At 50.4% G+C, this 137,283-nt stretch overlaps 7 protein-coding genes and 1 non-coding gene across 20 annotated transcripts in view; 2 read left to right on the forward strand and 6 right to left on the reverse strand.

Annotated features, from left to right (window-relative positions):
* HSD3B7 (hydroxy-delta-5-steroid dehydrogenase, 3 beta- and steroid delta-isomerase 7) overlaps window positions 1–3,155 on the reverse strand; it is a 4,155-nt gene extending 1,000 nt beyond the window's left edge. Inside the window, exons 1-7 of one of the 4 annotated variants that reach the window (XM_027126359.1) lie at window positions 2,615–3,155; window positions 2,074–2,245; window positions 1,696–1,851; window positions 1,288–1,396; window positions 1,111–1,210; window positions 595–757; window positions 1–64 (exon numbers count right to left, since the gene is read on the reverse strand). The exon at window positions 1–64 is cut by the window's left edge and continues 1,000 nt beyond it. In XM_027126359.1, the coding sequence (XP_026982160.1) occupies window positions 1–64; window positions 595–757; window positions 1,111–1,210; window positions 1,288–1,396; window positions 1,696–1,851; window positions 2,074–2,245; window positions 2,615–2,728 (878 nt within the window). In that variant the 5' untranslated portion in view covers window positions 2,729–3,155. Of the gene's footprint in view, window positions 65–594; window positions 758–1,110; window positions 1,211–1,287; window positions 1,397–1,695; window positions 1,852–2,073; window positions 2,261–2,614 lie in introns of all 4 variants that reach the window. The other 3 variants (XM_027126358.1, XM_027126361.1, XM_027126360.1) reach the window with 3 other exon arrangements.
* A 102-nt stretch (window positions 3,156–3,257) lies between these two features.
* Window positions 3,258–25,404, reverse strand: SETD1A (SET domain containing 1A, histone lysine methyltransferase). The gene is given in 19 exon segments (XM_027126339.1): window positions 3,258–4,084; window positions 4,167–4,304; window positions 5,829–5,948; window positions 6,130–6,240; window positions 6,333–6,505; window positions 6,932–7,966; window positions 13,949–14,284; window positions 16,441–16,528; window positions 16,685–16,842; window positions 17,556–17,643; window positions 17,778–17,954; window positions 18,477–19,025; window positions 19,027–19,263; window positions 19,417–20,263; window positions 20,548–20,777; window positions 21,010–21,131; window positions 22,419–22,689; window positions 24,671–24,766; window positions 24,982–25,404. Coding segments are annotated over 19 exon segments (5,100 nt in total). The 5' UTR covers window positions 25,132–25,404; the 3' UTR covers window positions 3,258–3,910.
* Window positions 25,405–28,119: 2,715 nt separating this feature from the next.
* Window positions 28,120–33,299, reverse strand: ORAI3 (ORAI calcium release-activated calcium modulator 3). The gene is made up of 2 exons (XM_027126367.1): window positions 32,528–33,299; window positions 28,120–29,595 (listed from the first exon to the last, which is right to left on the reverse strand). The coding sequence occupies exons 1-2, from the start codon at window positions 32,786–32,788 to the stop codon at window positions 28,936–28,938; spliced, it is 921 nt and encodes a 306-aa protein (XP_026982168.1). The 5' UTR covers window positions 32,789–33,299; the 3' UTR covers window positions 28,120–28,935.
* Window positions 33,300–33,409: 110 nt separating this feature from the next.
* On the reverse strand, window positions 33,410–53,957 carry FBXL19 (F-box and leucine rich repeat protein 19). Of its 7 annotated transcripts, none has more exons than XM_027126346.1 (11): window positions 53,035–53,956; window positions 51,522–51,722; window positions 49,983–50,126; window positions 49,775–49,861; window positions 49,463–49,681; window positions 48,931–48,963; window positions 47,149–47,660; window positions 40,041–40,204; window positions 39,789–39,950; window positions 35,244–35,462; window positions 33,410–35,135 (listed from the first exon to the last, which is right to left on the reverse strand). In XM_027126346.1, exons 2-11 carry the CDS (start codon window positions 51,696–51,698, stop codon window positions 34,957–34,959), a joined length of 1,896 nt encoding a protein of 631 aa, XP_026982147.1. In that variant the 5' UTR covers window positions 51,699–51,722; window positions 53,035–53,956; the 3' UTR covers window positions 33,410–34,956. The 7 variants fall into 7 exon arrangements, with proteins under 7 accessions (XP_026982147.1, XP_026982146.1, XP_026982148.1 ...); XM_027126345.1 differs by having other exon boundaries at window positions 48,802–48,963; XM_027126347.1 differs by lacking the exon at window positions 51,522–51,722 and having other exon boundaries at window positions 48,802–48,963; window positions 53,035–53,957.
* Window positions 53,958–76,033: 22,076 nt separating this feature from the next.
* On the forward strand, window positions 76,034–79,156 carry LOC113630317 (cardiotrophin-2-like; the record flags this gene model as incomplete). The annotated part of the gene is made up of 2 exons (XM_027125516.1): window positions 76,034–76,183; window positions 78,698–79,156. Coding segments are annotated over 2 exons (609 nt in total), but the record flags the coding sequence as incomplete, so codon positions are not given.
* A 784-nt stretch (window positions 79,157–79,940) lies between these two features.
* On the reverse strand, window positions 79,941–84,341 carry LOC113630664 (cardiotrophin-1-like). Of its 2 annotated transcripts, XM_027126369.1 has the most exons (3): window positions 84,044–84,341; window positions 82,744–82,862; window positions 79,941–81,097 (listed from the first exon to the last, which is right to left on the reverse strand). In XM_027126369.1, the coding sequence occupies exons 1-3, from the start codon at window positions 84,066–84,068 to the stop codon at window positions 80,630–80,632; spliced, it is 612 nt and encodes a 203-aa protein (XP_026982170.1). In that variant the 5' UTR covers window positions 84,069–84,341; the 3' UTR covers window positions 79,941–80,629. The 2 variants fall into 2 exon arrangements, with proteins under 2 accessions (XP_026982170.1, XP_026982169.1); XM_027126368.1 differs by lacking the exon at window positions 84,044–84,341 and having other exon boundaries at window positions 82,744–84,010.
* A 2,621-nt stretch (window positions 84,342–86,962) lies between these two features.
* BCL7C (BAF chromatin remodeling complex subunit BCL7C) lies at window positions 86,963–121,618 on the forward strand. Of its 3 annotated transcripts, none has more exons than XM_027126370.1 (6): window positions 86,963–87,383; window positions 87,935–88,013; window positions 88,347–88,455; window positions 88,549–88,710; window positions 90,161–90,246; window positions 119,170–121,609. In XM_027126370.1, the coding sequence occupies exons 1-6, from the start codon at window positions 87,292–87,294 to the stop codon at window positions 119,368–119,370; spliced, it is 729 nt and encodes a 242-aa protein (XP_026982171.1). In that variant the 5' UTR covers window positions 86,963–87,291; the 3' UTR covers window positions 119,371–121,609. The 3 variants fall into 3 exon arrangements, with proteins under 3 accessions (XP_026982171.1, XP_026982173.1, XP_026982174.1); XM_027126372.1 differs by lacking the exon at window positions 119,170–121,609 and adding an exon at window positions 90,799–90,994; XM_027126373.1 differs by lacking the exon at window positions 87,935–88,013 and having other exon boundaries at window positions 87,086–87,383; window positions 119,170–121,618.
* On the reverse strand, window positions 104,183–104,255 carry TRNAK-UUU (transfer RNA lysine (anticodon UUU)). Its single transcript has one exon. It is a non-coding gene; the product is annotated as a tRNA-Lys (tRNA).
* Window positions 121,619–137,283: the final 15,665 nt, after the last annotated feature.

The raw sequence follows: 137,283 nt of genomic DNA on the forward strand, positions 1-137,283 counted from the left end.
CCCATGAGTGCAGCTCGGTGCTGGAGCTCCCGGGCCACCAGCACGTGCATCCAGGCCACGTTACCTGTGGGTAGCGGGGGAGAGGGGGTGCCGAGGAGAGAACCGGGGGCGGATATGTCCTTGAATGCCCTTGCAACCATGTAGATACTGCTCTATTCTGGGCCAGGGCATGGACAAGCCACCCCGTCCTTGGGCCCACGTAGATGCTGCCCACATAACTACGGCCCTGCTGAAGGCTGCTTCTTCCAGGCCCCTGTAGCAATTTACTCTCCCAGGCCAGCCTATATGGTTGCTACTCCTTCTTCTGTTAGTCCTGGGTAGATGCTCCCCCTCTCCTCTCCTGGGAAGATGCTGCTCACAAAACTGCAACCCCTTCCTCAGCCTATGACATGGTATCGATCTCAGCCTTCCCAACTGGCATGGACACTGTTTTGTCTGTGGCCCCTGCAGACGATGCCCACATATCATAGTCTGCTCTGGCCCATGTATAGACCATCCTTTTTTAGCCAGAGTATAGAACACCCCCTTGCCCCAGTACCATGTGGGTCCTGCCCTGTTTTTTTAGCCTCCCCCAACGCCTAGCCCGGGCCTCACCCACGTAGACCCGGCCATGCTCCACAGAGGCTGGAATGGCCCGGAAGAGCCGACCCCCCAGGCGCAGGCCCTGGCGGTAGAAGTCCCTCATGATCTGGTGGCCTTCGCCGTAGATACCGGTGGGACGCAGGGCACATGTCACGAGGGGCAACCCCCCGAGGACCTGGGGGCAAAAGGCAGGCACTGCTAAGACCTAGGACCCGGTGGTTTGCCCTCTGCCCTGATCTCCTCAAGCTGGAGATGGAAGGAATCCAGGGCAGGATGCAAAGGAGCCCACGGTAAGAAATGAACAAACAAAAAACCAGGGGCTGCCCTGGTGGTCCAGTGGTTAAGACTCTGCCCTTCCACCGCAGGGGGCTGGGGTTCGATTCCCTGGTGGGGGAACTAAGATCCCGCATGCCGTGCAGTGCGGCCAAAAGAGGAAAAAAAAAAGAGAAGCCCACAGGCCCTGGCTCTGCCTCTGCCTGGCAGCCCTTTCCGCCCCCGTCTCCTACATCTCATCTTCTCCAGTCTCACCTTCCTCCCATTGGCTTCCAGGACGAGCTGCTCAGCTAGGGCCTTGCTGCAAGGATAGGGATGTCTGTGTACTGCTTCGTATGGGGTATTCTCATTGCCCCTAGTCGGGGGAGAGGGAAGATTCTTAATGCTGAGGGGAGATGGGGCCCTTGAAGTATTGGGGGAAGCTCAGCTCACCTGTAAAAGGGCTGGCCTTTGATGTTGGGACCCACAACTTCCATGCTGCTTGTGTAGACCAGGAAGCGTGTTCCAGTCTGCACACACGCCTCAATCACGTTCCGCGTGCCTGGGGGAAGGCGGGAGTGTATCCAAGCTGAAGCTTCCTCCCCCTCTGCGTCTTTCCCCTCCCCATCCCAAAGCTGGATGAGGACACGTGCCTTCTTTCCCCAGGCCCAGGGAGAACCGCCGCAGGCCAGTGAGGGCCGGCCTGCCATGACAGGGGCAGAAGTGTCCACAGGACAGATTGTCACAGGAGAATCACAGAGGTCAAGGTCAAAGAGGGGGGGCAGGAAACAAGCAACCAAGATCAGGCCACGTGCCAGGGGGTATTGAGGACATTGTCAGAACAGGTAGGGAGCATCTCACCCTGCACGTTGACCTCATGGATGGTCTCAGGACTGGTTTTCCCAAACACGTCCACCAGCCCAGCTGTGTGGATGACCACGTGGGCTCCGGCCACAGCTGCTGCCACCTCGTGGGCCTGGGTCACGTCCCCCTGGATGGCAGTCACCTGCACGGGCCCTGAGAGTGGGTAGGGGCAGCCAGAGGCAATGTCAGAGCTGAGGCCGTCAGCCAGCTGCTGGGTTCGGCCCACACCCTTGGGCGCCACACTTTCCCAGTGTGACTCATTCATCCTATCCATTCACACTGGAGAACATAACAGGCATCATCTTTTCCACAAGGAAGGGCGTCCACACCCTCCCCCGCCCCCACCCCCACCCCCACCCCGTCCCCACCAGTCACCTGTCTTCAGCTCCTCCAGCCAGGGACCCAGGTGTAGGTCAAAGATGCGCAGCTCACGGAGCTGGGGTTCCTGCTGCAGCAGCATGCGGACCACATGTTCCCCCAAGAAGCCACAGCCACCTGTGACCAGGTACACCAGCTTCTGGGCTTGTGCAGAGTCTGCCATGCCTGGCTGGGGAAAGAGACACTGGCGCGCCTGGGTTGAGACACTGCCCCAGCACCAGCAGCCCCGTGACTCCTAGGAGGGGCCCCTGGCTGAGTGGCCTGGAGCAGTGACCCAGAGGCCAGAGCTGTTTCTGGAGGCTGTAGCTGTCAGTGCAGTGGCCAGGCTACCTGCCCTCTGACCCTGCCGGCTGCAGTTACTGAGATAAGGGGGAGGGCTTGGCCTGCAGGAAGGGGTCAGGGTTTGAGGTGGAGGGAGAGGTTCTGGGACAGAAAACGAAGGGTGGTTGGCAGGGAGCTGGGGAGGCAGAGTAGAGGAAGGCGAAGAGAGCTGGGATTGGGGGAAGGGACCCCGGGCCCTGGCATCACCACTGCCTACCTGCAGCCACAGTCCCAGGCCGCCCAAACCGGCCACCGGAGGCCGTCTTCTACAGGCTCCTGGGCCAGCGACACACCGTCCCCTTCCGCTTGCTCCTCCTCCCTCCCGGCCCATTCCAGCAACAGAGACCAGCCCAGCCTCCACCTCTCCACCCCCGACACTCTTGCCACAGGGCACCCTCTGGTGGCCGCTCCGGGCTGCACTGGCATCTGGTTCCAGCAAAACTTGGGCAAGAGGGGTGGGGGAGCCAGAGCCTGCCGGGTGGATGCCGAGTAGGGTTTTCAGCCACAGAATGGAGCAGGCAGGGTGACCTCACTCCCGGTGCATGATATCAGCCTTTCCCTCTTGCTGGATTTCCCAGGAGGCCAGAAGCCCAGCAGCAGCTGTGGTTCTGGGAAGGGAAGGGAGGCCTGACCTTGGCCCCACTCTGGCTGGCCTTGGCGGGGGATTTCTGGATGGCTCTTGCAGCCTGTCTGCTGGCCCAGAGTGATGGTGGCTGAGTCTGCAGGTCTGGGATCTTGCCCAAAAGCCCCTCTACCCACCCCAAACGTCAGGCCACCTATTTCCCTGTCTTCACCTGCCCCACCCTCTGTCCTCAACCCCCATCCCACCCTGCTGTTCCCCAAAGATACTGACAAAGCCCTTTTGTAACAATAAAGTTTAATCACAATTATAAAAATGTGGCGTTGGGTTCGCGCTATTAACATATGTACAGTCCAGCCCAACAGGAAGGGCCCGCCCCCCACCATCCGGGCCTGGCGAAGCCAGAGCTTCCAGACACCAGGGTGGGAGGGTGACCCACAGGGTCTGGCAGGAACAAAAGACGAGGCAGGGTTCCAGGCACAGAGTCCCCAGGACTGGGGGCGCAGGGCCCCCCTCCAGGGGGAGAACATGGCCACTGCCCCTAGAGACCCCTAAACTGGGGAGGGGTGCACGCAGGGCACAGAGGGGAAGTCCCCATTAACACAGAGCAAGGGGGCTATGCAGCCCCCCCAAGAACAGGATCTGTACAGGCCGGCACCCCAGGTTTCCACAGGAAACAGCTGCTGGCAGCTACAAAACATTTACAGCTTCTTCTCCGCAAAGAAAAAAAATCGGGGTGGGTGGGCAGGGGCAAGAAGGGAAGCGGAAGTTGCCTCAAGGGACTGAGGCTCCCTCGCTAGGCTCGGGGCCCCCCAACCCCACATCTGGAGATGGGGCATGTGGGCCCTGCTGAGCCCACTAAGGCTGGGTGGGCTGGGAGCTCAGGGCACCAAGGGGAATAAATAGGGGTGAGGGCACCAGTCCTGCCCCACCTCAGTTGAGGGAGCCGCGGCAGCTCTCGGTGCCACACAGACAAGGGATCTTGTTGTCCTCCAGCGGGAACTTGTAGTCATAGGTGATCTCCTCATCCACGCCGATGGGCTGCTTGGAGTAGATCACGATCTTCTTCTGGGACTCGATGGTGATCACCTTGGCATAGCAGTTGGGCTACAGGAAGAGGTCAGCGTGAGTCACGCCGCCCCCTCGGCCCCTGCCCCGTCCGCTCCCCCCAGTCCGGCCCCCTGCGCACCGTGCAGCAGTGGTTGATGAACCTCGCCAGGTTGCCACACTTGGTGGCGTCGATGATGGTGTCGTGGTCCACCCGGAACAGGTAGCTGCTGCCAATGCCCTCTTGCACGTAGCGCTTCTCCCGCATGTCGGCCACCATCTAATAGAGGACAGGGTGCGATGGTCACGGGGCTTCCCCTCAGCTTCCTGCCGGGCTAGGCCTGACCCCACCAGACCCTGTGATGGGGGGTCTGGACAGTCTCCCAGCTGCCACCCTGGGAGCCTCACTGGCCTGTCCTGGATCCACAGCTCTCCCTCTGGTACCTGCTACCCCAAGGTGCTGACTCCTGACTTTGCTTCCAGGACCCCCACCTCCCAATACCTTTGTCTGCCGTTATGACAAAGTCACCCACAGGACCCCAGGGAAGTCTGCACTGGCCATTGGGCAGGAGAAGCGGTCACTGTCTCCTCCTGGAGTGTCTGCCTGGCCCACGGGACAGCCCGTGGGGACTGGGTCGGTTCCTGAGATGACAGTGGCCGTTTCACGGACTGAATCCTACTCATCCCTTCTCCCAGGACCCTCTCTCCAAAACAGGCGCCCACGGCTGCTGCTGTCCACGCCAGGGCCCACATTCTTGGGTAGAGGGAGGACCTCGTTTCCCAGAAAACAGGACGATAAACCCTCTGCACACTCCTCTTGGGTGATCTCACTCTCTTCCAGGGCTTCAACTGCCAGCTAAGTGGCGGGAACTCCTCCCAAACTTCCATCTCCAGCCAAATCCACCTCAGTGGAACTGCTGGGCGACACCCGGTAGATGTCCCCCGGTCACTGCAACTTCACGTGTCCTGACAAGAGCTCATCTTGACCACACATCCGCTCCTCCTTGCTCCCTATCTCACTGGCAGCCCTACCTACTCCCAGCTGCTAAAGGCAGCACCGAGAAACCATCTCGCCTTGGCCCTCGCCCTCATTCCCCAGAACCAACTCGTTGCCTGGTCCTGCCAGCTACCTTGGACCCACTGCCTAGTCCAAGCCACCCCCGCCTTCGGCTGGGATCTCTGCAACAGCCCCACCCCGCCGTCTCAGCCTCCAGTTCTCTCTGCACGCTGCAGTCAGATGGAACTTACTAACTTCCAAAGTCCTCTCCTGCTTAACACTTCGCAGCAACTTTTCTCCTCTCACCATTGGTCCAAACTCATTAACGTGGCTCCCAAACTCTGCGGCATCCGGCCTCCACCGGCCCCCTCCAGCCTCACGTTGCTGCCACTGGCCCTAGTTTTTCCAAGTGGCCATACTGACCTCCTTGCCCTAAGACCATCCTGCATCCAGGCCTTTGCATGTGCCGTCCTACAGTGGAGAGCACCCTCCCCCTCACCCGGGCCTGGGAGTTGCTCAGCATCCTTCAGCCCCTGGTTTAAACATCACTGTGCTCCCACCTCCCCTGCCTCCCTGAACACCGCCTTTCGTATCAACCCAACACCATCCTTATGTTTCTTGCTGGATCATTTACATCTAGTTTACTAGTACCCATTACTAGTTGTTGAAGGAAGGAAGGGAAAAAAAGAAAAGCAGGTTTCACTGGCTAAGTCTCAGAGCCAGGAGGGACCCCGAGGGCCGGGTGGTTCTCATGTTGGCATCCCAGGCTGCCGTCAGGTCAGGCAGGGGCTGGGCGTGGGGCCTCACCTGGCGGATGTTCTGACCCACGTATTCGATGACCATCTCGTCAGCTGCGATGGGTTCCATGGCAAAGAGCCCCCACTCATGGATCCGGCTCCGGCCGAATCGGAGCTTCTTCTTCCGGAACTAGAGGGCGGAAGGCAGACTGTGCTGCTGGACGTCCCCCTCAACCTAGCTGCTGCTTGCCTCTCCTCAGACCTCCGGGGCAGGAGGGTGTTCTGGCCACTCGCCGCCGGCCCACCCCTAGGGGGCTCCACAACGCTGTCTTCCAGTGGCGCCCCTTCCCTCCTCAGTCCCCACTCCTCACCTTGAGCTGGTTTAACTTCAGCAGGTCACTGTCCATGATGGCAGAGGTGCCGATGGCGCTCAGGAGCCGCCGCTGCTCAGAACGGCGCTCCGAAAGCACACGGTTAGTCCCCTGTGAGGTGCAGGGCAGGGAGGAGGTAAGTGACAGGAGAACTAATGGGAAGAAGATGCCGCCAGTGGGCAGGTACCAGGGCAGAGCCTCACCTGAGTGTCCGCTCCTTCCAGTTGCCGGGCCGAGACGGGGCACACGTCCAGGTACCTGTCCTTCTCCTTCTTGCTGATGGGGTAGTAGCCCTCGCTGCGGGCCGAGCCTGTCTGGTGCTCGCGGGGCCCGTCCTGGGGCCGCCGCTTGCGTTTCGGAGTGCTCAGGTTGGTGAGTGCAGGGTGTTAAGGAAGAGAACGGGGTCCTCACCAGCCAGATCCCTGGGGCTCCGCTCCTCTCTCCCCCGCAGTCCCAGCCCAAGGAAAGGGCGACTGACCTTAGCTGGAGGTCCTGAGCATACTCAGTGTGAGGACAGAGAGATGGAGAGAAATAAGTCTTAGACCCCACCTTTCCTGCCACAAAATCTCTGGGAGGCAGAAAAGAGGCATGAAACAGAGAGCAATGGTGGCTTGGTAGCCAGGGGAGAAATAAATACCCAAGCTGAACATGGCAGAGAACTGGCCAGGGAAGGAGGCCAATGCAGACCCTAGGAACGATCTCAACAGGACAGTGCCCGGCTGAGCGACCGCAGGGAAGCCCTCCCGCCCCCCCGGGCCTGCCTCCCTGTCCTGAGAAGGCCAGCCTCCGGGGCTCAGGATATTGGTGTGATGGACCCAGTGGGTGTCGTTAAGCCAATCAGCCCCACTAGTCTGCTGCAGCAGCCGCTCGTATGTGAGCCGCAGGTAGCCCATGTCCTCCAAGTCCAGGCCCGAGTTCCAAATGTCATACAGGATGGTCATCTGCTCAAACTCGCTGCGGGGCTCGTAGGTGGGGGGGGGCGGGGGCGGGGGCGGCGGGGGCGGCCGCCGGCGCCGGGTGTGGGAGCGGAGGCTGCGCCGCCGGGTGGCCCCCTCGCCGTCGCTGCTGCTGCTGCTGCTGCTCTCTGATGACTCCGACTCCTCTTCCTCCTCCTCCTCCCCATCCTCTTGCTGCTGCTGCTGCTGCTTTGGCTCCTCTGCCTCAGCCACCACCACCTCAGGGGCCTCCAGGACCTCGTCTGCCGGGGAGCTGAAGAGGGCTGCAGGGGCAGGAACTGGCTCCAGGGGCCGAGGGGCCGGCGTGGAGGGTGGCGGCTTGACAGCCAGGGCGTAGTTGTGCTCCAGGAGGATGTGGCTGAGCAGGGGGCCCGGGCGGTCCACCTCGTCCAATGTCTCTGTGGCCTCTGAGTCGTCGCCAGTGGGCAGGGCGGGCAGCCCGCGTCGGGCTGGGGTCAGAGCCAGGTCGGCCAGCACGGCCAGGTCCACTTCTGTCCCTGGCTCAGCCTCCTCTTCCTCGGTGGAGCGGCATCGGCCTCCAGCCCGGCTCCGGCCTCCTCGGGACACCTCCTCGGGCCAGCTCTTGACCAGAGACGCGTGGTCCAGGGGCAGGTTGCGAATGGTCCGCTCCACGGCCCGGGGGACTTTGCGGGAGGCGGGGCCGGGAGACTTGACCTGCGGTGCGGCAGCGGGAGGAGGCTCTGGGGCCGGCACCTCCTCCACCGCAGAGAAGGAGACGGTTTTCCGGCGTTTCTTAGGTGGGGGCAGGAGGGGGATGGGAGAGGAGGGGCGCTCGTCGGGGCGGGGGGCAGGGGCCGGGGGTCCAGCCGGTGGCTCTGGGGTTGGCTGGGGCACACTGGGGGGCGGTTCCTCCGTGAAACCTGGGGAGGGAAGCACACGGGGAAAAGGAGAGGGTCAGCTTCTCGGCCGAACGTCATCACAGATTCGCTACCGGCAAGAACCTGGCCAGCCTCCCTGGGGAGTCCACACCCCAGCTGCCCTCACTCCTCAGCTCCCTACAGACACTCCTGCCCTCACAGAACTTCTAGTCCGATGGAGACAATCACATGAAACACATGTGCAGCCGATCTCTGAAGGGCAGGGGTAGGGGCTCAAAGGAAACACACGCTTGGACTCTAGTCTTTTTACCAAGCCTGGCGGTGACAGAACCACATCCAACAACTAGACACAGAGATCAGACAACCTTTTGTCAGCTGCATTTTATAACCAGGATGCAGTTGTCCAGATCTGAATTAAAGCATCCATTATTTTGACTACAAACAATATTCTTTGTTCAGTGAGGTGAAAAAGATACAACGTAAGAAACTGAATCTTTTCATTAAACTATTTTATAAAATTGCACTGTGGACCTGCCCAAGTGAGAAAGGGGTCAGGAAGTCTCCCCTCAAGAAGCTGAGGGTGGGACTTCCCTGGTGACGCAGTGGATAAGAATCCGCCTGCCAATGCAGGGGTCATGGGTTCAATCCCTGGTCCAGCAAGATCTCACATGCTGCGGAGCAACTAAGCCCGTGTGCCACAAAGACTGAGCCTGCACTCTAGAGCTCATGAGCCACAACTACTGAGCCTGCGAGCCACAACTACTGAGCCCGTGTGACGCAAGTAGTGAAGCCTGCGCACCTAGAGCCCGTGCTCTGCAATAAGAGAAGCCACCGCAATGAGAAGCCCTCGCACCACAACGAAGAGTAGCCTCTGCTCAGCGCAACTAGAGAAAGCCTGCGAGCAGCAACGAAGACCCAACACAGCCATAGATAAATAAATAAATAAAAAGAAGCTGAGGGTGAAGCTGAGGTCCCAAGGATGAGGAGCAGGCAGTGCTGTCTCTCCCCAGCCAACAGGGATGGGGAGCAAATCCTCCCTCTGTGGACACCCCCAGGCCTGCTGCTGAGTGCTGGGGTCTGAACATTGCTCAAGGCATGCATAGCCCTTTCCCCAGGGCCCAGCCCTGTCCTGCAGACCTGACCCATCCCCATGACCGGTCCACAGCCTTGCCCTCTCATCCTAGGTTTTAGCCAGTCAAGCAGGCATGGCCTTTCAGGCCCCCGGCCCTTTGCTCACATGGTTCCCTTTGTTCGGAATGCCTCTCTCCTTTCGCCCATCCAGAAAGTCCACACGCAGATTTTGGACCCAGCTCAATGACACCACCTTTGTAAAGCCTTCCCCAGTTTCCTCAGACATTGGTAACATCTTCCTCTCAGAACCAGAAGGCTGGTGGTTCTCAACTGCCATCTTCAAATTGGCTGCAGCAGATTAACAGCTAGAATTTTGTGCCAAGCACCAATCCCAGCCTTTCACACACAGTAGGTACTCACTTCATTCTCATACGATGCTATGAGGTAAGTACTATTATTAATGCCTTCTTACAGATACGGAAGTCAAGACAGAGAGAGGCTGATAACCTGCCCAAAGTCACCCAGCTAGCAAGTGACAGAACAAGACCTGCATCCCAGGGCAGCCTGGGTTGAGTTCGGGGTCTTACCCACTGCCCCTCGCTGCTTTGGACCTCCTAGCCTGGGACTCAGCGGCTACAGGTCTGGCCCTACCACCCACAGAGCTAAGGGCAGCCAGCACCAGGCCTGGCCTGAGTAGGCAGTGATCAACATGTGTCCACTGCCTCAACCGACACACCCTCAGCCTCCTGTCTCCCGAGGGTCTGGACACCCCTGGGCTCTCAGCCAGGAGAAACCCACGCTCTGAAGCTAGTGAGGTCCCAGGTGCTGGTCCCCGGTCCCCCAGGTCCTAGGAGTCCTCTCACATCCTCTCCTCTCCAGCGCTTTGGGGCGGACCTCTCCTCTGATCCATCCTCCCAACCTAGCGCACTGGGCCCTCTGGAAGCCTGGGCCTTGAGAACAAATTCCACCCGCCACCCCCGACTCAGCTTCTTCCCACAGACTTCCCTTTTGCTCCCCGTCCTGAAGGAAAGCTGGCAGGGCCTTTCATCATTTAGGGAGGCAACTTTCAGGTTACCTGCCCAGTCTACACAACTCCCAGAAGCCACTGTTTCTACGGCATGACCTACCCCACTCCCTCCCTGTGCCCCGGCCATCATTAACTGATGGCTAAATGACCCAAGCCAGCCCAACCAGAAACTTCCCTAAGGATAAGGTTCTAAGATAGAAGGGGGTGGGACTTCCTGGTGGTCCAGTGGGTAAGACTCCACACTCCCAATGCAGGGGGCCCGGGTTCGAACCCTGGTCGGGGAACTAGATCCCACACGCATGCTGCAACTAAGAGTCCACATGCTGCAACTAAGAAGCCCTCATGCCACAACTAAGACCTCATGCCACAAGTAAAAGATCCCACATGCTGCAGTGAAGATCCCAAGTGCCACAACTAAGACCCGGTGCAGCCAAAATAAATAAATAAATAGAAATAAATCTTAAAAAAAAAAAAGACAGGAGGGAGTCTGTCTGTGGGGGCAGATATCCTCTGATGGAATGGAGAAGGAAGACCATTTGCAGGAGAGAGGGATGAATCAGAGGGGAAGACAGAAGAGCAAGTCCTAAAGGTGTCCAGGCCCCTGTCCCTGGGATCTACCAGACAAGCCCTCTCCTAGGCTCCTGCCATTGGGCCACACAGGCCTCTAACCAGTTGTGTCCTTGGTAGCTCGGTTTTCCCTACCATTCTCTAAAAGCCAAGGGACTGGCCTTAATTTTCCTCTCCTCTCCCACCTCTGCCATCTACCTAAGGGACTCTGATAGCCCACCTGTTTGCCAGATTCTCACATTCACTCATCCTCAGCTACCCTCCACCAGTCACACACCCGACCTTGTCACCCCCTCCACGTTGGACGGTGACACTCTGACCACAGTTCCCCAGGTCCTTTCAGTTCACCCCACTGTACCTGTTCAATTTCCCATCCTCTATCGCCCCGCCCTCTAGCCCACCACCCTCCCCCTAAATTAACTTCATTCTGGGTCGTGCCCAGACCACAGCGGCCCTTGCTTCGTCCTCTCCTTCCAAGCTACTTTCTGCAGCCTTCCACCACTTCCACCCTGTAGACCCCTAACCCGGAATCCACCCAACCACCTGCCTTCTCTCCTCCTTCACCCCAACCCCCAGCCTCAGCAGGGCTTCTGAGTTGCTGGCGATCCTAGTCAGCTTTCATCCTCACTCCCTACCCTCCTCATACTCCAGGCTTCTACTCCACTCATGCCCCCTCATGCTCAGAAATGTCCTGCCTTCCTACTGAAGAGAGGAAAAGGAGGCCTTCGGCTGAAACCCCACAACTCCCTGCTTCCCCATTTACGGAGAGATCTGCATCTGACCTAGAGGGTCCATCCCCCCCAGGTGCGCTGCTCCAGCAAGGATTCCTCTCTCTCCTGACCCATCCACCAGCTCCCTCGTCCCTTCAGTGTATGAACACACTCCAGTCTCACGTACTTTGAAAAGGTAACCCTCCACCAACCCTGCATTTTCTTGCTGTCTCTCCAATTCCAGTTGGGTAACCTTGAACAACTCACTAAGCCTCAAATTCCTCATCTGTAAAATGGGAGTAGCAGAGATGTTGTGAGGAGTAAATGAGAAAGTGAAATTTGCAACTTTGCAACATGCTAGGGCTGGCACATGGGATCCCGCACATGGGATCTACTCAATTAACGTTAACTAATATCATTAAGTACCACCCCTCAACTGTCTTCTTTCGCAAGAGTAGCTTACCCTTCCAAAAGACTGGTTATCTATCACCTGCCCTCACTCCTTAACACCCCCTAACTTGAGCCATGCTACTGAAATTGATAAGGTCACCAGTGACCTCTTAACTGACAAATCCAACAGATGCTTTTCCTTTTGTGGCCTTCCAATACAGGCCACTCCCTCCTTTTGAAAACCCGAGCTCCCTGGTTTCCTTCCACCTCTCTGATCACTCCTTTCCAGCCTCCTCTGGCTCCACTCCGCCCCCCTATCTCTTGTAAGACAATTAAGGCTCTGGCCCCCTTCTCTCATTCCATACATCCTTCCAAGGTATACACAAGTGTACTCACACCCATACTTTCAAATACCTATCGCATTTCCAGCCTACTGTTTTCTAGAGCTTCAATCTTTTTTTTTTAACTTTTTATATTGGAATATAGTTGATTAACAGTGTTGTGGTAGTTTCAGGTGTAGAGCTTCAGATCTATTGATCCAACAGCCCACTGACTGTTTCTACTTGGAGGTCCCAGAGGGACACGAAACTCAACCCCAATTAAATGCATCAGCCTTCTTCCAAATTCTGGTTCTCGAAGTAGTTTAACCAAGTGGTTCTATGTCCTAAATTTCTCTGAAACCCTCATCCCCACTTCCACTCCCCGCACCTCACTGTAACCACCCTGGCTTTGGTTCAGGCCCTTCGCTTACCTGCATCCTTTCAAACCGTCTCATTAGCTGCCCCACCTCCCTCCTTACCTCTTCCACATCCCTCCCCCTCCTGTGAGAATGATCTTTCTGAAATGCAAATCTGATCACATCCCACTTTTTCTTCCTACCCTGAAAATGAAAGAGTACTGAGATTGCTGTCCCCTCTTCTGCCACCGATTGACTTCGAAGAGACTGAGAGGCGTCTTAGGATTAATCAGAACCTCGACTCCTTCTCTCATGGGTTCTGGGCCAGAAGAGAACGCCTCAGTGCTAGGAGGTCCTCCTGTGCTCACTGCCTATCTCAGACCATGGATTCTCAATAATGTTCGAGAGAGATCTCTGGAAGGCCACATGCATCTTTGAAGGATAACTTGAAAACTGAGTTAATTCCACCATAAGAGCAACCTACTCCAAGTTACCACCATTGCTTGCCTTACTTCCTGCAAGAGCCTCTTAATCTCCCTGCACAAACTCTGGCCCCTCTCCAAGTTTTCTCTGCACTGCATCTTTTCAAAACACAAATACAACCACGTCAGTCCTCTGATGGCATTCCACTGCCCTCAAGATAAAGCCCAAATTCCTAGTGTGGCCTGCTCATTTTGCATGATCCAGCCCTTGCTAATCTCTCCAGTTTAGGCCACCCCAGCTCCCCCTCACTCTCAGCTCTCCAGAAGATGAGCTTTCTTTTTTGTCTCCCAACATGCCACTTACTCTGCCTTGGGGCCTTTGCACATGCTAATCACACCCTCCCGCCTGCTTTGGCTTGATTTCAGCCCAATGGTGCTTCCGCGGAGAAGACTTCCTCACAGACATGCTCAGGTTCTCAGAGTACCCTGTACTTTTCTTTCATGGCTCTTACAGTTTGTAGTCACAGATTTTCTTTAGTAAAGATTAAACTGTCTCTCCCTATAGACCGTAAGCATCATGACAGTAAAAACAGTGCCTATTGTGCATGCCATCACATCCCTTGCACCCACTGTAAGGATTCAGTAAATAAGTATCTATTGCCTGAAGGAACAGTTCACTCAGCAAGATACATTATGCGTGTGATATAAAATAACAATTGAATGTACAAATCCACAAAGGAAAGCAAAGACAGAATTAAGTTCTGAGTTTATGTTAATAGTTATTATCTATCCAATTTGACCATTTAATCAGGTATATACTACACATTAAGGAAAAGGCTTAAGAAAAACTGGTAGGAGAAATTTACTAAGTTGGGAATTCTCTCTTTAACTTATTTGGGAAAAGATCATTCTGTTTTACTTTATCAGCCAAACACCCTGGTCTAACTCTGAAAACTGTTTATGGCAGTGCAGTCTGAGTGTGTTAGGACATAAATGTCTCCAAGGGAGGAGTGACAGGAGATAGTGACTTCCATCCAATTTTGTATGTTTTCCAACAAAGTCACACACTTGCATACAATTAATAAACGTCAACCACACTGTTCCCATGAAGACAGACACACACATACACAAAGACTACAACAACAGTTCCATACCACCTACCTGCAGGTCTTGCTGGAGACTTCTGTTCGGGGAGAGGTGTTACTGGGGAGTCTGCAACTCTTTCTGGCTCAGGCTCCTCCGCAGGTGCTGGCAGGGGCACGGGGACATCTCTGGGGGGTGATGATGCTGAGGGTATGACTGCTGGCTGCTCCTCTTCCTCTTCTTCTTCAGAGGAGGACTCAGATGATGAGGAGGACGATGAAGAAGAAGATGAAGATGAAGAAGATGAGGAGCTGGATGAGCTGCTGCTCTCAGAGTCCGATGTGCTATCATTCTCACCATCTGAGTCAGCATACAGAGAACATTTGGAGGACGAATCGCTTTCGTCGTCCTCGCCTGGAAATCCAGAAGGGGGAATCAGGCGAGGTGAGAAGACCCCTCACTTGGTCAAGCCGTGGGTTCATTCACTGACTCACTACTAGGGATGTGTTAGGCTCTGTGCTAGGTGCTGGGGATTCCTACTCTCAAGGAGTTGGAGAAGCACCCAATCTGTCCACAGTGTGATAAACTTCAGTATGAAGAGCTAGTGGAACAGGCAAAGGGAAGCCCTGGATTCTGCCTGGTTGATCAAGTCAGGGAAGGCATCCCTGTGAAGGAGATGCTGAAGTCAAGAAGGACAAGGAGTCCGCCCAGCAGACGCGGGGGCTGAGTGGGGATGTCAAAGGTAAGAGAAGATGGTGCCCTTGGAGACTGGCAAGCAGCCTGCCCTAACCACCAAAGCTTTTCCCAAAGTGGGTCTTATAGACACTGCCTGGACAACAGACTCTGAAAAAGGATTCCAGGGTAAAATAAGCTTAGAAAACGTTATATGGTCTATGCCTCTGGGAGTGGTAATACATTGGAAGGGCTCTAAGAAATTAAGAATTTCAGAGTCTTGGAGGAACATAATCGAATAGGGGTCTGGAGAATGGCAGGATGAAGCTGAACAGATAAACAGGAGCTAGATCACAAATGGCCTAAAGCATCAGGCTGAGAAGTCACCTGTGGAAGACACGGAGCCAGGAAGAGACTTAATGGGGGAGAGTAAAGGGTCAGGTGTGCATTTTAGGAAAGATTCCATCAGCAGGCTAGAAAATGGATTGAAATGAGAGGGATGGAAACAGAAATGGGGAAAACAGTCAAAACTGCTGCAGAGGCTTCCCAGGTGGTACAGTGGTTGAGAATCCGCCTGCCAATGCAGGGGGCACCGGTTCGAGCCCTGGTCCAGGAAGATCCCACATGCCATGGAGCAACTAAGCCCGTGCGCCACAACTACTAAGCCTGTGTTCTAGAGCCCACAAGCCACAACTACTGGAGCCCACGTGCCACAACTACTGGAGCCCACGTGCCACAACTACTGGAGCCCACGTGCCACAACTACTAAAGCCCGCACGCCTAGAGCCCATGCTCTGCAACAAGAGAAGCCACCACATGAGAAGCCCGCTCACCACAACCAGAGAAAGCCCGCGCGCAGCAAAAAAGACCCAACACAGACAAAAATAAATAAATTAATTAATTAAACAAACAAACAAAAAAAACTGCTGCAGACTCTGAGTGAGAAAGGCAAGAGAGCAGGAACAAGGGAGGTGACAAATTCAAGAAACACTGAAGCAGTAAAACGGACAGGAATTGGTGACCAAGTGGATGTGTAGGGTCTGCACCCCTCACTCTCAGCAGATGACCTCGCCCTCTGCTTTCCTGAGCAAGAGGCTCTCAGATCACCGTTCTCATAATTCTGGCCTCTGCTGAAATGGCACCTCTCGGAGGCATCCCTTCACCATCAGATGTAAAACAGTCCACCTTTCCCCTGTTCCCTGACCCTGTCACTCCCTACCGCGTTACGCTAGTTCATCTTCTTCAAGCAAGTATCTCTACTTGAGGTGCTACTATTTGTCCACTTGTATGTCAAGTCCCCGCCTCCCCCCCTTAACCAATCACAAGCTCCAATAAGGCAGGGACCACATGTGTCTTGGTCGTTGATATTTCCCTAAAACCTAGAACGGTGCCAGGCACACGGGAGGGGCTCGATATCTATTTCCGAGCAAAGGAATGAAAGAGAGACTGAACCATGTACTCAAGCCTCAATAAATCTGGAGGAACAGACAGGTGTTCAACTGAAGAACAGAGCTGTGTCTGGTGCCAGCAGCTGTAGCAAGGGGAAGAAGGAGGCACAGGTCGGTGGCCGGGCCTTAACGGAAGAGCAGTGCCCAAAGGGGGAAAGGCACAGTGGGGCAGCAGGAGAATGCAGCCCCCTTATCTTGAGAAAATAAATGGGCTGTACTGGGTTGTCTTCAGGGGACAGCATGTTTCAGAGGTAAGCAGGAGGGAGTGTTCTGGGTATTGTTTACAGTGGGCCAAAGGTTCCAAAGGATGGGGCTAAAAGGCAGTTGTTTTGGGGGAAGGCAAAGATGGCCAATCAATCCAGCAGGCAGGTTACATGGGCTCGGAAAGGGCTGGACAGGTGGCTGAGTCCCTCCTTCCCCAAAATTTGACTGTACTCTGTGCGTGCTTACCGTCTGATGCCTCTGTCTCCTTCTTTGCAGCATCCATGGCTTCTTCACGCTCTTCATCATCCTCATCTTCCTCCTCGTCCTCCTCATCCTTAAGGAAACGGACAAAGGGGAGTTAACAGAAGAAGGACAACTGGTCCTCCAGGAAGCACAGCTACCAGGGCTCCAGCCCAGAGAGAAGCTGGCTATGGCGGCAGGAACTCAGGACGTAGGCTCCTGGCAGGGACCGGGTGCCTCAGCTCCTCACCTTCTCTGAGGAGGACTCCTGGGATGCCTCCTCCCCCTCGCTGTCCAGAGCAAAGGACTTGCGGTGCTTGCCCTGGGTCTTGCTTCGCTCTTCATCTCGTTTTGGGGGCTTGGTCCCCGGACGTCCTGGCTCTCCAACCTCCTTCTCTCGCTCAGCGTCTAGGCCCAAATGAGTAGTGCAGTTTACCATCAGCAAGAGTTGCCCTATCCTGTGAAAGGAGCTCTGCACACACCATCACTGACCTTTCTCACAGTCCCACAACACAGACCTCATTTTACAGACAAGAAGTTGAAGCTCAGCAGAGAAACATAAAAACTGCACATTTTACTTCACACTTTATACAGTTTTAAACACATTGCACCCATTTTATCTTTCATCTTGTTCTGCGATGGGTGGAAGAGGGAGGTGATTTTGTTATGTCTGGTCCAAGAAAATAGTACTAAGGCCAACGGGTCTCCAGGGAAGCAGATCACACTCAATAAGAAAGTTTTCCGCCACAGAAGCTGTCAACCTATAGCTCAGACTTAGACAAACTGGTAGAAAGGGTGTAAGAGTGCTTAAGCATTAAATAGTAACCTTGGGTAGAAAACCTGTTTTAACCTCATGATTATTCCTCTCTTATGGGGAAAAAGTGAAACACAGAAAACTTACGTCAGCATACCAGAAATAAAAACCACAGCTAAAATCCAGGGATAACCCTACCTGAAGCTTCTCACATCTCAAAGAACTGCTTTACTCTAACCTGTTCCAAATCTTCACTTGGCTCCTTGCCCTCAAGACACCTTCACCCCTTCATCCCTGCCTCCTCCTTTCCCATCAGAATCGAAGCAGCCTTTTTCCTCCTTTCTGCTTCACCTGACCTCCCACTCACCATCTTCATCTTCCTCGGCTGGAGTAGAAGGCCGGGGCCTCTTTTCCTCACTGGCCTCTGAAATTTCCGAAGGCTCTTTTCGCTTTACCTGGGAGATGAAAAGAGATGGTGCCCTTTAAAACCCAAACACTCACGGTTCCCAAGCACCCTTACTCCAAGGAAAGGAAGCCCCCCTTAACCCCCTCTCCCCACGCAACTAGGCAAGATCACAATCCTGGGTACCTTGAAAGAAGGCAGCCGCAGGGCTCCTCGCAGTCCTGACCCAAAGGCGAAGGCTTCGATGCCGGTGGTACCCCCACTCTTGGCCCAGTCTACCAGGGACAGCAGGCCTGGCTCTTTGAGCTTTGTCTTCTCTTTATCCTCCTCCTTGGCTTGCTGTTTAGCTGCATTCTGGAATGGCTGCAGGCAGTAGGGGGACCAAGCTCCAGAACCCAGGCGCTCCCTCCTGCCTCAGAACTACTCCCAGGCCCCGGGAATACAGAAATGCATCTACTCACTTCTCCATCTGACACACATCTATGCCACACCTCCCTCGCACCAGCCCCTGTACAGGCATTTTCTCGAAAGTCCGCTCATTCAGTCCATCAATCTTATGAAGCTGCTACTATTATTCCCACGCTACAAATGGAGACCCTGCAGATTGATGCCCAGAGAGATTTAAGAGCTTCGTCCACCACAAGGAAGCAGTGGATCCAAGAGAAAGCTCTTCTGACTCTCAGACTCCTGCTTCTTCTACTGTTCTGTGTGCCCCCCAACTCCCCTGGGCCCAGCTGTGCATGCCACCGAGTGCCCACAGTCCCTCTCTCCACTTGCCCCAATCACCTCTCTTCCCTATTCTGAGCTGTGTAGCCTGAAGAAGCCGGAGGTCTATTCTCTCCAGTGGAGCCCCAGGTCTCCCCAGTCCCAGGCACTGGCCCTCACCTTGGCCTTCTCTTCCTTGCTCTCCCACCACTGGTCAAAGGCTCCAAAGGCCACATTCTCCACCATCTTGCGGTTGAGGTCTCGCTGCATGATGCTCTTCATCTCTTGGACTAGGGTGGCCAGCACACGGCCCACGGTGCCTGCCGATGGCAGGGCCTTGCCCTCTGCCAGCTCTGCGTCCTCCCTGGGAGGCAGCCGGGCCTCTTCTCCTGAGACTGAGGAGGAGGGCAGGGGCTCGGCTGCCATGGGCAAAGGCAGCTGGTAGGCCTCCCGGGAGTATGCCCCTCGGCCTTCTTGCCCTTGTGTGTACAGAGCATATGGTAGGCCATAGGCTGCCTCTTGTGGGGGCGGGAATGGGAGGAAGGCCTCCCCAAAAGCCCCACCAGGGGGACCAGCTGAGGCAGTGGTCAATCCTTTGCCCTGCCGCAGTTGGTGGAGCCGAGTTAACATCTGGGTCTGCATCTGGAAGGACATGGGCATCCCTCCCCACTGAGCCCCAAGTCGATCCATGAGCTCTAAGGAGTTCACAAAGTCATAGATGTGGGGGGGGTGGCGGAGGAGGTGGGGGGTACTCGGGGGGCGGTGGCCCATCAGGTCGGGGTGGGAGGAGATAGGCAGGCTGGTGGGGAGGGTAAGCAAGCGGAAGGGAAGCCATGTACGGAGGGGGAGGGGGAGGAGGAGGGGGAGGAGGGGGAGGTTGCTGGGGGGGTGTTGGGGCCGGAGGGGGTGAGCCGCCCCTGTCATCGTCGGAGATTTCCATGTCCTCTCCAGAAGAGCATGGAGAAGCCTGTAGGGGTGCAGAGGACGGTCACAGAAAGCTACTGCCTGTTCCTTGGGCTTTTCCTCAAATCTCTGTTCTCTTGCCTAGTTCCCTTCCTTCTCCCAACTCTGCCTCCTGGATCCCAGGGACTTCCCCTGGCTGACCCCAACCCAACCTCACCTGGTTCTGTCCGTTGGCTTTGGGTGACTCCCGGGTAGCTCCTGGTTCCCCACTCCCTGTAGGTGCCACATCCTCAAAATTTGCCGGGGCTGGAGGGGGCGTGCAGGGCCCGTGACCTGACCCAGAAGGAACCTCGCTCCCTGTGTCCCTAGCCCCAGGGCCCGTGGTGCTGTTCTCTTCCTCTTCCTCGGTGTCAGAAGCCAGGAAAGAAAACTTGGAACGCTGCTCCTTCAACAACATCTCAATGCGGGAATCCAGGCTGCTGTGCTGAGCGAAGGGCACACTCTCATTGGTGGTCTCTGGGGCCGGAGAGCCGGAACGGGCAGGTGAGGCTGGGCGGGGGGAGGTCCGAGCTTCTTCCCTCTCAGGGCTGGGCCCCCCACCACCCCCGCCTCCACCAGGTTCTGGAGGCTCTGGGGGTGGAGCTTCTGAGGCAGGGGGCCGGTAGTCCTGGTCAGCAGGCCGGTTGGGCTCAGGGGGCAAGTAGGAGGTGTAGGAAGGTGGGAAGCGCTCAGCTGTATTTTCAGCAAAAGGTGCCCCAGGGGGCTCCTCCCGAGTTGCCCGGCGGGGTGGGTAGGAAGCATGGCGTTGGTAGCGATTCCAGCTTTCATAATATGCTGGGTAGTTTGAGTCAGAACCACGAAAATGAGAGGATGAGGAAGAAGATGATGAAGAGGACGAGGCCAACGAGGAGGAAGAGGAGGAGGATGCGGCGGTGGCCGCAGTGGTGGCGGAGACGGCTGCAGAGGTGGTCGTGGGGGCTGAAGATGCAGAGAAATGGCGGCGGGAGAAGGAATCTTGGTAGCTGTTCTCTGACCGCCGGGGCTTGAAAGAGGCTGAAGTGGTGCTGGAGAAAGCGTGCAGAGGGGTTAGCTGGGTTCAGCTCCGCATGCCCCAACCCCGCTGCCCCGCTGTCAGTACCCAAAACCCCTCTACGCTGCCCCCAAAGGAAGATCTACACGCTACTAAGTTCCTAGCTAGAGAGTAAATTCCCTGAGGACAGGGATTTGTTGGCTGGATCCAGAGAAACTAAGACAAATTACTCCCAACCCCCTCTTAGAGACTCTAGGTTTCTTCTTCCCAGTGGCAGCTCCCAGAATCTGGGGGTCCCAGAGGGTGTTTCCGCTGTACCTGCTGGAGTAGGCAGAATCCTGAGAGTAGGGGGTGCTGCCCCGAGACGTGTAGGGGGTTCCTTGGGAGGACTGTGGGGTGAACTGGCCGAAGGAAGATGGGGTGTCTTGTCGGCTGCTGGAGAAGCTCGTGTCCTGGGAGCAGGGGGTGCCATTGCCAGGAGTGCCCACCACAGCAGTGCCTGCTGGGAAGGCAGCTGTGTCGGAGGAGGAGCGGCGGCGGGATTCAGTCTGGAGGGAGAGAGTGGAGCAGGGAGAAAGGAAAAGAGATCAAGCACCATTTGACCATATGCCCTTCACCAAACCAAGAACCCCAATTCCCTGCTTTTTGAAAAAAGCTAGGCCTCTTTTCCTTGGCTCTTCCTATACTTAACAGTGAAGTCCAGAACCTCCCAAAGGCTGCTTCTGGCATCTAAGCACCGGGCCCATGTGGCTAGGGCTAAAGCAACCACAAGCTTCTCACCGTCTCAGTGGCTGCACCAGAGCCTTGGAACTTCTCACTGAGGGCCTTGCCCCCAGTAGGCACCGTCTGAGGGGTGTAGGAGCCATTGACTATCAGTTCATAGTACTTCATTCGTTGTTGTCCTGGAGGGAGGAAAATGGGAACCAACAGAGTCAGATGGAGGAAACAACTCCTTTCTGATTTCACGTCCCCACACTTCTTTCTCGGGCCTCAAGCTTCCTAAGATTTCTTGGAGTCTTGGGTTTGGGGCTTTCAGTTCTTCTACCTCATCTCTACCTAATAACTACTACAGACAACGTATTGGGTGACATTTCACAGTTTACAAAAACACTTCTAACGTGCGTTACTATGTTGGATGATCACCAGGAGAGAGAAGCATCCGAACCCCTATTTTAATTTATAGGCTTAAAGAAAACTAACCTGCACAAAGTGGTAAAACTAGAATTCAAACCCAGTCGTCTGATGCTACATCCCACCATCCTCTTCATCTTATAAACTGAAGTTGCAAAATGGCAGCCTGAAGGCAGCCCACCGTTGTGTTTTATTTGCCCCACACAATCACTGAAACTATTGGCAAGGGCAAGGGAGGAATGCAACGTTTAAAACCCAGGAGATTTCACACAAGAACCTAGATTTTTGGCTTTAAGAAAAACTATCTATGTTAGTCCTCATTCCCACTTACAAACTGGCTAATGCCAACTAACAGCTGCCTCCTTCCGATGCCACTAGACGGTATGCCACAGTCCCCACCCCTCCCTACTGCTCCTTAGCACAGAAGCCAAGACTGCTTCACTCACCTATACAGGTCCCTAATTCTCAATCCAAAATTTCAATACCTCGTGTTTTTAGAATTTGGCGTCAAAACCTGGTATCAGGCTATTTACTATAGTTCTTATTCATCCTACCTAGTGTGACTCTTCATAAGTTTTCTTGTAAATACAGTCATACACTAGACTAAAGGGTGCTGCCCCAACCCTGCCAAAGACAATACACAAAAAACCGTATCTGGGGACTTCTTTGGTGGTCCAGTGGTTAAGACTCCACGCTCCCAGTGCAGGGGGCCCGGGTTCGATCCGTGGTCAGGGAACTAGATCCCGCATGCTGCAACTAAGAGCCCGCCATGCCGCAACTAAAGATCCCGCATGCTGCAAGGAAGATCCCACGTGCTGTAACTAAGACCCGGCAGCAGCCAAAATAAATAAGTAAATAAATGTTAAAAGAACAAAACAGAACAAAACCCGTATCTGTACCATAAACTCTCTGTAAAATTCTGATATCAGAAACACACCTGGCCCAAAGGTTTCAGATGAGAAATCATGAACCTGATCACCTGCCTGGCCCCAATAGGCATTTGCGTGTACCATCTCTGCCAGAGCCCAACTGTGGGCAGCAGGCGATGGAGAACTCACCTTTGATGTCGAGCTGGGCATGGATGATGTTGCCCATGACGGAGGTAAGGTGGAGGTTTTTGACTGTTTCCTTGGCTCCCCGAGTGCTGGTGAAGAGCACACGGGCTAGGCCCAGGTGCTTGCGAGTACGGGGGTGAAGAAGGATCTCTACCTCTTCCACCTCACCATACTTTCGGCACATGTCCTTCAGGAAGGTCTCCCGCACGTTGTCATTCAGTCTTGCAAAAGTCACTTCTTTCAGTGGGATCTGTCCGATGTAGAATTCATCCAGCTGTGGAAAGGACAGTAGTTACGTCCAGGGTCTCAATACTGACCACTGCTCCTTTGCCCTTTGGGAAATTTTAGCGAGATCCATGAGGCCAAGAGAGATAAAACTGGGAAACTACGAGGCAAGGGAATGCGGAAAGGGGTCCCAACAAGGGATACATCAGTCTTGACCCCTCTCTTCCCTGAATTCTTCTCACCACAGAATAATGACAAGAACCAGGAAAAGAAACGCACAAACTGAAAACTAAACCTCCATGGAAAGAACTAGTTATATGGAAATAATTCACCAGTTCAGCTCTTACTAAGTCATTACCAAGGACTGGTCACTAGGAATACAAAAATGTGAAAAAAAGAGATTCCTATTCAGAAGAGTAGACAAGACAGACACACACAATCGCAACATGACAAAACAAGTGTCAGCAAAGGTGGAGACAGGGTGTTTGGGAGCCCAGAGAAGGAAACCTTTGTTCAGATTGGAGGCAGGAAAGAATTCATAAAGATGGTGTCATTCAAACTGGGCTTTTCAGATAAACCAGAGTTCACCAAAATGACAGGACCTATAGGGCAGAAAACTATAAAATAACATGGCATTGCCTAGAAACTGCAAAGTGCGTGGCAGGACAGAACACAGGCATGCAGGAGATGAGGCTTGGTCAGATGAATGATCATACACACCAATGCACAAAAAACGTGGACTTGGCAGCAAAAGTAAAATAAAAGAACAGGTCTTCCCTGGTGGCGCAGTGGTTGAGAGTCCGCCTGCCGATGCAGGGGACACGGGTTCGTGCCCCGGTCCGGGAAGACCCCACATGCCGCACAGCGGCTGGGCCCGTGAGCCGTGGCCACTGAGCCTGCGCGTCTGGAGCCTGTGCTCCACAATGGGAGAGGCCACAACAGTGAGAGGCCCGCATACCGCAAAATACATAAATAAATAAATAAAAATAAAAGAACAGTAAAACCAGAGACAAATGACAGCAATAAAATGGAGAGGAGAACGGAGGCGAGGAAGCCAGGGGAAATAAATACAAGTCTGTATTAAAGGAGTGGCAACAGAGATAGAAAAATTAAGGTAAAAAGAGACGTGTTTAGAAAAAAGAGTCAGCACAACTTGATGACACATTAAGGACAGAAGAATCATAGGACAACTCCCAGGTTTCTAGCTTGCGCAGCTGAGTAGATAGTGTTGCCATTCATCAATAAAAGGAAAATATAAAGAAGAGTAGGACTAAAGGGGTGAAGATAATTGTTTTACATCTCTTGAGCTTGAGGTTTCTATGGGGCCTCCAGATGGAGCTGTCCCTCCAGCAAGCGTATAAGTCTGGGGTTCAAGAGACTGATCTTGGCTCAGATCAGAGGTTTGGAAGTCATCAACATTTCAGTAATAGTCAAAGTTGTGGGTGGAAAAGAGATTGTCCAGGACAAGTGTACAAAGTGAAAAAAGAAGGATGAGAGAATCCCACAAGTGACTTATTTAAAAAAGAAGAAGAAAGAATTAGCGAAGGAGAATAAGAACCACCAGTTTCCTAGGACCAGTGCTCCAAGTCCTGATGAGTCTCCTGCCTGGACAGGGATGTGGGAATCCTCTGAGGAAACGAGACGGAGGAGGGGCGAGGAACAGAGGACTCCAGGGGTGGAGTCCCTGGTGTTGTCACTCCGCTTAACTGAGAAACTGGGGCGACACACAGGGCACTGTTTTGCTATGTGCTGTCTAGAAGTACACAGTGATAGGTGCAGCAGCTAGACCTGTCTTCATCCTTCAAAAAGTTAACACCCCTGCTTGAGACACCTCACCTATATCTTTCTAGAAAATAAACACACCTCCTGTCCAGAACAACTCAATCTCACAGTCTCAGAGATTATTAGATCTGGCTGTGATCCTTTCATTGGAAAACCCCCTTTTATTACACTACACTAAGACTGGACTACCAGAATGGATCCTCCACACCTCCAAGGGCCACCACACCAGGGGACTAGCAGACACATACCTTAAACTTAGGGACTGGGAGGGAAAAGTCTCTGTTTTTGGACCTGACGTGGCAACGGGGGTCTTGGAGGTCTTCCACTGGTATATACTTTGAGTCCTAGGAAGAAAAGCAGAAACAGAAAGACAACTCAAGGAGAAATCAGTGTTGAGCTCTAGAGCCCATTTGGAGACCCATATGCAAAAGAGCTGGGTGTTGGCTGCCCACTTTAAAGAAGGCAAGCTATGGGTATGGGAGTTCTAGGTGCTGAACAGAGGTAACAGAGAATGGGGCTTGAGTTCCCTAGATGGTAAGGAAAAGCCTGGGGCACTCACGTTGACACTGAAGTGGATTCCATCGTATCGGTACACCTTTTGAGAAGGCCTGCGCAGGGCAGGGTCCAAGGCAGGATCGACGATGAGCTTGTAGTTCCTCCACTGGAAGCTCGGGGCCTTCTGCCCATCTCCCCCACCTTCCTGATCCATCTTTGCTCATTTACACTGTCAGGAAAGAAGAATACGCAAGGGGGCTCAGGACTTAGGCCTGCCTCCCTTGCTGCCCCTCACAGACTAGCCCCGACTCCAGGTATCCCCATCACCCCAGTTTCCACACCTCACCATGACCCGAGGCTTCCCTAGATTTTCTCCCAAGTACCTTCTTTCACCACAACACCCCATTCTCTCTCCACCTCCCAACTCTCTCCTCAAGGCCCCAGGCCCATCTCGCGCCCCCTTACCTTCCCGCTCTCCCTAGCGCGCGCCCCACTTGGCCTCGGCACAAGACCCCTCCCCCGCCCCCTGGCAGGCCCCGCCCCCTCCCGCCTCCTCACCCGCCAGCGGCCCAGGCCAAGCCGGGCTCCGGCTCCCACACACCGGCTCGCGTCCCCGCGCCCCGATCCTCTGGCCAAGAGGTGGCACCTTTTCGGGGCGTTGGAAACACCGCGAGACCGAGCTCGAGACCCGGCTTCGGCCCCGAATCTGGGCGGGGGGTGGGGGGAACGCGCGCCGCTGCTCTCTCCTCCCGCCCCGGCGCGTTCTGCCCCCCCACCTCCGCGCACGCGCGGCGCGGCCCCACTCACCCGCTCGTGGCGAGCGGCTCCCCCTCCCCCCACCCCGCGCGGCACCTCAGCGGCGCGAGGCGGTGGCGGCGGCGGCGACAGCGCGAGACCCGGCCCCGCAGCGGTGGCGGTGGCGGCGCCCCCCCACCACCACCTCCCCGGCGCGCGCACCAAACACCACCGCCACCTGCGCGAGGCCCAGCGGGCACAGCTTCTGTATTCGCACTTTCGCCACGGGCGCCGCCGGGAGACCCACGGGGCCGAAGATAGCGGCTTCGCCTCGGCCGGCGCGCTGTAAGGCTCAAGAGTTGCGGCCCAGGGAGCCTGGAGATTGGCCGCATCCCCCGGAGAGTGGGCTTCACCACGGCTATCCAGCTGCTCTGGCCTGGGGTCCTTGACGAATCGGCGGCGACGAAAGCAGCGACTAATCCCTGAGGATAAGGGGGCGGGGCGGAGGAGAGGAGGCCAGCCAGAGCTGGGGAGATTTGAGTGGCGAGTTGAACAGGCGCAGATTCGTCAGGCGGGCGGGGCGAATCAGTAGACAGGATGCGCGCTCCTTTGCTCCTCTAACCCGCCGCTTCCTCACGCGGCCAAAGGTCTGAGAGGCTGCAGATTTGCCACAAGTCCTGGCCTCAGCTGTTGCCTCCCTTTAACCGCCTTGGTGGAGTCAAGAAAATAATGCCGGGTTAGCCAAGCCCTGTTGGCAGAGTGGGCCACTTTTCCTGGATCTTCCTTACTAGCACAACTCAGAGGACTGCTCAGTTCTGACCTGGGAGAAATGGCTACAGAGTCCGATGAGGATTTTCAGCCGAGTATAGAGAGGCCCGAATAATTCTGAGGAGGAGCCGGCCTAGCGAATCTGCGAATTCCTTCGTGGGCGGGGCCAAGGCGCCGCGCGCAGAGGGCGTGGTCAGCGTGTGGAGCCGGGCGTCGCGGGGGCGCTTCCTGTAGGACCCTCCGAAACCGGGGTGGGCTGGGAGCGGCGCCCGGGAGGTGGAAAAATACTACCAACAACGGTGACTCAGGCTGTTTGGCGCCGCACGTAATGCAGGGAGCGTTTAACTCCCGTTATCCTCCTTGGGCCTCTAGCTGTTTAAGATGCCCATTTGACAGATGGGGATACTGAGGCCTTCAGAAGGTGCCGCATTTTGCCCGTACTGGCCCGCCATTAGTGATTACATCTTAGTCTGTCTCAAAGTTATGTAATAAGGCCGGTGGGCCCTAAAGGACCTTGAACCGGTCCTGTAAGAAACGATAAACTAGGTCGCACTTGAACTTGGGTGGGTTGGTCGATTCCCCGGGCGTCATGGTCCCAGTGCCCGCTGTTTTCAGCTGTGCAACCCCCTGCCCCCCGCCCCCCGCCCCCCTTCGCTTACGCAGTCCCGCCGCTCGAGGGCAGCACCAGCCCGGGCTTAAACTTCGGACCCTGGGGCTGAGGTCGCCCTGATTCTGGGCACCGTTTTTCTTAGGCTTGTTTGCAGGCATCTAGGTCTCAGGGTAATGGCACTCCCAGGCACTGCCTGTGCTGAGGATGCCCTAGGTTCCAGACTTCTCTCAGTACTGTCGGCCCCCTCGATGTATATGACCTTGGGCGAGTCATTAACCACCTCTTAAAGCGTCAGATTCTTTCTCTGAAAATGGATGTTAAATACTGTCATGCGGAACTACTGTAGGCATTAAAACAATGTAGGAAAGGCCCTTGAGACCTCGTTCATGCAAATTCACAATTTTAAGGAACAGAGAAAGATTTGTCCAAAGTCTCACATCAAAAGAATCAATCCTTCTGGGAGAGGATTAGGACCCTTTACAAATTTGAGGAAAATGAGGCTGAAAAAATAAATTTATAATGGAAACATGGGTGATGAGATCAGATTCCTTTCTCTGGTCCCAGTTGAAAGATGTTGGTTCCTTTTCTCAAATAAAACCATTCCCCATGTGATGGTAAAAGTAGTCTAAGTTTTCACTGACTAGCTGGGTGGCTTTGGGCAAGATCCTCAGCCTTCTTAGGCTGAAGTTCCCTTATCTCTGAAAACGCTAATGATAAAGTCTTGCCTCTTGAGGTGATTTTTAAATAAGTTAAGTAGGCTAAATAAGATTACCTATGAGAAGCCCCTAGTATGTAGTAGTCACTCAAGAAAGAAACTTACACTAAAAGAAACTTATACTAAATTCTCAATGGATGAGGTAGAGACCCTGGGCTCAGTAACAAGAGTGCAAAAGCCTTTAGCCTTAGAATAACTCAGTCTCCACATTCAGAAGCTACTGGCCCCTGTCAGCACCACAAGGGGGTCATACCTGGAACCTCCTCTCCTCCACCCCTGCCCTGCCCCCAGGGACACTTGCCTCCACTTGATTCTTAAGAACAAGTCAGCTGTTCCCGACAAGGCCTCCCCTTCACCCCATTCACAGCCACAGGGACATGTGTGAAACAGTTTATTATACAAAACTAGGTGCATCAAAAATTCAGTGTCAGAATAGCTCTGTATTCCAAGGGCTATGGACTGGACCTCCTCCCTTAAAACCTCACCCCAACCCTTGCTAGGGATCAGGCTGGGCACACCGACCCCAGCTCTGAACCAGGAGTAGGAACCAGATACAGAAGCATAAATGTGGGTCTAGGGCAGTGGGGCAGGCATTTGAACTTCCTTCAAATAGGGTGGCTCCTCCTTGGAAAGGCTGGACATATGTCTAGGGTAGAAACACCCAAATCCCTCTACCCAAACACCAAAGCAAGAGGGTGGAACCCATCAAAATCTGAGGATGAGGAAGAAAAAAAAAGCCAACCATAAAATAGATTCTACAAAAGTATAGCAAGGATTGGCTGCCTTCTGGGGCAGCTGGGTGGGTGTGTAAGCTTCTGGCCTCCACATTCTATAAGGGGGCAAGTGGCTAAGAGTCAGCACCAAAGGTCTGACAGGGTCTCCCTGCCTCCCCTCTACCTACTGCATGAGCCTTGGACTGAGGACCTTCCGCTTCCTCCCTTGCTCCTCCCAGCCCAGGTGTAGAGTAGACTTTCCAAAACCCATAGGACAGACTGACAGGGAGAATCCCTGGGAATGTGGGAGCTGCCCAAGGCCCAGCCCAAAGGACCCTGAGGGCAGGAATCTGTTCTCTACCTGAGAGTGGCCACAGGAAGTGGCTCCAGGCAGGGCGGGGAATGGGGTCCGTAGACCTGGGGCCTCTGGCTGACCCCTGAGGGAGGCGGTGCTCGCAGCTGTGGCTAACACCGGCCTCACACAGCCTGCAGCTCCCCCTGCAGGCGACTCAGCTCCTCTAGCTCTTGCTTGTGGCGGTCGGTCTTGTGAGCCACTAAGGAGCGGTAGAAATGCAGGGCAAAGGCCATGAACACAAGCCCAACAGGTACCATGATTGCCGTGGAGGCCATGGCTGCTTGCCAGCCTGGTCCATGGGCCCCACCACCGCCACATGCTTGCCGAGGTGGGCAGGCCTCAGGTGGCTCAGCCTGTGACGGGGCTACAGAAGCAGAGGATGGCTTGGAAGCTGGACTAAGGGAGGCGGCCACTGGTGGCAGAGTCTCAGGCACCTGGGAGGCAGGTACCACAGAGCCTGGTGTGCCCAAGGGGGCCCCGATGGGCACAAACTTGACCCAGCCAACCAGGACAACTTCAGCGAGGAAGAGGAAGGTGCCCAAGGCAGTGGAGAAGCCCCAGGCCAGCTCCACGTAGCGGTGGAGTCGCTGGTGTGGAGACTGGTGGACAGAGTTGAGGTTGTGGATGTTGCTGACGGCTTCAATGTGAGGCAGCAGACAGGTGGAGACCATGAGTGCAAAGAGGTGCACAGCCACCAGCACGGTGGTGCAGGCACTGAAGGCCACCAGCAGGCCCGGCGGGTATTCGTGGTTGCTCTCCAGCTGTACCTCTACCATGGCCACCTGTGGGGACAAGAAGGGATGGGTTGAGTGCCCATAACCTCAACAGTAGAGGGGTTTTCTGCCTCTTGGTGTACATCACTGATGTATCCCTAAGACCTAGAACAGTGCTTGGCAGAGAGACGGCACCCAGTCTTTGTTGAGTGAATGAATGGGCAGCCTTGGCAAGGCTCTGTCCTGTTCCAGACCTCAGTTTCCCCTCCTGGCTATCTAGAGGGCTGGATGGCATGTTTCTGACAATCTTATCTTGTTATAACATAGGGGTTAAAAAGCACAGATTCTGGAGTGGGGCGGCCTGGGTTCATTTTCAGCTCCATAAGCTGTGCAACCTTGAGCAAGTGGTTTGGTTCTCTCTGTGCCTCAGTCTCCTCACCTGGAAAATAGGGATTGATAACAGCACCCACCTGTCTTATACGGTTGTTTTAAAAATTTAATGAGATAATATATATCAAGTGATAAGAATAGTGTGAGGTACACAGTATGCTCAGGTAAGTGTTTGCTGTTATTATTAGAGTTAACGCTGAAGTCCAAGGCCAGAGTTTGCAAATTGGCACACCATAAACCCAGGCCAGCTTGCAAACATGTTTTGCTTGGCTCAGACAGTGTGTTTTTTTAAAGAATTACGTTGCCAACTTCTAAAACTCAAGAGATGTCATGTAAATATTCCTATTTCCAGATCCTCTTGGAAACTTGGAAGGTCTGGTTACACCAGGCCCACATTCCTGCACGGCACTGATCAGCTAGGGCTGAGTCATGGCTGCTCCCTTTGGATGGGTGAGAAGTGTCTCTTGATAGCCACAGTCCCCACCCAGCCAACTTGGCATCCATATTGCCAAAGGCCTTTGCAAACATTTGAGTTGATGATTCTGTTCTAGGCTTGTATACATCTGGACTCTAGAGTTGGACTGCCTAAATTCAATCCTGCCACTTACTTGCTGTGGAACCCTGGGCAGGTGTCTTAACATCTCTGATCCTCAGTTTTCTCATCTGTAAATTGGTCACAGTAGTGGTACCTACTTCATAGGATAATAGAAGGATGATGCACATAAAAGCCTTAAGCATAGTGTCTGGTACTTAGTGATGGTTCAACACAATTTATATAATGTTATTCTAACCCAGGCCATCTGAATTCCAGAATCGGGATCTTTCCCCATGCCTGGTTCTTGCAAGATCCATTAGGTTGCTCTGGGGCTGGGGGAAGGAGGAAGGTGCAGAGCCAGGAGGGTGGTGGTAGGAAGGCAAGGCTGAATATTTTGGGAAATTGGGCCATGGCAGGTGTTAGCAGGTGTTTTCCACAGACAGAGATCTGGGCCAGGCCTGGTCCTGGTTTCTCCCACAGCCTGACTCAGCCTTGACCTCCCCTGGCAGGACTGGGGCCAGTCTGGCCCCCAGAACCTACTCATCTGGCCTCTTGATCCTGCAGAGAAGGTCCTGGCCCTTAAGCTGTCACCCCAGCAACGTGCAAGTCCAGCAGCTGGCCGGATTGTCCCCTTGGGAACAGGCTGGACCATGGGGGATATGGGGGTGGGGCAACTCCCTCAGCTAGGTCCACGCGGCTGCTCCCTTCCCTCTGCGGTCTGTACAGGTGAAGGGGAGCCAGCTCCCTGTCCTGAGATGACCCCACATCAGGAAGGGTGAGCTGACCTGCAGATCCGGACCCTCACGTAGAAAACCATAGACCTAGGATGACCCTTAGGGGTAGAAACTTTCCCTCTCATCATTCTAATACAGAGGTGGTGGCACAGAGAGGAGCAAAGACTAACGCAATCACCTAGAGCTATGACCCCTTTTTATCCTCATGTTGATATCCCCCTCACGTTCCTATGACGACCCCCCTCCAGCCCATTTTCTCCTTCTTCCTGTCATGATGGTGGGAAACCCTGGACTAACAGTCTAGCGACCCTGGGTCCTAGTTCATCCTATATCCTTCAGCTGCTGAGTGCTCTTGGCAGGCAAAGCCACTGCCCCATTCTGGGCCGTGGTTTCCGTTAACAGGTAGTCTGAGGCATTCTGATGTGTGTCTTGCTCTGACATGCTTGGATCTAGGGTTTGATGACAAGAATGAGCTCACCTTGGGGCAGCTACTTGGCAAGCTACAGAGGGTGCACCCTCCATGATCTCACAATTTCCCACTGGCCTGCGAGGAGGCGGAGGCCTGTCCAGGGTTACATAGCTGGCCACAAGCAGGAAAGAACCAGGACTCGTGTCTGCTAACTGCTCCTCACCCTGGGACCTCCCTCAGTCCCACTTCCTGTGAGGCCTCTGCCCGGGACCGTCAGCGGATATCACCTGCACTTGGAGTTTATCATCTCCAGAATCATGCATCAGCTTCCTAAGCAGCTTTTTTCGCTAGGGGCTCCCTCACAGGCATCCTCTCTTCTCAGAGCTTTCCTGGGCTACACTAAGCACGCTCTGTGCCTGCTGGGGCCTGGCCGCCCTCCTTTTGGGTGTGACCACTCCATCCAGTTTGTTCTCTCAACCACCCCACCTCCCAGCCCCCACCCAGCTCTGATTTGCTGCTGAACCTCCGGTGGGGATCTAGTAACCACTAATGCTGGACCATGCTCCTTTTGGAGCACTTCGCTCTATCCTTGCATATGTATCCCCCTTGGTGATTGTCTACCCCCATGACATGACGTGTCCCCTGTGACACCTTTAGGACTTGCTTATCCTCCCCACGGCCCAGTTTATGCTAGGGACCTGTTTATACACATACATACATACACACACACACACACACACACACACACACACCCATAAAAATGGACTTGCGGAGTCCCTTGGTACCTTGTTTGCTACTCCTCTTGTACCTCTTAAAAACCGGTCCTTCCCTTTCCTCTACCCTGTCTCCCTTGGGTACCCGTTCACTTCGCCCCCAACCCGGTGCCCCCCCTGCGCTTCACCCCCACCCTGTACGACCCTTCCCTTCCCTCACCATGGCGAAGCCCGAGAGCAGGGCAGACGTGCGGCTGGAAGCTTTCAGCTTGGCCCGACTGAGGTAGAGGCGGCGCCAGCTGAGTGCCCGCAGCGAGTGCTGACTGGCCCCCATCAGGTCCAAGTAGCCGCGGTGCACGAACTCCCGGTAGGTGGCCGAGCCCGCGGGGCTCTCGGCCTCCGGGTTCAGCGGGGCCTGTTCGCCCGGGTCCCCCTCGCCGCCCTTCATCCTGGGGCCGCAGCACCAGGCGGGCCAGTCCATCAAGGCGGGGCCGAGTCGCCTCGGGGACCCCAGCAGGGCCGGCCCAGGCCGGGGGAAGGCCCCATCCCCCGGCGGGACGAGCGGGGATGCGGACTGTGAGCGCCCAGGAAGACGTGGCCCGGGCGGAGAAGGAAGAGCAGGCGTCTGCGTGGAGCCCTAGGGGCTGAAGCAGGACTGCCGAGGCCGAAACAGGAACTGGGGCGGAGGCGGAGTCGGGGCGGCCACATGATGGGGTGGAGCCGGGGGACCGTCCGCAGAGATCCCGAGACCCCAGTCCACTTAGAATATCCTCTAGGTGCCTGAGCCCCGCTGAGTTGAACGCCCAGCCCCAGCCAGTGACTGGGAGTTCCGGGCTCTGGACCACTGCAGGTACACCTGGACACCTCCAACGTCCAGACTCCAAAACCCTACCTAAACAGTGAACTCCGGGAAAGTGAGCTCATCTAACTGTAGGGACGGCAGGAGACCCTGAATCCTCAATTTCCGGAAGCCCAGTAGGACCTAGGTCCCCCAGATCCATCCAAACAGCCCCCTCCTCCCAGGGCCTCAAAGAACACTCGGGTCATCCCCGCCCTAGCCCCACATCCCTAACGCCGCAGACACACACACGAACTCGGCGGCCCCGGCTGGAAGATTTTGACTTTTATAGCAAACCATATTGTACAGACCCGGGGCCCAGGGGCCCAGCCCGGCTGGGTTCCCCACTTGCCCCCGGCCGGGCTGCCTCCTCCCCCTCCCCCAAGCGGCCCCATCCTCAAGCCTTTTGCGATTCCCAGGACCCCCCTCCCCTCCGGCCTTTGGTCCGCCCAGTCCCTCCCCCCACCCGCGCACCTCCCTGTTACCTGAGGTATGTGGATAGATTCCCCCCTCCCCTACATGGTACAACCTGGCTCCCCAGGGAGGCCTGGGCTGAGGGGGGGGGGACCTGGCCCCGACCCCTCCCCCTGGCTCCCCAAACCCCGCCCTCGCAGTGAAGGAAGGGGCAGGGGAGGGCCGAGAGTCTGTTACTAAGTTCCCACGGCAACTAAGAGGGGCCCTTTCCAGCCTTAGCACTGGCTTTGGGAGGTGTCCATTGGCTGCTAATTCCATGGCAACCAGGAGTGGCAGTTCCCTGGGCAAATGGGATACAAGTTTCCATGACGATGAAAGAGTGGGAAGAGCCAAGCTGGAGGAGTCCCATCTTCCCCATCACTGGGCTGGCACCCCACCCCCACCCCCACCCCCACCCCCGGTCAGGAGGGGTGGAGCTGCTCAATACAGTAAAGCGAGAGCGCCTGGGGGTAGTCCAGTCCAAACTGGGTGCCCACCAGTCCAGTCTCAGTCCAAGCTGGTCCTGTCCCCTCAAGCTCCGGCTCCCCCAGGTCCGAGGTTCCCCCGGTTCAAGTAACACTTCAGTACAGATGAATGTTCAAGTATAGTGCGGGGAGGCAGGTAGGGGGCTGGGGTACCCCTCACCGCTCCCCAGGGCCGCGCCGAACAGCGGGTAGGCCCGCAGCCCCCACTCCTCACAATAGCTGCCATTGTCAGTGACGTTCAAGGAGTCAGGGCTGGGGGGAAGGAACTGAAATCTGGGGAGGGAGGAAGGAGAGGGGTGACCCCGAGGGGGTGCTCCTGCCCCCACCCCTCACTCAGCCCTGCCTTTCCCCTGGCTCCCCGAATCCCCTCATCTCCGACGTCTGGATCCCCAATTGCTCCTCTGGCTTCCCTTTTCGGGCCCCCCCCACCCCCCAACTCCAAGTATCTGGTCTTTGTTCCCTGAACCCTTGGTGGTCTGCTTTCTGCCCGCCCCCCACCCCCCCGCCCATCCTCCACCTCCCCCAGCCCCCTGGCTCCCAGTATCCTGTGTGCAGATACCCTTTCCCCATTCTCCCTCCCTCAGACTTGCACCTCTGCCCCCCTCCCACCATCCCTTTGGCTCAGCACCCCCCAGTACCTCTGACCCACTCCCCCCAGGGAATGGACAATGAAGCAGGTGGAAGGGGGAGGGGATGGGAAGGAGAGACCCCCAGAGATATCAGTGCAGGGGGTAGAGGGGGGGAGGCTGGCTCAAGTCCCTGGGCAGGAATCCCTAGTCATGAGGTGGGGAACCTGGCCTCCTGGCAGGGGTGAAATGAAGGCCTGAGGTCCAGGCTCCTGATGAGTCCTGGGGGAGGGTGGGGGGCACCCAACTAGCTGTCCTTGAGAAGCAGCTTCTCCTCTGGGCAGCGGAAGGGGCCAGGGGGCCCGGCGGCTGCCAGCCGGGCACAAGCTTCAGGGGAGAGCTGGCGGCAGGAGCGCAGGTCTAGGCGGCGTAGGCGCGGGCAGCGGCGGAACAGCGGGAGGCAGTGGTCCGTGAGGCGGTGGCAACCTGGGGATGGGGCAATGGCAGCTGAGACCAGGAAGGTGAGTAGCGGGTGGGCATGGACCACAGGGACCAAGAGGTTAGCAGGATGGACAGACAAGGGACCACGCTTACCGGCGAGGTTGAGGTGCACCAGGGTCTCTCGGAGCGGGGAGGTGGGGGCCGTGAGGAGGTGGACGCTGGGATCCCCAACGTGGGCGCAGTGGCTCAGGTCCAGGGCGCTCAGCTGGGGTGCGTGGCGCAGCAGAAGCCGCAAGGAGGCATCCGTCAGCTCCAGGCCGGCCAGGCGCAGCTCAGCTACCCCCTGCAGCCGCCCACGGCTCTCCGTTTGCCCTGGGCAGGCAGAGAAGAGGTCAGCCTCCTGGCTGCTGCCATCCCTGCACCAGCTGTGTCTCCACACTCATCCCTCACCACCCCCTAAACCTGCTCCCACTATAAGAGAACCTCGACTTGCATTCTCTATGTGGCTTGCTCTTCTCCCCCAAACACACACAACTCGACATCATTTCATCTGTCCAGTGCTCACACTGCCTCCTCAAGGAGGCCTTCCATGATTACTCCACCTGAAACTGCAACATTCCACATACTCAAACCCATTCCCTGCACTTTTCCCTCTTTTTCTCACCATCTGACGTATTATATATTTTTCCTCTTGTCCCACTAGAATGTCACTTCCATGAAGGCAAGAATTTCTGTCTGTCTTGTTCTTGCTCTGTGCCCAGGAATTGGGGCATAGGTGCTCAATATGTAGCCACTCATCCAACAAATGACATCCCCGATGGAACTGCCATCCCAGCAGGCTCCTCTGGCACATCTCTCTCCTTCCACGATCAGTGGAGTCCCCATCTGGATCCCTTCACCACTGGGGCGACACCACTCCTGCCTGAACTCCTGCCCCAGCCTCCTCACTCACTCATCCAAAGAGAGCCGTTCTCAAATGCAAATGAGACCACATCCCTCCTCTGCTAAAAACTTTCCAAGGGCACCTCAGAGAAGTCCAATCTCCTTGGTAGAACATTCCAGTTCCTACAAGATCTCACCCGTCTCAGCTCCAAACTCCTCTCTCTCCCCGCCAAATACTTGGGCCAAACTCCACAGGGGACCCTACCCCAAGAGATTCTGCCTGGGGCCACCTGTGCTCAATCCCCTGCCTGGCCAGGGTCCCTGGCTTTCTGGTCTGAGCTCAGAGGTCTCCTCTTCCTCTATCTCCAGGGTAGAAGAGCACCCACCCCTTATCTCTGCACCCAAAGCTTTCCATTTATTGTATCTACCACAATCCTGCATTTCCGTTTTTGGTTTTTGTAACTTAACTCCCTTGGTGCACCAGCAGCCATTGCTTGAGCATGCACCGTGGGCCAGGCACCAACTAAGTGGCTGCCTGCTCCTAGGCCAGTGGCTCTCCAACTGGAGAGGCTTCTGCATCTCCCTGGCAGCTGGCCCCGCCCCCAGAGCTCAGGTAGTCTAAGGTGGGGCCTCAGAGTTTATTTTCCTAATACGTTCCCCAGGGAATTCCCTGGCAGTCCAGTGTTTACAACTGTGCGCTTCCACTGCAGGGTTCGATCCCTGATTGGGGAACTAAGATCCCGCATGCCGCCTGGTGTGGCCAAAAAAAACCAACCAAACAAAAAAAAACAAGTTCTCCAGCAATGTTGAGCTGCTGGTCCAGAGACCACACTTTAAGAACCACAGCCTTGGGAAACAAGTTCTCTGATCATCATTCCTGTTTACAGATGAGAAAATTGAGGCTTCAAATCACTAAACAATCTATCCAAGATCTGAATTAACAGAGCTAGGACACGAGGCCTTGTGACTCTTAAGTCCAAACTCTTCCCACAGCGCTCTCTGCTTCCCAGACACCAGCCTAGCCCCTAAATAAACTAGATCAGATGTCACAAAGTCAGGAAGCTAGCCTACACAAGTGTTCTATGGTGTCTGCATAGTGCTAAAAATTTTCTCTGGGACTGATGCTACATAAAAGGACTTTTTTTTCTTTTTTTGCCACTCCACGTGGCTTGCAGGATCTTAGTTCACCAAGGATTGAACCTGGGCCCTCAGCAGTGAAAGCTTGGAGTCTTAACCACTGGTCTGCCATGGAATTCCCAAAATGACATTTTTATAAAGAAATTTTTGATGTGGAGCTTTTCCTTGAAAAATTGTCAGCTCTGTCATCACTGGGCTACCCCTTTCACCTGATGATGAAAGCTGCATGGTGTACTCCCTAACGTCCTGCACCAAGCCCACCACTTCTGCAACCTGCCAGGCCACCAAGTCTGTGGGCACCTGACTTGGCAATCTCTGAATTCTATGTCTTTTTTTTTTTTCTTTGCGGAGCTCAGAGCCTGGAAAGGGGATATATCTGCAGATGCCCTCAACCTCGGGCCACAGCTAAGAGCCAATAGAGGGAAGCAGAGGAAAGAGAGGTCACATGTGGCTGGGGCGGGAGAAGTGGGCGTCAGGGAGGATTTCACTGAGGTGGGCCTTTAAGCATTTGAACATGTGGAGAGGGAACATGGGAGGGAAGCGTAGCTAGGCAGAGAACAGCAGGGGCAAAAGCAAGGAAGTAGGAAAACTTTGTTTTGCTCCAGGAATGCTGCACGAAGCCAGGGAGCCAAGATGATAAAGGTGGGTGAAAAGTCCCAATGAGAATTTAGGCCTTGGAGGCCTGGACAGCTCACCTTTGCAAGCTCCTGAGAAAGGGGCTTAGACTGAAGTGAATTGAAGCAGGAGGAGATGGAGTCAGTCTGCCAGATAACTGGCACTTTCTCACCTCCTGGAACGCACTGTTCCCAATGCTCGGTCCAACTCCAGTAAGAGTGGGCAGTGGGTGGGTGCTCAGGTCTGGCTCTCAACCCCTCTGGGCCCCTGGGGCCTCATCCAGAAAATGGGAAAAATCCTAGTTCTTCCTCTACTCCCCTTCCAAGACTGCTGTGGAGGAGTATGGGGTGGGAAGAAGGGAGCCATGAAAGAGAGCTGTGAAAGCAAGGTGCTGGGGTGAGCGGATGGTCCTCACCCTCACAGAGCTTAAGAATCTTGTGGGAGGAAACTAATTTTAACCAAATCATTTCACAACTGTACAGTGATATGCTGGGAGGGGACTGTTCTCTAAAAGAGGGACTGTAATCTCAATGGGGGATAAGATCATGGAGGGCTTCTAGGAGGAAGTGACATTTACGCTGAGACCTGAAAGACAATTAGGTGTTCATCAGGTGAAGGAGGATAGAGCATTCTAAGCAAAGAGGAGTGGGCAAAGGCCCTGGGGCTGGAGGACACTTGGCAAGGAGGCTGAAGTGTAAGGACACCATAGGTCAGTGGGAGCCAGACCAGGCTTTATCGACTGTGGTAAAATACTGATCTTCATCCAAAGACCACCAGGGAGCAATGAGAACGAGTGTAGAACATGGGATGACGTGGACAGATCTGACCTTCTGGATAGTTCACCGGCTTCATTATGGAGAACAGACTGGTGGGGGCCAGAGAAGATGCCGTGAGTATCCCATCTCCTGGCTAGAGCTAGACAAAGAGCCCCAGGCCTCAGCATCCCCACCTCACGCCTCCATATGACCCCCAAAGTGACCAGGCCTGTGCTCACCTGACCAGCCTCAGTTCCCAACATCCCCCTTTGCCAATATGGTTCTCACATCCCGTAAAACTGTTTATTCCTGCCTCACACTCCCTGGGAAAACGCTGTCCCTTTCAGGACTCAGTTCAAATAGCACCCCCTCAGGGAGGGCTTCTCTCACTGCCTTCCTGCCCACCACTTGCCCCCCGCCCCCCGACCACAGCTCCCACCATGTCACGCCATAACCTTCTACTTCTGAGTCTCTCTCTTCCGCATGACTGGGGTTCCACCCGGGCGGGGAATGGGTCTGACTCAGTTTGAGGTCTCCAGGGCCCTACATAGGGCCGGACCCAGAACTATGTGTGCCATAAAGCTGACTTTACCTGGCGGGGGACTTGGGCCTGACCAGGTGAAGAGGTGGCTGGTCTGACTTGGGAAATGAAACTACCACCGCCACACAACCTCCCAAGTCAACTGGCTCTCTCTTTCTGCTCTGTTCCCTCAGCAAAATCCTTACCCTTTCACTGTAGGACAAGAGGATCTAGGGGCCAAATCTGTTGCTCAGTCATGTTTTTGCTGGGTCCACACATGAATTTTAAAAGAATCTGAATTAATTGCCATCATTTAAAAACCAGGATATTTCACAGAAAATCCTTATTTCTGGCTCCTCTTGACAGATGGAACTGACCAGCCACATCGGGCCTGCATTCTTCCACAGCGGTCACCGCTGCTCCCTCTGGCGAAGGCTCTCCAGTAGTGCCCGCCACACCCGGAGACTTCACTCACAATCCCCTGGCTTCTCCCAGAATTGTGTCATCCTCCTGTCCTGTATGTGTTTCATCCCATAATCATCTTCCCCCTAGAAGACAGGGGCTACATCCTCCTCATCCTGTTCCCTCAGCTCTGACCACAGGGCCCAGCACACAGCAGGAGAGTGAATGAATGAACAATGGCCAAGCAGGGCCTGTCTACTCAAACTCATGTATCCTGTCCTTTCTTCAAATCCTTTAATACCTAGCAGGAGTCAGAAGAGACCTTGGAAGCCTCATACCCCCACCTCGTCTGACCCCCTTCTACAAAGGAGTGAACAGAGGCTGCACCTGGTTTGGTGTCTGGCGGAGGCAGCAGCAGCTCTCGGAGCTGGGAGTCTTTAACATCCTCGATCCAGCGGAGGTCCAGGAGCCGCAGGGCCGGCAGTGGGGCTGAACCCAGGGCAGAGACGGAGAGCCAGGAGCAGCCAGAGAGCACCAGCTCCTGCAGGCCTGGGGGCGACGGGAAACTGGTGCTAGGAGGACTCCGTCCTAGGCCTGTCCCCCTCCTCCCCCCAGTCCCACCTCACCACCTGGCACTACCTTGCAGTCGGTTCAGAAGCCACATGAGCTGCTTCTTGGAGACACCTGTCCAGCTGAGGTCCAGAGCTCGAGGCTGGCGACGAACCACACCACTAAGCATGGGCGGGGTCAGTGACTTCCGCCGGCTCAGGTCCATTCGAGGCCACAGACGCTTGTCGTAGCACCTGTCGGCCACAAGGGGAAGACAGAGACCTCAGTCCTCAGCTCTCAGGGAGCCCACAATTCCCCACCCCCATGCTAACCGGTTCACCCCAGCTCTCTCCTGGTCCATATAAGATAGCGGGGAGGACAGGAAGCCCCAGGACCCAGGCCAAGAGCATTGGGCTCAGGGGTCAATTCCATCACTAACTGGATGTGAGACCTCGGGCAAGTTCACTCCTCTCTCTCAGCCTCAGAGGCCTTGTAGAGATGACAGTCCAGACTCAGCCTGCCCACAAGGTTGTTGTAAGCTCAAATGGGGTTACTATAGTTAGTGGGACTTAACAGCTGCTGAAGCGTTCTGCCGTTCTGCCAAAGACACCCCCCCACACACACCGTATTTGATGGAGCCCCAAAGAGATCTTTCAGCAGCGCCCCATCCCTACCCTGGGCTTCTTATGGTGGCTGTGGGCACTTCTCATCCTCTATTAATTTCTGCCCTTGATTCGCGTCTGCCCATCCTGAGGACCAGCTGCCCAAGGCTTGACTTACAGCCCTAGTCTCTCTTTGATTACTGTATCCCTCCAACTAGAATGGAGGCTCCACGAGGGCAGCCCTGGCTTCTCCCCCTCAGCAGCCCCAGTGCCCAGCACTGGGCCAGGTGCATAGGACATTACCTGTTGCACATCTGTTGCATGAATGGATGATGCCAAGCCACTGTGAACCACTCAAAGCTCCCACAGAGCACCCCCTACAACACACCTCATTTATGGCTTCCCATTTATACACTCAGTCAGTGTTTATGGAAGGCCTAGTAGGTCCCAGGTATTGAAACTACAAAGACGAATGAGGCCTCAACAAAGTGAAACAGGTTTGTTTGATCCTGACCCCAGCATTTCTGAGAGCCTTGACTAGGCCAACATGCAGAGTCCTGGAAAAGGGCTTCCCAAACTTATTTTACCAGGGAACCCTTCCCCATCTCTCCCAAGGTCATCTACTAATACTTTGTAGTACACTGAAGTTCCTCAAGACTCAGTTTGAAAAGTTTCTTCTAGTACAGTAGTTCAAAGCCACGTCAGGAAATTCCCACTGGGCTAGATGAACTGTGTCAGAAGCAGCAGGGGTGAGCAGGGATGCGGGAAGCTGTCTCTTATCTCTCTCCCAGCCCCCATTCTGGAGGCTTTCCCTTCAAGAAGCCCTGGGCTGGGGCAGTGATGCTCAAACTCTAGTCATTCGCTATCCACTCATCTGCAGAACATGAATTTATGTTTAAATTGATTCCCCTCTTTGAACTTAAAACCAGTTATTGTTTCACATAAATATGTTACCCTTAGAAATAAACACCATAATAACAGGCCAGGGTTACTAAATTCTAGCTAGGTGTTTCTGTGGCTCTTGGCTACTATCTAAAGACTATTTTTATTAAACAGGGAGATAAGTATTAGAAAGGTGTTAAAGATGTAATAGCACCCAATGGAGAGATTTCCTTTTCAAAACTATCAATAATGGAAGGATTAAGCCATGTTTTTGTGCCACTTACAACTGCCAGGCACACTCCAGAGTCCCGGGTGACATTTCTGGGAAAGTTGGAAGCACAGACACTAAGCCTTCAGTCTGAACAACTCCACCCCTCTGTCCCACCTGTCACCTCCTACCATTTCCCCCCTCTTCTAGCATTCTAGCCTCTCCCTCTCCTGGTTCCGTCCACTCAACCAATAAACATTTGGCAAATCTCTCCAATTCTAAAAAGGAAAAGGAAAAAAACAAACCCCAAAGTAACCCACCTTCAACCCAGCTTCTGCCCCTAGGTCCTTTTCTCCATCCTACTCCATCCAAAATCTCTCTGCTCACTCCGAACCCAGTCCTGAGTTCCAGCTCAACTGCCGCCACCACCTTGAAGCCCTCCTGTATCTTCCACGGCTAGAAGGGAACCCTTCCCCCTGGGGGCACACATAGGCCACCAACTGTTTCTATATCGTACTCCACAAGAGCCAGGCCAAACCACCTGCCCGCCTATAGACACACACTGTTTGGTGCCAACGCATTTTGGCACATGTGTGACTGACAGAAATGCCATCCACCCCAGATCACTCAGGGCTCAGCTCCAGTGCTTCCTCTTCCAGGAAGTCTCTCCTGACTTTTCCTGGCTGTAGCTAATTTGTCCCTTTGCCCTTAGATGACCAGAACACTGGGTTTAAACCTCAGAGTGGCAGCCAACAGTCACTGAGGGCCCTACTGATACTAAGTGTCCAGGCATGGAACAGTGAGAAAACGGGAGTATCAGCTAAGTCCACAGTAAGTAAGGCAACAAGGAACATGATAAGAGTCAATGAGAAACTGGGAGGGGGAGCTTCCCAGGGAGACAATGCCTGATCTGAGACTTTAAGGAAGGCAGTAGTTAGGACTTCCCTGGCGGTTCAGTGGTTAGGACTCTGAGCTTCCACTGCAGGGGGCACGGGTTTGATCCCTGGTCGGGGAACTAAGATCCTGCCTGCCACGCAGCACGGCAAAAAAAAAAAAAAAAGGAAGGCAGTAGTTATTCCGGTGAGGGGAGGAAGATGATGTGAGTTCCAGATGAGGAAGAACCAGTATCCAGGCCCAGTGCACAGAGAGAAAACGGAGAGCTCTGAGAACCTGAGGCAGCAGGAACAAAGGGCAATTCATCATCTCCCCTTAACGATGAGGATGACGATGACAGTCACTCTAGCACTAACATCTGGTGTTCACTGAGGGTTTACTGCATTCTGTGCACTAAGCATTTAACCTCACAACAGCCCTAGGAGGTAAATACTAGTCTCCTTTTTAGAGGTAAGGAAAATGAGGCCCAGGGAGGTTAAGAGACTTATTCAACGTCCCACAGCTATTAGTGGTAACAGAGCCAGGTTGTAAACCAGGCTAGTCTGGGTCGAGAGCCTGAATTCTGAAGTGGAGAAGAGGCAGGGGTGAGGCTAGAGGAGGCCCAGGGTAGGGGTGCCGTGGCAAGGAGGGCTGGAATGCCAGGCTGGACGGCTGTGGCCATAGAGCTCAGAGGTGAGGAGTGTGAGCCATGGGGATCTAAATCCCAGCTCTGCCACCTCTGTGCTTTGAGTGACCTTAGGTAAGTCACTTGCTCTCTCTGGGCCTCCGCTTTCCATACCATAAAATGGGGTAAAGGCAGCACTTATTTCAAAGGTTTGCTGCATAAATGAAGGGAGAGGAAATTAACTATACTTCCATTTTTTTAAAACAATGATTGAAAAAAATTAAATGAAAGACGTTAAAAAAAAGAAGAAGGGAGATAGTGCAGGACCCTTCTGAAGGGCTTCTCTAAAAAGAAAAAGTGTTTAGTGTAGTCACTGTGCGTGTCCAGATGTCCAACGGGACGGTGGAAGTTCGTTGTGAAAGTGACAGGGAGCCATGGCCAAGTTCCTTCTAGACTAGAGAATGACACTTAGGCAAGAGGTCAGAAGAAGTCTGAGGCCAAAGCATACATCAAGCCAGGGGAGGTAGAACTTTATGTTCAAATGCCTTACCCCATTCCCTTTCCCCCTGACTCAACACCCCTGACCAAGTCAGCACCCTACTAAGCCCACCTCCAAATCCCCAAATTCGAGTACAAAACCTCCCTCTTGCAGAGGCCCTCTGGGGCCACAGAGCCAGACCAGCCCAAACTGCCACCTGTAAGGAATGCACAGCCTCCTGGCTCCAACCGAAGACAGTTCTTCCTTCTCAGCTCTCTGGACTCCCTGCTGCCACCGCTGTCCTCCAATCTGTCCACCTCTAAGTCTTTACTCCTAACCCTAACTGCCTTGAACCTGGGGTCTAGTTCCTTCCTTGCTCATTTCCTCCAAAGTCCCAACCCTCTTCCCTGCGACTCAGCAGCTCCCCCAGGCCTTGTCCACCCGCCCTCCCTCCGCTCGCCTGGGCAGATCACTCTGCCGCCCGTTTCCAAGAGAAGATGAAAGGCACCAGACAGGAAAGCCTGCAACCTCCTGCTCTCCCACCTACAAATTTCTCTCCCACTCCACCTTCACTACCTCTTTCCACATTCTATCCTGATTTCCTCACTTTCATTCATTCACTCATTCAACAAGTGTTTTTTCAGTACCTACTGTATGCCACGTATCTTAGAAACTAGGGACACAGCAGAGAACAAACAGATCAAGTCCAACCTCAACTCCAGGCGAATTGGCTCCAGTGCCCTCACCCCCACGTAGCACAGCCAAAGATATCAACGCCTCCTTGTAGCGAAATCCAACTGCCACTTCTAGTCCTTGGCCTCTCATGACCTCTCGTCAACACCCGACCCTGCTCGTCACTCACTCCTTCCTCAACCTCTCTCCTTCAGGACACACTTGTGCCCTCGATCTCTCTCTGCCTGTTCTTTCTTTAACTCACAAATGCTGACATTCTGATTTCTGCCCTCTTCCTTGAAGTCGCTACCTATAGGTTACAAACTCCCGAACTTGGATATTTCTTTTAAGCATCAGACCTGTACATCCAGCTGCTCTCTCTGCTGTTTGTTCCTGACTGGCTCAAAGGCCTTTCAGACCAAACACGGCAAATCTGAGCTCTTGGCTTTATTCCGGAACCTGCCCCTCCTCAGTACTCCCAAGCCTGGGCCATGGCATTGCTGCCCACCCAGGCTCATGGACCAGAAACTCAGTTGAGAGTCACCCTGCTGCCCCCACAGCCATTTAGTCACCAAATCCAAGCCATTCTGCTTCTTAAAAAGTTCCCAACTCCAGTCCCTCCTCTCCATCCTCACTGCCCCTGCTTCTGTGCCTACGCTGGCAGAGCCTCCTGACTGGTCCCACTGTGCCCCACACAGGCCCTTGCTCCGCCTTCCCCTCATCCTTCTCATCAAAAGCCACTACTTTATCGAGTGTTTAGCACCCTTCAGGTACTGTGCTGAGTGTTTTGCAAGAACCACCTCATTTTATCCCTACAAGGTATTGATATGAACCCGGACTACAGACAGGAAAAGGGAGTCCTTGATAGGTATAGTTATCCAGCCATGGCCATTTCATCCAGGAACTGCAGGAATCACAGCTGATGACACCCATGGGTGCCAGACTCCAGGGCCCAAGCTGGAAACCACCGTCCAGTCCAGCTTCTCTGCTTCGTCCGCCTCCAGTCACAAGTCTCCTCTTGAGGCAGAAATCAGGTCCTCTTAAAGCTCTGGATCCCACGTGCCAAACACAGGGCTGGCCCTGATGAAGAGGCCTCAGCAAACATTTCCGCAATTATTACTTGAGGCAAGGGTGGAGATCCCCAGCAACTGCTGTAACTATTTGCTTCTATGTTGCAGTTTGACTGGGAGCTCTTCAAGGGCACAGATCTGTGTTCTGAGGATGTAAAAGTCTATGCTTTCAGTAAATATTTGTAGCTGAGTGAGTAATAATGATCGCTGTTAAGGCACTGAGAAGTTTCTCTTTCCTAAGTACTGTCCTCAATTTTTTTATGTATATTAGCTTACAAAAACACTAGGAAGTAAATGCCTTGGTTCCCCTGTTTTAACAGATGATGAAATTGAGGCATAGAGAAGTTAAGGGAACTAGCCCGATAGCATACAGCTCATCAGAAAAAGAGTAATTCACCTACAGGTAATTTACCTCCAGAGCCTACCTTCCTCTCTTCTTAGCTATATAGCTTCCACAGAGACCAGAAAGTATGAACAAGCACCCCAAAATCCTTAGGAAAAGGACTGGGGTTTGAGGTCAGCCACTAACTGCACTGTGCTTTCAGGTGTCCCTCATTCCCCCACCTCACAGGGCTGTTATTATGAGGAACACATCAGCTAATGTTTACAAAGTGCCCAACAGGATGCCTGGCCCACAGTAAGGGCCTGGGAAAGAGTCTGGATTTACTCATTTAATAAAATGTTTTTTGAGCACCTACACTACCCTTTGTCCTGTGCTGAGAACATGAAGCTGAAACAGATACAGTATCTGCCCTAAACAGTTTCATGGGAACATGAAAGTGAATGAAGGTTTGTCAACATGCAGCAAGCCTCTATGTGCTCTTTTTTTTTTTGGGGGGGGGGCGGGTATGGAGGGAAGAGTGTTGTAGGAGTTTGATGGAGAGGTGGGGGGGTTGCCAAGGGCAGGACCAAAGAGGAAGACCAGGGGTTTGGGAAGATGACCACCATTTCTGTAGAAACAAGACTCAGAAAGCAGTGAGGGGCTTCCCTGGTGGCGCGGTGGTTGAGAGTGCGCCTGCCGATGCAGGGGACACGGGTTCGTGCCCCGGTCCAGGAAGATCCCACATGCCGTGGAGCGGCTGGGCCCGTGAGCCATGGCATCTGAGCCTAAGCGTCCGGAGCCTGTGCTCCGCTACGGGAGAGGCTGCAGCTGTGAGAGGCCCGTGTACCACAAAAAAAAAAAAAAAAAAGAAAAGAAAGCAGTGGGGAGATGGGAGGAGGGTAGGCAGAGGGTGCTGGTGGTGGCTCCAGGCCACAGAGAAATTCCAAGCAGTATCAGGAGGCCCAAATATGGCTGCCTCTGGGAGGACAGAGGCCACTCGGCAAAGGGCTTTCTTATGGGTAAGTGGGACCAATAATAAGACTGTCCTCAGCAGAGGGAGGTGAAAAGCAAGTGAGATGATGCAGGCACAGCAGTCAGCACTATGCTTGGCACGTACTAAGCACTCATAAATGACAGTTATTAAGAGGAAGGGTTCTGGAGCCAGAAGGACTGGGCTCAAATTCCTGGTTCTACTGCTTCCTCTCCACATGATCTTGACCTCAGCTTCATCTGAAGAATGGGATAACAGTACCCACCTCACAAAGTTGTGAGGGTTCAGTGACCTCATATATAAAAAGCAACCTGTACATAGTCAACACGGAAGTACCACACCGCAGTATGTACATCCTGCAGAAACATTATCATTACAAAAACAAGGCCCAGGGAGGCTCTGGGATCTGTTACAGGTCACACAGCAAGCGAGGAGCGTGTGGGCAATGGAATCCAGGCCTGTCCAGGCCACTCACCAGCGGCTCCAAGTCCGGCAGACTCGCATGCAAATGCATAGCTCTCGGGGCCCGAGGTGCTGGAAGACTCGAAGCCAGGCGGCTCGGGGCAGGGGGTGGTCGGATCCGGCAGCCAGAGGCAGCGTGTCGGGCTCGGGGCTTCGAGGTGGGGGCCGCACCACGTGCCGCTCCAGCTGTGGGGGCCGGGGCGGGGGGGCGGGGCCCAGGGGCCAGCTGAGGAGGGGTCCCCCACTGCCAGGGCGCACAGCCCGCCGCCCCCCGCGGTTCTCCTTCTCGCCTGAGCTGCCCCGGGCTGGCCGTCGCCCATTCCGGGCCTCCCCAGGAGCCTCATCCTCACTCAGGGATGTGCCTGACGAGTCGGAGTCCGAGTCGGAGTCTGACGAGGACGAGGAGGTGTCAGGCACCCGCTCCAGCAGCTGGCACATCCGCTTGAAACGCTCTAGCTTCTCCCTCTGGGGTGATGGGGACGGCACCGCCGGGCCCTCCGCAGAGGCCAAAGGCGGCTTTGGTTTCTGCGGGGAGAGAGGAAGGCTGTTCTAGGGCCTGACACATACCTCCCCACCCCCTATCCCTGAGGAGTCACCAAGGGATGAACGGCCCGAGGGACAGTCCTGAGTTCCAGCCCTGGCTCTGCTCCTGAGTGACATGAGGCCTCAGTCAAGCCATGGCCCTCTCTGGACTTTTCACTTTCCTTATCTGTCACATGAAGGCGCTGATCCAAAGAATTAAGTCTTATGGGTCTCACTAGCTTATGCGTTTCCAAAAGCAGTGAGGTGTGGAGAACACATACGGGTCTAGTTTTGAGTACTGGCTGGGCTATCCATTCTGTGTGACATTGGGAAGCCCCTTTCTCATCATCTACAACATGGAACGCTGGACCAGACAATTTCAAGTGTCTCTTCAATGATGTAAGAGTAACAATGACTGTCTGGCCCTGGGTGGAGCCTCCCAACCTGACACATGACATCCTCACAGTGCTGGGATGGAGTGGGCAACTTGGGCCACTCTTTTTAGACATGAGGAAACTTAGGCTCAGAGACTATGGGACTTGCCCAAGGTTACAAACTGATAAATGGCAGAGGCAGAATTTGAACACAATCAGGCAGACCCTGGCATTCAATGTGTCAGTGCAAAGTGGCATCTGAATTCTAGCTTTGCTGTGTGACGTTGGACAAGTCTTTAAACCTCTCTGGGCCTTATTTCCCTAGAATCTAGTACATTTTCAGTTTACAAAGCTCGTTTACTTTAATGTCATTAAACAGCTCGGTGGCATAGATGGGGTAAGGGAGGTAGTATCATCTCCATTTCACAGATGAGGAAACTGAGGCTCAGAGCAGCTGACAAGTTGCCAAGACCAATCAGGGAGTCAGTGGCTGAACAGGGATTTGAACTCAGTTCTTTCCCCTTTAAGGTCTGGAAAGACAAGGCAAATGGGTCAGATGATACCCCAAGGGTTCTTGGGAAATCCGGGGCTCTTGTGGCCTGGCCCCAACCCACTCTCCCCCTCCACTCTTCCCAGAGGCCCAAATGCCCATCATGGCCAAGTGGGGCTGGGGCAGGACAACGTAGGCAGGAAGGGACAGATTTCTGTCTTCAGGGTGGAGGGTGGGGCAAGGAAAGGTGGGAAGGGGAGGGAGGAGGTCCCCGGCACACCTCCCAGTTCTCGGGAGGGAGCCCAGGGTGGCAGGACGAGAAAGCCTGGCTTGGATTCAGAACCCTGGGGGGCAGAAGGCCGGGGCCGCCTGGGTCCGATCCTCGGAGGAGGCAGGCATCTCCACCCACCTTCTTCAGGTGCCTCTCTCGGCCTCCTTTCACCTACCAAGGCAAGAAGGAGATAGGGGGAAAGGGACAGATGCCATTAGCCCCACACTGTCCACAAAACTAAGATCTATGCTCTCCTCTTAGACTACAAATCCCAGAAGCCCCCATCTCAGGGAGAACTCTGAGCATGCTCACCTTGTAACCAGTATCTTGGCTCACTGAGCATGCTCTCATCTCCTCTTTCTTCCCCCTCAGGCCCTTTCCAGCCCCTCCTTCCTCCTCTGCAGCAGCTAATTTGAGCATGCTCTCTGCCTCTTCCCTAAAGCACCCAAAGCTTTCCTGTCCAGTGCCATTTGCCTCTCACCTGTACCTCTCCACCATACTGAGCACGCACCATCCTCCCACCAACAACTCCTGAACTACATCTCCCTACAATCCCTGGGGGAAACCCATGAAGCACTATCTCCCAGGGCCCACTCCCCTCTAAAAGGAACAGGACTACAGCTCCCAGAATCCCTTAGGCTGGACCTAGTGAGCATGCTCCCTGGCTCACCTTTTTCCTTGGGGTAGGGGGCTCATTCCCTGCCTCCCTCTCCTTTCTTTTGGGGGGCCCAGGCACGTCCTCTGGGGGGGGCCCAGCAGGTAGGGGACCCTTGCGCCTGGGTGGGGGTGGTGGAAGTGGCGGCTCCTCCGTCAGCTTCCATCCACTCCCCAGGCTGGCGCCCTCCTCGCCGTTGTCAGCCCTGCGACGGCCTGGTCCCTCACCTGAATCCTGGGGAGATGGAAGCTGGGGGTGAGGTTCTGCACAGATCCCCAACCTCCCGCCTACCCAGAGCCTAGCACCCAGACAAGCCCCAGCCCCTACCTTGCTAGTCCGGCCTTCCTGGGTGCAGCGAGGGCACTCCCAGCAGTTGGGGATCTCTGCATTGATGACACCCTCAGCCTTCCCCATCTGCAGGCAGAGGGCAGGGAGTGGATGTCAGGTGCCAGCAAACTCAGAGGCAGCCTAGCCCACCTCCTTGCTCCCCGACCATCTGCCCTACCCCAGCCTCCAGGGTCCCCAGGGCCATCACCTTCAGGCAGCCAGGGTGGACGATCTCATTGCAGATTGTACACTCCATGAGACTCAAACCAAATTTCTCTTCCTCTCCCTCCACTGTGTCCTCCTTCCCAGCCTCCCCACACAAGAGGCATACAGCTGTGTGTGGGAGCACAGGCTGTCGGGGGAGAGAGGACGTCAGGGACCCCAAAAGCAAGCAGCAGGAGAAAGACCCTTCTTTCTGGGGATCCTGGCCAGCTGCTGGATGAGGTTCAGAACCTGTGGGCCACATTGGGTCAAATCCTGAATTTGCTCCTTTTTGGCAGTATGACCTTGAGCAACTGATTTAACCTCCTTACATCTCTGTCTCTCCATCTGTAAAATGGGGCTAGGAATTTTTTTCTTGCAAGACTGTCATGAAAATGAGATAATGCAAGAAATGTAGTTGATACGTAGTTGTTATTACTGCTGTGATCGTTGCATCTGGATCCAGGGCCTTTGTGACCCTGAAATTGTAGCTGGCTTTGGGAAAGGAAGAAGACTGTAGGCAAACGTGACAATAATACCCAGAGAGGGCTGGAGGGAACACAGCAGCAGCTCGGGGTGATTCTGAGTTTGCTCAGTGAGCAGCACAAGGATTGCCCTGGACCCCACAATAAACCCGGTTTTGGCAAGACCCCTGGGACCACTAAAGGCAGCTGGCTGGTCCTAGAAAAAGGAGAGTGGCCTTCAGACAACATGAGTTTGGGAAAATCAGTGGTAATATTGAATCATATCGAGAAGGTTGTGAGGCAGGTTCAAGGAAGCAGCAGGTGGGGAAGAAGGAAGGAAAGTGAGGCAAGGGTTGGGGGAGAAAGGAGGAAAAGGGAGGGGCTGTGCGGTAAAGAGACCAACAAGGAAAGAGTGGCTGCAGGAAAAAAGGGAGGTGGCGGCATGAGGGGGACATAGGATGCAGCTGGCTCCTCATGGCTGCTGGGGAAGGACCACTCTCTGGAGCCCTGGGAAGCTCAAAGGATGAGGAAGCTGGGAGGAAACCCATGTTTCTTGGATACCTACTGTGTGCTGGGCCTTGTAGCAGCTACATTCATATCCATGCTGTTTAACCTTTACAACTCAGCAAAGGAAACATTTCACAGAGAAGGTACCTTGAGGTTCAAAGTGATTTGCTCAAGGTCACACAGCGGGTAAGACTGGCCTCAAATCCAAGACCACTCTAACAGGTGAAAGGACGCTAAAGAAAGCAAAGACCTATTCACAGGGCCAGCTCTGGGAAGGGGTACGAGAGGGCCTGAGCTTTCTATGGGCCTGTACCTCTGAAAGTTGGGAAAAAGGTGAAGGTACAGCGTGGGATGGATTCTTCTGTACACCCTAACACTGGCCCCAGCTTGAAGCTGAGGACAAAAACAGGCCTGGCGAATATTTGAACAAGCCAGTGAATGAATGAGTGAACAAACAGCAACTTTACATTACACTCTAAGGAGTCACCACCAGCCACCCAGAAATGTGCTGGGGCTGGCTGGGGAAAGGTGCCCGGAGCCCCAGGCGTGCCCGATACGGCGGGGGCAGAACTCACGGCAGTGCACTGCCGGAGCAGGCACGACTGCTTCATGCGCCCGGGCCCCCCAAACTTCTTCATGTCTCGGCAGAAGTGGCAGTCCCCGCACTCAGTTCGCACACAGGCCCGGCAGCGGCGGCAGCGGGTTCGGCGTCGGCGCGCTCCGGCCCCCGGCCCCCGGCTGCTCGACGACATTGGGGGCGTCAGCAACGCCGAGGGCTGTGGGTGGAGGGTGGCAAGGTCAGGGGCCCACTGGGGCCCTGGCCGGGGAGACTCCTGGCAGCTTCCCCCACTCCTAGGCAGCCAGAGCTTGGCTTCCTACCCAGGGAGACAAGGAACAAGGTGTCCCTCCTGCAGCGGGTGAGGGGAACCACTCCGTCTAGGCAAGGCTGCTCTCTCCCTGAAGCAGCTCACCCGGGCCCTCTGGGAGCCCCGAGAACTGGCTTCCTGAGCTCACTCCTGCTCTGACACTTCATCGTGCCCCCCTGCCTAGGCCAGGGAGGACGAAAGGACACTGAGAGGGACATGGGCCCTCTCCACTGACATCCCCACAGCAAAGCTCCTTGGAAAGCCAGGGGCTCCTTGTCTGTGGAGTTACCTTAGACAGGTCCCAACTCTTCCCGTTACCCAAATGTGCTCCAGCCCATGCGCTCCCCAATCTAAAATGCCCCAGATTTAGCTCCCAAATACCCACAGATTCCTGGGTGGAAGCTCCAGACCTTTCCTACTCCCTCTCTTCTCTCTTTCATAAGCTACTAACACCCAATCTCTCTTCCCCTAAAATCTAGATTTCCTCACCGGATTCAATGGTATCCTTCTTCCCTAACCCAGTCCTTAAAGAGTCACTGTTGCCCAACTTCCCAGTGCTCGGAAACCCTCCCTGAGATGCTGCTTCAGAGCCCCTCCTCAGCCAAAAATCTCAACTCCTCTGCTCCCCACAGAGCTCCGTCTGCTCTAAGACAGCCTCCTCATGGGTCTCTCAGGTCAACCTGGGCAATCTCCCAGATTCCCTGGGATTCTCGAATCCAGCCTGACATCTCCACAGAACTCACGATGGGCTCAGTCCTACATGTGCACCCCCCCCCCAGCTTCCCAAGCTGCTTTCCACCCCTAATTGTCTAGAATCCCTTGGGCTCCCCTTCCCAGGGAAACCAGATCCTCCAAGATCCCATACAGACTCAGCAGGCCTGGAGGGTCTCTTTATGGCCAGAGTCTTACCCCAGCTTCCCCCTTTCCAGGGACTTCCAGACCCATCCATGGGGGGAAGGGGCCCTCCAGCGCTCCAGGGGAGGGGCCTTGGAGGGCGGCGACTGCAGGCGGGGATGGGGGTCTGCAAGGGGAAGCAGGGTCTAGGAAGGAAGGCCAGTTCCCCAAGGTTGAGAGGTAACAGGAAGGAGGATTAGAGATGAGGAGTTTGGAGCAAAGAGAGGGTGAGGCTGGGGGCGGGTAAGGTAGAGAGAGGCCGGGCGGAGGATGAATGGGACTGGGAGCTGCCCAGGTCTGGGGGTGAGGAGGAGCCGCATGAACCCACCTCACACGTGTCCCGGGAGCCATCTCTCCCTTCTCGGCAGCTCCCGGCGGGTCGGCGGCCATCGGCGGCGGGGGGGCCGGGCGGCACGGGGCGCGAAACGCTCAGAACGCCGGGGTCCACGGCCCCCCGAGGGCGCTCGGCCCCTCCCTCCGGCGGAGGCCGGGACGGCGGCGAGTGGAGATGGGGGGCGCCGGGGGCGAGGCCCTCCCACGGGCTGCGGCGCGGCCCTTCCAGGGGGAGGTCCTGCTCTGGGGGGCTTAGTCCCTCAGCCCCCCCAGGCCAACGGGGGCTCCTCGGGCGCAGGGTGCACAGCTTCTGCCCGGGCCCCACTCAGTCCGGGGGTCCGAGTCCCAGCTCCCCTCCCCCCACCCCGCCCCGCCTCTCCCCGGCGCCCCTGGCCCTTTAACTGGCCCCTTCCCGGCCCCCACGGCCCAGGGGTCCTGGGCCAGGCCTGGGCCCCCGCACCGTTTCCGGGGTTCAAGCCCCGCCCACCGCCGGTTCCCGGGGAGGGGGGGGTCCCTGTAACCTGCCCCCCTCCCCTGGGCCCGCCCCTGGCCTGCGGCCCCCTGCCCGACTGCTACGGGGCGAGCAGAGGGGGGTGAAGGAAGCTGCTCGGCCCCGCCCCCCCAGCCTGCGCGCGCCCCCGCCCTCTCCCCTTCCCCCCAGCGCGCGACCCTCCGGAGATAGGGATTTAAATAAAATTTGAATAAATCCCCTTCCTCAAGCAGGAGGCTGGAAGGAAAGGATGGAAGGGGGCAGGAAAAGGGGGAGGGGGCAATTGGGGTGTCTCAGCCCCCCTGGTCCCCCGGCCCCGCGCTGCTTCGGCCCGGGGCCCTGGCCGCCTCTCTCATCCCTCCTGAGCTCCTTCCTCCTTCCTCCTCTCTTCCCCCTCCCCTCTCTCCTCCTTCCCTCCTCCTCCTCCTCTTTACTCCCTCCTTCTCCCAGAAGAACCCCGCCCCCTGCCCCCTCCTTCCCCCACCACCTCCACTTTCCAGGACTAACACGCGCAGGGCACGACGGGACTCGTGGTCCTGCGGACGCTGGTGCCACCGTGGGAACAATGGGATGTTGGAGCCAGTGGGGACTACAAACAAGATGGTGGAGGACGTGCCAAACCGGGAGCCGAGGGTGCCGGGAGTTATAGTCCGGTTGCCCCGAGGCTCCCCGTTGCAGAGCATAGGGCAGCGGGAACGATGACTACAAACAACATGGCCTTCTTCCCCGGCCCGACCTCCTTCCCAGGCACTCACACGCCCTCCTGTCCACAACCCTCCGCGTCTGTGGTACCTGACGGGAGTCGCAGTCCATCTGCTGCCTTCCCGTTGCCATTTCTACTCGTCAGGAACAATGGAAAGGTGAAAAGGAACGAGGACTACAAGCAAGATGGCGGAAGAGGGGCGGACACCTGACTAGTAGTCGATCTTATGAGGTGCGATGGGAATAGTAGTTTCTTGGCCTTCTAGCGTTCCTTAAGAATGGCGGATCCAGGAGGATAAGGAGACTACCATAAAGATGGCAGGCTACCTAGCCTCTCCCCATCGCCTCATTCTACCACCTTGGCCATCTCGCCCGCCTGTAATACCGAAATCCCCATCCCGTTGGCGCAGAGCCTGACGGGAGTTGCAGTCTTCCCTGCTCCCCTCTATTATCTTCGGTCGAGACAATGGAAGGGGAAAGGGGCGGGGGCTACCAGCGAAGATGGCGGCCGAAGGAAAGGGGAGACGGCGACCTGGGATTTGTAGTCCATGCGCTAAGACTACTCCCTACGGAGACGGGGGAAAGGACTACAATAAGATGGCGGCCTCTGCGCCAGTGCCTGCTGGGGGACGTAGTCCTTTCCTTAGCGCTACAGAGAAAGGACGTGGGCTGTTGAAATATGCATCACGGCCGACACGCTAAATTGAGAGCGGACGGAAACAGAGGGTCTCTTTCCTTCTATCCCCGCCACCCCCTTCTGAACGACCTGCCGGGAAATGTAGTCTCATGCCTTCACTCGCTAGTAGCGGGGGAGAATTTATGTCACCAGTGGGGATCAATGCGGGTGAGGGAGAAAGACGTCCGGGCGATCCAGGAATATATAATATCCGCCTCCCCGTGTGGCGAGGACTTCATCTTTCGGGGGAAGGCTCTTAAAGGAAAGCAACAGAAATCAGTGTTGTCGGGACAAGGGGGGCGTGGTTCTGGCCGAAAGTACCATTACGCTGTTGTCCCTTGGAAAGCTTCGGCGCCTCACACCCGTTGCTTGTTCCCCCAAACCTCAGAGAGTCGGTAGCTTCCAAGTCGTGAGAGCTCCAGGGGAAAGGCTCTGGAGTCATACAAAATCCCCGCCCCTTCTTGGGAAGTCACCAAACCTCGATTTTTCTCATCTGAAAAATGGGGATAACGATACCTACCTCGAAGCAGAGCTAGGAGTGTTAAGATAATGTTCACGAAAATGCCCAGCTCAGGGCCTGACACGGGGCACATGTTGGTAGTTCCTTTTTCGAGGTCCCTTCCAGCCCACCTGTTCTGGGATCCCAGGAATCCCTCATGCCGGAAGGAGTTAGCTCCTGTGAGAAGAAAACTGTGGCAGACAGTCTACCCCATCTTGAGCCGCACCCCCTCCTACCCCACCGCTCATCTGGGTCCTCCTGTGTCCAGTACCGAGTACTGCTCCCAGGGGGCGCCCATTCTCCATTTGACTGAGGTCTTACAAACTGACCAGATTCCGCAACCTGAAGTTGTAGGCGCTGCAAATCGCCCAGCCAGTCTTGGAGGCACCTGCCCTCACCCAAACACCTCAGCTGACAAAGCAAATGGAACTGCTTCCTACCTCTGTGTCTTCTTACCTGCCTTCTTGATATTCCTCCTCTGCCTGGAAAACAACTCACTTTTGATCCCTGTGCTTCCCCCTCTCTTCTGTGTTTCAGAGAAGAGGGTTAGAGGGCCCTGCGGAAGACTTGGTGGGTGTGGTTTTTCTGTCAGGAAAGTTAACACAGGCCAGTGTGAGTGAAATCCTAAATTTTCAGGGACTGGCCTCACGCTGAACTGAGACTCCTTCTAGCTCACACTTTATCAGTTAGGAAGTCCTTGGCTCCTAGAAGATTATCTCCTCTGCGTCCTCACTGCTCTAGTTTGGGTTTGCATGATTGCCTCAGGGCTTTCTCTGGAGGTGGTCCCTCTGCCTGTTAGGCCCTTCCCCTCCACCCTTCCCACTGCTGCACCCAGTTAACTGTTCATCCTTCTGGTCTCTGTCCCAGTGAAACCTTCATGTGTGGAATTCCCAGATGAGGTTCATTTGACTCTTCCCCTAGATTATAAGCTTTATGAAGAGCCCATCTCATATGTGCTTTCAGCATCTCATTTGATCCTCATAAGAATCCTATGAGGTAGAATCCCATTTTATAGATGAGGAAACTGGGAATGGGTGTGTGATAGATAGAGCTAGGATTCAAACCCAAGACTCCAGAGCCCATCGTCAGAGCAACTGCAGCATCCGCCAGCTGATCAAATGCAGCCCCTTTGTGTGTTAAGTTTGGCAGAGCAGCCACAAATTTCTCCTTTCACTTGAAATCCAGCAGCACTGAGTCTGCATTCCTTGAACAAGAATCAGCTGGAGGGGCTTCCCTGGTGGCACAGTGGTTAAGAATCCACCTGCCAATGTAGGGCACACGGGTTCGAGCCCTGGTCCAGGAAGATCCCACATGCCGCAGAGCAACTAAGCCCATGAGCCACAACTACTGAGCCTGCACTCTAGAGCCCGTGAGCCACAACTACTGAAGCCCGCGTACCTAGAGCCCGTGCTCTGCAACAAAAGAAGCCACCGCTTCAATGAAATGAAGAGTAGCTCCAGCTCGCCGCAAGTAGAGAAAGCCCGCACACAGCAACGAAGACCCAGTGCAGCCAAAAATAAATAAATTAATTAATGTATTTTAAAAATGAAGAATCAGCTGGAGCTGAACAGTTGGCTGCCCATTTTGGATAAGACCTGTACTCACAAGATCAACACAGTCCCCATCCAGCTTGCTTCCGTCCTAACGTAAGCACTATTGGCCCCACTTCCTTAACTAAGAGACGAACGTAAGCGTACTGAAGGTCAAGACCATTTTTTACACTGTGTAGAGCACCTCAGTGCCAGGCCCTGGGCCTACACCCCCAGCTGGCTGGGTAGGGAGATGGCTGAGTGAGACTGCATACAGAGATAGAGGAAAACTTTTACTTTTCACTTTATAATTTACTCTGCAGTTTGACATTTTTACCATGAGCAGATATTATTTATATATACTTAAAACATGAGTTGAAAATACTCTAATCCAGCCATGTTGACATTAAAATATAATGACTTCAGACCCTCTCAGACATAAACAAACTCAAGGTATTAGCACCCAAGAGCCCCTTTTCATTTGTACAAAAATAAGGTTTGTCTTCTTTTTTTTTTAATTAATTTATTTATTTATCTATTTTTGGCTGTTTTGGGTCTTCGTTGCTGCGTGTGGGCTTTCTCTAGTTGCGGCAAGTGGGAGCTACTCTTCATTTCATTGAACTGGTGGCTTCTCTTGTTGTGGAGCACTGGCTCCAGGCTTCTGGGCTTCAGTAGTTGTGGCACGCGGGCTCAGTAGTTGTGGCTCACGGGCTCTAGAGCGCAGGCTCAGTAGTTGTGGTGTACGGGCTTAGTTGCTCCGCGGCATGTAGGATCTTCCTGGACCAGGGATCGAACCCGTGTCCCCTGCATTGTCAGGCAGATTCTTAACCACTGCGCCACCAGGGAAGTCCCAGCATCTACTTTTAAAATATGTGATTAATAGATGAGTCCATCTTTCATGTTTTTCAGGATCATTTTTTCTTAACCTTAGAGAAATATTATATGAAAAAAATGTCATTTGTGCTGCACACCAGAATCTAACACGGTATTGTAAACCAACTATACTTCACTTTAAACTTTTTAATAAAAAAATTTAAAATGTTTAAAAATAAATGTCATTTGTAGTGAGGAAACATTTCTCTGAAGTTCCATCATCCTTTCAGTTCCGTTTCCATTTCCTGTTTTTCTGTTAAATTCAAATAAAGTTAAATACAATGTTTTTGTTTTGAAATAGGACATATTGTATGAATTGTTATAAATTTTTTCTTTATTTACTTATGAAATATCTAGAGTCATGTTCTCCAAATGTTAACGCAGTAATGACTATTTCTGGATGGTGAACTAGGGTAGTTTGTTGGTTCCTTCTTTGTTCTTTTCTGGTTTGCTTCAATTTTTATAATGAACAGGTATCATTTTAACAAAAATGATAAAGTCATTAGTCTTTTAAATGTATATATTTTTAATTAATTAATTTATTTTTGGCTGTGTTGGGTCTTCGTTGCTGTGCGCGGGCTTCTTATTGTGGTGGCTTCTTTTGTTGTGGAGCACAATCTCTAGGTGCGTGGGCTCAGTGGTTGTGGCCCACGGGCTCTAGAGTGCAGGCTCAGTAGTTGTGGCACATGGGCTTAGTTGCTCTGTGGCATGTGGGATCTTCCCAGACCAGGGCTCGAACCTGTGTCCCCTGCACTGGCAGGCGGATGCTTAACCACTGCACCACCAGGGAAGCCCTAAATATATACTTTAAAGAAGGTAAGTGGCAGACTTGACATTTCTCCAAAAAGATATACAAATGGCCAGTAGCACATGGCAAGGTGTTCAACATCATTAGTCATTTGGGAAATGCAGATCAAAACCACAATGAGATACCACTTCACACCCTTTAGGATGGCTATTACTTAAAAACAAACAGGGACTTCCCTAACGGTCCAGTGGTTAAGACTGGGGCACAGTTCGATCCCTGGTCAGGGAACTAAGATCCCTCATGCCACGCAGCATAGCCGAAAAAAATAATAATAAAAATAAAAACAAAGAGAAAATAAGTGTTGACAAAGATGGGGAGAAATTAGAATCCTGTGCATTGCTGATGGAAATGTAAAATAGTCCAGCCACTGTGGATGACAGTATGGTGGGCCCTCAAAAAATTAAACATTAATTTAATGTGTAGTTAATGTTTAATTAATTAATTAATCAAACGTAGAATTACTAGGGACTTCCCCGGTGGTCTAGTGGTTAAGACTCTGGGTTCCCAATACAGGGGGCATGGGTTTGATTCCCTGGTTGGGGAACTAAGATCCCACATGCCAAAAAAAATGGCACAGCCAAAAAAAAATAGAATTACTATATGGTCTAGCAATTCCAATTCTGGGAATTGAAAGCAGAGACTTAAACAGATATTTGTACACCCAGGTTCATAGCAGCATATTCACGATAGCTAAAAGGTAGAAGCAAGCTTAAGTGTCCATTGATGAATGAATGGATAAATAAAATGTGACATACATGAGTATCACAAGGGGATATCATTCAACCTTAATAAGGAATAAATTCTAATACATGCTACAACATGGATGAATCTTGAAAACAGTATGCTAAGTGAAGCAAACCAGACACTAAAGGACAAATACTGTGTGATTCCACTGATATGAGGTCCCTAGAATAGCCAAATTCATAGAGACAGAAAGTGGAATGATGTTTACCAGGGCCCAGGGGAGGGGGAATGGGGACTTAGTGTTTAATCGGTACAGAGTTTCAATTTGGGAAGTTGAAAAAGTTCTGGAGATTGATAGTGGTGATGATTGCATAACATTGTGAATGTACTTAATGCCACTTAACTGTGCACTTAAAAATTGTTCAAATGGTAAATTTTGTGTTATGTATATTTACCACAACAAACCACTATACTGTAAGGGGCAGGGAGAAGAATGTAACGGCAACAGGTTTTCTAGTTTAGAATGGATATAGAAGATATGGGTTTTATTTATGCAATGAACTCAAAATATTACCTAGAAATTTTTAAAATTTATATTCCAGTAACTTTCTTTTTTTAATTTTTTTAAAGCAAAGTTGAAGAAGGGAGCCCTTGTGCATTAACGCCCACATCTGAGAACTGAAACCGGCTAGTATTTCAATGTCTCAGTCAGTAATTTCTCTCTTTTTTTAAATTAAATTTATTTGCTTATTTTGGCTGTGTTGGGTCTTCGTTGCTGCGCACGGGCTTTCTCTAGTTGTGGCGAGCGGGGTCTACTCTTCGTTGCGATGCGCAGGCTTCTCATCGTGGTGGTTTCTCTTCTTGCAGAGCACGGGCTGTAGGCACTCGGGCTTCAGTAATAGCTCACGGGCTCTAGAGCGCAGGCTCGGTAGCTGTGGCTCCCCCACTTAGTTGCTTGGGGGCATGTGGCATCTTCCCCGACCAGGGCTCTGGCGTGTCTCCTGCATTAGCAGGCGGATTCTTAACCACTGCTCCACAAAGGAAGACCTCCACTTTCTTATAGACTATATAGATATAATTGTGGTTTAAAAACAAACAACTGGTATGGAATGATTATGAGCAACACTGTGAAATTTGAAAAGCAAGATGCAGAACAGTGTGTGTGGTTTGCTACTGTTTGTTTTAAAAAGGCAAATGCCAAACATACATATTTCATGACATATACATAAAATGTCCTGAAAGTATTCAGAAGAAGCAAGTATCCATGGTTCCCTCCAGGGAGGGGAACTGGGAGGCTGGGGAAGAGAGGTGGGAGGAAAGCCTTTCACTGAACAGATGCCTTTTTGGCCCTTTTGAATATTGAACCAGACAAATGACTGCACTACCTTGGCAAAAAATTGCACACAATTATTAAAAAATGATGTTAAAAGCTTTCTGGAAAATTCTGATATGCACATCTGCTTGGTTGAGGACCACTACCACTAAATGGAATAAATGGGTATTAAGCACCTCTGGTGTGCCATGCCCCATGCTAGGCAGCTATGATGCAAAATTCCTGACCTAATCCAGCATGAGGAGGGAGCCTCAGGCCTTTGTTCATTTAGAGATGAGGGTTTGAGATTTAGTCTCCTCATAATCTAGGATCTGTAAGTCTGTGGCCTCCTGCACAATACTGCATTCTTCCAAAACTCCGTGGAGAGACCTGAATCCTCGTGTAATACTTCCACCAGCTGCTACTAGGCCTCCTGCCTTCATTCCCTTTCTGAAATGGGCCCAGCTTCACCACCCCTCTAGGCGCAGGCCAAGCCCTAAATTCCAGCCAGTCCTACACAGATATTAGGAAACCCTGAGGGCTTAGATTTCTGCTGCCCAAAGCTCTCTCTTCCACTAGATTGACCTGAATTCCACTTGCTTTGGTTAAGCAAGGGTCAGGGGTCAGCTGCCTCCCATGCTTGATTCTATCCTTCCTCCCTCCTTCCCTTCCCCTCCTTCCTTTTACCCTTCCTCCCTCCCTCCCTCCCTTCCTTCCTTTTCTTTCTTTTTCATATTTATGGTTCTCTTTCCCCATCTGAAATGTTTTTTTTCCCTCTTGTTATTGTCTTTTCTAACCATTAAAATACAGTCAATCTGCAACAACTTTAGAATTTGTATATTCTTTTAGCTTTCCTTTTTAAAATATTTATTTATTTATTTAGGCTGAACCAGGTCTTAGTTGCAGCACGCGGACTCCTTAGGTGCGGCATGCACGTGGAATCTAGTTCCCCCACCCTGGATCGAACCCAGGTCCCCTGCGTTGGGAGAATGGAGTCTTACCCACTGGACCACCAAGGAAGTCCCTCAGCTATCAATGTACGATTTTTTAGCTTCAATTTGCTCTTTTAACTATTATGGAAAATTTCAAACACATATAAAAGTAGAAAAGTATAATGAACCCTCGCATCCTTCTAAACATAACACACTTCCAACATTTGTTACATGTGACAAATCTAGTTTCACCTATACCTCCATTCCTCCCATCTTCCCCTCCCCCATTATATTATTTTAAAGCAAATCCCAGGCATCATAACATTTCATTTTTTTAAATTAATTAATTTTTTATTTATTTATTTTTGGCCGTTTGGGTCTTCGTTGCTGCGCGCCGGCTTTCTCTAGTTGCGACGAGCGGGAGCTACTCTTTGTTGCGGTGCGCAGGCTTCTCATTGCAGTGGCTTCTCTTGTTGTGGAGCACAAGCTCTAGGCGCGCGGGCTTCAGTAGTTGTGGCACGTGGGCTCAGTAGTTGTGGCTCGTGGGCTCTAGAGCGCAGGCTCAGTACTTGTGGCATTCGGGCTTAGTTGCTCCGCGGCACGTGGGATCTTCCTGGACCAGGGCTCAAACCCGTGTCCCGTGCATTGGCAGGCAGATTCTTTTTTTTTTTAACATCTTTATTGGCGTATAATTGCTTTACAATGGTGTGTTAGTTTCTGCTTTATAACACAGTGAATCAGCTATACATAAACATATATCCCCATATCTCTTCCCTCTTGCAACTCCCTCCCTACCATCCTCTCTATCCCACCCCTCTAGGTGGACACAAAGCACCGAGCCGATCTCCCTGTGCTATGTGGCTGCTTCCCACTAGCTATTTTGCATTTGGTAGTTTATGTATGTCCATGCCACTCTCTCACTTTGTCCCAGCTTACCCTTCCCCCTCCCTGTGTCCTCAAGTCCATTCTCTACGTCTGCATCTTTATTCCTGTCCTGTCCCTAGGTTCTACAGAACCATTTTTTTTTTTTTTTTAGATTCCATACGTATGTGTTAGCGTACAGTATTTGTTTTTGGCAGGCGGATTCTTAACCACTGTGCCACCAAAGAAGTCCATAACATTTCATTTGTAATATTCTTTAGGCTTTATCTAAGATATAAGGAATTTTTAAAAAACATAACCACAGGTATTTGTCACATCTAAATAAATAATGGTAATTCCTTAGTATCATCCGATACATAGTCCATGTTCAAATTTCCTGGATTATCTCATAAATGTCTCTACAGTTGGTTATTGAAATCAGAACCCAATGCAGGTCCACACATCACATTTGGTTGTTGAAGTAGGCAGCTTCTGACATGGGTCCAAATGATCCCTGCCTCCTAGTAGTATTCCCCTCCCCTTGGTGTAGTCTGGACCTAGTGACTTGCTTCTATAATGAACAGAATCAGTAAAAGTGATGGGATGTCATTTTCAAGACAGGCTATGAAAGACTGTCACTTCCATCTTCTGAGCCCTCTCTCTGGATCTTCTCGGCTTCGTTAATAAAGTAAGACGCCACGTTGTGAACTGCCCCATGGAGAGATCCACATGGTCAGGAACTGGGAATTCCCTGCTGGGGCCTGGGTTCCATCCCTGGCCGGGGAACTAAGATCCCACAAGCCACGGGGCCAAAAAAAAAAACCACGGCAAGGACCTGAGGGCAGCCTCCAGCTAACAGCCCGGGGAGGGAAGGATGAGGCCCTGAGACCAACAATCCTCAGGGAACTGAATTCTGCCAAAGCCACGTGAGTGAACTTGGAAGCAGATTCTCCTGCCCCTTGAGGTGACCGTAGCCCTCACCTTGATTGCAGCCTGTGAGAGCCTCTCAGCCCAGACCCCTGACCCACAGAAACTGAAATCATAAATGTTGTTATTTTAAACTGCTCATTTTGGGGATAAGTTGTTACACAGCAATGATAACGAATCCTGCTCTTATGGCTCCAGAATCCCTTAATCCACAACGGTCCCCTGACCTCTTGTGTATCTCTCTCACCAGGGCTGGTTCTGTATAGAAGACAGAGGTGTGTGTGTTATTCAGTGTCCCTCAGAGCAGGACCCAGAGTCCCCTTGGAGATGGGGTGCGGTGGCCCCCATACTAAAAATGCAAATGCCCGGGCTCCTTGGGGTCAATTGAATGTCTGGGTGGGGACCAGGAATCTGTATTTGTAAGAGTATCCCAGGGGATTCTTTTTTCCACTGAAGTCTAGAAACACATAGACTCAGTTGGGAGACCTGGCCGTACCTCTAGCTGTGGGGCAGTGTGTGACCTCACCTCTCTGAACCACAGTTTTCTCATCTGTAAGGTATGATTCTCATAGCATTTACTTTGTAGGATGTTGTGCCTAGCTGCTCCCTTTCTCACTCTCTTTTTTGTTTTTTAAATATTTATTTATTTATTTATTTTGGCTGCCCCAGGTCTTTTTTTTTTTAAATACATAAACTTCTTTAAAAATTTATTTTATTTTATTTATTTACTTTTGGCCGTGTTGGGTCGTCATTGCTGCATGCGGGCTTTCTCTAGTTGCGGCGAGCAGGGGTTACTCTTTGTTGCAGTGAGCGGGTTTCTCATTGTAGCAGTTTCTCTTGTTGCGGAGTATGAGCTCGGACTTCAGTAGTTGTGGCACATGGGCTCAGTAGTTGTGGCTCAGGGGCTCTAGAGCGCAGGCTCAGTAGTTGTGGCACAGAGGCTTAGTTGCTCCGCGGCATGTGGGATCTGCCCGGACCAGGGCTCAAACCCGTGTCCTCTGCATTGGCAGGCGGATTATTAACAACTGCTCCACCAGGGAAGCCCTGCGCTGGTCTTAGTTGCAGTCCACGGGATCTTCGTTGTGGCCTGTGGGATTTTTTTTTTTTCTTAGTTGTGTCATTGGAACTCTTAGTTGCAGCATGCATGCAGGAACTAGTTCCCCAACCAGGGATCAAACCCGGGCCCCCTGCACTGAGAGGGTGGAGTCTTACCCACTGGGCCACCAGGGAAGTCCCTCCCACTCTCTTGATTCATGGATTCTCTCTCTCTTTTGTGAGAGAGAAAGGGAATGAGTAGGCTGTAGGTGGAATGAGGGGGAATTGGGCCTAGGGATGGACCCACATGTACCCTCACACACATTCAATGTTACTGGGAAGCACGTACACCTCAAGTCCTTGCATGGGAGCACCAACTTGGTTCTTCAGTTTGCCAAACAGAAGTTTCTTCTGCATGACAATTTTCATATAACTAAGACAACAAACTATGTTTATGGGACAGTCAGCTCAACTGCATATGAAATGTTGAAGATTTAAGAAATTCTAAGGAGTCTGAAATGTTAAACGCACTTTTATCTCACTCTGTGCTGTGAACTGTCTGGATTCTTTCTGCAAATTGTTACTGAGTCTATGTAATTCAATTGCTCTTCATTTTTGTGCCATATATATATTTCACATGGCCCCTGTGTTAGTTTATCTATTGCTTCCTAAATTTAGTGGCTTAAAACAATAACAGTCATTTATGATCTCTCATGGTTTCTGTGTATCAGGAATTCAGTCAGGCATCAGTAGGGATGGCTTGTCTCTGCTCTACCATGTTTGGGGGTGTCAACTATAAGACTTGAAAGCTGGGGCCGGGGTTGGGGGGACTTGGAATCATCTGAAGGCTCATTCACTCATATGTGTGACTATGGATGAGGGTGGAGCTTGGGGCTCACAGCCAGAACACCTACCACACGGCCTCTTATGTCGCCTGGGCTTCCTCACAACATGGCACCTAGGTTCCAAGGGCAAGTGTCCAGAGCGACACTTCTTATGCCCTAGCCTCAGAAGTCACACAAGATCACTTCTGTCACATTCTAGTTGTTACTAGCAAGTCACTAGAACCAGCCTGCATTCAAGGGAAGGGGAATCAGCCTGCTCCCTTTGAAGGGAGGCACGTCGAAAAATGTGGGCACATATTTTAAAATCATCATGATACTAATGAAAATATCAGGGAAAGCATGACACATTCGTGGTCTGTATTGTGAGAGAGTGCACGTGAGTAATCAAGAGCAATATTTGGGTACACTTACGGTAAAAAAAAAAAAAACTAGAGCTGTACTTATATTTATCAACATTTTACTTTTCACTTAATGTATGTTTCGTTTTGTGACTTTCTTTAGAAGAAAGAAAGATATTTTTGCTTAGTAAGCTTAGAGATCTCTTTCACATTAGTAAGTTTAGAGATCTCTTTCACATTTGTCTTTAATCTATAATTTATTTATTTTTTATTGAAATATAGTTGATTTACAATATTGTGTTAGTTTCAGTTGCACAGCAAAGTGATTCCATTATACATATATTTTTTTCAGATTCTTTTCCATTATAGTTATTATAAGATATTGAATATAGTTCCCTGTGCTATATAGTTATAATTTATTTTTTTTAATGGTATTAGAAAGGGATCTGCCTTGGGTCAGTTTCCTGAGAAACAGAGCCCAAGATGGGGATTCTTTTTTTTTTTAACTCAATAAATTTGATGTGTAACATTGTATAAGTTTAATGTATACTTACTTTGACGCGTTTGTATATTGTAATATGATTGTCAATGTAGCGATATCTATCACATTATATAATTATAGTAAAATATTATTGTCTATATTCATTATACTGTGCATTAGGTCCCTGTGACTTATTTACTACTCGTTACAAGTTTGTACCTTTAAACACTGTCACTCTTATCCCCTCCGCCCCATCCTCTGGTAAAGACCATTTTATTCTCTGGTTTTTTACAGGTTTAACTTTCTTAAATTACACATATAAGAGACATCATACAGTACTTGTCTTTCTCTGTCTGACTTATCTCACTTAGCATAATGTGCTCAAGGTTCATCCATAGCCTCCTTTCTCACAACTGAATAATATTTCATTCTGTATATGTGCTACATCTATTGATGGGCTCTTGGGTTGTTTCCATATCTTGGCTATTGTGAATAATGTTGTGATAAACATGGAAACGCATATATCTCGTTGAAATCCTATATTTATTTCCTTTGGGTACACACCCAGAAGTGGAATTGCTGGATGGTAAGGTAGATCTACTTTTAATTTTTTGAGGAACCTCTTTATTGTTTTCCATAGTAGTTGGACTTATTTACACTCCCACGAACAATGTATAAGGGTTTACTTTCACCACATTCTTGCCAGAACCTGTTGTCTCTTGTCTTCTTCATGATAGACTTTCTAACAGGTGTGAGATGGTAGCTCATTGTGGTTTTGATTTGCATTTCCCTGATGATTAGTGATGTTAAGCATCTTTTCATGTGCCTGTTGGCCATTTTGATGTCCTGATGTCCTCTTTGGAATAATGTCTGTTCAGTTCTTCTGCCCATTTTTTAATTGGAATTTTTGGGTTTTTTTCCTTTTTTGCTACCTTTTTTTCTTTATTTTCGTGGCTGTTTGTTTGGTTCTTGTCTTTTAGTTTGTTTGTTATTAAGCTGACAGCTCTTTACATATTTTGGATATTAGCCCCTTATTGAGGGACTTCCCTGGTGGTTTAGTGGGTAAGACTCTGCACTCCCAATGCAGGGGGCCCAGGTTTGATCCCTGGTTGGGATACTAGATCCCGCATGCATGCCACAACTAAGAAGTCCACATGCCACAACTAAAGATCCCATGTGCCACAACTAGACCTTGTGCAGCCGAAAAGAACCCACCAACACTTACTGATATATGGTTTGCAAAATTTTTCTCCCATTCTATAGGTTGTCTTTTAATTTTGTTAATTGGTTTTTTTTTTACTGTGTAGAAGCTTTTGAGTTTAATATAGTCCAAGATGGAAATTCTTGACCAAATGACTGGGGAAGTATTCTCAGGAGAATGGGGTCATCAGAATAGCGCAGTGACAAAAAGCTGAACAAAAATGTGGTCTCACCTGGTGACTAGCTTTGGCTAGAGAAAGTTCTGGAGCCCAAATTGTATCACCAAGTTAGTTTCACCTGGAGGCAAGGGATCTCCCTTTTTATCAATCTGGTGCTAGTCTGTCACTGGCCAAGTTTTTCCAGGAGGAGAGGTGCTGGGCAATTCTCTGGAGGTGGGGCAGGTGGGGGATGGGTATACAGTTGGTAAAGGGACCTGGCTGGGGCAGCAACAGTGTGCACTACAGTTCACCTTTGCACTGTTCAAATCTGCTTGCTTCTCCCATTAAGTTCTCTCCATCCAGGTGCAGCTTCCCCAGGATTCTGACTGATCATAATTTCTGGGTAAACGTAGAAAAGGAGGATTAGCTCCTGAGACTTAACTGATATTTATCACCTCTTTCCTCTGCCATCCACTCATTCTAGCCCTCCCCTTCCCTTCTGCTTCTGGCTTCAGCTAGTATTTCTGCTGGCCTCGACAGTTTGTCTGGTGGGTTGACCCTGGCCCTCACCCCGGAAGGGTCTGAGTCCCTAGTTAGCATGCCCTATGAGCCCATGGTGATGGTACTTGCCCACTTACAAATAAAACTCAGCATGGGGACCTGGAGATGTCTCAATGGATCACCTGAATGCTAAGCGTGTTCCTGTCACCCCCATTACACAGAGGTGGTCCTACTTCCTGGTGATGACCTTGGTCTCTTACCCCTGCCTATATGGCATGTTCTTTCTTTGCCTGCTGGTCTATTGGCAGAAGGAGACCAAAGTGACCAGGGGTTGGGTGTAGCTCAGAGTTTAATGGGACTCTTGCCATGTCCCCTGGTAGAAATGTCCATCCCCAATCTGGAAATTAGGATCTCTAGACCCACAGGGCCTAAAGTTAGGGGGTTGCAAGCACAAATTCCCCAAGGAGGTCACTGGGAGCAACACTAAGCGGGGCCACGCTTGCTTCTACCCCTGAATTCCCAGGCTCATGTACCTATGTTCCGGGTCACAGCACCATAAAATAGCCATTGTTTTAAGGTGTACACCTTATTCCGAAGGATGGTACTGTATCCTCTCCACACTGGCATCTCAGCTGGGCCTTCCAGAAGTGGTTCCATCACCCTAGGGGGCCATCAGCTTCTGGGTAGTGCAGCAAATGGCAGTGTGTCCACCACTGTGCTTCCATTGTTGTCAGGTGGGCCTCCATCCCAGGGAGAAGGATGCAGCTGTGAGTCATTGGCAGCCAACACTCACACCAGCTTGAGACAAGTACGCTGCCAGTAAAGGGGATTTGGGTGGAGCACCAGCTGCGTTCACTACATGATCTAATTTAAACTTTTCCATATAGTTTTCCAATGGTTCCAATATCTTTTATTATTATTATTATTATTATTATTATTGGCTGTGCCACATAACTTGCCGGATCTTAGTTCCCCGACCAGGGATGGAACCTGGGCACAGCAGTGAAAGCACCGAGTCCTAACCACTGGACCACCAGGGAATTCCCTCTTTTATCTTGATAGTTTATCCTTATCCTCCCTCATATGAAGTGTCCCTTTTATCACATCCTTAATTCCTGTGTATACATGGGTCTGCTTCTGGTCTTTCTATTCTTTTCCACTGACCTACTTGCCCAGTCCTGCATCTCTGGCATGCAGTGTTTAGTACAGTGTTAGGGTCGTTTTTGCTATTTGGTAGGGTCTACTCATCTGATTAGAGTCTGTTCATATGTCACTTCTTTGGGAAGCTTGGGTTACACAGTGGGAATTCAGTATGTAACTGTGAATGGAGGGCAGCCGTGCTGGCTCTTTTTCACTTTCATTTCATGCTGTGCCGAAGGGCTTGAGGGATCTCAGTTCCCTGACCAGGGACAGGGATTGAACCAGGTCACAGTAATGAAAGCCCAGAATCCCAACCGCTAGGCCACCAGGGGACTCCCACTTCCTCCCAACTTTAAAGCCAACACCTCAATCTCCCATCTGTGCTCTTCCTCTTCCTCTGGGCCTCCTCATCAAACCCAGGGATGCTCAGGAAGCAGAGGCAAAGCTTGGGTGAATTCCAGAAGGTGCCAAGGACCAAGATGAGACTAGGTTAAGACATAGACACAAAGCACTGCTGACTCTGTGCCTCCCATTTGGTCACCATGGTGTCCAACCATGTGTCCCCTGAATGCAGACAGATGGTGGTGCAGATACTGGGCTATGGGATAACAGGAACCAGCCCAGACATTGGGGCCAGTCTCCTCAGGTCTTAGCTGTGGTACACAGGCTCTAGAGTGCGAGTGCTCAGTAGTTGCAGCGTACGGACTTAGTTGCCCCGGCATGTGGGATCTTAGTTCCCTGACCAGGGATCGAACCTGAGTCACCTGCATTGGAAGGCGGATTCTTAACCACTGGGCCACCAGGGAAGTCCCCGTTCTGTGTGATCTTGACAAGAACCTCGTCTGTAAAAGTGGGAATAATAACCATAAAACTTACTTCCCAGGGTCATTACAAGGATTAAATGAGATAATGTCTATGTATAAAGTGACTGGTAACATAATAGAGGCTAAAAAATATGATTCTTGTCTTTTCCCTGAATTTCATCTGCAAAATGGGGATGACAGCACCTCGTCAGTTTCCTGAAGGGAACCCAGGGGGACAAAGGCTGTAGAAAGGGTTCATAGACTGGGCTCTGGAGCCTGTGTTCAAACTCTAGCCATGCCTCCTACTAGCTGTGTGACCCCGAACTAATCACTTAACCTTGCTGTGCCTTAATTTCCTCATCTGTGAAATGGGGAAACAGTACTATCCATTCCATGGGGTTTTGTAAAGGAAAGAATTATTATACAGAAAGAGCTTACAACATCACCAGGCCCTTAGTCAGTGCTCAAGAAATGTTAGTGATGATGATGAAGACAACTGAGCTGCAAGGTTGTACCTTCCAGTAGGGCAGGATGCCCCTCGGTCCTGTTCACTCCCATCCCAGTCTCTGGAATAGTACCGCAAAGGCTCATGGAATCAATGAATGGAGTAGGCTGTGCTGCTCGTCCTGATGGTCCCTGCGTTGGGACCATGTGCCCTCACTGCCCAGTTGGCCCGCCACCCCATCAAGACAAGGCACTGACATGGCATTCCCAGAGATCAGGTGCAGATCAGACTGCTTGGCCTGGCTTTGCAGAGCCCCCAGCTGGAACCAGTATGCTCCTGCCTTCCTTCACCCATCACTCACGGAGGTGTCTTCCTTGTGGGTGGCCTGGTGCTGGGGCTGTGGAGATGACCCCGCCTCCTGTCATGTAGATAGAGAAACGAGGAGACTGAGAATGACAATGCAGGGTGGTCAGTAAGTGGACAGGGGGTGGAGCTTGGGGGCAGTGGGAGCTCTGAAGGGGCAGAGGAGACAGCAAAAGCTTGCCAGAGGAGGTGAAACCCAAGTTGAAGGTTGAAATATGAGAAGGATTGTGTCAGGTGAAGGAGGAGTACTTGCTACACAGGGAGAATGACAGGTGGGGCTGCTGCTGAGCAGGTGTGAGAAGCAGGATACGCGGCTGGCATAGAAAGTGGGAAAAAGCAGGAAGTGAGGTGCAAGGCTGCACAGGGACTGGGGGATTAACGGCCTTGAAGGCCAGGCTGCAGAGCTGGGACTATATCCTGAGAGCACTGGAGAGTCAAGGAAAGGTATGGGGGTGGCAAGGCGGGACAAGGCGACCCTTGCTCTTCCCCATTGTTTCATGTCTCAACAACAACCAATCTCTTCGCTCTGTCTACTAGCCATGTTTGTTTCTGAAACCTGCCAAGCATATTCCCAACCTCAGGGCCTTTGCACTTGCTTCTCTCTTTGCCTGGAGATGTAGGGGGTGAAGATTTGCAGTTAGGGGTGGGAATGGGGTTGGGCCTAATATTGGGGTCTGGGTGAGGATCTGGCTTGGAGTTCATGTTCGTGTGTTCTGAATGGACCTCACTATGGGACCTGCTGGATGACTTTGGGGTCATGCTTGAGTGTCCCGGCAGATGGAAGGGACAGATCTCTTGGGAGCATTAGTGTGGCTGGTGGGGACTGGGCTCTAAGCATGGGATGGTGGGGCATCGAGGCTTTTGTCATTGGTTGGAGGCATTATGTACCATTGGGGCAACCTTGAGGGGACTGGGAGGGGCCTCATAGCAGGGGTCAAGGCACTTGAGTCAGTGAGAGCCTGGGAGGTGGGAATGATTTTTCCAGTTTCCAGATGAGGAAACAAACTGAAGCTCAGTGAGTTTAAGTAACTTGCCCAAGCTAGTGATGGACAAAGGGAGGATTTGCACCCAAGTCTGCTGACTCTTAATTTGCTAGTATTTCCCAGGCATCAGCTTCTGGTGAGACCAAAACAGAGATGGAGACACGTGGGCTGGGAGGTGGGGCAGGACAGGTGGCAGAGCTAATGACATCTGATCAAACGCCTTGGACAAATGGAGCTGGGCCTGGGATGGGGGCCCATTCCTCCAGCTGTGAAGGGCACCTGGGTGCCCTGGGTGTCCAGAGAGAGAGAAAGTGAAGTCCCCAAGAGGAATAGGAGGGGGGGGGTGAGGGTGAGCCTGCCCTCTGGGGTGAGATTCGGCCCCACGTACACTGCCCACCTGTGCATAGCACCAGATCGGGTGTCTGCCTCCCTCTTCCCCTCCTCCCTCCTCCACTACCTGGCCTGGCCCATGCCTCACTGCACCCACTCAATGGGCCTAGTCTAATCCCTTGACATCACCACCTGCCCAGCACAGGCCCTGCCTGGCGGCCTTGGCAGCCCCCAGGCTCAGAGACACAATTTAGGATCCCCCACCTCAGAACCCATCTTTCCCTCAACCTCTTCCCTCCTTCAGCTCACAGTTCCGATTGGGGATACCCCAGATCCAGTCCCAAGCTGGGGGGCAGGTGTCTAGAATCTGTCCTGGCCTTGCTGTGTGACTCCAGGTAAGTAGCTGCCCCTCTCTGGGCCTCAGTCTCCTTATCTAAGTCTCCTCTACCCCCAGCTAATCACGTCGACCTGTTTTGGCTTCCTCTCAGCACCTTGTAGCTTTAGGAAATTTTGTTTGTTTATGAGTTCACATGTTTGTTGTCAGGGGACCACTGGACTGTGTGCCCCTTATTATTCACCCCGGTGCCTGCACACAGCAGGGGCTCCATCGATAACTGCTGACTGAATGTATACATGGGTGAATGAATGAACAGATGTAGCTCCTGCCTTAGCAGGAAGCATATGGACCTTCTCCCTCCACACCAGCCCCAATGGGGGAGAAAGGTAGAGCAGTATTTCAGCCCTGAAACTGGGTGGAAGCAGGGTGGGCGTCTGACCCACCATTTTCTGACTCGGCGGGTAGACAGAGGCTGAGAAGTGAATCTCCTTTATGGAGAGACTGGGAAAGCTCTGGAGAAGGACCAGAACCCCGGACCTGTCTCTCTGCCCTCCCTCTCTGCCACAAGGCTTCCCCGGGCGGGGGTGGGGTGGGGGAGGGGAGGGCCTCAGGTATATGTCTGTGTGTCCCTGTGTGCTTTACCTGGGCAGAGGGCAGCCACTGACCCAAGATCTCCCAGGATAGCAGAGGCTAAGACACGGTTAAATCTCAGGACTCCCGACCTCCAGCTGCACACGTGTGTGTGTGTGCATACGCGTGGCCATGGTGTGTGTACACGCCATATGTATATGTGTCTGCTCCGAGCATGCGCCTCTGGTGGGGTGTCTGGTCTACGGTGCCTGGGTACGGTTGTGTGTTCATAGGCGTCTGTGTGGACGCGTGCGCAGTCCTGTGTCTGGCTCTCCCTGGCGGGGTATGTGGTCTAACACGGGTGTAGGCATGTCCACTAGAGTGTCAGCTCCAGAGGGAAGGGATTTGTGTCTGGCTTGCTCCCTGCTCTATCCCAGCATCTGGAACAGGGACAAGCACACAGTTGCGGTCAATACATCCTTGACTGAATAAACGTATGAAGGTGTGTGCACGTGTCTGGTGTGTGCCCACTTGCTAACCCGTGTGTAGACGTGCACATGCTCCTGTGTCTAAAGGTACACCTGGGTGTGGGTGATGTTGCTGACATGTCAACCTCCTGTCCCTTTTCCAAACTCCTCAGCAGCCAGGGCCCAATGCCTGGGTCCCCGTGGGGCGGAACAGGGGCCTCCTCCTCACAGGAAACTGGATCCCTGGACGTGCAAAGCAGCAGGGAGCAGGGCAGCCCCTTTGTCCCCCGATAATCCCTTCCCCGCCTGGCCCCCTTTCTCCCAGCAACCGGGGTTTAAGGTCGAGTTTGGGGGCTGTAGGGGACGAGGGTGTCACCTCAGTGTCCCCTTCCCTACATATTCCCTGTGCCCAGGGCTTCTGACTCCTTCCCTCCCTCGTGGGCGGCCCTAGGGCTCAACCCCAGGTATAAAGCCACCTGAAGGGCGGGAGGAAAGATGCCCCAGAACCACCTGGAGACTGCAGAGACGAAGGAGCCAAGGAGAGAACATGAGCTATCACCCGCCGCGTGAGTGAGGGAGGGCGCCAAGGTCCCGAGGCCAGGACGGAAGCGCGTACCGCCTGGCCCTCTGGCCCGTCTGACTCAGGTGCCTGGCTATTTTACATCTGTTGCGAACCTCCAAATCCTTAAACACAGAGGACTTCATTCGTCATTCATTCATTCAAGAAATATTTACCAAGTGCCTGTTAGGCGCTAGGTAGTATTCTAAGCATTTGGGGACACGGCAGTAAAGAAACAGGCAAAAAGTTTGTTGAATGAATGAATGGGCCTTCACCTTCAGGCCTTCCCTTAAGTTCTGAATTTCTGGGAATTCAGGAATGTAGACAGGGAAGCCAAGGAGGCCACCCTGGTTTGTCTCTCGTCTCCATCATAGCTGGTGACCTTAGGGAATTGCCCTCCTCTCTGATCCTCACACTGTTGGTGGGGACAACTGGGCCCAACCCTTGAGAAGCCAATTTGGCAGGATTTACTCAAATTTAAAATAAATACACCCTCCAATCCAGATATTTCCACTTTCAGCAGTTCCCCAAGAGGCTGGGATAAGGATGTTCACGGCAGCATCCATTCATTCAAAAAATATTTATGGGGACTTCCTTGGTGGCGCAGTGGTTGAGAGTCCGCCTGCCAATGCAGGGGACATGGGTTCGAGCCCTGGTCCGGGAAGATCCCACATGCCGCGGAGCAACTGAGCCCGTGTGCCACAACTACTGAGCCTGTGCTCTAGAGCCCGCGAGCCACAACTACTGAGTCTGCGTGCCACAACTACTGAAACCCACATGCCTAGAGCCCGTGCTCCCCAACAAGAGAAGCCACCTCAATGAGAAATCTGCACACTGCAAAGAAGAGTAGCCCCCCACTCGCCGCAACTAGAGAAAAAGCCCACACGTAGCAATGAAGATCCAACACAGCCAAAGATAAATAAATAAAATGAATAAATTTATTTTTAAAAATATATATATTTATCAAGCTCTGCACTAGGTGCTGGGGAACCAGCAGTGAATGAAGCAGGTGAGGTTTCTTCTTTCCTGGAGCCAACATTCCAGGGGGAGAGACAGCAACAAGCAAGTAGACAAAGAAATCAATGAGGGATCTGTAAACAGCAGAAGTCTCTGAAGACTACACATCAGGGAGACGGAGGGGCTTTTGAGTTGAGGCCTGAAGGACGAGAAGGAGCAGCCTTGGGTAGGGTTGTGGGGTGCTCACGGCAGGACCCAGCAAGGCAAAGCCTGCATGGGGCGCTGCAGAAAAGAGGGGCCAGGTCTGTAGCCCACACGGAGGCTTTCACTGTGTTAGGTGGGAGCCACGGGAAGGTTTGGGCAGAGGAGGGATCTAGCTGGAGTTGGAGAGTTGCGAGGTGGCGGAGGGAGGCAAGGGTGGAGACAGAGACACTAGAAGAGAGAGAGGTAGCTCGCTTCTAGATACTTCTTTTCATCTTTTAAAATTTTTTATTGAAAATAACGAATACGTACAGGGAAGTGTGCACAAGTCCTAAGTATACAGCTCAATGAATTTTCACAAAGTCAAGGTATCCTTGTCATAAGTGCTCAGATCAAGAAACACAGACAGACCGAGGGAGTTCCCTGGTGGCCTAGTGGTTAGGATTTCAGGCTTTCACTCCGTAGCCCAGGTTCGATCCCTGGTTGGGAAACTGAGATCCCGCAGGCTGCACAGTGTGGCCGGAAAAAAAAAAACAACAGACCTCTTGGCCACCTTTTAAGGACAGATCCAACAGGATTTACTGTGGGTTGAACATAAGAGAAGGAGAGAATGAGGCGTCTAAAAGGACCCCATGGTTTTGACCTGAGCACCTGGGAGAATGGATGTGCTCTTCCCTGAGTGGGGAAGGCTGGGAGAGGAAGGGGAAGAGGACATCTTGAGCTGAGCATTGGATTTTTTTTTTTCTTTTGAGCATTGGATATTTTGACTTTGAGAAGCTTATTAATATCCAAGGGAAAATGTCAAGCGGGAAGTTGAATACATGAGTCTGGAGTTCAGGGGGATGTTCTGGGCTGGAAATAATGGGCTTAAAGGATGGTTCTGCCCTGACTTGGATACACAAGATCATTGTAGGCCACAAGGGCTGTACCCACTTGAGGAGCTGTTATGATGAATGAATGAATTGGCAGGCGAGGTGCTGACCTCTGATTTCTCCTGCCAGCCGCCCTCTGCCTGCTGACCCTGCTGCTGCCACCCCTCAGTCTGGGAGCCCCCATCTCCCCAGCTGAGCCCATCAGTCAAGCCTACAGCCTGGCACTCTACATGCAGAAGAATACTTCAACACTGCTGCAGACTTATGTGAGTGATACGGCACGAGCAGGGAATGAGGGGAGAAGGGCGCCACCCTCCCGGCCCAGCTCTGGGTAGGGGAAGCAGAGCAAGGCCAGAGGAAGGCTCCTCCGCGGGTCCAAGGGTATAGGGACTCTGCCATCTAGAGACATACTCCCAGGAACGTTGTCACTGATGGCTGGCTGACCTTGGGCAAGTCATTCCTTCTCTCCCAGTCTTAGCTTCCTCATCCGCCAAATGGGCTGGTGATCCTGCCTTGGCTGACCTCTCAGGACTGTTAGAAGATTCAAAGGAAGCACATAGAGGGAAAGGCTTTAGGGGAATCATGATTCTTTCCACAACTACCTCATGCCCCGTGCTTTCTCTTTTTCTTTTTTTTGATAAATTTATTTATTTATTTTTGGCTGTGTTGGGTCTTTGTTGCTGTGCACGGGCTTTCTCTAGTTGTGGCAATTGGGGGCTGCTCTTTGTTGCGGTGCGCGGGCTTCTCATTGCGGTGGCTTCTCTTGTTGCAGAGCACAGGCTCTAGAGCTCAGGTTCAGTAGTTGTGGCTCACGGGCTTAGTTGCTCCACAGCATGTGAGATCTTCCTGGACCAGGGCTCGAGCCCGTGTCCCCTGAATTGGCAGGTGGATTCTTAACCACTACATCACCAGGGAAGCCTGCCCCGTGCTTGCTTGAGCCTAAGCCATGCTGGGAAGTCTAGCCTTATTATCTTTTTAAAATATTTATTTATTTATTTATTTTTGGCTGCGTTGGGTCTTCGTTGCTGCACGCGGGCTTTCTCTAGTTGCAGCGAGCGGGGGCTACTCTTCGTTGCAGTGCATAGGCTTCTCATCGCGGTGGCTCCTCTTGCTGCGGAGCATGGGCTCTAGACGCATGGGCTTCAGTAGTTGTGGCACATGGGCTTAGTTGCTCCACGGCATGTGGGGTCTTCCCGGACCAGGGCTTGAACCCATGTTCCCAGCACTGGCAGGCGGATTCTCAACCACTGCACCACTGGGGAAGTCCTTAGCCTCATTATCTTATTGACTCCTCAAATAGTTCTGAGAGGTGGATTTATAACCCATTTTACAGATAAGGAATACTGAGTTTTAGAGAAGGGGAATAATTTGCCTGAGGTCACAAAACCTCAGGTCTAGAAGTTCAAACTGGCAGCCTCCTGATTGGGTCTGACCCACAGATGTTTTGTTTAGGCCCACAGATGCTTGTTCAGATTCTGTGTATGAGTTCCCGTCAAAAACAGGCACAGGGATCCTATTGGCCTCCTGCCACCCCCACCCCCCTCTTAGTCCTGCCCTCTTCCCCAAGTGACATGATCTGCCTGGTCCGTGGAGGCCCTGGGGTTTGTGACTCTTCTGCTGTGTTATATTCTAGGTCCACGTGAAGTTACTTAATCTAGTTTCTAGTCTCATATCCACCAAACCCTGGGTAGCTTTGGGTACCCTGAGCCTCAGTTTCCCCACTTGTAAGATGGGGACGTAGGACCAGATGATCTCTCAATTAGGGGATTTATCAGTGTGCATTAACATTCTGTGGGCCTAGGTTTGTGGAGGCAAGAACTTTAATGGAGAAGTCACTCAGCTAAATTTAATAATATTAATAATTATTTATTAATGATTATAATAAAATGAACAAACATAAACCACTAAATGCTGTGAATAAAAAGGAAATAAGGCTGTAACTATTATACGTTGTCAATAATATATTTATATTGAAAATATTGCAATAAGTAACATAGTCATAGTGTTCATGATTCTAATATAAATATGTAGTTCGTGAACAATATTAATGCCCTTATTGTATGCCAGATGCTGTGCTAAGTGCTTTATACATTGCGTTGGCCAACTAGTTCGTTCAGGTTTTTTTTTTTTTTTTTTTTTTGCGGTACGCGGGCCTCTCACTGTTGTGGCCTCTCCCGTTGCGGAGCACAGGCTCCGGACGCACAGGCTCAACGGCCATGGCTCACGGGCCCAGCCGCTCCGCGGCATGTGGGATCTTCCCGGACCGGGGCACGAACCCGTGTTCCCTGCATCGGCAGGCAGACTCTCAACCACTGCGCCACCAGGGAAGCCCCATAGTTCGTTCAGTTTTGAGTAAAAATAAAAGACACATCTTTTGGGCCACAACAGGGAGAGGCCCGCGTACCACAAAAAAAAAAAAAAAGAAAAAAAAAGAAAAGACACATCTTTCATTTTCACCAAGAACTTTATTGAACAATGTATTCATTAACCGAACTAACTTTCTGGCCAGCCCAATATATTACTTATCTTCACCATAATAGTGACACATGGGAATTACTTAAGCTGTGATTCAAAGTTGCACAACTTGTACGTGAAGGAGGCCAAACTGGAACCTAACAGAGCCAGGGCTCTGTGCTAGAACATTTCACCAACTCCCTGAGAGGCAGGGAATGTCAACTCCCCCTGGGAAGATGCCAGTCTCATGGAAGGCAGATGTGAAGTCAGGGGAGACCCAGGGCAGCCTTTTGGCCTCCTCACTCCCGTCTCTGTCCCTCATGCAGCTCCAGTGCCAAGGCAGCCCCTTTAGTGATTCTGGCTTCTCAGCGCCAGAGCTCCAGCTCAGCAGCCTGCCTCCTGCCGCCGTCTCCTTCAAGACCTGGCATGTGCTAAATGATAGGGAGCGTCTGAGCTGTGCCCAGGGGGCCTTCCTGGCCTTGACCCAGCACCTCCAGCTCGTGGGGGATGACCAGAGTGACCTGAACCCTGGCAGTCCCATCCTTCTGGCTCAGCTAGGGGCTGCAACACTCAGGGCCCAAGGCCTGCTGGGCAACATGGCTGCCATCATGACTGCCCTGGGCCTGCCTATCCCCCCAGAAGAGGACACTCTCGGGCTTGTCCCCTTAGGGGCCTCGGCCTTCGAGAGGAAATGTCGAGGTTATGTAGTAACCCAGGAATATGGCCATTGGACTGACCGAGCTGTGAGGGACTTGGCTCTGCTCAAGGCCAAATACCCTGGGTAGAGGAGGTGGAACTTCCCGTCAGAGGCTGCAACACTTCCCCTTTCACAACGGACTATTTTCTGCCTTGCTTCTTGGCCAGAAATGAGACACATCTTGTCTAGGAGACAGGGCTTGTGTACCATGTATTTGGGAAAATTTCCTGGTAACCAGGCCTCAAGTCGCCACTGCCTGGGCCTTCCTGCCTAGGTCCTATGGCCTGCCTTCCAGATCTGGGTGGGACTCTATGGATATCATTTTATGGATTACCAGTCCAGTGGTACTGGTTGCTCACCTCCTGGGTGGAAAAAAGTGTCTCTTTGAAGTGGCTTCACTTCCCACTCCACGAGGCAGTACAGTTGGTCTCCTTCCTGGGCTCTCCCTGAGACCTTCTCCCTCCTGTAATTTCGGGGAGGTCCAGGGGCTGCCTTCTTGTCTCTGTCTACCTCACTTCCTGTATGAAGATATGGACTTTCTGAGCAACTAGGCCTCCCTTCTTGCTGGAGCTCATTTCCTCCCCTAGTCTACCTCTCCGACTACGGCCACTGTTCCAACTTCCCATCTTAAGGGGCTTCACTTCTTATTCAATGGACGTCCGATTCTTGAAAAACTAAGGGTTTGTGACACATCTGTTTCCTGCTCAGGACACATCCACTTCCTGTGCTGGGCTGAGAGATGGCATCCCTGGCCTGGGGCTCTCATGAATCTCCTATTTATACTGTGGCTTTTGCGGATGTCTGGGGGAACCAGTTTGTAACCCAAGGACCTTATTCTCCTTAAAGGTGTCTCCTCATTTTCAACAACTATATATACTGGTAACTTTAGTGTTCTTTTTATTTTTAAACATTTTATTTACAAAAAATTAATTTATTCTCGTAAATAAAACTCTTTTTAAGGGGTGATTTTTTCTCTCCAGTAGACCTAACTTGGGGGGAAGGGAAGGTACAGGGAGGGATAGGGCAGAGGGAGGGGAAGAAGGGAAAGGACATCAAAGGCAGAGGAGGCAGGGCCGCAAAGGGTGGGATGTGGGAGGGGGAGAGCAGCAGGTGGAGTGACCCTGGGGGAAGGTGGCTGAAATTTGTCTGGAGGAGCCCACCCACCACAAGGTCAGCAGACATGTCCCTGGCCAGGAAAGGACAGAGAGAAGGACAGAGGGAAACAGAGTGCCAGGTGTCCCCTTGAGATGAGGCGCAGATGTACACATGCTCACATGGGGCCAAGAGGAGGCAAGAGATGGGGAGAAGGGGAGACAGAGATCCTCAGCGAGGCAGGCCCAAGCGATGGAGAAGAAGAGGGGGAAAGCAAGGAAGTGATAGATATGGGAAGTCACAGACGGAGACAAGGAGGCCCCAGGGAGAAAAAGAGATCGAGAGTGTACAAAGCAAATAGAGAGATGGAGACGGTCGGAGAACACAGAGACGCTGCTGGAGATGGAGAGGGATGGAGAGGGGGAGACGGCCCAGGAGGGGACCGCGAGCTGCGGCGCGTGCCCCGCTCTTAGGCCGGGCCCCCGGGCGCCAGCTGGCCTAGGTCGGCCTCGGTGCGGCTCACCCACTCGCGGTAGAGGCCGCACACGCGGAGCCCCAGCACCTTGGCCGGGAAGACGCCCGCAGTGACAGTGGCCGCGGCAATGGCGGCGGCGGCGGCGGGCTCCGGTCGGGGCCCGCGGGTCTCGGCGCCCAGAGCGGCCAGCACGGCCTCCACGGCGGCGCCCAGGGCCCGCGCCTGGCGCGCCGCGTCCTCCAGGCGCCGCAGCAGGCGCAGCGCGCGCGGGTTCAGCTCGGCCTGGCGGCGGCGCACGACGTCCAGCAGCGGTGGCAGCGCGGCTAGCGCCGCCTCGTCCAGCCGCAGGCGCTCGGGCACCGGCAGGCCCGCGTGGCCCGGGGCCGGGGCGCTCAGATCGGCCACCGGCAGCCGCGGGGGCGAGAAGCCAGGCAGCCCGAAGGGGTCTCCCTGGTGCTGCACCTGCGGAGACGCGGCAGTCAGGGCGGCTCCTCCGCCCGGAACTCAGCCCTCCACCCCTCTCCTGGGTCCTCAGTGTCCCCATCTCGTAAATGACACACTCCTGCCAACAGAGAGGCTGTATTTGAGATAATACAAAACAAAAACCACCGTGCGCTTTACACCACTGCTTTGTTTCCTCATCTCCTCAATGGAGATAATAACCATATCAACTTCATAAGGTAGTTATGAGCCTGTTAAAATGCTTAAGGCAGGTCCTGACTCATTGGAAGGGCACAAAAAACGTTAGCTCTTTTATTAATGCTATCTGACAGACCCAGCTTCAAATCCTGTCTCCACCACTTACTAGCTGTGCCATTCAGTGCAAAACCGTTTCCTTCTCTGAGCCTCAGTGGTCTCCTCTGTAAGATGGGGGAACAGTTCCCTGTCCTGCCTGCCTACCACGGACCTCTTGAGAATCACAGAAGATAGTGCAGGGACCGAGTTTGTTTCACTCCCTCCCCCCATTCTTCCCCACTTCTGCACCTGCTTGACACACAGCCAGGGGCTCAATGAATAACTGTCATGTGAATTGAATGAACAAATGAAAAGATAAAGGTGATTTGTAATTTGTAAAGATGCTATAACAATACCATTTATCCTTTCCTAACATTTTGCTTCTGGTTCAGGCACTGTGCTGCTTTAAACACACTATTCCTAATCTTCCCAATAATAGGTGTGATGATGATGATCATGGTCTTGTAAATGAGGATATTGGGACTGACTTATCCTAGGTCATCCATCTAGGAAGGGGCAGAAGCTGGAATTTGAACCAAAGTTGGTAGGACTACAAAGCTAGCTTTATTATCTTACTATTGCTGTCATAATTATTAAATTATTATGTTTAATGTTATTAGTACTGCCCATGGTCACAACAAGTTGGCAGGGCTACAGTCTATCTGATTCAAAACTATACCCTCCCTCCACTACATCAGAGTATTTTGGGGAACTATCTAGTTTCCTTTGTCAGTGTCCTCTGGCCAACCAAAGATTTTGGCAGATCCTTCTCCTCTGTAAAAGTGTCCTCTTGGGATGGTATTTTTACCCCTAGATTGAAACCCCTTCTTAGCTTCTCTGCATAACACAGGTAGAAGGGTTCACAGCTCATCTTATTCAACTGCCTCCTTTTTTATTTTTTTTGGTCCTGCCGGGATCTTAGTTCCCCGACCAGGGATTGAACGCAGGCTCTGGCAGTGAAAGCGCCCAAATCCTAATCACTGGACCTCCAGGGAATTCCCTTAACTGCCTCCTTTTACAACTGGGGAGTCCCAAGCTCATGGAGGTGAGATGACAAGATCACACAGAGCCTAAGAACATAGGTTTCCTGACTCCCAGACCAGAGTTCTCTTCACTCTCTCAGGTTGCTTCTGTCTTAAAGTACCAAGGAGGGAGCCTCCATGCTGAGGCTAATGGAGGGGCATTTGGGGCACAGACAGGGTCCTCCTCCAATTTGCTGTGTGGCCAGGGGCCAGTTACTAACCCCTCTTGGGAGCCCCAATTTCTGCAGCTGTGAAGTGAGATTGAGAAAATGGGTGGTCAAGGACCCCTTGATCTGTATGTACTTCCCCATTCCCCAGGCCCCTGGTACCCACACCCCGAACCCCACTCACATATTCCTGGAGCAGCTGCTCAGCATATTTGGTGAGGAGGCGGGCAAGGCTGTGTGTCTGTTGGATCTTGGACTCCAAGTGGGGAAGGGGTGAGATTGAGGAGTCAGCCTGGGGGTCCTCTGGTGGGAAAAGGGGGGGAGGAATGAGGGCACCCCAACCCCTTGCTTCTTGACCACTTCTTCCAGGCTGGCTCTTCCTGAACCCGGAAGCTCCACTCTGAATTCTCCACCTTTTAAGCCAGGCAGGTTCTGTCCCATTCCAACTGAGGGAAAATAGGGCACCAGACATTTGCCAAACGGTTGTTCTCCTGAAATGTGTTCCCTGTCCCCAAATCATGGTTAAAATCCTATTAAAGCCAAATTCAAATACTGCCTCCTCAGTGCAGCCTCCAGATTCACTCCTCCTTTAAATTAACTTCTTCCTTCTACTTAAGGCCATTTGTTCATACTTCCAAGGCGGTTCTTTTAATATCTCTTTTATCTGTGAGAATCTGCCTCAGCATGGGAGCCCTTTGAGGGCAGGGCTCACGTATCTCTGTACCTCAGTGATTGTTGGTGGAATTCAGCATCATCGAAGCACAGAACTTAAAATTGAAACAAGCCTTTAAGCCCATTTTACAGATTGGGATACTGAAGTGCCATTTCTTCCCTGATGGTCCTTCTATGCAAAACCGTGGGCTGGGCACCGTACAGTTTCAATGAATCAGCAACCGGCCTTAACCAGCACAAGTTAGAGGGTGGCGCCCCGGGAAGAAGAGTACATTTCCCGAGACGCCTAGCGCGCGTGCCCAGGGCATGCTGGGGACTGTAGTCCTAGCCCGGCAACTCCCGACCCGCCCCTCGCTAGAGTTTGCCCCGCGGGTCCCTATCCTTAACAGCCTCGACTTTCGTCTCCTGTTGTCACTTACCAGCCCCTGTGGCCCAAAGACTTCCGCCCCTAACTTTACCCCTCCTTCTGGCTCCCAGCTCTGCTTCTTTCCCGGTACTCAGATAGGGTCCCGGCGTCCTGCCCCAGCCACGACCCCAATTCTCCCCCAGGGTGTACTCGAACCGGTAATCTACCTCCTGAGCCCAAGTCCCTGAAGTCACAGCCCCAGGCCTCCTCTAAACTCTGGCGCTTGCCCCTTCCCACAGCTGACGCACAACTCACCCGCTCGTTACCTGACACCGGGGCCCTGCTCTCCCCCGCCCAGGCCGCTCCCTTCCCGGACCTAGGGGTGGCGGGGACCCAGACCCCAGCTTCCAGCCCTTCTGAACCCTGCTCCCCTCGGCGCTCGAGATCTGGCCCTTCAGCCCCTTACCCAGATTTCCCTCCCTCCGGCTCATGCTGGCCCCAGGCTGATCCCGGTTGCCTCCACGCCCCCCTACCGAGGAGGGGAGAAGGGGGAAAATGGTGGGGGCGTGGCCCGGCCGTAGCCAATCAGGGCTCAGACCCCAACAATCTACACCCCCTCCCACCCCACCTCCGCCGCCCCAGGCAGGATTCCTTGGCCCTGAGCTCAGCTCCCTGCATGCACGGCCTAGTCGGGAAGGGGGCGGCAGGTTGTCTGCAGAGTGGACTCGGGACCTGCAGGCTTGGGTTGCCGGGGCCTGGGAGACAGCCCTGAGTCAGATGGGAGGAGAAGGCTCAGGCTCCGACCTGGGGGAAGGCTTGGCGCCCGGGCTGCTTTTCGGAGAAAGCTGGGGAGGGGTGGGAGGTGGAGAGGGAGCAGCTGGCAGGACAGGAATGTGCTGCCCTTCCTCTTGGCTGGGGGAGGGGAGAGCGGGGTGCGTGAGAGGCCAAGGTGGGGGCCCTCAGGCTTAGGCCACACCTGCCCGGACATACACCTCCCGGCCTATCTCAGATGTCTCCTGCCCTTGCTTTCACAGTCACACCTACTAGGCGGCCACCTCACCTCACCTTACCAGACCCAGTAAGAGAATTCTTCTGACACACCCGCATCTACTGAAGGGTTTTCACACAGGAACAAACTTAAGAGACAGGTACAGGGAGTCATACCCACACGTCAAACCACTAACCTGATGCAGACAAATGCTGAACGGTCTGTACACACTTACTTATCCCCACAAATGGTTCCCAGGCACCCACACTCTCCTGAGCTCTGGGACCCAGAGATGATCCATTCTTGGTCTCTAGCCCCCTGAGGAGCTCACAGTCTGATGGGGAAACGATAGACAACAGCTTGTTATGGGGTTTGTGAATGAAGAAACTGGGAAGGAGACCTGTGTGTCTGTGAGTACATTGCCATGTGCAGACAACTGTCAGAATAAAGGAAGAAAGAGATGAACTGGCAGAGGGCACAGCAGGTGGGGCATCACACACTGTGCGCAGGCTTTCTCTAGTTGCGGTGAGCAGGGGCTACTCTTCGTTGCGGTACGCGGGCTTCTCATTGCGGTGGCGTCTCTTGCTGCGGAGCACAGGCTCTAGGCGCACGGGCTTCAGTAGTTGCAGCACGTGGGCTCTAGAACGCAGGCTCAATAGTTGTGGTGCATGGTATTAGTTGCTCCGCTGCATGTGGGAGCTTCCCAGACCAGGGCTCGAACCCGTGTCCCTTGCATTGGCAGGCAGATTCTTAACCACTCCGCCACCAGGGAAGTCACCATCACACATTTTTTTAACAGAAACTGTTGTTGGGTATTTACTATGTGCAAGGCACTGTTATAAGTTATACAGGTATTAACTCACTCCCATGTTATAGCTGAGGAATTAGAAATAAGTGACTTGTCTAAGGTCACTGGACAAGAACAGCTGGGATTTTACCTCAGCAGTTTGGATCCAGAAATGCTGTCATAACCACCTTCCTATACCTTAACCCCTCTGAACATAGTAACACCAAAACACACAGACACAATAGCCACACCCTTGAAACACATGCACACGTAACAACAGAAATTTAGAAGGTGGCATCTGCTGACAAACACAGCCTCAAACAAAATCAACCAAGACACACTCATTTTAAGTAAACTTTCCATTGAAGTAAAATATACACAGGGAAAAGTACACACATCATAAGGGTACAGCCTGACGAATTTTCCAAGAGTAAATATGCCCTGGGAACCAGCACCAGATTAAGAAACAGAACATGACCAGTTCCCAGAGCCCCCTCTTAGCCCCTCCCAGTCCCAAGGCTGACCACTATTCTGATTTCTCACAACATTAATCGGTTTCATCTGTTTTTTTAAAATTTTTTAATTTTTGGCTGCGTTTGGTCTTCATTGCTGCGCCGCGGGCTTTCTTTAGTTGCGATGAGCGGGGGCTACTCTTTGTTGTGGTGTGCAGGCTTCTCATTGCAGTGGCCTCTCCCGTTTCGAAGCACCGGCTCCAGGGGCACAGGCTTGAGTAGTCGTGGCTCTTGGGCTCTATAGCACAGGCTCAGCAGTTGTGGCACACAGGCTCAGTTGCTCTGCAGCATGTGGGACCTTCCCTGACCAGGGCTCGAACCCGTGTCCCCTGAATTGACAGGCGGATTCTTAACCACTGCGCCACCAGGGAAGCCCGGTTTTGCCTGCTTTGAACTTTATATAAATGGAATCATACAGTGTGTAGTGCTGTATCTGACTTCTTTCATGAGACTTGTCCCAGTTGTTGGGGGTAGCAGGACATCACTCTCCTTGCTGTGTCCTCCATGGTTTGAACAGACTACAATCATTTTGCACTCCCCTGTCGATGGGTTGTTTCCAGTCTGAGGCTATTATGAATAGAGCTATGAACATTCCAGTACAGCCCCCTTGGTTCTGATACCCACGCATTTCTGTTGGGTGTTAACGACCTAGGAGTGGAACTGCTGGATCATAGAGTTTCACTCGAAAACCGCCAGCTTTCCAAAGTGCCTCTACCAATTTACACTCCCCCAGAAATATGAGGGATCCAGTTGCTCTACTTCTTCGCCTCCACTTGGTAAGGTCCGTCATTCTCACTTTAGCCATTCTGGTGGGTGGAGAGTCAGTCATATTTGCAGTGTCTGGCACGTAACTGGCACTCAGTCAGTAGACTGTTGAATGAATGGGTAGTTGAACACTGTAGAACCAGAGCGCCTGGCGAGGGGGACACACACCCACGCACACGCACACGCGCACACACACACACACCCCGTTCCAGGGACGCCCCCACGCGCAGCGGTAGCACACAGGACACACACCCTCTCGCGCCCCCTGGCGCCCACGTGGTCTGAATGCAAGGCCGCAGCCCCACCGCGCTCATCCAGTCGCCCAGCGGCCCCCAACCTGCCTCTCGGCGGCGGGCAGGAGGCGCTGCTCGTCCGGGTGCCCCGAGGGGGCGGGCCCGGTCGGGGCGGGGTCGGCCGGCTTCCAGGCCTGGGCTCTGGCCTCCCGCGCCGCCCGGCCGCTCCGGGGACGGGCCGGGGCGGGGCGCGGCGGCAGGAAGCGGGGCGGGGACTCGCGGAAGCCTTGGGGAGCGAGGGAGGGCGCGGCCAACTCCCGGAGAGAAGACAGGCCGAGAGAGCGGCGCCCCGGCCTGGCGCCGAGCCTGAGCCAGCCGGACGGGAGGCGGCCCAACCGCGGGCTCGGCCTCGGCCCCAGCCCCGCCAGCATGGCCGGCCGGACCGTGCGGGCCGAGACCCGGAGCCGGGCCAAGGATGACATCAAGAAGGTGATGGCGACCATCGAGAAGGTCCGGAGATGGTGAGCGCTGCCCCGGGGCCAGGGACGGGACACGATGGGCCACTCCTCCCCCAGATACGTCTACCCCCCTTCGCCAGCTGTGGCCCCCAGGTGTTAGGTGTGCCTCCCAGCTGCGCCCTGGATCTGCAGGGCTCTATCTTCCTTCTCCTGGCTACACCCTGGGGTCTACAAAGCGTGTTCCCCAGCCCTGCCCTCCCGAGGCTGGAGCCCCCATTTATGCCCCGCCCCCTGAAGCTTTGACACTCCTTTCGCAAGTATGCAGAGTGATCTTCATTGCTTTGGTCCCCAGCCCGGCCCATAGTCGCGCTCTCCACGTATATACCCCAGGGGTCTGCAGAGCCATGACCCCAAGTCACACTCTCTCTCTAGAGGCACCCCCCATCTATACCCTCGGGTCTGCAGGGTTTCTCCCTCTAACTATGTCCCATTAGCAAAACTGCCCCTTCCCTCCGGCACCACCACCACCTCTACAGGTATCCCCAGATGTGTCCAGCTCCTGGGGTGGCTCTCTCCTCAGGCCTCTCTGACCCAGTCCCCCCACCGTCCCACAGGGAGAAGCGCTGGGTGACTGTGGGCGACACTTCCCTTCGTATCTTCAAGTGGGTGCCAGTGGTGGACCCCCAGGAGGAGGTGAGCAAGTTCTCCCACACCAGGCCCTTCCTCTGTGCAGCCTCAGGCAAGCCCCTCCCCACCCTGGCCTCCACTTCCAGTCCCCACTCAGACCTCAAATGCAGGAGCCCGGACAGATGTTAACAATTAGTAGCAACTCCGCCTCTTCCCCCTCCCCCCACACCAGACCCCGCTCACCCCACCCCAGTTCAAAACCTAACCCAGTGTGCACAACCTGTCCCCTCATGCAGGGCCTTCTGCTTCTCTGTGCCTCAGTTTGCTTATTTGTACAGTGGGGGCTTTGCAAGTGCTAACTAGAAAGCTGACTCTGACCCTTAGCCCTCTAACCCCCAGGAGCGACGGAGGGCAGGTGGCGGGGCAGAGAGATCCCGAGGCCGGGAGCGGAGGGGCAGGGGCGCCAGTCCCCGAGCGGGTGGCCCTCTCATCCTGCTCGATCTCAATGGTATGTAGGGATGCTGAGATGTGGGGGGCTGTGGGGATTGAGGGAGGGGGCTGGAGGCCTCAGGCCCAACCCTTTTGGCTTTTGCTCCCACAGATGAGAACAGTAACCAGAGTTTCCATTCGGAAGGCTCCCTGCAAAAGGGCACTGATCCCAGCCCTGGGGGCACCCCCCAGCCCAGCCGCCCTGTGTCACCTGCTGGACCACCAGAAGGGGTCCCGGAGGATGCTCAGCCCCCACAGCTGGGCCAGGAGAGAGGTAGGACCAGGTGCCTCCCAGGAGCCCTCTCTTCTGAATCTTGTTCTCTCCAAGGTCGAAGCCACCAGCTTACCCCTCGACCTGCTCCCCCTCCTGTGTTGCCTCCTTGGGAGGCCTTCCCTGAGTCCTGTGGAAAGTCACCGCCCTTCCTCTAGCGACTATCTGTCTCCTTCCCCTGGCTTCTTGGCATCTGTGGATAACTTAGCACTGTCTGAGGTTTTCATGTAAATTTAGCATTTTACTAGTTAAGTATCTTTCTCTGCCACTCCCACCTCATGTCACTTCCTGAATGTTGGGCCCATATCAATCTTGTTCACTGCTGTATCCTCAGAACACCATGGAACACATAGTAGGTGCTTAATAAATATTTGCTAAGGAATAAGTAATCGTGATAATTGTAAGAGTGATTAATAATAAGAGATAATAACAGCTAATACTTATTGAGCTCTTACTGTGTGCCAGGCACCCTTCTAAGCACTTTCCATGTTTTATCTCATTTAATCCTTACAACAACTCTGTGAGGGTTATGATCTCCATTTATAGATGAGAAACCGAAACCCAGAGAGGTTCAGTAAGTTGCCCAAGCTCACACAGCCAGTGAGCCAGGATCTGGGGTATGAGTCCTCCTCAGCTCCTCTTTCTTCCCATAGAGTCAATCCCCTATCTGGTCAGATTCACCTCCCCAATGTGTCTGCCTTCCCAGGCTCCATCATCTCTCTCACCCTCACCCAGCTCCAGCCTCCTGGGTCTCCTATCTTCCAGTTGGACCCACACAGCTACCAGAGCACAAGGTTGACAAGGTCATTTTCCTGCTTCAAAGCCTTCAATGGCTGCCTGTGACCTTTGACTTCTCAGCCTGGCACTCCGGGCCCTTTGTAAACTGTCCCCTGCTGGCCTCATTGTTCCCTTCCAAGAACACCATGGCTTGGGCCTGTGTTCCGTGTTGTCTAGATCATACCACACGCTTGTGTACCTTTACTAATATAAAAACAATAATTGGTATTTATCGAACACTTCCTGTGTGCAGGGCACTGTACTTTTCCTGTGTTATCTCATTTAATTCTTAAAACAGTCTCATGTGGTAATTACTGTAATCATCTCCATTTTACAGGTGGGGAAAACAGGCTTAGAGCAATTAAGTCACTTGCCCAGGGTCAGGATTCGAACCCAGGCAGTCCAACCCCAGAATCTGGGCTTGCCAAGCTTCTGTTCCCTCTGCCTGAAATGTACTCCAGCTCCCCATTTGTCTATCTGATCAAATCTACTCACCCGTCAAGATCCCACCTAAATGTCCTTCCTGTGTTTTCTTCCTGGGTTGTAGCCAGGTGACTGGCTCCCCACTCAGTGCTCCCACAGCCCGCGGGCTTATGTGATTGGTGTGTTTCCCTCTTGGTCTGTGCTGTGGTACAGAGCAGCTGTTCAGGGAACACCTGTTAATTTCATGTTCCAGATCCTGGGGGCATAACTGCGGGCGGCACCGATGAACCTCCAATGCTGACCAAGGAGGAGCCTGTTCCGGAATTGCTGGAGGCTGAGGTGAGAGTGTCCAGGAGGCTGGACTCCCAGGTCTTGGAGGGAATGGGGGCTCTGGGGTAGCCAAAGCCTTGGGGGCTGCACTCTTGAGGTCCAGGTGGGAAATGTAGACCTTGGACACAGCTAAAGGCTATAAGGCTGGGTTCTTGGGACTGAAAAGAAAAGGGTGTTTTAGAAACAAAATCCTGCAGGCTGGATTGGGGCTGATTTGAGACCATTAAAAGCCTGAAAAGATCATGGTGCACCTCCAAGTATTTTTTTTTTTTTAATCCTAAGAATGTAATTAGCTTAAGAAAGTCCCCCACAAACTTCTGACTTTTCCCACAAGGACTACCAATACGTTTTCGAGAAATATCAAATATCAACTTCTTTCCCCCAAATGGTGTTGTTGTTGTTTCCGGCGCCCTACTTAATCTGCGTCCTGGGGCCCTGGCCCTGGGCTAGACTCCCGGGTCCGGGAGGGGAGTGGAGTGGAGGCTTTCGAGAAGGCATAGGCTAGGAGGCTGCACTCCTGGGTTTGGGTGGAGCTCATGCCTGTCCACCCTTCCTCTCCAGGCCCCTGAAGCTTACCCCGTCTTTGAGCCAGTGCCACCTGTCCCCGAGGCAGCCCAGGGTGATACAGAGGACTCGGAGGGCGCCCCCCCACTCAAGCGCATCTGCCCAAATGCCCCTGACCCCTGAGAAGCCGGCCTGCCTGTCCTGTCGCCCCAGGGGTCCCTTTGGCTTTTTACAAATAAAGACCCTTTTGTAATTTTGTGTCATGTCATTTCCCCGTCAGGGCTGGGGAGGGTCTTTGGAGACAGTTTTGTCTCACGCTCCATTTCTCAGATGGGGTCACTGAGGCTCTGAGAGGACCTACCTGTAGTCACACCCTGAGTCAGACATGGAAGAGGGGTTTGAGCCAGGACCCTGCCTCCCCAGCACTCCCTCCACCCTGTCCTGTCCCCCTTACCTTTGACCCTTCCTTCAGCCCTCCTGCTCTGGGAATCCCAGGACCCCTTTTCTTCCTGCTCAGCCCTCCCCTGGGCCCAGCAATTACCAAAGCTCTGGGCAGCTAGGCCCGTGATTCCCATTCACACACAGGAACACAGAAGCCCAGAGGGACTTTGGGGCCTGGGATGACCCAACCCATTCCCTGCCCTCAGGAAGCTACAGCATCGTTCCTCCCTGCCTCTGCTTAGCCATTCCTCCACTGGAGCCCCTGCCCACACTTCTGGTTGAATCTTGCTTGTCTTCGGCTCACTCACTACCTTCTCCAGGAAGCCTTCCCCAGGCTCAGTGAGTTTCTCCCCTTCGGGCTCCTACAACCCCGTGTGCTCCTTTCCCTTTGTCTCAGCATTTATCAGGCTGTTTGGGGATGGTTGGTTTGTGTGTCTATCTCATCCACTAGGCTGTAGGCTCCTGAGAGCAGAGCTTGGTCCCAGCCTTGCCTAGCAGCACACTAGGCATAGAGCAGTCATAGCAATTGTTGGGTGAATGAATGAATTAATGAATGGGCTGAGGCTGTCCAGGAAGGCTTCTCTGAGTAGGTGGCACACAAACATGACTCTGAGACATGTACCTCAGTGTGGTATATCTGAAGTCAGAAGTCCTGGTTAAAGTCCTGGCTCTGTTACTCGCTAGCTGTGTGGCTCTATGCTGGCTGTTTCCCCTCTCTGAGCCTTAGTTTGTTCATCTGAGCAATGGGGACAATAACTAGGCCTGATCTGCTGCAGTGGGTTGTGGGAAACTTCAAATAATATAAGGGTACCTTCACTCTCTGCCTGCAAGAGAGTCAGAGTCAGGTGTATTAGCCCTATTTTTATTTTTTTTCCTATTTTTATTTTTAACAAAGGAAGAGACTGAGGTTCAGAGAAGACCAAATTGAAGCTTTAAAGAACTTTTAAAAATATTCAGGGTGTTTCCAGCAGCTTCAGTAGTAATATTTGAGCCAGGCTGGCCAGGGGAGCCAGGTGTGCAGTGATGTGGTACATTCATTTCTTGTTGCTGCCTAACAAATTACCACAATTTTAGTGGCTTAAAACAATGCAAATGTATTATCTTAGCATTCTGGAGGTTAGAAGTCCAAAATTACTCTCAGTCAGTTAAAGTAAAAATGTCGACAGGGCTGGTTCCTTCCAGAGACTGTAGGGAAGCATCTGTTTGCCTGCTTTTTCCAGCTTCTGCAGACCAGCTGCATCCCTTATGGCCCCTCCCTCCATCTTCAGATCCAGCAGCATAGCATCGTCCAAACTCCCTTTCTGTCTCTGCTTCCATTGTCACATCTGCTTCTCTGACTCTCCTGCCTCCCTCTATTAAAGACTCTTGTGATTACATTGGACCCACCTGCATAATCTAGGCTAATCTTCCCAGCTCAAGATTGTTAATTTCATCACATCGGCAGAATCTTATTTGCCATGTAAAGTAACATATTCATAGGGATAAGGCCTGGACATCTTTGGAGGGCCATTATTCAGCCTCAGCACATGTGGTAAAAATCTCAGCCATTTCTAGGGTGTGTGGGTCATCTCGTTATTCCCCTGAATCACCTCATGTGGTGATGAGAGTGCTCTGTAAAATGTAAAGTGCTTTGTATGGATTAGTAGTACAGTGTTAAGGCCCAGAATTCAGGCTCTGGGTTAGAATCTCAGCGTCACCATTCATTCACTGTGTGACCTTGAGCAAGTGACTTAACCTCTCTGTGCCTCAGTTTTCTCATCTGTACAATGGGGATAATAGTAACATCAGCCTGGTGAGATTATTGTGAGGATTAAATGAGGCAATACATGGAGAGAGAGTCCTTGGCTTGGTACATAGTAAGTGCTCAACAAATGGCAGCCGTTTTTCCTATTACCCCATTTTACAGATGAGGATATTAGGGGGTAGGGGTAGAGGCCAGAGACTCACCTGCCAGTGAGACTGGGGAGGAAGAGTCATTTCTGAGTAGGCTTGAAAGGCTGAAGTATGAGTCTTCCCCATTCCTATCCCTCTCCTAGCCCAAGGCCCCAGTCCCCAGGCAGCTGTCCCTTAGCCCAAGCCTGCCCTCACCTTTTCTGTAGCCTACTCTGTAACCTGGTTTAAAAGCCACCTCTTCCATAGCCATATCCCTGACCATCACCTTGCCATGCCATCCCCTTCCGCTCCCCACATCCACACTCTCTTTTTGGAAATTCTTCACCCTTGGCTCTCAGGCCCTAGCCTCCAGTGCTCTCTTCCCCTATGTCACTCTCTCCTTTTCCCGATCCCTTAAATATCTCTCGCTCTGGCCTAGCTCTTTTCATGAACACTTTCCCTGCTAGGTCCCACCTACTCCTTGAATTAATGGTTCCCAAGTCTCTGCCTCCCAGTTCTGCCCCCTACCTCCAGGCTCAGAGAGCCAAATGCCTCACGACATCTCCACCGAGACGTCCCACATATCCTCAGCCTAGCCCTTCTCCCCACCTGTTCCCAGCATCCCCTCTGGGATTCCCCAGAAATGGCCCACAATCCCAGGAGTTGGCTAAGATGGGAGCACCCAGAAGTCAGAGTCAACATCCCATGAGTCACCCTGTCCCGTTAAGTCCTTGTCCTAAATAACCCTCCCACTTGCCCCTTTCTTTAGGGCCCCACTGTTTTGCTGGTAGGCACCAGTGAGTTTCCCTGCTTCGCTCTGGCCCATCAGCAATGCATTGTCCACCCAGCAGCTGGGCGGTCTCGGAAGCCCAAATCTGCCCATGATGCTGCCCGGGGTTAGAACCCTCCAGTCCCGTCATTACCTGCAGGATGGTACCACACTCCGCCTCTTCCTCCCATCCCTGCACAGCTACCCTTGGAACTGCCTATAATCACCCCCAGACACTTTGCTTTTTTCCTCACCTCTGCGGCTTTGCTCATGCTGTTTGCTTGGCCAGGAGTGCCCTTCTCGTCCCTCTTCATCTGGGAGATGGCTTCTTGTGTTTCAAACCTCAGCTTCCTGGTGTGGTCTTCTCTCCTCTCCTCGTGCCCCCTGTCCCCTCTTCTGCCGTTTCCAGAGCATCAGGAATTCTCTTGTGATGGTCGATGTTGCCTTCGGTCTCCAGCACCAGACTGCAAGCTCCATGAAGGCAGGAGAATTCCTTTATTCATAGCAACGTGTATTTATTGTGCACTTACTGTTTGCCGGGTACTGTTCTAGGCCCTGGGGATACAACATAGACAAGATGGAAAAATATCCTTGCCTTCACGGAACTTAGCTTCAGTAAATCAGATTATATGTAGAAAGTTATAAGTACTGTGGAAAAAATAGAGTAAGGGAAGTGGGGAAAAAGCAGATTGCAATTTTAAATAGGGAGGTCAGGGGAGGCCTGACTGAGGAGACATTTGAGGAAAAGGTTGAAGGAAGTGAGGGAGAAAGCCTTGCACATATCTGGGGGAACTGCATTCCAGGAAGAGGGAACAGCCAGTGCAAAGGCCCTGAGGGGGCACATGCCTGGAAATGAGATCAGTGCCTCTGGAGCAGAGGGAGGAGGGAGAGAGTGGTGGGAAGTGAGGTCAGGTCAGCAAGGGCCTCAGCGGCAGGACAGGCACATAACCTGTCATTCAAACCTTGAGGATAAAAGAGGATGTATTAGTAATTATCCCCAGATAACAGGTGAAACGGGATAACCAGGATGTAAGGTTATCCTGCATGGAGGCCATTGTCAGGACTTTGGCTTTTGTTCTGGGTGAGATGAAGAGCTATTGAAGGGGTCTGAGCAGCGGAGTAACATGATCAGACTTAGAGGGCTTTTTCCCTTAATATTTTATTATAGTTTTAAAGTTTACAGCAAAATTGGAAGAATTGTACAGGTAACACTGATGTACCTACCACCTAGATTCTATATAACATTTTACTGTTTGCTTTATCACATAGCCCTATCCATCCATCTAACAACCTTTCTTATTTTCTTGATACACTTCAAAATAAGTTGCAGACAGTGGTATACTTCCCTCTCTACACTTCGGCATGCACATTTTTCACTAGAGTCCAGTATTTATTAATAGGTTTTTCTTTTCCTGTAAAAAGAAAAACTATTCATCTAGTATTCATATAGCAAAACTATTCATACAGCAAAATGCACAGGTGTTAACTGTGATCCAGTGAGCTTCAACAAATATATAATTTGCATGATGCAAGCCCTTATCAACTATATCACTATCCCCCCCCCCCGGAAAGTCTCCTGTTGCCCCTTCCCTGTCCCCAGCTCCCTAGAGACAGCGCTGTTCTGATTTTGGTTTTGATTAGGTCAACCTGTTGCTGAACTTCGCATGCATGGAATGCATGTGCTCCTTTGCATCCATGTCCTTTCACTCAGCATGTTTCTGAGAGTTACCCACTCTGTTGCTTGGATCAGTAGTTTGTTCCTTTCTATCGCTGGGTTAGATGCCATAGACTTGTCTTTGACTAGGATTGCTCTGCTGGGTGGAGAGCAGATGGGTCCAAGTTCTCTGCCTGTTTCTGTTTCCCCGCACAAGCCTGTCAGGCCTAGGGCTCAGAGCCCTGGATGAGTACATCCCAGGGAGATGGATAGCCTTTTCTCAGGGACCTTTCAAACCTCAGCTTCCTGTTGTGGTCTTCTCTCCTCTCCTCGCATCAGTCCCCCAGAAATCTGGGGAGACAGAACGATATCAGAGGTAGGATCTAGGTTTGCCCTAGATTCTGGTTTGCCCAGGACTTTCCATGTTAGCCCTTCAAGTTCCATTCCCGGGAATCCCTCAGTTCTCGGCAAACTGGGATCCCACCACTGCCCCTAGGCTCCCAGGCCCTTTCTCACTCCAGACTACACTTCCTTCCTTCTAAGAACTGATTTTCCTTAAACTCCAAACTGGTCTGCTGCTCCCTTGCTCTAAAACTTCCCATGGCTCCCCATGGCTTTGCCTGGCAACCCAAAGGATATACTCAGCCTATGGCAGTGGTTCTCAAACTTTGCTGCATATTGGAACCACCTGGGAAATTTTGATGTCTGGCTTCTACCCCCAGACATTTTCATTGGTATAGGATGCGACTGGGGCATTGGCTCCACGGGTGACGCTCATATCCTGCAAAGTTTGGGACTCACTGGCCTATGGGTATGATTGATGGGCTTACCTGGTGTTGAATGTGTTGCCAATACTTAAAATTAAGTGATTTCATACAAAAATCTGGCCTCCCGGCTACCTTTGACAAAGCAGAAGTTCTGAGACATTGAGTCTGCTACGAAGCATGGTCATTACCTAGGGGTGTGGGCGTTGGCTGCCCTTGGCGATGGAGCATGTGCTCTCCAGTCCCTAGAGTCCCCACCACCCCTCCACGTCTTGCTCTTCTCGTTCATGTTCATTTGCATGGCCTGCAGGCTAATGTCTGAGCTCTCCAGCCTGGTCCCCGCTCACCTCCTCAGCCTCTTCTTCCAGGATGCTCACCTTGCTTCCTGCCTTCCTGCCACATGGGCCTCATGGTGCCCTTTCCCACCTGCCTTTGCCCATGCAGTTCTTGCGCCAAACTCCTTATCATGGCAGACCAGGCCCTGCTCAGTTGCTCAGTTTGGCCTCTGCCCTCCTCTCTCCCTCCTCCCCCCTGAGCTCTCTAACATCTAACCCATGGAACTTCAAACACACCAAAGCTGGCCAAAGCTAGTTCCCATCTTAGCCCTTGCTGCTCCGTCTGCCTGGGAAACCCTTCCCTTCCTCCCTTCCTCTTTCTTCCTGGCTGATGCCTACTCATCTTTCAGGCCTTGGCTTGGATCTCACCTCCTTCAGGAAGCTCCCGTGATCCTCAAACTAGGTCACGTTCTGGGTTAGTCACCGTACTTCCTCTTTCATTTGACGTGTCACTTTCCCCTGCTAGAGTAAGGCCACGTTGTTCATCTCTGTTGCAGGGCCTCCTGTAGTGACTGGTAAGTAGTAGGCGTTTGTTAGTGATAAATGAATGAAAGACCACCTCCCTTTCTTCACTGGCAAATCCTACTCCTTTTCCTGTTACATTTCTACTATAGCATTCAGCTCTCTGTTCTCCTGGAGACCCAAAACCTCACTGAGGTCAGGTGATCCACTGAGTTTTAGCTCAGGTCCTTCTCACAGTGGGCTGAGTGGGTCCCCAAACCCATCCTGTGGTGTTTGCCCAGTTTCAGAAGGTGTATCTGGAATAGGCATACTCAGCAACGGGTAGACTCCCCACATCCGTTGAAGGCAGGGCTGTGACTGGTTGGTGACCCCCAGGTCCCCACACAGGGCAAGTGAAAGGGCAGAGCACAATAACTTACTTTCCATTCCCTTATATTCGTCTGTTGGCAATGGCTCTTCTGCCTGTCCCCTCCTTTGTTCCTCCAGTCAGCTCTGGGATGCAACTGTGGTGTAGTGAAGGGTCAGGATGCAGAATAGGAATGGAGGTATTCCAGATTCAATTGATTTGTACTAACTGTGTGATCTTGGGAAAGTCATTTCCCTGTCTAGACCTTAGTTGCCTCATCTGAAACATGAAACCAATATTATCTTTTCCATATACAGTAAGTCTCCTACATACGAACCTTCAAGTTGTGAACTTTCAAAGATGCGAATTGCGTTCGCACGTCCAGTCACGTAAATTAGTTCACGTGTCTGGCGTACATTGTCACCTGTGTGCATCCTCTACAAGTGGTTGTGTTTTTGTGTACTTTACAGTATTGTATAGGGTACAGTAGTACAGTATCTTTATTTCAAGCCCAGGATGTCTGGAAGCAAGTGTAAAAGCAGTGGTGTTGTAGCTGGTACTGCTAAGAAGCGCCAAGCTATAATGATGGAAACAAAAGTGAAAATAGGGCTTCCCTGGTGGCGCAGTGGTTGAGAGTCCGCCTGCCGATGCAGGGGACATGGGTTCGTGCCCTGGTCCGAGAAGATCCCACATGCCGCAGAGCGGCCGGGCCCGTGAGCCATGGCCGCTGAGCCTGCTCGTCCGGAGCCTGTGCTCCGCAACGGGAGAGGCCACAGCAGTGAGAGGCCCGCGTACTGCAAAAAAATAAAAATAAAAAAAATAATAATAATTGAGAGAGTGGAGCGAGGTGAAAAGATGGTAGATGTCACTCGTTCTTATAGCATGAATCGTTCAACCATCAGCACAATTCTAAAGAACAAGGACAAGATCATGGAACATGTGAAGTCTGCTGTGCCGAAGATGTCGACAATAGTATCGAAGAAGCGTGGAAAAGTGATGGAGGAGATGGAGAAACTTCTCAGAGTGTGGGTGCAGAATCAGCATCAGCGTCGAGTCCCGCTCAGCTTAATGCTGATTCAAGAGAAAGCTAAAACCCTTTATGAAGACTCAAAGAAGAAACACAGCGAAGAATCAGAGGGTGCATTGTTTAATGCCGGCTGGTTTCATCGGTTCCAGGCTAGAGCCAACCTTCAAAACGTAAAAGGAAGTGGTGAGGCAGCGAGTGCAGATACGGTAGCTGCCCGGGAGTTTCCTGAAACACTTAAAGCAATCATTGATGAAGGCACGTACTGTACTAATGAAGACCTGATGGAATTGGAGGCCCAGAGGAAGGACAAAGAGAGACAAGAGGAAGAAGAGATAACTGAAGAACCGAAGAGATTCACGATGCAGGAAATGGCAAGGGGATTTTCTTTATTTGAGGAGGCACTGTTAGTTTTTGAGGCACAGGACCTGAACGTAGAACAGTACACGAAGGTTGCAGCAGCCGTTCAGCATGCAATCCAGTGCTACCATGTCATCTACAACAAGGAAAAAAGAACTACTACCCAGACATCACTGGATCGTTTTTTCAGGAGGGTTGATATAATTGAATCCAGCAAGGAACCAGAACCTGTGCCATCAACGTTAGGCCTGAGTGAAATTGAAGCTTGCCCTCCGTCTCCTATTGCTGACGATCCTTCAGCTCTACCATCTCCCACCTCTTCTCCCTCTTCCAGTCAGTAACTCTTCTTGCCTGTTCACTTGATACCAGCCCCCGTATGCCAGCTGTTGTAGTGCACTGCTGTACTTTTCAAGGTACTGTACTGTAAAATTGTTTTATTTTTTGTGTTTGTTTGTTATGTATTATTTGTGTGAAAAGTATTATTAACCTATTACAGTACAGTACTATATAGCCAATTGTGTTAGTTGGGGTACCTAGGCTCGCTTTGTTGGACATAGGAACAAATTGGACTTAGGAACATGCTCTCGGAATGGAACTGGTTTGTATTTAGGGGACTTATATAATATATATATATATATTTTTTAATCTTTTCCTCATCTATCTTTGACCCGTGTCGGGAGCAGAGTGAACCAAGTGCAGACCACGCACGGAGAAGATGTAAACCAAATTTTTGTGAAGCGAATAATATTTCCAATCTTTAATTTTTTTTTTTTCTTTTTTTTTTTCAATCTTTAATTTTTAAAATCACCGGTAGGACTACAGGCACTCTGGGAAATGCAGTGCTAAAGAAACGAAAGTAAAAGTCTGTTGTAATCGATTATAACCCCAGCTGAGGTTTTACTGTATCTATTGTAAGATATTGTGAGGGAGCCAGAGAGAGTCGGTTGGGATCAATGAAAACAGCCCTAAATGGGGCGCCAGGGCTCTGGTACAGCTGCCGTGTGACTTCAGTCACCTTGTCTGTAAAATTGGACCCACAGATCCGGCTCCCCTTCCTGCCTTTGGTGAAGGTTCCTGGAAACAAAGGAGGGCAGTGCGCCTCGGAAACGGCCGAGCGCGGGGAGGGCGCCCCGCGGCGAATCAAGCGTTAAGGGCACCGAGCGCCCAGCTCGGGTCCTAGAGAGGCCGCGGCGGACTTCCGGTACGGGCGCTCCGGACACGATTTTTCCCAGGGCTGCGGGGCGCGGGCGGGGGACAGTGCCGCCGAGGTTGTGTCTGCTCTACAGCAGCAGATCAGGGTCACCTAGGCCGGGACCTGCGGACGTGTCCCCTTCCCCCGAGTTCCTGACCAGCATTTTTGACCGTGGGCAGCATCTGGACCCTCTGGGCCTTTGTCTCCCCGGCTGTAATGCCGGCGTGAGGATCCCGGGACTAGCCGATCACAGTCAGTTTCTTTTATTTACTTGCCTCTGGGAATCCACTGTCTCCCCATTATACAGTCCAGGAAACCGAGGCCCAGTAAGAGAATGTGACTTTGGAATGGCAAAGACAAGCTTTCCCACCAGTGTATCTAGTCCGGGCAGAGGCATAGTTCAAAACCACATCCCTTGATTCCTAGCGCTGCTGCTCCAAGAGTTTAAGGACGTTTATGATGAGAGCCACTATTGAGAGCTTAGTCTGTGTCAGGAGCGGTGCATACATACCTCGGGAGATGTCCACATTTTGCAAGTAAGAAAAGTGAGGTTCAGGGCGATTTTCTCCACAGTCATGATGCAGGACAGTGGGTGAGTAGCGAGGGTTATAAACCAGGTTTGTGCAACTTGACTGGCAGATCTGTTTGGGGGAATATTAGCTAACATTGAGTGCTTATGACTGAATCCTTTCATAAGGGGGCAAAAGCTTGCCACAGGGAGATGATGGGGAGCGAGGGATGCTCGCCGACCTGGTTAAGTTAAATAATAGTGGTCCTGGTTCAGGTATCTTTGCATCCTTTCATTTACCTCAAGGAGAAAAAAAATAAGATTTAACCATTTTCTGTTTTTACTAACAACTTTTATTGAGAGATCATTCATATACCATACAATTCACCCATTTAAAGTGTACAATCTAGTGGTTCTTTATTCAAAGAGTTGTGCAGCTATCACCACAGTCAACTTTAGAACATTTTCATCACCCTCAAACCATACCCATTAGCAGTCATCCCCATTCTCCTCCAGCCCTAGACTATCACTAATCTACTTTCTGTCTCTGTAGACTTGCCTATTCTGGACATTTCATATACAGCCATAAGTGGCCTTTTATGACTGAGATAATCTCTTTTTTAAACAAAGTCCAGGCCTTGAGCTCAGAGCTTTGGCCTATAACCATCGCAAGCGAGAATTGAATACCATCGTTTTGATTTTGTTGTATTTATTTTTTACCATTCTAGGGTAAGTGATAGGTACTTCCTGTTTATGGTAGTGATATAAAGTTTCCTTCTTGAATACATGTTTTTCCATTTTAAAAGTTGATATTTTTAAAGGACAAGATTAAGCAAATAGTAGAGATGGTGTACAGGTGTCTGAAGCCTGGGAACATGGGATGTGAATGAAGTTTTGAAAACACTAGGTTGTCTGATTTGAGGCTTTACAGGACATAGTTGGAAAACCACCCTATTATTCCAATTCAATCTCCTAACAGTTCGTAAGAGGAAGTGCATCATTTTACTGATGAAGAAACAGGTATAGGGACTTCGCTGGTGGTGCAGTGGTTAAGACTCTGCACTCCCAATGCAGGGGCCCTGGGTTCAGTCCATGGTCAGGGAACTAGATTCCACATGCATACTGCAACTAAGAGTTCGCATACCACAACTAAGGAGCCTGCGTACTGCAACTAAGGAGCCAGCAAGTCGCAACTAAGGATCCTGTGAGCCGCAACTGAGGAGCCCACCTGCTGCAACTAAGGAGCCCACGTGCCACAACTAAGGATCCCTCAAGTCACAACTAAGGACCCTGCGAGCTGCAACTAAGGAGGCCACCTGCCGCAACTAAGACCCAGCGCAACCAAATAAATTTAAAAAAAAAAAGAAAAAGGAACAGGTATAGAAAAGTTAACTATGGTAACTGGTCCAAGGTCACACAGCTAGTGACAGAACCTAGACTTAACCTAAGGTCTCTTTAATTCCAAAGACTACCTATTAACCAAGTTTGAAAATAAAACTGGGGGTGAGGAATGGAGTAGCAGGCTTGAGAGAGGACTCTAGCCACTAGACCAAAACATGTGGGGACCAGGCTAGTTGTTTTGGGTATCCCTTCAAACAAATAATCAAATATTTTATTAAAAAACAATGCAATTTGTGACTCTAAGCAGAGATTCCATCTCAGGCACTGTTGGGGTTTCTTCCTCTCTCAAGGGCACACCAGAATCCAAGAAGTGTTGCCTGGATAACTAGGGGTGTGTGTATGTGTGTGTGTGTTGGTGCCAGGGAGGGTCTAATCCCTTGTTCATCTTGGCTGCTGTTGGCATCACTGTCCAAGGGACAGTGGTCCTTTAAAGTCCATGGCTTCTGCCCCATACCACATGCAAGGCATCAGAATCTAGGGCTGCCTGAGACTCCTTGTATGTAGGACCCCATGATTCCTGGAATATCAGGCAGCCACCTACTCCTAGGACTGGCTAGTTTCATGGAGCACAGCCTTGGGGCATGTGCCAGGACTCCCTCTCTCCCCTTCCAGGCCTGGGGACTTTTCCATCCCTTGTCATCACCTCCACCAAGACCCTCTGCCTCCCACCCTCCTACCCTTCTTAATACACTTCATATTCTTTCACTGTTGGCTTTAATAGCACATTAAACTCAGAGCCCATTTCCATTTAAACTAGTTTTCTTTTCCTCGAGGGCAAAGAAAGGAGGGAGCTTAATTTTTAAATCTTAACTTTAAAAATGTAGCATACAGAAGACAAACATACTTGGTCCTCCCCTCACATAGCTGTGCATTTCAGCTTGGACCCAAACTTGAAGTTAATCACACCTATCCTCCTTCAAAGGCAGTTAGGGTCCATTGTTATTCAACTTGAGTGAGAATCTCAACCCTCACTCCAAGCAGGTTAGATCTAAGAATAATTTGGGGCCATATAGAACCAAATAGCTAACCCTGAGCCAGGTAATACTCTAAGAAACTACATGCATAACCTCACAAAAATCATTTCAACAACTCTGTGAGATAAGTAGTATTATTGTGTCCATTTTACAGATGGGAAAACTGAGGCACGGAGAAGTTAAGTCACTTGTCCAAGCTCCCCCAGTCAGTAAATAGTAGAGGCAGATGTGAGTCCACGTAGTCTGACTGGAGAGCGTGTGATCTCGAACACAGAGCACAGACTCTGAAGTCAGACTATTTCCTCCATCATCTACAGCAAAATTTTAGTGTTCCCTATTCTTCGCAACTTTCTAATGAAAGCAGGCTTTTTCTTTTTTTTAATTTTTCTTTATTTATTTTTGGCTGCGTTGGGTCTTCATTGCTTTGCACGGGCTTTCTCTAGTTGCGGTGAGCGGGGTCTACTCTTGGTTGCAGTGCACGGGATTCTCACCGCAGTGGCTTCTCTTGTTGCAGAGCACGGGCTCTAGGCGCGCGGGCTTCAATAGTTGTGGCACGGGGGCTCAGTAGTTGTGGCGCATGGGCTTAGTTGCTCCGCAGCATGTGGGATCTTCCCAGACCAGGGCTCGAACCCACGACCCCTGCACTGGCAGGTGGATTTTTAACCACTGCGCCACCAGGGAAGTACGAAAGCAGGCTCTTTTTTTTTTTTTTTTTTTCCTTTTTTTTTCAATTTCAAAATTAAACTCAAAGACCACTGTAAAGAGAGTGTTCCTTTAAAGAAAGGAGTCTCACAGTCTGCTCTAAGGAGACATTTTCTGCCACGGCTTTCAGAGCAGCAAGTGGGCTGAGGGGCTTGGAGTTTGGGGGAAAGGAGATGGGGATCCTTGAACCTTGTGGGGAGCAAGGACATGATGGTAACAGTGGCTCCCATTGACTGGGTCTTCCTAACATGCCAGGCCCTAGGTTAAGTGCTAGATAGAGGGGTATATGTAATGTGTATGTTTACATGAGACACACGCTAGAGGTCAAGTTTTTATCCACCGCCCTACTCTACACTTCTAGATTTTTAGAGGGGAGTTTTTTTAGAGATCACTTCATACCTCCTAATTTATAGGTGAGGAATCATTTCGGTTCATTCCTCAACAGCCATGGAAGTTCTGTCCTATGCTGGGCCCCATGCTGAGCTCTTAGGAAAGATAGAAAAGAACAATTCAAGGTGTTAGCAATAGGAATCTCTGGGTGGTAGGAATATAGTGTTACTCTTATTTTTTCTTATCTGTATTTCTGTACTTTCTTTCTTTCTTTCTTGGCCATGCCGTGTGGCTTGTGGGATCTTAGTTCCCTGACCAGGGATCGAACCTGGGCCCTCAGCAGTAAAAGCGCAGAGTCCTAACCACTGGACCACCAGGGAATTCCCTGTATTTTCTTTTTCATAATAAAATAAAAATAAGTTCCCCCCCCCCATTATGCCCCTACATGTACCGTACTCTTTCTCCAGTTTAAATGATTACACACCTCAAAACCCCATGGTGGGAGAAATTCCAGTTAAGGAATTCAAGACCTTGTACTAGAGAGGTGTCCTCCTAATTCACATGGCAGCTGCATCTGCAGTCCCATCATGACACCCCACTTTCCTCCTCTCAAATCCCCAATGGGCCCAGGAATTGGCATCTGAACCCAATTTTCCATAACAGTGATTCTCAGTGGGGCCTGAGCATTCAGAAAAGCATAGGGCAGATTTGATTGTCATAATTTCTGAGGCCGCTACAGGCATGCAGTTAGCAGGAACGAGGGACGGTGGTCATCCTGTAATTCACCAGGCAGTGTCCACAGCAAAGGTCATGCCCAGAACGCCAGTGGACTCCTGTAGGCTGACCTGGTGGCCTGGGAGGTGTTTGGGCCTGGAAATACTGCCCGACTGGATCATGCCTACCCAGCTGATCAGATCTAACCTCTTGGGAAGTTTGAAAGCCAGACCCAGAAAAAGTGAACTGAAACAGCAGGGGCCATGAGAGCCCATATCAGGAGTCTGGTGGGGTCACTGTGCTGGGAGTGAATGTGCCACTTCTAAGGAACAAGGACGTTCCAGGGACCCCATGACTACCGTGGGTCTCAAAGGGCATGACCAATGTCCCAGGTGTCTGTGAGGCTCCACCATAAATGCTCAGCAGCTACATGGGATATACAAGCCTATGAAAAATCCTACACATTTTTTTCTTTTACTGAAAGTTACTGAATAGGCATAGAGTGGCATTTTAAATATTTTCAAACTACTTCCTCTATTAATGGATATTCTATATACCCTTCCTTATTTTGTTGAGATGTTTTAGGATTCATTCTTTCTGTGGGTTATTTTGGGATAGGTAGCATGCCCTCTGAGAGGGATATTCTTCTATGGAATGTTTGTTGCCTTTTTAATTTTTACAGCTCCAGGTCCCAAGGTCATAACAAGGAATGATTTGAAATTTGTGTGAACTGGATCTGAAATCCTCAGAGTTGCCTATAAGTTGAACAGAAAGAAGTAAATTCACATATTTAAGTGTTTGGATAAGTAGACTTTGTGACTGGGGAAGTATTATACCCCTGAACAACATCTAGCTAAATATTTTGTTCAATATATAATTTTTGTTAATTAAAATAATTAACGTTATAGGCTCAGAGAGGGAAAGCAATTGGCTCAGAGTCACACAGCAAGTTAGTGCAAAGCTAGAACTACAACTTTGGTTCCTTATCTTGAAGCTCAGTGCTCTTTCCATTCGTTCTCTCCCCATGACTGTTGACTCACAAAGCTATGGGCAAGGAGGAAGTTTGGCTTAAGAGTGAAGCTGGGGGAATTCCCTGGCAATCCAGTAGTTAGGACTCTGCACTTTCAGTGCCGAGGGCCTGGGTTCAATCTCTGGTCCGGGAACTAAGAACCACGCAAGGCACGCAATGTGGCCGAAAATATATATCAGATAAAATTTTAAAAAGAGTGAAGCTGAAAAGAAAAGGAAGATGAAGTATAGGTCATAACAGGAAGGCAAACATCTTAATGCTTTTTTTGTTGTTGTATCAGTATTCTATTGTTGTAGCAAATTACCACATATTTGGTGGCTTAAAATAACATAGATTTATTATCTTACAGTGTTGGAGGTCAGAAGTCCAACATGGGTCTCACTGGGCTAAAATCAAGGGGTAGGGAGCGCTGTGTTCCTTCCAAGGCTCTCGAGGAGGATCCGTTTCCTCACCTTTTCCTGCTTCCGGAGGAACTCCATAGTCCTTGGCTTGTGGTCCCCTTCCCCCTTCTTCAGAGCAGCAATGTTGCATCTCTCTGACCATTCTTCCACAGTTACGTCTCCCTCTGACCATAACCAGAAAAGGTTTTCCAATTTAAAGGACTCGTATGATTACACTGGCCACCTGGATTATCCCGGATAATGTCCCTGTCTCAAGGACTTCAGTTTAATCACATCTGCAGAGTCCCTTCTGCCATGTAAAGTAACAGATTCAGAGGTTCTGGGGATTAGGATGTGGACATTTTAGGACATTAGACAAAGGCCATTATTCTCCCTATCACAGTTATGAAATATCATGCATAGACATTCATAGAGAAATAGCTTAACATGATATTATAGGACAAAATACCCTCATAACCACCACCCAGAACCAGAAATAAACATTGCCAGAATCTTGGCAAGAACTCTTCCCTCAATCTTGTTGTTTTGGTTGCATTTGCCTAAGAATTTTTGTCCGTTTATCTGAAACATTTTTGTCACTTTATGTGTTTCCTATAAATTGCTTATAGCTAGATTTTAAAGTCATTTAGTTTCTGCCTTATAGTAGGTTAATCAGTCTGTTCATATTTATTGTAATAAACAATATACTTTTTTCTTTCTACCTTATTTTACATTTACTAGTTATTTTTCATTAATGTTTTCCTGTTTGCGTTTTTTTTTAACTTTTGTTGACTTGGTCAAGTTTCTATTTATTGCCGTCCACCCTCCCCTTTATTAAGCTGCTAGTGTTTATCTTTTCTTTCCTAGCAATCACAATTATTCTTAAATTGTTGTATCAGTACATGGTAATAATCCTACCCCTTCACCAAAATGTTTTACTTGCCCATTCCCACACAATCTCCTGAAAGATGATACCTTTAGAATGCTGTTAACTTCCCCACTCTCCCTACTCCTGGAGTTTTACTAAGATAGTTTACAGGGGTTCTTTTTTGTTCTACTCTATTATTAGGTTTTTCATTAAAGTTCATGACTTCTGCAAAAGAATCCTTACTTAATACCTAAAGCACAAATTCCCAGTCTATCTCCTACCATTTAAACCGAACTATATATATCGCAAGCTTTGTTGCTCACCTCTGCTACCCCATCTCTTCCTCTTGCATTATCATGAGCTCTCAATCAGTATTGAGAGAGTTTCTTGAGCACTTCCCTCAGATAGGCATGCACATGATCCATGCACTGAATCCTGTAGGTTAGCAGATGTCTTTCTTTTGCCCTGGTTGAGAAGTGACATGATGACTTGCTTTGATTTTTGGGTTACATTCCTTTTCTCTTAGCAGTCTGTATTCTACTGTCTCCTAGCTCATAGGATTGCAGATGGGTGGTCTTAAACTAGTCTGATTCTTGCTCCTTTATAAGTAACCTAGTCTTTCTATCTGGAAGCTTGCAAATTGTAGTGGTTGTTGTTGTTTTCTACCTCTGGAATTTAGGAATTTCATCAGGATATGTCTAGATGTTTATCTTCATTCATGTCAGTCTTTTAATCTTCAGACTCAAATTTCCCTCTCCACCTGTTACTTTTCTCTCCTTTGGGGACTCCTATTATTTGTGTGTTAAGTCTTCTGGATCTGTCCTTCAAATTTACATTTAATGGTATGATTTCTTTTCCCTTGTATTTTTGATGTGTTGTAAGATTTCTTCCAGTATCTTTGAGTCTCTCATTACTGACTGTGCCAATTACCAAGTATGTCTATTTTAATGATAAATTCAGGCATTGAAGAAATAACCACAGAATGGGTCTATGGGCCACCTAGGCCCACTGAATTGGCCTGGAGTTAAGATTCCATCTATCACCTGGCTGCTGTAAGCATCTACTTTGACTGGTGGATCACAGTGGCATTTTGGGTCCCTAGGAATGTGTCCATTAGAGCCAATGTCTAATAACCCATGAAGGGTCTGGATAGTTCCTTTTACCCAGTGCACACCCTAGTAAAACGGCCACAGGTCCCTTTGGGGAAGGCTTAGGGAAACACTTATGATGAATACTTGCAGCAATGGTACAAGGTCCTTCCTCAAGGAGACTTAGCATCACCCTCAGTTAAGCGACTCTAGGTCTATGATTGACTTGGGTCTGCGAACTAGTGACAGGCTATGATTCTCCACTGTGACAACTCAAATCAGAATTTTGGCTACCAGACCTAGGGTTTCTCCTGTAGATCAAGCAGAAGAGAAACACTTCCAGAATGGTGGAGTGAGGACCTCTGAAAATTCACTCCTTCATAAAAACCAGAAGAACTCTGGCTAAAATGGTCAAAATAAGCTTTTTCAGAACTCTGAAAATTAACCAAAGCCTAGCTACAACCCAAGGAGCATTTACTCCAGAAAAACAGCTGTGCCCTAGCGAGAACAGTGAACTTTGTGCAGTTTTAACTTGCCTTAGTCCCATTCTCCTCCTCACAGGTTCACAGAAACCTTGAAAACTAAAAGCCTCACAACTAAAGGAATTGTGAAAACCCGTGCTTAGTAGCCACAGGAGGGGGAACAGGTTTGAATCTCCGTAACAGCTCCATTCCCAGAGAAGTATCTCTGTTTGGTAGCTCTCTGAAAAGCTCTATTCTCAGAGTTTGTCTTTATTTGACCCGACTCAGAACTCTCCCTGTGCTACAGCCATATCCCTAGGGATAGGTTGAAACATCCCTAGTTTAAAACAATCAGTGGCCATTGTTTAATATCACAGCAGCCTGAGATGGTGATACCAGTTTTGGGATAACGAGAGGCTGGACCTCAGTCCCTGGTTGGGGAACTAAGATCCCGCAAACTGTGCAGCACGGCCAAAAAATTAAAAAATAAAAACTTAAAAAAAAAAAGAGGCTAGCGACTTCCCTGGTGGCACAGTGGTTAAGGCTCTGCGTTCCCAATGCAGGGGGCCCAGGTTCCATTCCTGGTCAGGGAACTAGATCCCACGTGCATGCTGCAACTAAGAGTTCGTGTACCACAACTAAGGAGCCCACATGCCGCAACTCCCTAAGGAGCCTACCTACTGCAACTAAGACCCGGCGCAACCAACTAAATAAATAAATATTTAAAAAAAAAAAAAAAAAGAGGCTGGACCAAAAAAAACACAAAAAAACTTAAAAGGAAAAACTAGGGAATGAAATATCCATAGAGGGCTTTGAAAAGCCCTGACACATTCCTGGGAATCCCTATAAGGTCACAAGCATGAGTAGGGCTGTATGCACTCAGGAAAGACCTGAGAAGACCCTAAGCTCTTACCTCTAGCTGACCTTGATGCTCTGTGCAAGCAGGAAGTGGAAGTTAAAGCAGTGTTGTGCACACACACACACACAGAGCCCCTCAGAAAAGGCTAGGAAATTTATTGGTTGAATGCATTAGAGGAAATCTCTGTCCAATCATTAGCTGACCACTAAGCAAGCTAATCGAGCACAGACTTCAGTGGCCATGCGCAAAGAATGCAGTCTTTACAGAATTCATCTAGGAAAGTTCGTAAACAGCAGCAACAACAACAACAAAGCCTGAGGAGGGGTGGAATCAGATTTTTGGAGTTGCCACCTTATAATATTTAAGATGTCACTGTCAGTAAAAAAAATTATGAGACATGCAAAGAAACAGGAAAGTATGGCCCATACAAAGGAAAAAAAGGAATCAAAAGAAACTGTCCCTGAGGAAGTTATCAGACAAAGTCTTTAAATCAGATATTATAAATATATTCAAAGAACTAAAGGAAACCACGCCTAAAGAATCAAAAGGAAGTGTGGGAATGATGTCTCACCAAACAGAGACTATTAATAAGCATATAGAAAGATTAAATTTATATTAAAAATGTGCATGTATGTATGTGTATACACATGCATACATATATATATATATATCTCAAATAGAAATAGAAATTTTGGAGCTCAACAGTACAAAAGTACAATTGAAAGATTCACTAACAGGGCTCAATAGAGGATTTGACTTGTCAGAAGAAAGAATCAACACACTTGAAGACAGGTCAATTGCGATTACCCAGTCTGAGGAATAGAAAGAAAAAAGAATGAAGAAAAAGGAATGGAGCCCCCAGACACCTGTGGGATACCATCAGATGTACTAATATACATATAATGAGAGTCCCAGATGGAGAGAAGAGAAAGGGGCAGAAAGAGTGTCTGGGGACTTCCCTGGTGGTGCAGTGGTTAAGAATCTGCCTGCCAATGCAGGGGACACAGGTTCGAGCCCTGCCCCAGGGAGATCCCATCTGCCACGGAACAACTAAGCCTGCATACCACAACTACTGAGCCTGCGCTCAGAGCCCACAAGCCACAACTACTGAAGCTTGTGCACTGTAGGGCCCGTGTGCTGCAACTCCTGAGCCCACGTGCTGCCACTACTGAAGTCCTCGCACCTAGAGCCCATGCTCTGCAATGAGAAGCCACCACAATGAGAAGCCCATGTACCACAACTACGAGTAGCCCCTGCTCACTGCAACTAGAGAAAGCCCACATGCAGCAACCAAGACCCAAACGCAGCCAAAAAAAAAAAGTATTTGAAGAAATAATTTCCCTGAATTTGATGTTTTAAAAAATTAATCGGGGCTTCCCTGGTGGTGCAGAGGTTAAGAATCCACCTGCTAACCCAGGGGACGCAGGTTCAAGCCCTGGTTGGGAAGATCCCACATGCCACAGAGCAACTAAGCCTGTGCACCACAACTGCTGAGCCTGCACTCTACAGCCCACGAGCCACAACTACTGAGCTCACACGACATAACTACTGAAGCCTGCACATCTAGAGCCCATGCTCCACAACAAGAGAAGCCACTGCAATGAGAAGCCCACGTACTGCAACAAGGAGTAGCCCCCGCTCGCCGCAACTAGAGAAAACCCATGCACAGCAACAAAGACCCAACACAGCCAAAAATAAATAAATTAAATAAATAAATTAAAAAATTAATCTACACAGCCAAGAAGCTCAAAGTAGGATAAACTGAGAGATTCACATCTAGACATATCATAATCAAACTGTTGAAAGACAGAGAGAATACTGAAAGCAGCAAGAGAAAAAACGAATCATCATATACAAGGGATCTTCCATAAGATCAACAGCTAACTTCTTATCAGAAACTATGGAGGCCAGAAGACAGTGAGATAACATATGCAAAGTGCTGAAAGAACAAAACTATCAACCAAGAAATCTATACCCAGCAAAACAATCCTTCAAAAAAATAAAGGAGAAATTAAGACATTCCCAGATAAACAAAAATGGAGAGAATTTGTTCCTAGCAGACCTACCTTACAAGAAATTCAGAGGGACTCCTTCAGGCTGAAATGAAAGGACTAGACAGTAACTCAAATCCACATGAGGAAATAAAGAACATCAATAATGGAAACTATATAAGTATATAGAAAAGACAGTATAAATATATTTTGTTTATAATTTTTATATTGTAAAGACAACTGCAAACATTGTAAAACAATATACCCCAATAAAATTTAAAAAATAATAATTTAAAAAAAGACAACTGCAAAAAGCAATAATTGTAAAATTGTGTTTATGGGCTTATAATAAATAAAGATGTAACATGTATGACAATAATAGCACAAAGGAGACTTCCCTAGTGGTGCAGTGGTTAAGAATCCGCTTGCCAATGCAGGGTTCATGGGTTTGAGCCCTGGTCCGGGAAGATCCCTCATGCTGCAGAGCAACTAAGCCCGTTCATCACAACTACTGAGCCTGCGCTCTAGAGCCCGCGAGCCAGAACTACAGAGGCCTGCGAGCCACAACTACAGAAGCCCACGCACTGAGAGCCCATGCTCCGCAACAAGAGAAGTCACCGCAATGAGAAGCCCATGTACCACAACGAAGAGTAACCCCTGCTCACCGCAACTAGAGAAAGCCCACACTCAGCAATGAAGACCCAAAGCAGCCAAAGATAAATAAGTAAATAAATAAATAAATTTAAAAATAAAAATAATAGCACAAAGGAGGAGTGAGAGAAGGGAGCTATATAGGAGCAAGTTTTTATATACTACTGAAATTAAGTTGGCATTAACATGAACTAGATTGTTTTTTTTTTAAATAAATTTATTTTATTTATTTATTTTTGGCTGCATTGGGTCTTCGTCGCTGCATGTGGGCTTTCTCTAGTTGCAGTGAATGGGGACTACTCTTCATTGTGGCACGCAGTCTTCTCATTGCGGTGGCTTCTCTTGTTGCAGAGCGCGGGCTCTAGGCACATGGGCTTCAGTAGTTGTGGCACGTGGGCTCAGTAGTTGTGGCTTGCAGGCTCTAGAGCACAGGCTCAGTAGTTGTAGTGTGTGGGCTTAGTTGCTCTGTGGCATGTGGGATCCTCCCAGACCAGGGCTCAAACCTGAGTCCCCTGCATTGGCAGGTGGATTCTTAACCACTGCACCACCAGAGAAGCCCAACTAGATTGTTTTAAGTAGATATGTTAATTGTAATTCCCAGGGAAACCACTAAAAAAGTAACTCAAAAGAACAGAATAAAACAACAAGGGAATTAAAATGGACTACTAGAAAATATTTAACACAAAAAGAAAGTGGTAGTGGAGAAACATAGGAACAAAAAAGAAAAGAATTATAAATAACAAATAGCCAAATGACAGATATAAATCCTATCTATTAGCAATTGCATTAAATGTAAATGGACTAAACATTGCAGTCAAAAGATAGAGATTGGCAGAATAGATTTTAAAAACCCAACGTGATCCAACTATATGCTGTCTTTATAATCAATGATATCAATAGGTTGAAAGTAAAAGGATAAAAAAAGATATGCTATGCAAAAGCAACTATAAGAGATGTGGAGTGGCTATACTAATTACCAGACAAAACAGAATTTAAAACAAAACTTGTTACTAGAGACAAAAGACATTTTATAATGATAAAAAGGTTGATCCCTCAGGAAGACATAATAATTATAAACATGTAAGTACCTAAAAACAGAACCCCAAAATACATGAAACAAAACCTGACATAATTGAGGGGAGAAATAGACAATTCAACAAAAATAGTTGGAGACTTTAATACTGTACTTTCAATAATGGATGAAATAACTAGACAGAAGGTCAAGAAGGAAACAAATCCAACAATAGTGGAGTAGGCTTCCCATTTATTTCATTGCTAGGGACAGTGAACAAATACCATTGCCAAAGATCTCTGCTAGCCAAGAAATCAGATTGCCTGGTGGTCCCTGCTGCCCTTTACAGTTAATGTGTCCACCTTATCTGGATCCCATGATACCCACTGATAGCAGGGGGTCCAAATAAATGGTGCTACCCCCTACAGTCATACCTGGCCTACAGAGAAAAATACCCAGAGAGCTTTTCACACATGGAGATGCTCCCTTCAGTGTTTTAGCAAAGGAATTGTCTCTGGGTCCTCTCACTGAATACAGTTGACAGGTTACACATGATAAATCAGTCTATCACCCAAGCCTTTGGATTCTCTCTTCTATGTGATGCCAGGAGAACTCTACTTCACTAAATTTCAGCCAGCTAACCAAGTAACTTCTCAGTGCCAACTTCAGGTGTGTGAGCTAGCACAGTAAATCTGGGATCTTTAGTAAATACACCCATATAAGTGACTGTGGCCCTATCTCGTGTTATATTCTACCCTCATTGGTCTAACACCCTTAGAATCCATTCTCACTCCTGAGGTTTCTGCCAACATATTAGCAATGTATTGCTATTCTTTCGATGTGTAAGCTGTTTCTTCCTGGATCATGGTGTGTACCCGTCTTCCTGAAATGTGTTGAGACTTGACCCTTGTTAAAGGCTTAGAGGCAACAGGGTAGTTGTGGTGAATTTTGAGTGGAATGAGCACCCCCTTTCAAGGCATTTGCCCCAGGTGAGGTTTTCACAGGGTTTTCAGACAGAGAACAGCTAGTCTCATCAGACACAGAAGAGCAAGCTACTTCCACCGGCAAAGGAGACTCAGAATGACTTGGGAGTTCGCTATTGTCTGCTTCATCTGATTCCAACCAGATGCACCCTGCCGAATTTCTGGACCTTATTCTTTCCTGATTGATACCCTAGTTTTCCCATGACAGATTTGATAAGAGTGTGAATTCAACTGTCCTTATAAATCATCAACTTACACAATTACATTTTGTGTTTGACTTTTAGCAATATCAGCCCTGGGTCTACATAATTAAAAGATAGTTTTAGGACTGTCATGTAAGTATCCTGGTTCTCAGATTGTGACTTGTGCTGGAAGTGAAGAGACCCGAGTTTGTCATTTTCTCTCTGTAATCACCCAAGTGCACTGCAAAGAATCCATCCTACACCACAGGTCTGAGTCATGACTACTGCTGTAGGAGTCAAGGACAGCAGCCAGTTGGGCTCCCAAGGCATGAGCTTCAGTTGGCATCTCATCACAGTCAACCACAGGCAACAGTTTGATTAACTGTGATGCCACTGCATACCGTGGATTGCTAGCATCCCATTTCCCATTGGTTAGGAGCTCAGCACTGTGCTCAAACTCAAGGGTATGACCACATCATTGCAAAATCCCATCTTTGTGAGTCTTTCTCCTGGGACCATCCCAGTACCAATTATTATATCAATCAAGGTCTAACCAGGAGAAAGAAGCCACAATGGGAAAATTTAACATAAACAATTATTAACAGGGGATTGGAATAATAGGGAATTGGCTAATTAGAGCTAAAGACAATTCTAAAGAATACAGAAACAGGGGTGTTAAGATCAGCTACTCTCTCTAGGACTGAGATGGAGAGCCCAAGGAAGAGTCCTCTCCCACCAGGCTGAGATCCAGACTTCACTTGAAAGGGCATGGCAGAGAAGTCGCTGACTGCCTCACCAATGGGACTTCCTGGAAATTTGCCCTCTGGGGTGCCATGCATGAAATTTCATGTCATGCATGAAATTTGCCCTCATGGGGTTCCAGCACTGCTGGAACCAAGATTGTAGGAAGTGTTCTGTACAGGAACCCAGTGCTGGAGAGAGCTTTGCCAGTACAGGGATCAAGCACTGTATAAAGTCATACCATTGTGCAGTCAAGAGCCAGATGTATAATCAGGGAGAGCCCAGTGCTGGAGAAAGCCGCACCAAGAATCAAGCACTGCTGTCATTAGAGAAGGTGCACTCGGTAAGAGCAGAGTGCTGGAGGAAACCAGACTGCTGCCAACGTCAAGCGCTGGAGAAAACCAGACTGCTACCAAAGTCAAGCGCTGGAGAAAGCTTGCTCTGCCGGAGATCAGTGCTAGAGAAAGCCTCGTGAGGTGCAAAAGAAGTCTGAAGCGTCAAGAGTCCACTCACTGCAAAGTCAGCTTGTGGTCTGGGGTCTGTGGTGACCACGTCGGGGTAGAGAGGGTGCAGCAAGGTGGTTGCAAGTTGGGGGCTGCGAGCTCCTCAAAGGACTCCTCACTCTCACACACATCTAAGGCAGGGAACCACTGGATGTGCCCCTGCAAAACTGTGCAGCAAGCGCAAGAAAAAAAACAAACCTCAACAGCATCAGAGCCAGGAAAAGCATCCCCTTCCTCTTTCAATGTCCCTCTAGCGCCCTCTACTGACAAAGCTTAACTGCCAGGAGAAACGCATAAATAGTCCAGTCCAGTATCTCAGAGCAGATACTAGAGCCTGAATTTGGAGCTGAGAGGCAATAAATTGAAAACTGTCTTAGTGGCAGAATCCCCACATAGGGTCTCTGACCCACAGACTGGGGACCAATATGGCAAGGAGGGCTAAGTGAAAGTCCCACTTCCTACAAAGACAGCAAACCAGTAAAAATACCACATCCCTGGGAGAAGTGCAGAGATTCATGCCAAAGAATTGAAAGAAGCAGGGGTAGTGAGACCTATCACATACCCATTTAACCCGCCAGTCTCTCCTGTGCAGGAGTCAGATGGAAAATGATGGTGGACCTTCATGAACTTAATCAGGTGACACTTGCAATTGCAGCTGCTGTCCCAAATTTAGTACCTTTCCCCTGGTATTTGGTATGCGGCTATCAACTTGGTTTTTCTTCCATACCAGTAGGCAAGGTTCACCAGAGCGGTTTCCTTTTTAGCTGGCAAGGCCACCATGTAACTTCAGGTGGCCTCAGGGCTCTGTCAGTTCCGCTCTGCCCTAATAGAGTCTGTAAAGATCTTAATCATTAACATCCCACAAAACACCACAGTGGTCCACTATATTGACAACATTACTGGATCTGAGGAGCAGCAAGTAACAAGTACTTTAATTGCCCTAATAAGACATATGCAAACCAGAAAGTGGGAGATAAGCCCCACTAAAGATTCAGTGAAGTTTCTGGAGATGCAGTGGCCTAGAGTATGAAAAGGTATCTCCTCCAAGGTGAAAGACAAGTTGCTCCTCATACAACCTACTCCCCCTAAAAGAGGCCCAGTGCTTGGTAGGCCTATTTGGATTTTGGGGGCAGTATACCTCATCGATAGAGTCACCTGGGAGGTGCCAGTTTTGAGTAGGGACAAGAGCAAGAGGAGGCTCTGTGACATGTTCAGGCTGCATTACAGCTGCCCTATCTCTTGGTATTTATGATCCCCCAGAGCCAGTGATACTCCAGCAAGCACCAAAAGCAGAATCAAAGCACAGACTCATAGGACTTTTGATAAGTGTAGGCTCTTTTCTGTAGATAACTTTTCTGCTTTTCAGCAAGAGTCTCTGGCTTGCTATTGGGACTTGGTAGGAACCGACCACCTAACAAGGTAACATCAGGTGACCATGCAACCTGAGCTTCTCATCATGAATGGGGTGTTGTCTGACCAACCCAACCACGAGGTTGGGTGTGCACAGCAGCAATCTATCATCACTTGATATAAGAGATCAGGCTTGGAAAGGTCCAGAAGGTGCGAGCCATTTACAGGACCAGGTGGCTCCTGTTGCATGGTCTTCTCTCCCTCAATCACTGGCTATGACCTTCTGGGGTGTCCCTTACGCCCAGCTGACTGAAGACTCAAGCCTGTTTACAGATGGGTCTGGCTGATAGGCCGTTATGACCTGACAGTGGACAGCTACAGCCCCCGCCCCCCAGCTGGGTGAACCTGGAGGACAGTGGTGAAGAAAAGTCCTCACAGTGGACAGGACGTCGAGCAGTGCGTTTTGGCTGTTGACTATGTCCGGCATGAGAAATGGCCAGAAGTACGGACCTATGCTAATTCATGTGTCAGATAGGATTTCCTTCCTTTTCAAGGCTGAATAATATTCCATTGCATGTATATACCACATTTTGTTTATCCATTCATCTGTTGTTTCTGTCCCTTGACTATTGTGAATAATGCTGCTATAAACATGGGTGTTCAAATATTTTTTTTGAGACTCTGCTTTCAATTCTTTTGGATATATACCCAGTAGCAGTGGAATTGCTGGATCTTTTTTGAGGGCCCACCATACTATTTTCCATAGCAGCTGCACCATTTTACATTTCCACCAACAGTGAACAAGGGTTTCAATTTCTCCACACCCTCACCAACATTTATTTTCTGTTTGTTTTTTTTTTAATAGTAGCCATCCTAATGAGTGTGAGGTGGCATCTCGTGGTTTTGATTTGCATTTTACTGATAATTAGTGATGTTGAGCATCTTTTCATATGCTTGCTGGTCAGTTTGTGTATGTTCTTTCGAGAAGTGTCTTTTCAAGTTTTTTGCCCATTTTTCAGTCAGGTTGTTTGTTTTATTGTTTTTATATTGTGGGAGTTCTTTAGATAGCCTGAATGTTAATCGCTTATCATAGAATCCAGGGATCTTTTTGATGAGACCTGTAGATCGGTATTTTTTAAAGCTCCTTCGCGTGTCCTCTCTTAGGAAATGAGACAGTGTGTTTAAGTTAGTTCTCATCAGGACAAATGGGTATATCATCCTATAGGAATAGAGCGTGGAAATTTCCTACCGGGTTACTATATGTATCCATCAGTGCTGTCCAGTCATGGTAACCCTGTTCTTCCAGGGTCACTGGACACACAGTTCCCTGGGTCTATTCTTTCCTCCTTGCACAGATAGGAATGAGTTCATATTTATGCCTTATAAATAGAGGAAGAATAGAAGAAACAAAATTTCCATATATTAACACTCTCCTACTTATAAAAAGCATCAAGATTATACATATATCTATTCTCATCACCTTTCTTTATCTAAGAAAGGCAGTACAACTACCTTTTTGAAGACTTGATATTAACTATACTTTGGGGTAGCTTAGGGTCTCACAGCCTTTCCCAGATATTTCCCTTAAGCATAACGATCGTCATATTTTTTAGGGTGCTCAAATCGTTACAGGTTGGACAATGGCCGTCCATTTACTTAGTGTCTTTCTCTTAACACTACCCCTGACATCCTTGAAAATATCCTTGCTTTCTGGCCTCAACAGGATGCTTGTAGACCCATCCTGATTTTTCTTGTATCAAGAAATGGAATCCACTAAAAAAAAAAAAAAAAAAAAAAAAAAAAAAGAAATGGAATCCACTACCCTCCTAGGACTCCTGGTTATTTTAATGGTAAATAATATGACACCAACATCTGGGCATTAGGGGTATACATGAGAGTTAGTAGCGGGGTACTGGACCTCACCTGGTAGAAAGAAGTGTTCTTTCAGGTACAGGTTTTTTGGTTTTTGTTTGTTTTGTTTTTTGTTTTTGTTCTTTGCTGTGCGGGGCAGCTTGTGGGATCTTAGTTCCCCAACCAAGGACTAACCGGGGCCTTCGGCAGTGAAAGTGTGGAGTGCTAGTCACTGGACCGCCAGGGAAGTCCCCATTACAGGTTTATATGGATCTTTCCAATTTAACATATCGCTGCTGTGCCCTGCCTTCCTGACAGTCTGTAGCTACCATGATGCTGCCCTTACTATTATCCCCACCCGATAGCTGAACAAACTAAGACTTTGTAAGAAGTTATGTAACTTGCCTGAAATCACTGCAAATAAGTGTAGAGCTGCCCGGCTCTATCAAATTTCAGAAACTGAGCTCCCACAGGGCCCAGCCTCCACCTCTGCCCGCTGTCAGAAATACATCGTTTACAAAGACTTTCCACCAAGTTGCCCCATTTAGAACTCCCAAGGCAGGGTCTTCCTGGTCTTGGCTGGGTTGAGGAGAAGAGAAAACACTACAGCTTCTTCTTTCTTCACTGCAGGATTCAGGAGTGAGGATGACCAGGAGAGCCCTCCACGAGAAAGGCCTGAAAACAGAGCCCCTCAGGCGGCTCCTTCCCAGGAGGGGCCTCCGGACAAACGCCCGGCCCAGTTCTGCGGTGCCTCAGGATCCCAGAGCTCCCGTGGGAGGAAGCAAGGCCCCGAGGGCACCGAGGACGACCCCCCAGGGGAAGGGGAGGTGAGCCGGCTCCCCAGGCAAGGTGAGGCCCTTAGGCTTCCCTTGGCCGCCCCAAGATCCAGCCACCCACCCGTGCCCCCCGAGGGTGCAGAGAGCTTCCCAGCTCCACAGCCACCGCGGGATCATCGAGGGCGAGTGGCCCCAGCCTGACCCGAACCTAAGGCCATAGCACCCATCTGGCTTGCCACTGACACCCGCTCAGAGCGGGCTCGACCACACCCCAAGTGTGGGAAGGGCTTCGGGCACAATCGTACCACATCGAGCGCCTGAGGACGCATCGCAGCCAGAGGGTCCGGAGTGCTGGGTGCGCGCCCGGCCTCCACCCCGGGAGGGGCTGCACGGGAAGCCGAGGCCCGGGGAGGCAGCACAAGCGCAGAGACCCTGCGTCACACGCGCATCTCTCCACCCCCTCCCTACTGCCTCCCCCGAAGGCCTACGGATGCCCCGCCTGCGGGTGGGTTCCGTTGATCCCTGGAGGATCTGCAGCAAGACCTCTCGGAGGGGCCCCCGGGGGCCGGAAGCCTTCCCGCCCAGGCGCCCGCCTCGCCCACGTGGGGATGCGGAAGGTGGCCTGGGCTGGCTGGCGGGGAGCTCACAAAGCTTCTGAGCCGCCCCCAGCAGACCCCACCTGGAGAAGGCCCGGGGCAAGTGAGCCCTTTGCGCGGTTCCAATGGACGTCACCGAGTTCTTGCTTGCCCACTCCACTGCTGGGCCCGTCGTACTACGAAATAATCACGTCTCCCATTGGTTGAGGGCTTACTCCGTGCCAGGCTTTGTGATTTATGGGAATGACCTCATTCAATCCTCACCACACTCCTGTGCCATTGGGGTTCTCATTATCAGCATTTTACAGAAGGAGAAACTAAGTCTCAGAGAGGTTAAGGGACCGGCCCAAAGTCACACGGCCAGTATGTGGCAGAACCGTCTTCAGACCCAGGTCTGCCTGCCTGACTCCACAGCCGGCCCCACAGCACTGCTTCTCCTGCCGGTACACGAGTGAAGGGTGCAGGTTTGACAGGACATCTACTTATGAAGCATTCATTTTTCTCGTGATAATTACATAAAACACTTTTTATACTAAAGTGAGCAGATACTCCCAGGAATGAAAGTGAATATTTGTGCCAAGATTGAAATGCAACTTGAGACGCCGGAGATATTCCATATGCCAAGGTCAAGGCTTCAGGCTCAGCCCCCGACTCCCTGAACCACCCTCTTCTCAGACCTCTGCCTTTGGAGGGATGTTGACCAGGGAAGCTCTGCTGCAGGGCCAGCTTCTGTGTGGAACCTTCCTGGAGGCCAAGAAAGATGGCCTCTCCCCAGTTTGCCATCCCACTGAATTGCTTAGGAAGGTCATCGAGTTTCTCTGGGCTAAGGTTTCTAAATTCCCAACACATATCAATCTAGGATTGGGGATTGAAAAATGGGAATTCTTAGGAATTCCTGAAGTCATGTTATTCTGTATTTTTCATAACTTTCTATATTTTTTTAATAAATAAGAAATAAACATTTAGTGGTAGTTACAAAGAACTGTAGGCTATAGCAAATATTCAAAACCAGGAAAATACCAGAGAATATTACTGGGTAGTATTTGGATAACAAAATGTTTAAACCTTCAACAAGATCAACTACACTACACAGAACCATGTGTTGAAATTGCCAATTTAAGGACTTGTTTCTAAAACTTTTTACTTCTCAGAACATCATTCATAGGATTTGTATAAGATATACAATACATGTAAACAGGTTAATATTTTAATCTGTGAGAATGACTCACTGTTAACAACAAGTAGGGCCACGAATACGTTTTTTTATTTGTTTGTTTGTGGTGGCTTGTGGGATCCTAGTTCCCTGACCAGGGATCGAACCCAGGCCCTCAGCAGTGAAAGCGTGGGGTCCTAATCACTGGACCGCCAGGGAATTCCCACGAATATGTTTTTTACATGGCAACAGCTACAAAAAAAAGACTGATTAGTTGTGATCACTTATCTCCTATGTACTTCGGTCCCAAGTTCCAGAAATGTCTACCTTAACCTTGGACTCTGTCAGCGTTTCATTCTTGTGCCGTGCTTTTTACTTGACATCAGTGTATTCCTTCAAACCAGGAATTCCTCGATGTTTATTGTTAAGCATTCGTTCTCACAGGAGAATTATAATAGTTTTTCCTGTTTTCCCAATTTTTTTTTTTTTTTTTTTTGCGGTACGCGGGCCTCTCACTGCTGTGGCCTCTCCCATTGCGGAGCACAGGCTCCGGACGCGCAGGCCCAGCGGCCATGGCTCACGGGCCCAGCCGCTCCGCGGCATGTGGGATCTTCCCGGACCAGGGCAGGAACCCGTGTCCCCTACATCGGCAGGCGGACTCTCAACCCCTGCGCCACCAGGGAAGCCCCCAATTTCTTGACTGATTGTTTTTGGGATTCAGAAAAACACAAATTTCAGGACTTCCCTGGAAGTTTTGCATGCTGCAGGGTGCGGCCAAAACAAAAACACAAATTTCCTGAAAATGGTCGGTAAGGACTTCCTGCATCAAAATACTCTTCTGAGCTGAGTAGGGTTGGCAAGGCAAATACGCTGCAGAAATAATTATCCTGTATAGCATAAAGCCCAGTCACTGAAGTTTCATGGTTTCAGGAACCTCAGAGTCAGAAGATCCAATTATGGATTCCAGCTCTGCCAGTTCCTGGTTGTGAGACCTTGGGCAAGTCACTTTACCTCTCTGAGTTTCAATCTAATGGATAGAATGCTACCTGCGAAATAACTTGCTTGCTTTGTGAGGCGGTACTGAAGAAGGGTTAAAAGTGTGGCTTTGGAGTCAGACAGTCTGAGGTTTGAATCTACTGCTTACTACCTCTTTGATCTGGGGCAAGGTCTAACCACTCTGAGCCCCATTTTTTCTCTTCTGTAAAATGGAAAAACTGATTGAACCCATTTCATAGGATTTTGGTGAGTTCAAATGAGATCACCTATAAAAACACTTAACACAGAGCATGGTACATTGTGAATCCTTGATGCGTGTGGACCAGTATAGTTATTATCTGCTGTATCTACTACCTCACAGGGCAGTTGTGAGGAAGAAAGGGAGGTTATATTGTGGAAGTGCTTTCTAAGCTGTGAAATGGTCATCCACACACTTCCCTTTCCTTCAGAGATGAGATGGCCAGAAGCTCCTGGCAGACGTCAGTGGTTTCTCCCAGTAAGGAGCCCAAGAATACCTACCTGTACCCACAGAAGGTAGCTGTGTTGAGGAGGCAGTGTCACCATGGTTACCTGGGAAAGAAGGTTTAGTTGCAATCAGGTAGGCAAACTCCAGCATCATCTGACTGTGGGCACACTTTGGGGAAAGCCAGTTTTCAGAAGGAAGCTTTGGAGAAAGGACAATATTTAACAGAGCCTGCCCACCATAGGTTGGTTTAATAGGGATCAAATCAAGAGAAGGGGGCGTGTGATAGAAGGTGGTGAGGGGCTGTTTGACTGTTGTCTGAAGCCCTCTTATTGGCTGAACTTAGGAAACAATTCTATAAGCTGGAACCAGTGCATCCCGCTCCTGCCATGTGTGCACTTATGATGCTCATTCATTCTTAGACTGTGGACAAAACACGAATCAAAGGGCTCTCCAAAGATGATCTCGTGTAATCCTGACAGCAGCCCCATAAAGTAAATGCTAGCATTACTCCCGTTCTGTAGCTGAGGGCTTGGAGTCTGGGAAAGTTAAGTCCATCGCCCAAAGTCACATAGCCTATATGTTGTGGAGTCAAGATTCAGACCAAGTCCAAACGCTTAGCCTCCGCCAGGCTTCCTCAACTCACCGGGTGCCAGATGCTGAGCTTGAACAAGGAAGAAGGAAACACAGACCTACAGGATTCAGTGCCTCAAGGGGCCTCCTCTCTTGCCTTCTGTAACAACTCTCTCTCCCCATACGATGCCTACTTTTCTGGACACTGTTTCTTTGCCTCCAGGGATGTTTTTCTCTGCTTAGCCCTTAAGTCCAGGTTTTCTGGGCCCCATCCTTGGACTCTTTTCTTTTGTACAGGACTATGAGAGATCTTTATGTCCACAGTTTCAGCTGCCAGTCATCTCTCCTATTTTTTATTTTTTTATTATATTTTTTTAATTCTTTGGCTGCATCATGCGATTTGTGGGATCTTAGTTCCCTGACCAGGGATCGAACCTGGGCCCTCGGCAGTGAAAGCACAGAGTCCTAGCCACTGGACCGCCAGGGAATTCCCCGTCTCTCCTTCTAATCCACACTGCCCCTCTGAGCACCAGCTCAATCCAGCCAACTGCCTCCTTGACATCCCCTCTGACGTTCCAGCCTCCCAACCAAATTCATCCTCTCCCCCTTAACATGCCTCGCGTCCTACGTTCCCCTTCCTCCTTACCATGGCCTCCTAGTTTCAAATACTGATGTAGTGGTGAGGAACCCTAGAAGTCTTCCTAGATAAAGCCTCTTGAGTCAGTTCTTGGGGCTGGAGAGGGACTGTGGGGTGTGTGCTTTGAGAGCTGCCATGGGTTTGGCGGTGAACTTGGAGGGTAGAATGCATCGTTTAATCAGCTGTCTGCTAAGTGCCTGGCAGTGGGCCTGGTCTAATAGCAGGGGTCGAGGACACAATCATGAATGAAACAGACAGGATCCCTGGCTTCAGGGAGCTTTCAGGCCACTAGAGAAGACGGACCTCAAGCAATCCTCCCCAAATACCAGCTCTTACAAACTGTGACAAGTATCATGAAGGAAACGTTCAGGGTGCTATGAAAGAACGTGGTAAATCTATATTGGGTGGGGGGAGGGGGTCAAAGGCCATTTGGAGAAAGTGACGATTACTATATTCCTGAGAACTGAGTTGAGGGAAGAGGATTCCACATAGAAGCAACCGTAGGTATACACACAAAGACCCAGAGGTGGACAAGAATGCGGTGTGTTGGGAAAACTGAAAGGCAACTCGTGTCTATGGCTCTGAGTATGCTGGGGCATGTGGGCAAGACAAGACTGGCCTGGTTGGCTGGGGACGGTGGCAGGTGCCTTGTGGGCCATGGTAAGGAGCCTGGATTTTTTGGTTTAACTTTTTATTTGGAAATAATTTTGAAGTTACAGAAAAGTACGAAGGGCATCCGTATGTCCTCTACTCCAAACTCATCTGTTAAAAATTACTTGTTCTCCCTCTATATGTAGTATATACATGTGACTTTTATTCTGAACTATTTGAGAATAAGTTGCATACATCTTGTTCTCTTACCCTTAAATTCTTAGAATTTCCTGCCCCAGTGCAGTACAGTTATCCACTTCACTAAATTTAACATTGATGCAATATGGTACCTAATTTACCATTCACTTTGTCAATTGTCTCAATAATATCCTTGATGTAGTATTTTCCCCTCTAGTCCAGAATCCAGGCTAGAAACGATGTATTGCATTAAGTTGTCATTTCTCTTTAGTCTCCTTTAATCTGGAATAGTTAGCCTTTGTCTTTTATGACATTGACATGGTAGAAAAATGCCGTCTTCCCCTTTAATAGAATGTTCCTCATTTGAGCTTTGTCTACTGTTTCTTCATTATCATATATGGGTTAAGAATTCCCGGCCGGAAGACTGCATAAATGTTGTCGTATCCTTCTCAGTGTGACAGCAAGAGGCACACTATGTCTGTCTACTCCTTAGTGATTTTGTCTGATTTCTCCAATCTCTAGTTAAAATTTTTCCCTCATAACTGATAAGCCGTCAGGGAGATACATTACAACCATGCAGCTACCCTATTCCATAGATTATTAAATAGGTGAGATTGACTATCTCTTCATGATTCTTGCCTGAATCAGATCAGTCTTTATTACGATGGTTACAAAATGATGACTTCAACTCCAGGACTCCCTCCACTTGACATTCTTCTGCCTACTTATTTAATATTTATTAGTAGTAGGGACTTTGAGATTTATATTATTTTCCAATAGTTTTATAGTTATTAACCTTACTTATTTTGGTGCTCAAATTGCTCCAGATTTGGGCAGTGGGAGCCCCTTAAAACTAGAAGCCTGGTTTTTATCCCCACTTCAGTGGAGTAGCATGATTCTGTTTGCACATATGACCACCTTTTATTGTGTGACAGTGTGTCGTAGGGGCACAGACATAGGGAGACCTGATGGGAAGCTCTTGTGTAGTTCAGGAGGGAAACGTGGCTTAGACTGGGGCGGTGACATATTGGATGGAGAGAATGGATAGACGTTGGAGGAACTTTGGTGGTAGAATCAGCAGGACTTAGCGGGTGCAGATGGGGGGTGAATGTGTGAGAGGTCAGAGAGGGAGAAGTCAGGAGTGACCGAAGTGGCTGCAGGGATGGTGGAGTCGTTTACTGACGTGGGAAAGACAAGCAGAGTGAGGGGGTCGGGTGGGATGGGTATTTTAGACAGTTGAGTTTGAGATGTCTTTGACATCTGAGCGAAGGAGTCAAGTAGACAGTTGGATATATTGTTCTGCAGCTGATGAGAGAAGTCCAAACCAGAAGAAAATTTAGGACTGCCATAGATGGATGATTTCTGAATCCATGGTCCTGGATGAAATGCTGTGAGAGGGAAGTGTAGAGGAGAGAGAGGGATCAGGCAGGGGAATCCTGAGGGAGTTCACTGTTTAGAGGTCTGGAGGTACACGGCAGGAGATGGCAATGGACGGGTCTGTGGGGTCAGATCCCATGGAGCCTGGAATGTCAGGCCAAATCCTGAAGGCTCTGGGAAAGCATTGAAGGGTTCTGAGTAGGGAAGTGAGTGACAGGGAATGATTTGAGTTTTAGAAAGATCGTTCTGAGAGCCAAGCGGGGATGATTTGGAAGGTCATGACAGTAGCTAATGCTACGGTTCTTTCTAAAGTAAATTGGTTTCTCTTTTGCCACTGGAACTTGCTCAGGTGGCCACCTGCACCTAAATGCCCTCTCCTTGTCCATCTGGGCACAAAAAAAGATGAACTGAACATCTGCCCCAGCTGCACTTATCAGTCCCAGGTAATGTGACAGCAAACCCCCATCTCCTTGCCTCATTTTGGCTGGAGGCTATTTTTGGGGGGGGCGGGGGGTTTGAACCTTTTGAGCCAGGCGAAGTGTAGGTGTGCAGGGGATGGTCTCTGAGGTTATGAGAGTCTGTTTAGGGACCGTGATCCTCTGACCCGGCCTGCTTTGAGTTTAGCGTGGTCTCTGCCCCCTGGGCAACTGCCCATTTAAACCTGTATGTCGTCCCCTCCCCACACCCACACGTGCAGGGGGAGGTGGGTCGCGTCTGGAAGAACATCTCAGTGCATCCTCTCCTTAGCAGGGGTGGTGCTGTGCAGGGGACCTGCAGTTCTGCCCAAAGGGTGTCGGTACCTGTTTGGATGGAGACACAAACAACCAAAAGCGGACATTTTAAGAGGCCAGAGGGAGGGGCAGATGCTCTGGAAGCCCAGGAAAGGCAAGATTGTTTCTAGTTGGAGAAATCAGGAAAGGTCCCCTGAGAAGGCGGCATTTGAATCAGGCCTTGAGGGTAAAGGATTATTCTGTGGAAAAGAGGAAATAAAAAAAATCAAAGTCCTGCGTCCTCATATTTTATTGACATTGTCAACACAGTCGTTATTGGTTGCATAAATATCCTGTTAGGCAGATCCTCCATTGTTAGTTCTCTGACTGTTGGAATAATTCATACCAGGCCTCGTGACATTGGCTTGGGGCTTGGGGCTGGGCACTGGGGACAGAAGCAACTTGGGACCAAATGCAACTCAGGAATCAGTGCTTGAGCCCACCCGCTCATTCTTCCATTCAGCAAGACCCACCACATCCCAGGCCCGAGGCTACGACAACGATGAGGAGGACATGGTTCCTGTTCTGAAGACGTCACGTCTGCTAGAAAGGGAGCCACAAGTGGAGAGAATTTATTGTAGGGCACGGGTAGATGCTGCCGTAGAGGCACAGCGCGTACAAGAAGCGTGCTGACACAGAAAGGGGCTGAAGGGAGCTGAGGCCTCGGGAGCAGATGAGTATATCAGGCAGAGTGGGACAGCGAGAAGCGGGGGAGGTCTGAGGACACACGTCAGAGGACCAAGTTCACGTGGAGCACAGCAACATACTTCTCTGTCCACAGGTCAGAAGGCACATCTCTCCTACTCAGGCTTCTGGGCATATTCATTTTTTCTGTTTTCTATTTCAAATATTTCCTTTCCCATTTTGGGGGTGGGGGAGTGTTTTATACTCTTTTCCAAAATCTCAACTTGCATGCTTAATTCATTTGTTTTATTTTTCTCTTTTTGACACTAAAGGTATTTAATGCTATTAATTATGCCTCTGCAGATAGCTCTGACTGTATCCTTTTTTAAAAATTATTATTTTCTAAATAGGTTGCTTTTTATCCTTGATTTACTTCTTGTCCTAAGGGTACTTTGAGATGTTATTTATGTTTTTCAATTTCTGAGTGGTGTGTTTTATGTTATTGTTAGTTCTACTGCATTTTGATCCGAGACTGACTTCTAGAATTCCCACTTTTCAAAATTTACCAAAATATTCTCTGTAGCTTAATATTTATTGAATTTTATCACTGTCCATGAAACTTGAAATGAAGGTACACTGTTTTCAGGGTCAAAAATTTATATGTTCCTATCTTTTATGTCCTTATTTATTTTTTGATTATTTGTTTGGAAAACATGTTAGGATATTTCCAATAAAAGTGTTTCTCATGTTTCTTCTTGTATTATGAAATATTTGATTGCATGGATCTTTGTTGTTATTTAACACATAAGAATTAAACCCCTTCACTGTGAAGTATACCTTTTATTTTTTTTAATTTGATTTTACTTTTTATTGAAGTACAGTTGAGTTACAATGTTGTGCAAGTATACCTTTAGAGAGTGAGGTCAAGAGCTCGCATTCTGGACTCAAGACAGCCTGGATTCACACCCCAGCTCCACCGTCTCTCAGCTTAGATTCCTTATCTGCAAAATGGAGCTAGTAATGGTATTTCTAAGTTTGGGTTTTTTAAGCACAAGCTGTCTCTTCTCTTTGCTTTGCCCTGCAATTTTTTTTTAAAAAGGTATTTCCCTTGTCCCTTATATAGTTGTTGGATTAAATGAGATGATGAATAGAAAGCATTTAGAATGCTGCTTGGCACAAGGTAAGTGCTCAATAAAGCCAGAATTCACTGCTACAATCACTGTTATGTTGCCTGGCTGACCATTCCTGGCATTCGAGGCCTCTGTTGTGGAGAAAAGGTCTCTAGGAACCTCTTTCTTTTTCTCCATCCAGTAAACATTTGGTAAACAGAATGCTTCTTCATGCAGAACTTTAGAAGACATTGTGGGGAATTCCCTGGCGGTCCAGTGGTTATGACTCCGCGCTTTCACTGCCAAGGGGCGAGTATTCAATCCCTGGTGGGGGAAACTAAGATCCTGCAAGCGGCGCCATGCAGCCAGGAGGCATTGTGGAAAACAGGAAGAAAAAAAAAAGCTGACAACTTCCCAGCATGCAAATGCAGTGACACACTTTGGCTTTGATGGTGGGATCACTGGGTGTCAGTGGCCTGCTGCCACTGATGTGGGGGTGGGGAGGGCAGGTAGGACAGGAGAAGAGGGGGAGGACCCAGCCTTCCCTGGATGTTGTATTGAACACTACTGTCCAGCCCTCAGAGCCTCACATCCCTTCCACCAGTGCTGTGAGCTGGAACGCTGTAGGATTCCTGTCAATAGCTTCCACCTGCCACCTTCAGATGCTTGCCCTCAATGCTGGAGCCACTTTCCCCATGGGAACTTGTATGTCACCATGCCCTCCCTCCCCCAAGGGGGCTTATAGCCAAAGACTGGTGTGAAGTACAAAAGCCCAGCTGCTTGGCCTGAAGTAGGACAAACTCTAAGGTGTTATTTATATCCCAGAGCTGCTAACACACTTGCTAACCTGCCTACCTCACTCCCTTACTGGTTTTTCCTGGGAACACTTCCTTAATACATCACTTGTACTTTATTTATTTATTTATGTTGGCTGCGTTGGGTCTTCGTTGCTGCACGCGGGCTTTCTTTAGTTGCATCGAGCGGGGGCTACTCTTTGCTGCGGTGCACGGGCTTCTCATTGTGGTGGCTTCTCTTGTTGCGCAGCATGGGCTCTAGGCACGTGGGCTTCAGTACTTGTGGCACGTGGGCTCAGTACTTGTGGCACGTGGGCTCAGTAGCTGTGGCTCGCAGGCTCTAGAGCACAGGCTCAGTAGTTGTGGTGCACGGGCCTAGTTGCTCCGCTGCATGGGGGATCGTCCCAGACCAGGGATCGAACCCATGTTCCCTGCACTGGCAAGCAGATTCTCAACCACTGCGCCACCAGGGAAGCCCCTATCACTTGTACTTTAATCCTTGGCCCAGGTTAAGCTTCCAGGAGAATCTGACCTAAGATAAACTGCTTCACTCCCTCCTAACAGGAGGAATTTGGATGTGGAGAGAACATAGTAAGTCAGTTTTTGTCCCTTTGGTTGCAAGGGACATAAACCCCAAAGGTACTAGCTTAGACAAAAGGGGGAGTGGTTAGAAGGATGCTGGGATATCTTAAGTGATCACAAGGAGGAGATGAGTACACCTGGGCCATAGAAGCATCTGGAATCAGGACATTCTCTACCCAACATATTTTTTCTTTTTGGCCGTGCCACGTGGCCTGAGGGATCTTAGTTCCCTGACCAGGGATTGAACCCGTGCCCTTAGCAGTGAAAGTGTGGAGCCCTAACCACTGGACCAGGAAATTCCCCTTTCTCCAACTTTACTTATGCTTTTACTCATGTCTGCTTTATTCCCTGAGAGTTGTATTTCCAAATAGCTGGAAATGAGGCTGCAAAGAGTATCTGCACCTCACTTTCCTCAGCTCTGCCCCTGGTTTGTCCAGCATGGTACCAAATGGCCACAATTGGGGATAAGGAGTCACCTAGTCCCCATGAATCTCTTCTATTCCTAGTGAAAGAGGGGCTGCGACCAGAAGGAAGGAGGGGTGCTGGACAAAAAACAAAACCAAAAAACTAGATGCCCACCACACAGTTCTTTTGATGAAGAATGAAGTTAAAAAGGCATGGCTTACTTGTATACCCATGTTCACAGCAGCACTAGTCACAAACCAAAAGGTGAAAACAACTCAAATGTCCATCAACAGATGAATGAATAAACAAAATGTTGTATATACATACAATGGAATATTATTCAGCCTTAAAAAGGAAGGAAATTCTGATACATGCTACAACATGAAAGAACCTTGAAAACATTAGGCTAATGAAGTTAGTGAGACACAAAAGGACAAATATTTGTTATGATTCCATTTATATGAAGTACCTAGAATAGGCAAATTTATAGAGGTAAAAAGTAGAATAAAGGTTACCAGGGGATAGTGGGAAGGGGCATAGGGAGCTATTGTTTAATGAGGACAGAATTTCTGTTTGGGGTGATAAAAAAGAAGTTTCAAAATGGATAGTGGTGATGGTTGCAAAAGATTGTGAATATATTTCATGCTAATGAATTGTGCACTTCAAAAGGGTTAAAATGAGGTGTTAGGCAGGGTTCTCCAGAGAAACTGAACCAGTAGGATAGAGATATATATAAAGAGATTTATTATATGGAATTGGCTCGTGCAGTTATAGAGGCTGAGGAGTCGACCCAGGAGAGCTGATGGTGTAAGTTCCAGTCTGACTCTGGAAGAATCAAGGAACAAAAAATATATGACACACATAAAACAAATAGCTAAATAACAGAAGTAAATTCTTTACCAGCAATCACACTAAATGTAAACCCTTCTATTAAAACACAGATCAGGACTTCCCTGGTGGCGCAGTGGAATCTGCCTGCCAATGCAGGGGACACAGATTCGAGCCCTGGTCCGGGAAGATCCCACATGCCGCGAAGCAACGAAGCCCGTATACCACAACTACTGAGCCTTGTGCTCTAGAGCCCGTGAGCCACAACTACTGAGCCCACGTGCCGCAACTACTGAAGCCCACGCGCCAAGAGCCCATGCTCCACAACAAGAGAAGCCACCGCAATGAGAAGCCGGTGCACCGCAATCAAGAGTAGCCCCTGCTCACGGCAACTAGAGAAAGCCCACGCTCAGCAACGAAGACCCAACGCAGCCAAAGATAAATAAATAAATTTATAAATAAATACAGATCAGTAGCTTGGATTAAACAAAAAACAAAAAAAAACCCCTAAGGATCCATCTATATGCTCTCTACAAGAGACTCACTTTAGATATAAGAACACAAAGAGTCCTTTAGAAATAAGGACTCACTTTAGGTGAAAGTAAAAGAATGGAAAAAAAGATATTCCATGCAAGTAGTAACCAAAACAGCGCTGGATTGGCTGTATTATTATCAGAAAACATAGACTTTAAATCAAAAAAAGGTAATAAGAGACAAATAAGGACATTGTATATTAATGTTTTTTTAAAACAGGGTATTTATTTACTTATTTATTTTTGGCTGCGTTGGGTCTTCATCGCTGTGCATGGGCTTTCTCTAGTTGCAGCTAGTGGGGGCCACTCTTCATTGCAGTGTGTGGGCTTCTCACTATCGTGGCTTCTCTTGTTGCGGAGCATGGGCTCTAGGTACGGGCTTCAGTAGTTGCGGCACATGGGTTCAGTAGTTGTGGCACACGGGCTCTAGGTGCACGGGCTTCAGTAGTTGTGGCACAAGGGCTCAGTAGTTGTGGCTCGCGGGCTCCAGAGCGCAGGCTCAGTAGTTGTGGCGCACGGGCTTAGTTGCTCTGCAGCCTGTGGGATCTTTCCGGACCAGGGCTCGAACCCATGTCCCCTGAATTGGCAGGCAGATTCTTAACCACTGTGCCACCAGGGAAGTGGTTAAGAGTTTTTAATGTCAGTTATTGTACTTTTAATTTTTTAAAGTTCTATTTGATTCTTTTCAAGTCTGCTTGGTCATTTGGTGGCGTTATTATTTCCTGCTCCCTGGCAGATATTTTAAGTCTATGTTTTATTTCTTTAAACATAATAATCAGAGGTATTTTATAATTTGGGTGTGATAATTCCAATATAGGAAATGTTTGCAGGTTGGTTTCTTCTTCTGGTTATTTCTCTGTATCCCTGGATATTTCTATCCGTATATTCTCCTTGAAAACTTATTTGGGGGAATTTGTATTTGCTTCTGCCGGTGCCCAAACACAGGCAATCGACAGCCAATTTAAATTTATAGCTTAATGTTTTTGCTTTTGACCACACAAGTGAGGTGATTTGGAGCTACATATCCACCCCAGGGCTGGCTTGTCATCACAACTTCTCAGAAGTAGTTTCTTCTCCCAGCTCCTGGTTTAATCCTGTTCGATCTCGGCAGGGGGTGTCTCTCCGTAAGCACTGGGCAGACGCAGGGCTTGAATTTCTGTTCTGTGAAGCATGCTAAAGTTCATCTAGTTTGGCAAATGCTTTCAGGGTAAAAGCAGTTTGTGTTCAAGTTCCTCTGTGGGTTCACACTTTCAGCTAAATTTTAGTCTGATAATTCCTTCTTTGTCCTTCAGTACTTTTAAGAAAATTTATTATTATTATTCCACATTTTTATTGTTTTCAGTGAATAGATTGCTCTGAATAGCCTGCCATATTTACCAGAAAGCGTTCTATGCTTTCAAGATTCAAAAAATATTATTTATCTCTTATCTTCTTTCATTTCCTCTCTAGTTCTCTTTGTCTTGCGTACTTCAACCTGTTGAAAAGGTCTTTACTTTCATTTTAAAGGAGTTTTAAGAAAAGTCAGAGATAAAGTGCTTACAGACCACCATATTTAACCAGAAGTCTCCCATTAACGTCATTGTTATATAATTTTTGCAAATAAAATAATAAAATTCTAGAGGCTGGACGGGATGCTTCTCTCTGGTCCTGTCACCTGATGGCTAAATTTCAACTTGGGGGAAGGAAATAGTTGTTCCACAAGATGAGCCCTTTACTAGAGAGGTAAAGGTGGCGGGTGGTTTACTTCCCTCCCTCTGTTTTATCAGCCTCAGTCTTCCTTGCTGGACTGACTGCACACACCACTGCTCACACCACTCCTTCCCCCGCCCCTCACCATAATCAAGATTTGGGGGAATTAAGATTGCCTCCGTGGTTTAGATTGAAAAGATTTCCCAAGTGATTCTGATATGACCTCATCATTAATTAGAGGATCACTGGGGTAGCTTACATAGGTGAGAGGAAGCTTTCTTGACTCTCAACTAAGTTAACTGAACCCTGTTATGTGCTCTGGTCACCCCTGTGTTTCTCTGATTGAAAAACTCCACCTGTAAATATTGATTTTCCCAAGACCCCAAGTCTGGTCCACCCCCCGCCTTTTCTATGTCAATTGATGGCGATTCCTTCCGTTGTTCAGGCCACAATCCTTAGAGTGATTCTTAATTCCTGTCTTTATCTCATATCCCATTTCCAATTTTGGGGGAAACCTTTTGGGCTCTACCTTCAAAATATATCCAGAATCTGACCACTTTTCACCACTTACACCACCACCACCCTGGTCCAAACTACCCTCATCTCTTATACACTAGCATGCTTTTTTTTTTTTAACCAAGCTGCTTTTTTTTTTTTTTTTTTTTTTTTTTTTGGGCCTCTCACTGTTTTTGCCTCTCCCGTTGCGGAGCACAGGCTCCGGACGCGCAGGCTCAGCGGCCATGGCTCACGGGCCCAGCCGCTCCGCGGCATGTGGGATCTTCCCAGACCGGGGCACGAACCCGTGTCCCCTGCATCAGCAGGCGGACTCTCAACCACTGCGCCACCAGGAAAGCCCCCAAGCTGCTTTTATTTTATTTTAATGTCTATCTATTTATTTGGCTGCACAGGGTCTTAGTTGCAGCATGCAGGATCTTTAGTTGCGGCATGCAGGATCTAGTTCCCTGACCAGGGATGGAACCTAGCCCCCTGCATTGGGAGCACGAAGTCTTAACCACTGGACAACCAGGGAAGTCCCTTATTTTATTTTTGGCCATGCCGCTCAGCTCACAGGATCTTATTTCCCCCGACCAGGGATGAACCTGGGCCCTTGGCAGCCCAAGGAGTGTGGAGTCCTAACCACTGGACCACCAGGGAATTCCCTAACATGCATTATTGCAATTACCTTTTAGCAGACTTCCTTGCTTCCATCCTTGCATCTTTGATTCATTACCAACACAGCAGCCAGAAGGGTTATTTTAAATATGTCACATAATGTCACTCTTCTGCCAGAAACCCTGCAATGGCTCCCTATTTCAAAGCAAAAGCCAAGCATATAAGACCCTGTAAGATCTGTACTCCCTGTCCCCTCAATCGTTTCCCACCACTCTCCCTTCACCCACACGCTCCAGCCAGTTTTCTCCTCGCCGTTTTTCACTAATACCAGTCAGGTGTTCCCTCTTGCCTTGGATACTCTCCCAGATAGCCCACTGGCAAACCGTCTTGCCTCCTTCAGTTCTTTGTTCAGATCTCACTTTTGCACTGGTGTCCAACCTGGCCACCTCGTTAATGATGCAACCTGCTCCATCTTACCTTGCTCTACTTTTTAATTTTTTTGGGGGGGTGTTATTCATCTTTTTATTGTTAAATTGTAAGAGTTCATTATTTATTATGACTCCAAGTCCCTTCAGATATATGAGTTCCAAACATTTTCTCCCATTCTGTAGGCTGTCTTTTCACTTTTTTTTTTTGGCCAGGCAGCACGTGGGATCTTAGTTCCCCGACCAGGGATCAAACCCGCACCCGCTGTGTTGGCAGCGCAGAGTCTTAACCACTAGACCGCCAGGGAAGTCCCCCCCCCTTGCTCTACTTTTTTTTTCCCCACAGCCTTGTCTCATCTTCTAACACACTACGTAAGGTATGATCTCCCCTCGTTAGAATACAACCTCCAAGAAGGCAATAATCAGGTTTGCTCACTGAGCCCAAGCACCTAGACCAGTGTCTGGCACCCAGCAGGCGCTCAATAAATGTTCAATTTAAACATTAAATGCTTGTATTCCTCGCAATACTACTACCACCGAGAAGTATAACTAACGATATCGGGTGGTTTTTGGTCTCCCACTACCTTCGCCCACACCTAGGAGAGCAGCTACTTCGAATTGGAAACACGGAATTTTCAGTTCACCAAAGCTCCTTCTCTGCTCAGCTTCTCGAAAGTGTATGTCCCAGGCTCACGGTTTCCAACCTGGGCGAGGTCCCACTCCCCAGCCCCAGGGTCACGCCAGTGATTGTACCCGACTCATCAACCAACCAATCAAAAATCGCCGTTCTTTTTTTTCTCTTACCCCGGTAAATGACTTCACTTTCCGATTGGTTGTGCCAAGAGGGACAGGACGAAGCAATTTTGGCAAGGGGGGGTTTTACTCTAGGGCGGTTGCCTAGGTCACCGCCCGGCTTTCCGGAAGCTGAGGAAAAATGGGCGGAGCGAGTACACCCCGCCCTTATCACGATCTGACTTGGTATTGGTTCGCAGCTTGCGGGCCACGCCTCCAACCCGGACTCGCGCCGCGCCCCAAGCGGTCCGCTGCTCCGGGCCGGGTTACGAGGAGATACTGAAGGCTCCTCCCTGGGAAGGAGACCTCAAAAGCCAGGACACCTGAGCCCCGCCCCGAGTAATCGCCCCGGCCCGACGCAAGTAGAGGTGCCTCTGCCGGCAGGGACCCCTAAGATCACATTCATTCATGCTACAGTGCGAGACCGTAGGTCTGGATCCAGGTCCAGTAAATTCCGAGAAACCTGGCCGGGGCCGACACCTCTTCTAAACCGCTGTTAAAAGAGGTTTTGGATTCTAGATGACCTCCAAGGAGCCTTCCCCGACTGACAGGCCCTATTCTTCATGGAAGTCTCTGGGCTCTGGCTTCCTCAAGTGTAAATGAATAGTGCCCCGCTATGGCACTCACTTGCTGTTTGGCCTTAGACAAGTTATATCCTATTTCTGGGCCTGTTTCCTCATCCTGGCATGAAGGGACTGGACTAGATGTTCCCCAAGGTCCCTTCTAGTTATTCCTTCCTAGCTATGAAACAGCCCAGGTAACATGTATAAAAGTTCTTCATAAATATTTGACCCGTTATATAAATTGTAAGCAATTTACGACGCTATCTTCTCATCCTCCTTACTTTCTGTACCCAGCAGTTCCAGGAACGGAGAAAGAGTCTAGGGTGGCACCTAAAAATGAAATACGGACTGTCAACAGATACGGAAAAGGCTGACTGCCTGCCGCTCAGGAGATGATGCTGGAGAGGAGGTGGAATAATCTTTAACCCCCTCAATTTACAGAAGAAAAAACTTTTTTTTTTTTTTGTGGTATGCAGGCCTTTCACTGTTGTGGCCTCTCCAGTTGCAGAGCACAGATCATCCAGACGCGCAGGCTCAGCGGCTATGCCTTAGGGGCCCAGCCGCTCCGCGGCATGTGGGATCTTCCCAGACCGGGGCACGAACCCGCGTCCCCGGCGTCGGCAGGCGGACTCCCAACCACTGCGCCACCAGGGAAGCCCAGAAGAAAAAGCTTTGAGAAGAGCTGAGTCAGGCTGCTAATGGGAAGAACCAGGTTTCCTGAATTGACTCCATGATTGGTCCCTTTACACTTTGCAGTGCTGGCAAAGAGAAGGCATAACTGTGTTAAAACAGGTTAAAAAAATTGTTCACAGAAATAAAAGCAGACAATGTAATCTGGAGCACTTCCCACTTTCATTTACTTAGGATTCCTCTCCTCCTGACATTTGGGGTGCTAACAAAGAAGAAATAGAGCAATAAAAAATAAAACAGAAGCAAGTTATTTCCCTCTTCTGCTTTTCCTGTCACCTTTGTCTCCTTGGAAGAGCTTCTCAACTTCTAATGTTCCAAACCCACCTTTGTAAGACTCTTCAGTGGTCACCCACCCACCTTCCAAAAAAAAGGGGGGAAAAAAAAGCCAACTAAAACCAAAACCAAAGTGGGCCATTTATACAGAATGTCCAGCCTAGGCAAATCTACAGAGACAGAAAGTACATTAG

Source organism: Aethalodelphis obliquidens, unplaced genomic scaffold (assembly GCF_003676395.1).
Source record: "Aethalodelphis obliquidens isolate GAN/ISIS:26980383/991018 unplaced genomic scaffold, ASM367639v1 scaffold30, whole genome shotgun sequence".
Taxonomy (NCBI): Eukaryota; Metazoa; Chordata; class Mammalia; order Artiodactyla; family Delphinidae; genus Aethalodelphis; species Aethalodelphis obliquidens.

Excerpts from the sequence above, each read along its gene's own strand:
- ORAI3 (XM_027126367.1), bottom strand. The coding sequence starts at position 32,788 with ATGGACTGGCCCGCCTGGTGCTGCGGCCCCAGGATGAAGGGCGGCGAG. Across the intron at positions 29,596-32,527 it reads TGCTCTCGGGCTTCGCCATG|GTGGCCATGGTAGAGGTACA; the intron begins GTGAGGGAAGGG and ends TTGTCCCCACAG.
- FBXL19 (XM_027126345.1), bottom strand. The coding sequence starts at position 51,698 with ATGTCGTCGAGCAGCCGGGGGCCGGGGGCCGGAGCGCGCCGACGCCGA. Across the intron at positions 35,463-39,788 it reads TCCGCCAGACACCAAACCAG|GGCAAACGGAGAGCCGTGGG; the intron begins GTGCAGCCTCTG and ends CTGCCTGCCCAG. Across the intron at positions 35,136-35,243 it reads GGTGCACCTCAACCTCGCCG|GTTGCCACCGCCTCACGGAC; the intron begins GTAAGCGTGGTC and ends CCCCATCCCCAG.
- LOC113630664 (XM_027126368.1), bottom strand. The coding sequence starts at position 83,079 with ATGATTTGGGGACAGGGAACACATTTCAGGAGAACAACCGTTTGGCAA. Across the intron at positions 81,098-82,743 it reads AGCAGCTGCTCCAGGAATAT|GTGCAGCACCAGGGAGACCC; the intron begins GTGAGTGGGGTT and ends GCGTCTCCGCAG.
- BCL7C (XM_027126370.1), top strand. The coding sequence starts at position 87,292 with ATGGCCGGCCGGACCGTGCGGGCCGAGACCCGGAGCCGGGCCAAGGAT. Across the intron at positions 87,384-87,934 it reads ATCGAGAAGGTCCGGAGATG|GGAGAAGCGCTGGGTGACTG; the intron begins GTGAGCGCTGCC and ends ACCGTCCCACAG. Across the intron at positions 88,456-88,548 it reads CATCCTGCTCGATCTCAATG|ATGAGAACAGTAACCAGAGT; the intron begins GTATGTAGGGAT and ends TTGCTCCCACAG.